This window comes from Xyrauchen texanus, chromosome 11, assembly GCF_025860055.1.
Source record: "Xyrauchen texanus isolate HMW12.3.18 chromosome 11, RBS_HiC_50CHRs, whole genome shotgun sequence".
In the NCBI taxonomy this organism is placed as follows: domain Eukaryota; kingdom Metazoa; phylum Chordata; class Actinopteri; order Cypriniformes; family Catostomidae; genus Xyrauchen; species Xyrauchen texanus.
Genome location: NC_068286.1, coordinates 43021745 through 43158124, shown reverse-complemented (window position 1 = coordinate 43158124; position 136380 = coordinate 43021745). Strand labels below are relative to the sequence as shown.

Below are 136380 nucleotides of genomic sequence, written 5' to 3'. Positions count from 1 at the left end.
TGTACTATTTTAAAATTATGTTTATATATTGACCACACTGCACTCTAGTTATCAGCCATTGGAAAACTCATATTGGAAAAACCATAGTGTTTCTGCTGAGTATTGGTAAATTTCTCATTTCGAAAACTGCAGTTACACATAAAGCTCTTACACTGTAGTTTCACGCACTTAGGGGCCACACGGAAGCTGAGAAGGACACTTGCTGTAATGAACTTTGATACAAGTTAAGCCGTCATATTTGCTCGACTATTACCAAATTAGAACTGAACACAAGCGAATCAATGATCAATTTAGTTGTTTCACCAAGCAAAACTAGGCCACATCAATATATCATGTGTAACAAAAACAAACCTATATAATCGGTCAAAGACATTACAGCATAAAGGGGCCCCAGTATGAAGGGGATTATCACTGATGTCTGTGTACTTGGGAACTATCAAAACCTTGGAGCACAAGGAACTTCGGGGTGGAACTTGAACAGAACCAGATATTTGCAATAAACTAACTTCATTTGTAATTCTCATTAATGTAATAATTCCCTTCCCAATTTAGATTTGAAGCTTGATGTCTGTAAGTCTCAAATCACCAAAGAGATTTTAGTCGGGTTCAATGTAAGACAAGTCAATTCATTTGTAATTAAGCAATATGCTTTAGGAACAAAACACACCAATGTGCAACATTCCTTTCTGAAAACACAAGTTTTTCATTTCAGAATACATTGCTTCACATGCTGCCGTTCTAGTCAACTTGACTCATTCATTCATCACACAGACATAGTTTCAGAATAATATTCATTTTTACTACGACACTTCTGCAGATGTCAGGTAAAAAGGCCAATACTCAAATCACAGAACTTCGGACACCAAAAGAAAACATGAGTAAGAACACAGATTGCATTCCCAACTGCCTTTAATAAGTCAGAACCAAGTCTCACTGAATCAGGAATCAGCAGTAGAAAACAGTCAAGCATGTTCTGCACACTGAGCCCTATCTTGCATGTGATAAGTCATTCAACAAGTAAACATTAGGTGAGTGGGACTTTCACGCATACACTATCATCATACAAGCATAGATATTCAAGGAGAAAGCATTCCAGAGTTCTCCCAAAATGTGAATTGATTTATCTTTTCATAACATTCAAGTTCATATCTTATGTGTTCTTATTTTTATTGTATTTTTTTTTAATTTTTTTTTGAGGGGGTGGGGGGTTGCTGTTGATTGGCAAAAGTTAAAAAATGTTAGTGGCAGCCATGACAATCCATTTCATTCTTTTGGCTGCAGTTATCCTTGGCTCTTTAACAGTCCACAGAGTATGCAAAAGGGTCTGCTACAGGCATCTGGAAAAATAATGGATTTACCTCCCACAACAAAATGCTGAGTAACAAAATTCCATACTGAACTAAAGAAGAAAAAAAAAAAAAAACATGTCTTTTTTATTTTGCTGTTTGATTTCTTTAGCTTATCGGTTTAAAACAGTCTGTCCGTTCATATTTTTTTTTTCGTACCAACATTCAAATATCAATACTGCTGAAGTTCAACAAAGACATACATAAAACAGAATATAATATAGGATGCTGTATAAAATTCAAAAATATGTTTTTTTTTTTGTTTTTAATGATTATTACCAGAGGCAAATGCAGAGAAAACTGTTTTGAGATGAGGAAAACACCAAGTGTACCCCTGAGATTAAAAAAATAATAATAAAAAAATCCCTACATGTATGCAAGAACAGTTGTTCAGCTCCTTGTCTGAAACTACACATTGGGCTGTGGAAAGCTAGAAGGCACAAAACTGAGGCTTTTAAAGACCTCAGAACTCCACACACGAGACCCCAAGTCACTCTTGACAAGCCATCAGTAATGTCACAAATCACAAGTAACAATTACTTGTCAGCACAGAACACTTTGGTGTTTACACTTAGGTAAAGGTGGGAAAAGAATACGTGTCCGTGCAGATCAAGATACTTTAACTTGGGACAGGCTCATAGTGAAAAGAGAGAGAGAAAGAGAGAGGAAAAAAAAAGAGAAGATCAGGTGTTCATACTTCAGAGGGAGAAAGGCAGTGATTGAAGGTTAAGGGCCAGCATTCATAGAGAATCTCAGATTGTTGACATCAAACTATTCTCCAAGTCCAGATTATGATGCAGTCTTTTCATCCACAATATTTAGTATACCACTGGGTTTTTCTAGTGTCTGCTATGAGATGCACTGTGAACGGAAGCTCTGCATTAAGGCTAATTGACTGACAATCATGGACTACAATTAGAGGACAGATTGAAATCAAAACTGAAGGACCGGAACAGTCAACAAGATATACCAAATATAGCATAGGTTTTTCTTCCTCATCCACTTTTCATATTGTTCTAACCCAACATATACTTATTCATATATTCTTTAATATAAATGTATATATCGATACACATACTTCTGAACAAAGTTAAGAGTATTATATTAAAACAAGGCTTTTTCAAAGGTTATGCACAATATATAAATGTATGTTACAAGATATACAAGGGTTTAAGTCACAACGATCATTATGGATACATCCAAGCATTCAACACCATTCCTTTGGCTTGAAGATTAGTTTAACCATGAAACACACACACACACACACACACACACACACACACACACACACACACACACACACACACACACACACACACACACACACACACACAGGAAAGCAAATGGTTGGAACCTGTTCAGACATACATATTTTGCCATTTTAATGTGACGGAAGAGGAAAAAATAATTCAAGTTTTACGTTTTTCACAAAAAGTGTGAATGTAACTATGTTGAGAGATACTGAATTTAGACAACACTTTGAGCAAGTAATAAAAAAAGATCAGGTAACACGATAAACTGGATAGTTCAAGTTTGTCAATCCACATGTGCAAGTCAGTATTTCTATAAAAAAAAATGCTACACCAAGCCACAGTCTCTGATCTCATCCAGATCAGATTAAAAAGGGCTTGAAAAGTGGCAGGACAAAACATTCCACCGCTCCTCCATTCTTTTTCTCATCTTCCTCACCAGAAAAGAACAAACATGGAGGTGCTGGAGGTGTCTACCTGTGGCCAGGAGAGGGTTTTTCTTCTGTACCTCTTTCCCCCATGACCGAATTGTGTTCTTATTCACTCACTGTCTGTCTCCAGCTCTGTGTCGGACCACTCGACAGGCTGCAGTAGGCCGCTCTGTTGGGCGTACTCGATCACTGCTTTGTAGCAGAAGTAGTACTGGTCCCATGTCTGGATGCTGAAGGCACGTTGCGTCCGCATCCGACGCACCGTCTGCTTAATGTCCACTGTCCTGATATCCTCCAGACGAGAAAGGCAAATGTCTAAAGTACAGAACGTGCCTGAACAAGGTGGAAGGGTAAAAGAGAAATTGTATAAGACACACGGCAAAAAAAGTTAATAGGGTTGGGAACTGGAAAAAAAAAAAAGTGTGTGTTATATAAAATTACTCGAAATGCCCATCCCTTGTACAAGAGTGATTTGTTAAATCTGCTGCTGAAACCTGAAAAGATCTCATTCCATTTGTCATTTCCAATAATTCCTCAAAAGTACTAAAATAACTGTTAATGGTACCATTAATAAAACAGAATCATTAAAAAGGAATTTGAAGCGTAATCATTGAATTTCTGATGACTCCCATCCCTAGTTAAGAAATGAGATGCGATAAGGGATACATTCACCTGTTCGACCAATGCCTGCACTGCAGTGTACCACCACTGGAGGGCCTCCTGGGGGTCCTGTCCAATCAGGATACATTGTTCGTAATAAAGACTCTTGTCTCTGCTTCACTTGTGCCCGGAAATCCAACATGGCCGACGCTGACTTCGGTACACCAAAATCTGGCCAGCTCATGTAGAGATAATGAGACACTTCTCTACATTCTCTTGTCTGAAAGAGAGAAGCTTGCACATTAACATACACACTGTCAATCACACAGGCAGGGGCGCTGTAAGGAATTTTGAGCTCCCTGAAAACTTTGCTCTCTGGGCCCCCTATCTACAGAGAGTGTTGCCCAGAAGAGACACTAAAAAACAAAAATGAAGTTGAAAAGTTCCTTAAAATTACAATGCATTTTTAACAGAAATAACTATACAATAAATTAATGTAATTTATTTGAGTTGGGACTGTGTTTCTAAAGGAAATATTGGATTTTTTATGTTTTAAATGTTGATTAAACTCTAGAACACATAAATGTAGGTCAAAAATTACTCGGCGTCTAGTTTTTAAGACATAATTTTTACATGAATTGTTCATTTAATCTGCCACTCAATTATTATGAAATTCCTCAATTAAAGTGTCTTCTATCATGGAAATTACTTATGAAAAATTAAGGTGAATTTGTTTCTGTTGTTTTTTTTATTTTTTATTTTATTATTTAGATAATTTCTATGACAACCCCTAGAACACATATGTGGGTTCTAAAAAAACAAATAAACGCTTCCTATGGTGTTCAATGCATTTAAAACTTTAACACTTAAAAAGCGATTTTTGGATAAACCACTGATTCAACACTAGATCATCTTTAATTATCAAGTAAGACTAAGAGCAGTCTTCAATTTAGCAACCCAGTCCAAAGTGGCCATTTATAACAAAATTAAGCAAAAAAAATCTGGGGGATCTGCAGGGCCCCCTGTCTGTCCAAACCACACACGCCCCCGTCCGATACAGCACCCCTGCACACAGGACAACACAGGTATAGTGCACCAACAGATATTTTTAATCATCAGATAACAAGGAGATGAACTGGGCAGTTTCAATCAAAGTAGCCAGTGGAATGTAATGTCAGGGTCAAGGGGAGCACCAGTTCACATGGAAACAAAGTTGGGAGACTCGGGTTCAAGGTCCAATTTGAAATGGACACCAGAAAGCAGCTTATTGTAAGAAAGCGGGTTATTGCAAGTAAACAGCATTCCGGTTAACACGCACTGTGGTGTACTCTTTACTCCCATTTACATGCGTCTCAGTCAGTAGGCTGCTTTCTTCACAGCTACATAATTTCCCTCAATGCTTGTGTAAAAACCACACATCGGATCAGAGGAAGACTTTTATTTTATTCTCCATTCGCTTTATTCCCAAATATTCCAGAGTCGTTGCTGTGTTTGATTCCTTCACCTTCTATTGCAACCTGCAGTGGAATTGCACTGCAATAGTGGGGTTTCACTCTTAGATAAAACATTGGAGAATTCCCCAATGTTCAAGCACATATGCGAAAGTGAGGGACAGTCGATATTTTACATTGGTTTGACAGTGTATAAATGAGTATAGTTTATGATATATGTGATTTTCCCACTGTGCTCCCATAGAGGTTTAATTCTTTTAATTGCTGGATCTGTTCCACGCATGTGCACTCTTCAAACACCTATCAGAATGGCACTTGTCTTTACATGGAAACAATAAGCTGCATTCTCAGAGAGAAACCTAGGCGTTAATCCTGTCTCTCCTAATCCATTAAAACGGTGCAAGGAAATCAGCGTTCTAATTTACATGACATTTCAGAATGCCGCTTTCTGCAAAAAGCCTGGAGTAAACATGGTCACTGTGAGATCAGTCAGCAAAGTGAACCAGACTTTTAGGCAGAACCTCTACTTATGGCTTCCATATTGGTGACAACTCATTTCAAACTAATTTTGAGACAGGTGATCCATAATTAGCTTTATGCATTGATCATAACATCTTACAGAATGTATCTGACTGATCTTCATGACAAAAAAAAAAATCAAATCAAATGAAAGAGAAAAAGATAGAAAGAAAAAGTATTAAAGAAACACACAGAGATTGACAGACTGACCTGAATGTTGCAGAGCTCCAGGTGTGATAGCTTAAAATCCTGAAACATCTCAATACCGATATTCCTCACCAAAAATTGCCCATAATCCTCAGTGAGGCCAGCCTCTAAAGGCCAGTACTGTCCGCATTTCACTCTGCCTCGCTCTACAACTCTGCGACAGACAGAGAGACAAGAATCAATAAACTTTCTTTTTTTCAAATCAGAGATTAATCCTTATGATTAACAATGCTAAAAATTGTTTGCAAATTGATTTATTGTGACATCAAAACAAAAGGACAGACACACTCATTTCATATTATCACTATAACTTCAAATTATTTGAATGTTCTTCTATTTCTTTTGAAACATAGAATATGCATAATCTTTTTCTAGGACTGCAACAACTAATTGATGAAAGATAAATGAAAAACACATCTATGAGAAAAGGGGGCCACAGAGCAAGCTGGAACAGAAACAGTGCATGGACAAAGATACCCAAAGTATGGAGAGCACTTTATTTTAAATGCCTCAAAAGGTCTTAAAGGAATAGTTCAACCAAAAAATTTTATTATCTCATAATTTACTCACTCTCATGCCATCCCAGATGTGTATGACTTTCTTTCTACTGCAGAACACAAATTGTGTGTGTGTGGTTTTTTTTTAAGAATATCTCAGCTCTGCAGGTCCATACAATGCAAGTGAATAGGTGCCACCATTTGGAAACTCCAAAAATCACATTAATCAGCATAAAAGTAATCCATACGACTCCAGTGGTTAAATCGATGTCTTCAGAAGCGATATATATGTGGGTGAGAAACAGTTCAACATTTAAGTCCTTTTTGTACTATAAATTCTCCTAACTGCTCAGTCAACCTCAACTTTCACTTGTTTTTTGTGATTCCCATTATTTTTACATATCAAACCCTATTGGGCAGGGAAAATAATTTCTTGCAAAAATGCACTTAAAAATGTATTTCTCATCCACAACACTATCACTCCTGAAGATATGGATTAAAACACTGGAGACGTATGGATTACTTTTTTGATGCCTTTGTGCTTTTTGGTGCTTCAAAGTTTTGGCACCCATTCACTTGCATGGTATGGACCTACAGAACTGAAATATTCTTCTAAAAATCATAATTTGTGTTCTGCAGAAGAAAGAAAGTCATTCACAACTGGGACGGCACGAGGGAGAATAAATGATGGGAGAATTTGCATTATTGGGTTAACTATCCCTTTAAAACTATAGCATTATGTGGATGTATAGTGCGGTTGAGAACTGTTTTTCACCAGCACAAACTTGTATTCTTATCTTTAAATGTATTAAATAAAAAATAATGCAAGTACTTCCATTCATCAAAACAACTTGTTGTAACAGCAAGCTTGTTGTTGTTTGATGCCAACAAAACAGAGCAACCAGGGTTTTTTGTTAATATGACAATTCCTGACGGAGTCATATATATATATATATATATATATATATATATATATACACACACATACATTTTTTTTGCTTGCATTTTGCATATATACTCATGTGTGACCACAGGAATGTTTGTTGAGGGTCAAGGCAGGGTTGGGGAGGGGTAATAGTGGGGGTTAAATGTTGTTTCTATGTATATATTGTATAAAATGTTAATAAAAAAAAATAAATAAATAAATAAATAAAAAATATATATATATATATATATATATATATATATATATATATATATTCCTGCAATTTACATTTTAACGTTAATATTTAAACTTTTTAAACAAAATGAACAGCATCCATTATATTTTGTTTACAGCCCTGTTTGCACATTGTTTGAAGAAAAACATTGGACAAAATATAACAGAAAAGAAGGCTTTTTGAAACCAGTTAATTTAACAAATAATTGACAGCTCAGTTGATTATTGAAATAGTACCACCCCTACATTAGATTAGATTCAAATTTATTTTCATTGGGCAGACTGCATGTACAAAGCCAATAAAATACAGTTTATTCAAAGCAAAATGCTGTTACCGCACTATTTAAACAATCCTTAAATAAAATAAGTTGCTTCAGGATGAAACTAACCTTGTAGTCATAACGATGACTAAAACCATCTGCTCCCACACCATTCGCCAAAAGTCGGCAAAAGTTTTTGGCAGAGGCCCTGAAACCACCCAAAACCAAATCAAATGTGAATTTACACACATATGCAAAAGTTTGCATTCATGCATGTATTTAGAATTTCACTATACAAGGTTAAGTTTTGTTCAGTGAAAATCCGATACATGTAGACAGTCTCACCCTGAGTAGCAATGTAAGCATTACTCCTTTTGTAACCATCCATGAAACTTGCATTGATGTAGTCACACGTCTGAAAGTAAACAACCAATTATATAAATATGGAAAAAGTAACTCAATCAATCAGATCAAGGTGGAAAGGGGGAGTGCTCTGACCTCGTCATCCTCATCGAGTGGACAGAGTCGAACGCGTGATTGGTCTAGGCAAAGGACATCACTGTAGCGATTCTTTATCTGGTTAGAAGATTTCCTGTAAAAATAAACATATTGATGCAAGCATACCATTCTGTATTCTTTTTATATTTCCAGCCCCATTCCTTAGCTTACCACCCTCCCACACTTTCTCTATGAAACCATCTCTTTCCTTTCTCCCGCTTCTATACAGTAAGGCTCTTACTTTGAGTAGTCAAAGGTTCCAGCAGGAGGTTCTTTGCGGATCTCCTCGTACTCCTGGTAAATGCCTTTCTTCATTTTGCGTTTCACATGCTGCACCAGATCTTGCACGTTCATTCCACCTGGCTCAGCTATATGCACGGACAATGCTGTAATTTCCGCAGTTGTTCCCGGTAACCAGCTCATATCGGGGACGGGGCTATGATGGAGGGGCAGAGGCCTTGATTTAAGTGGGAGGGGTGGAACACCATCTCCTTCATCCACATCCTCTTCCAGAAACTCCACATCATGTTGGCTGTCTTCAGCACCATTGCCATCCTGCCTCGTCTCATCCACAGATGGCATGGCTCCATCTATGCCCATAGCTGCCCCTACTCCCGTTACTAAAGCACCAATGTGTTTTTGATGCAAGGGTGTGTCTGGGGGTGTGTCTGACTGTGGAGGTGGCTGGCGACCACGGCCATTGACAACATTAGAATTCGACCCTGTGATGCCCCCTGAACCTGGCAGAACAGCGCCATTCCAATGTGCATGCCCAGCTTTCCTGTGGTTCTGCACGTTGGCATTACCATCATCGAGAATGGGGCAGTTGAAGTTCACTCCATCTCCCAAAAGAGTCGCCCCTGTGTGGGCTGAAGTGTTGGCAGTTAAGGGGTCAGTGGTGGTGTTCTGGCCATGCTCCATGAAGTAGGAGTGGAGGAGGCTGCCCAAGCAATCTTCAGTAACATTGGGAGAGTTACTGGAGTTGTTGACGCAGGACTGGATCCAGGCAATGTGGCTATACTGTGACAAGCCACCCAAATGTTCTGGTAAGGAGCTGACAGGGATGTGATTAACCAGTTCGTGTGCTTTTACAGTGCACACCTGCAAAAGATGACATACATACACAAAACACAAACATAAGCATAAACACAAATGCATATTTTTTCATATTATAAAAAAGCTCAAAATTACTGCACCCTTAAAAATATAAAAATGTTACTATGCTCAGAAAAAGCTTTAAAGGGGTCATGTCATGAGGAAACAAATTTTCCTTGATCTTTTGACATAAGAGATCATTGTACTATAATACATATTGTAAGTTGAGAACTGAAAACTTCCTCCAAAGAAAAAGAGCATTTATTTCAAGTAAACCAGGCTGTTGAAACGGCTTGTTTGGAATTTGTGTTTTGTGATGTCACAAAATGAACAATACGTCAGCCAAAGAATGCCTCTGCAGCAAGACATCAACGCCCACTTTTACAATGTTGTACCCTTGGCACTGCCCACTTTTACTCGGTCACGCAGGTGAAGCCTGTCAGGGGAGATTCATCTACACCAAAGGAGACTTACACAGGACCCTTTCATGTGCCTGTCTGGATTTAAATGGGTTTTCTACACTAGACGAACAGCTTTAACCGTTAACATGGTCATTCCACAGCCCTTTTAAAAAATGCGAAATGTCAAGATAAAACTCTTAAAAAGGAGACCCCCATGCTGTTTCATCTTGCTGTTTGCTATTTTGAAGGCATCCTGGACCATTTTTGCAACCATCTATGCTATATTTAATTTTTGGTTTTCTGTAAATATGCACTAGATGGACACCTTTGATAGTTTCGATGCATTTCCAGCAATGTGCACCACATTTTAAGAGCAGTACAAGTACAAATTTTAAAAACGGTCTCATTCTGCTGCTGCCACTGACTGGGAGAAACATCCCTTTCTGTGTGTTAACAAACACGGAAGATGTGAATTGTCACTCCTGTGAAGAACAGAGTCTCTACTTTGGCTTGTTGAAGCAACCAACATCACCATGGGTTGTATTACGTTTGCATATTCAGAACATTTCAGCGTGGATTGCTTGTGAACCAGTCACAATATGATTCAAGCTTTGCAAAGAAACTGTTATTGAAAGATGGGGCAGTTAAAGCACTACAGGACCCGTGCATAAACGGTTTCATTCATGAATTTTTCAACTGTCATGACTGTTTGATAATTGCTGTGAACAGTTTGTGTATGCGTTAACACTGAAATGTAGCTTTATAAATTATAAATGTGAAGCTTATTAATTTCTTGCCGTTTGCATTTCAAATATGTCTGTATTTGAGGGGCCGCACGAAGTTAGTCAATCAGAACAGTGGGCGTTAACATTGAAGTATAAAGGAGATGCTGAGGCCAAAACCAAGCATTTCAGGCAGAGACCGGGTGGAAAATGATCATATATTATTAAATCATGACACAAAATAAAAAACATTACTAATATTATAAATGGACTTGAGGAAAGATAATACAATTATTTAAAAAAAAGTTTTTTTTAATTATAATTATATATATATATATATATATATGTGATGTGTGTGTGTGTGTGTGTGTGTGTGTGTGTGTGTGTGTGTGTGTGTGTCAAGACCCCTTTAAACAACATCTTAGATTAACAAGTCTACTGTATAGCTTCATATTCGGTTATTTGTATAAACAGAGTGCAGCTGAGCTCTAGACATACCCTCTCTCTCAGTTTCTCTCTCACAAACAAACGTAGTACCGCAAACGGCGCTCTGAACCACAGCGGAGATGACACAATGAAGACACATTTTAAACGAGCAGGGAAAGCCCCCTAAATCACAAAAGACAAGACAATCGCACAATACACAAAAGACTGTGGCATTCCCATTCATGAATCCACCCATTAAACAAACCCTTTTGCACTCAATATCACAGTTTTTATGTTAGTGCACAGGTCAACCATTATAACACTGTGTACGAATATGGATATATTTTTGGTAATAAGACCAAGTATTTTTAGTAATGTTGTAATTATCAAATACAGTACAGTCTGTTAGTACCATATGATCAGTTGTGAAATTCTAACAGATGGAAGGTCTTAGCAACAGCATAACACTTACTTTAAGCAGATTCAAAATCTTGACACAAAGCTCATAGTCAAAGTTGCCGTATGTGGAGTTAGTCATATCATAGATGAAAATGAGCCCATCTCTCTGCGTCTCAACACTGGTGAGAGAGAACGGTTTTAGATGAAACAGAGCTGTAAATTTTTGTTTAGTTTTATTAGATATGTTGATGTGAATTCTGGACTGTGTTACCTTTCAATTGCTTTATCCAGCTGATAAATAATGGCCTGAAGAACAGCCTTATGTGTAGTGACTTCTGGCTGATGAAGACGCGCTGTAAAGAGTGCCAAAGCTGCACCGTTTTCATCACGGCCGGGCTATACACACAGAAACCAAATTAATGCCGTAAACAAACATATTAAAAGTAAGCAAAAACACATAGGTAGACACACTCCAAGCAAGTAAAACCAGTCTATTTAACAAACCAATTTAACCAGTCAAAAAAGGTTATTGAAAAGGTGCAGCAGTGTTTATTACTCAAATTCACTGACATTGTGCTCTCGCATGCCCACTGCTCTGAAAACCATTTGAACTTCTAATGTACTGAACCGATCAGAACAACCTAGACAAACACTTGAGCAAACTCTGTAGTGGTATATACCAGGGTTTCCGTTGTCCGGTAATTACCGGACATTGGCCGGTAAAAAAATTAAATGTCCGACAAAATTAAATCTCTCCGGTCAAATTGTCCGATTAAAATTGCCTAATAATCCCGTCCCCCTAACACAATCTGAATTTGAGAATAAGCCTAAAATGTATAAAGCAAAAATACACCGATCTCTTGCTATGTTATAAAGGAACAGGCTCTATCGTTTGAAAGTTATGAAACAACATCGCATGCTGCATTTCAAATAAAGCGCACGCCTAAAACGGCTGCAATATAGACCTAAACAACGAACGATTGAGTGAGACGTTTTAAATATGGCCAGGCCCAGGCAGACTAGCTTTAAAAGCTTTTTTCAGAGGCCAGACGATGGTGAATCAGGAACATCTCATTATAGATAGCTCAGTTCTAATCCGCGCATTCGTGCTGTTTTTTTTCTCTATCATCAAAACTGAATAGCCTATGTTCATCAGTGCATGGTTACAGTCTATATCAAGCAGGGACACGTTTGTGTGCATTTTATTTTGTGATTTCACTGGAATTAATAGAGAGTCTCTGCAACTGCGATAGATTGAAAAGCGCGTCCTAGTGAAGATTGCGCAACTCGCGCAGCGCGTCGTCCATGCAACTGATAGCAGCGGACACGAGAGCTCGGCTTGATTTCAAAAACAACAGATTTTAGCGCTAGATCTCTTATTTAATAACGGACTAAATGAATGATCTGCTAGTTAACTGGAGATGTTTTATTTATTTGTATTAGGTACATCCGTGCCTCAATGTTTCAAAAAGTGAATGTGTGTGAAACCACAGTAAAAAACAATTGGCGTTGATTGACGCCATGAAATCGGACGTTCATGTTTTTTTTTTCATCTATTTGAAAGTTAAGCTAATAATAATATGTTGCATTCTATACGGCCTGATTATGTCATTTTTTAAGTTACATAGACTGCCTCCAGTTTTCCTCAACTTGACTAATTAAGAGGCGATATATTTGACCGGCATATCGGCACCATTTTTTTCTAGCGGAAACTCTGGTATATACATTGTGACCCTGAAAACAAAGTGGCTGAAACAAACAGTAACATCCAGACTCAATCAAGATCAAAATCAATATTGTGGAACTGCCCTGCCTGTGATGGTGTGAGATTATATTTCTGTAGCTATCACTTTAGCTATGAGGATGGCTTTGTTTTCTGCTTTTATTTATAGGAACTGTAAAAATGAATGATTGCGACCAGCTCTGATTTTGGTTTGTGTAATCTAAATGTACATATACATATACAGTCTGCACCTACACACTATTATTGGAAATTACAAATAAGCAAATGTATGTGTAATGTGGACTAATGCACAAAATAACAGCATCAGAATCTGTACATAAATGTTAACACACATTTTTGTTCATGTGGAAAATGTACTCACCAGAACTGTAAATTTCCCACTTAGTAACTCACTCCTTAAAGATTCCTCATTTGGGTTAATATTGTAAATGCCCTCCTTTATTCTGGTGTTCTGCAGACGCACACAAACATTAAGTCAAGTCAGCTTTATTTACAGCACTTTTCACAATGCAACTGTTTCAAAGCAGCTTTACAGAAAATCATGCATTATGTCTTAAGCCCCCAATAAGCAAGCCAAAGGGGACTGTGGTGAGGATAAAAAAATCTTTAAGCAGTAGTGTGAAAAATGTATCTGATGGACCACAAACCTTTTACAGATTGGTTAGATTACCTTGTAAGCCTGGAAGAGGTCTATGGCTCTAGCAACGTCAAACTTGCGTGCCATAAGAAACTTAACCGCTGTCATCTGACTGACAAGATCTGCATTGTGAGACTGTTCCCGACACCTCAGCTCAGCCAGGAACTCCTCCACCGCCTGTACCACATACAGATTTCATCAAGAGGTTTACTGTATCCAATAGTGAAAAAACACATGTTCAATATAATTTACATGTCCCATTCTCACGCACATTTGTTTATACAGTGTATGATCTCTTAATTATTTTATTGATTTTTATGTTATTAAAGGTCAACCGATAGTGGATTTTGCCGATAACTAAGGTGGTGTGAAAGGCCAATAACCGATTAATAGGCAGATCGTTTTTGAAATCAATTTATATACAATCGTATTTTTTTTTTCTTACTATCACGGGCACAGACTTTGAGGTTACAAAAGTCCAATATTAATTAAATCCCAAATTCAATTTATTGTTCAACCAAAATCCAAATATTACCAGAAAAATTAAGATTCGGTGTATAATACGGGACTTTTAACTACAAACAAGCTCAAAACACACCGGGAACTCATTTTCAAATGACAGTGACTTCGGCCCGTCGCAATGCTCTAGGCTACAGTATAAGTTTCATGTTAATTCAATTTAATTCATTCACATTTTCACCAGATGAAGGATTTTTTTATATTTACATACTGTATATCTTACCAGATGAGGTTTAAGTAACAAGATTTATCATTATTCACAAGATATGAAGTTGGAGTATGTGATAGCTACAAAATGCATGTGCTGATGGGGCAAGTTTCCATATAGTCACATTTTTCTTTGGATGTTCTCGTTTCAATTTAGATCACTTGATTATCTAATCAAAATAACAAAATGTGCACTGAAGTGAGGATACAAATCTGAATTAATATTGTCAATGATAAAAGATTTAGATACAGCAAATCCCCAAGAGGTGTCAGTGATTGTTTTGATTTCACTTCTAGAGGCCAAATGAATAAAAGCAATAATAAAAGAAAACTACTGGAAATGATCACCATAGATTTTTTATGACAACCTATAGTTGCCTGCTCAGGTGATTAATAGAAGTGTTAGCTCTCCCATGTGCCTGTTCTAAAACCTATCAACACTTACCTACCTTTTATTTAGGGAAACAAAAATCGATCAGCCACCGATCTAGAAGGCAATCTTCGACTTAAATCTGTGATCGACGATCATGCCTAGACTTAGGGCCGACCTTTTTTTTTATTGCAACATGCACAAATTCACACATACCCTAATGAATGAGCACTTAATTAGCACTAGAAGGATGACACTGTGGCCACCGGAGGAGGGTATGTTATTGGCAATTCTAAGGATTCACAAATTTACACTTTCAGACCAGCTGTAATTCTTATGAGTATGCTGGTTTGCTTAAAAACATGTGTATGAATTATACATGTATGAAAATTAAGGAGCCCATTTTTCAAGAGACATTATGACATTATAATGACTCGCTGTACAGTTAGACACGGAGAGGAGAAAGAGACTGCAAATGGATGCAAAAACAAATTAAACAGCAAATAAACATGCAAACACAAATCTGGGATCCTTTATGTAGCCTAACGTGAGATAGATACAGTATGAGCGATTTTGCGCTCTCTCAGTTTTGCTCCCTCCAACAAGCGCCTCAGTGTCAATCAAACATGGGTGCTTCCAATCTCTCAGTCACTCATACCAGCGCTGTTTTGTGAGAACACAGATTTAAATCAGAATCATATGTTTGTCACAATACCACTAATAAAAGTAAAAAACTGTTTGTAATGGATATATCCATATTATTTTTGGAATGTATCTATGCCCTGTGTGATGCTCTCATTGTGTTTAATGTAGAGGTAGACAGATATATCGGTTTTACTGATTAATTGGTGCTAATAGTTGCTTTTTGGAACTATTGGTTATCTGCAAAAATCTATGCCAATTGTTTTTATTCTAAACAAAAAGTGCCTCTTGTGAATAAAAATAACCCTTATTCCTCATTAAACCTCATCTGGTCAATAATGGTAAATAGCCTAATTAAATATTCAGCATTATAAAGGATTATGCATGAAATCTTAATTTTTTTTTTTCAGTTTTTTTTAATTGGGATTTTGGTTGGACAATAAACTGCATCTGCATCATTCATTTTGATCAATAAATCAATTGTAAAAACTATTGGCCGATTGATCGTTTATCAGCCTTTTCCAGCCTTTTAGTTATTGGCAAAATATACTATTGGTCGACCTCTACTATACTGATTGCCAGTATGTCACAATGATCTTTGATAGTGACAAAAGAACAATTTACAATAATTCTAATAAATGTTAGCGATGAACAATTACTGCAAATTGAATGTAATTTTACAGTGTAGGGCATTAAAAATAGAACTGCAGCATATAACTTGTAAAAGTGTGACGCACAGCACTTTTAAAAGAAATATCTGCAATCAGATTCGGCGTGTTAAAATATCAGTTATCGGCCTCAAATTTCCTGATTGGTGCACCACTACTTTACCTATATTTTGAGTATGTATATAATGGAAATATTGTTGATTTCAACATACATGTGCACCTCCTGCTTGCTTTAGTTACATTTTATTAGTCTAAATGACACACAACTATCACTTCTGCTTGAAGATAACTGCATGTGCAGAAGGATGTTCTGACAGCTGTAAAGAGAGACGGGCTATGCTGAAAGAAGTTATGGACTCGTATTACAGCGTTTCCTCATTGAGCAGAACAAATGGCATCTCCAGTACTACATATGAGTGCGTGGTCACACGGTGAGACAGAGAAGTGAGAGCTGTCTCACATTTTCCAGCACCGGTGCACATTAGACACCCGGTTCACTATTCAAACGTGTTATTTCCCAACATAGACATGTAGACAGACATATCCTTACACGTGACGCAAAAGCGAGTCACGTTGGTTAATATTACTGTGGTTGTGTTGTTTTTTTATTAATATTGTGACCTGACAGACTCGCTCGAGTCACATTAAAGATGTATGCCAACTTAATGTTACTTACCGCGAGACAGCTGGCATTCTGTCAAGCGCATTTTAAGAGACATCTTACAATAGTACACAACTACTTTCCCCAAACCTACAATCAAACCTGTAAGTAAACATTTAATGAGCTTATAAATGATCATTAGTCTGTCCAGCGTTACTCGCTAGATAACACGGCTAGCTAGCATTTAACTCAAAAACAGCCACAGGGCCGCGATTCTCTTTAAACATGACTGTTAATAATCTAACCTTAAACATTGTGCTCCGATATATCATTTTAGCACACGAGCGGCTAGTGGCGGTTCAGGTTGAAACGCCACGGATTCGGCGGAAGGTTTAGTGAAAATATTTAGGTATCTTACCACCTCCTCTTGAGTCGTCAGGGCTTCCGCCATCTTGAAGCCTGAGCAGCAACGTCTACGGGCGCGCCCTCTCTGACATCGGGAACGCGCCCCTGGTGCCTGTGTAGCAACGCGCAGCGCGCACGAGCGTCAGGATTTTTTATTTATTATTATTTTTTTATTGTATTTTTTTAGGGATATTTTTTATTATTATTTATTTAAAAATAAAGGGGGTTCAAATTGTTAGGGGTTTCAACGCAAATAACTTTTTATTTCATTAACATGTCTGTTGAGCAATGAAACGGCAATGGCCAATCAGAGCCGCTTAGATTAGTCCTCCGTCCTATCTGTAATGGCAACTGATCCTAATGCGCAAGTTTTAAATTATGTTAAATTATAAAAAAAATTTAAAAAAAAGATCTTTACAAATCTTTTAGCTTTACTATTTTTTATTTAATTATAGTAAACACAAAATAATTACAAATTATTTAATTTGTAAGTCTATCAAAATATGTTAATATTGAGTTTATTTTCTTGGCAACGTATGTAAAAAATAATCTTCCATAAATAATTATAAAATGTACAATAAATAAAAGTTAACATCTTTGATATTGTGATGAAAATAAAGTAAAACGTTGTTTTCTTCAAGGGAAAATGTATAACTTGTTTTTCCACACATAAATTGAGTGACATCCTTCCCTTTTGACAAGATGGCAGTTCCAAAATATGTGGGATAATGTTTCTGGTTCAACTTTATTTCAAATTTACATATTTTAGTAATATAATCTTAGACAGGATATATTCTATGAATAATTGTAAAATGTTACCTCTTTCATTTGATTAGTTATAAGGTATTTATTACATTGATTCTATGTATTTTTCCAAAGTATATATTCCATTAAATGACACTAGGGGCGTATTATTGCAGTGCTTTAAGATTATTATTGGTTAGCTCAGTAGGTTAGAGCGTTGTGATAACAGCGACAAGGCCGTGGATTTGGTCCCCATACAGGCCGAAAGAGTTTTATATTTGGAAAGTACCCCCAGTGTATGGACATTTAAGCTATTTTAGCTGTTATGTAACATGGGCTTCAACATTTTTAATAGGCTGAATCCCTGTGATCTCTATATAAACTATCCATTGTTTTCATGTGAATGTTACATTATCTAAGATCTACAAGTAATGTTCTAGAAATATAGTGGTGTGTCATTTTGATTTGTTTTACAATTTTTTTTCAAACATAATTGTTTTTTTTAGTACAGGCATTTCTATCACAATTTCATGAACCACTGCACTGGTGAAACATTCACAAGCTTTAATAACAAAACAAAAAAAATCAAACAAATGTTTGTTACCATAATTTTTTATTTTATATTACAAAAAACAAAGCACAAACAAATACTTTCCAGTGAACGTGGTCTGAGTCATTGATATATTTTGATAGATAGCCTTTAACATGCATATATCCTCCTTTTCCTTTTCAATGAAGTTCATTTTTTAGAAGTCTTCTTGGATTTCCTTAAAAAAAAAAAAAAAAAAAGAGGATGACATTTGGTTACATCACACTGTAGTTTCTTTATGTGGATATGCTGCACATTGTGAATGAGATAAGGGGACAGATTTGTGGATTTTACTCACGGGGCTTCCTGATTAAGAATGACAACTTCCTCCTCTTCACTGTCAGAGATTACCATCACTTCACCTGCTGCACAGTGCGCACACACACACACACTCTTACTTTTTGGCACTTTTTACAAACGTACTCTACAATACATACAGCACATGAAGTGTCTTGACAATTACTCTTCAGAAAAATGGTTTATCATGAAAGAAAAAGCATGAATAACAACTATGTACATTTCAAACATTTATTAATAGCAATCAAACTAAAGCTAATTATCGTGACTGGAACACCTCCGAAATAATGGCTTGTGACATTGTGACTGTCCCCATTTTTTCGGGATGTCTGGTCTGCCTAAATAGGTATATCACACACACAATGTACCTCTCTTCCTGTCCTCGGTCATCTGAGGTTCATCTTCTTCATCCTCCTCGAGTCCCCATGAGTTCACAAGGCCTTCACCTACCTGTGCAGTTCCCGTGGCAACAAGAACAGGAGAGTCCACACTGACTCTGGGGTCAAGGATTCATATACAAGTAAAATCATTTAAATTACAAAAAGACTCACAGCCTATGTGAAAATCTTCCCCTCTGCTGAAGCTTTAAAATCTCAAGCGCATATTCAAACTTGCCAGTTCTCGTTCGATTACATCTGGCCATGTTTTAATAAACACAAATGAGATTTAAGAGATGCAGCAGAAGGGAGGATTTTCAGAGACATCTCGTATGGACAACTTTTATGATGACATTTGTCATTTCTGGAGAGCAACAGTGTCCATCCCTATTCACTTTCATTGTATGTAAACAAGGTGTGTAATTATCTACTTTTATGCTCCACAGAAGAATTACATTTCATGCTGATACAGAAGGACATGTGATGAGTAAATTTCATTTTGGGGTCCACCAATATTCATGTGCATTTCTACTAACTAGGACGTCATACCATCAATATCCCTATTAAATGTGCTATATAAGCCAATAAAGATACGCCTCTGTGGGGGTTTCTGTTCTGTTCACAATCTCACTGGCTGTTTCCTTGACGTCTGTCATCTCCACCGGGGCTTTGTCTCTCTTAAGGGTTGTGATTCGCTCTTTGGGCATGGACTCAGCAAAGCCAAACTTTCCACCCTCCTTTCTAAATATAACAAGTGGAGTGAAAAAATGTAATCCATGAATAAATTAAAAAAAAATCTAATTTATGTTATCCTAATTTTATATATATATATATATATATATAAATAATAATCCTAATTATTCAATTGGTTTATTCTAAAAAAAAATATATATATATATATATATATATATATATATATATATATATATATATATATATATATATATATATATATATATATATATATATATATATATATATATATATTAATTGTGTAGACGGTGGCAAAAAAGGTCTGATACACTTTTAAGATCAAATTCTAAAATCTGAATTTGCAAGAAGAAGAAAAATGATTAAGGGCATTGTTTCTGTCAAAAACCTAAAATGATCTTAAATTACACACATCATACCTGATTTTTCTGTCATTGTCTAAAGCTTTGTTGATGAGCTCTGTAACTTCAGACACTTTTACACTTGCTATTTTGCTGCATCTTAAAACCTGCATGAAAGCAAAAAGTTTACATGACAGCACAGCATGGCTGAAAATTATTATTACAAATCTACAAAGTTTCCAACTTTGATCTAGTGAAACTTGACGTCCATTCAAGGATTATGTGATGAAGCAATAAAATGCTTTAAAGAGAATGAAATCAAATTTCTACGAAGCATGCATACACACTCTCTCACCTGGTCTTTCAGAAGCATGATTCCTCCACTGGATTGAATGGAGCAGATCTCTCTGTGTTTGTTCATAGCTATCATCAATAATCCATCCATTACACGCTCCTCTCGTTCACAAGGGTCCACAAGCAAATAAGAGCTTAGGAAAGAGTGAAAAGAAAACAACACACACATCAAGATTTTAAATCACTTCTCCATCAATATAAAAAAATCTACTCTAAACTTGATCTACGGTGGCTGAGGGGTTCAGAACACAACAAAATTAGTAAAGCAAAAAAACAAAAGCTCAAAACACAACAAAATGGTGCCACAACACAATGAAGCCACAACAAAACGAAAGTATCAAAAAAAGGATTAATTTTACTGTGGCATTTTTGTTGTGGCTTAAAGCTAATGTAAGTACCTCTTTCTCCTATCCTAACTTAATATGCAGAGACAACTTATAGGTTGTCTTGAAAGCACTGTCTCTGTAGCGCTATGAAAATTCTTTTCATAAGTTTGTTTTAAGAGACACAATTACATTGACTCGACCAATGGCGTGAGTTGGGGGGCGGTACAATCTCATTGTTTGACCAATGGCTGACGGGGCGTATTCAGAAAGATGTTTTGAAAACAGTTTATTTTTGCAATTCCATTTGGTGATGCAGAAATGACATACTTCTGCTTTAATTTTGTTGTTTTGTGTTATGGCTTACTTTTGATGTGTTGTGGCTTTTACACTTTTGTTGTGCCTTAAATTCATTGTGCTGTTGCTTTTGTGTTGAGGCTTAATTTTGTTGTGCTTTGGCTTTTCTGTTATTTTGTGGCTTTTCCATTGTGTTGTGGTGTTTTTGTTTTGTTTTGTTGTGGCTTAATTTTGCTGTGTTGTAGCTTTTCCGATGTGTTGTGGCTTAATTTTATAGTTTTTTGTCTTCATTTCATTATGTTGTGGTTTAATTTTGTTGTGTTGTTGCTTAATTTCACTGTGCTGTGGTTAATTTCCGTTGTTTGTTTGTTTTCCAGCTTTTATTTTCTTTTCTAATTTTGTTGTGTTGTGCATCTCTGAGCCACCATAATGATCTGTACAGAAAACAACATGAATGGGAGAAAAAGGCAAGTCAAGTTCAAAGTCAAGCACAGATCCAGAAACAGAAAAACACAAATGGCAGATTAGTGTTTCCCTGATACAAAAGTGATAAAACTATAGCTAGTGCACCAATAAAATCACGGTTTCTACACTTTCCATTACCCTTCCAGTCATTTCCAATTACTGATTCAAACTGATTTGCTAATGAATCACAGACCATTTGTGAACCAATTTTATTGACAAGACAGAAAAATGTACTCAGAAATCAGACAACACTGTGGCTTGCAAGGACGTTTTACTCTACACAAGAGCAATGTATAGCCAATAAAGTATTTATTAGAATAACTAGAAAAAAAATTAATCTTTTGGGGGGATTTTCTCCCCAATTTGGCATAACCAATTCCCAATGCGCTCTAAGTCCTCGAGGTGGTGTCGTGACCCACCTCAATCTGGGTGACAGAGGACAAATCTCAGTTGCCGCCGCATCTGAGACTGTCAATCCACGCACAACTCACCACGTGCCCCACAGAGAGTAAGAACCACATTATAGCAACAACCAGGAGGTTAACCCAACGTGACCCTACCCACCCTAGCAACCGGGCCAACCATTTGCTTAGGAAGCCTGACTGAGTCACTCAGCACGCCCTGGATTCGAACTTGCGACTCCTGGTATGGTAAACAGCGTATTTACTTGCCAAGCTACCCAGGTCCACCCCTATTAGAATTTTATTAATTTCCATTACTTTTCCAGGTCTGGAAAACACAGTGTATTTGTTTTCCTAAATATGAACAAAATACAATCAGAGGTAGACAGCATTAGATGGTCTTGTGTAATGTTATAGGAGGTTGTGTATATGTGCTTTTTCTTACCCCTGGAGGAAGAAAGCGAAGCTAACACAGATAGGCATGTGATAAATACTCAATGAAATAGGATCCCTCTCCTCTGGGCTGAACTGCTCAAAAAAAAAAAACATGGATTAAATCACTAATACAACACACAATAGTTTTCAAGAGGTAGTAAATCCCTTGCTATGAAAATCAACCTGATCACAAGAAACTATAACATTTGATGTAACACCATCGTCCTTGCTTCATATCCTTTGGTACATATTTCAGTTAATTGTGAGACAATTACTTTTTCTTAGTGGGAAATCTTTAGTTACAGTCCTTACCATAGTGACATCTCGTCCCTGAATAGCAACGTCCGGCCGTCTAAAATGTGAGAGCGCGGATATAGCAGCAATGCTCGCTGCATCCATCAAATTTCCATCATGATTTAACACATGAACGTCAACACGTATCTGCCAAACCTGCCAAATAACAGAGTATACTGCTTGTGACACAAGAGATGCATTTGCTAATAAGTTTTTGTTGTGAAGAGAAACTGTCTATACCATATGACAGGTCATGAAACAGTATGTGCATATCACCTTTTCTCCTGAAACAACACAGAGAGACTCAGTGTCTATGCATTTAGAATTCCTCAGACACCTCTCAAGCTGTCTGTTTAATGTCACCAACAACTCTGACTGCCTAAATCACACACACACACACACACACACACACACAAAATAAGAAACACACAGTGATTAAGAGGGAAAGAAAAACACACAAGAGGATTTTTGGAATGAAAACATGATTGTCTGTGATTGTGTGTGAACCTGTTAGGCTCGAAGGCGGGTGATGCCATGGGAGACAACTCCAAATTGAAAAACACGATGCCTTCTGTGGGACGCGAATCTTTTGGAGGGACCAACTCACAGGATACCTGAGACAACACCCTGAAAGGATGCATAGAAATCCTAGTTACTATGTAAGTGGTTGTTTGTTTAGACTTGATGTAGATTGGTGGTTTAGAGAAGCATACTGTTGGTATTTCTGCAAGTAATGTTAAAGCATATATAAAAATTGATAGTCTACCTTGTTTTTCCAAGTTCCACAATGCAGCAACCATACTCGGTTCCAAATGTGATTTTAATATTACGGTAATCGTACGTCTGTCTGCCATCTAGGCGCTACAGAAGACAGAAAACTGGTTCAGCTATTTAAAAATGTGAAGTATAGTACCAAGACACCATATGGTTTATCATGGCATTTATAACTAGTGATCTTAAAATATATACAAAAATTGTTACTTACTTTTTTCTCTTCTATAGCTTTAAGAAGAAAAAGCCTCTCGCAGTTCGACAGCGGAGTATCCCTCATTTTTGATTAACTTTATACAGTATTTCACGTAAACAACTTTCTCTACCAGAGTCCTGTCACGTTTCAATCAGCATACAACATGCGCATTGCTGTGACGTAGTATATCTGTGGCGCATACATTTGACGTATGGCCTGAATGGGCGCGGTGAAAGCTGATTCAAGATTAGTCGTATTTGATAAAAACACCTTGAGAAGCGCACTAAAAGCTTCGTTTGAAATATCCTGTTCTACCAAAGCAAAAAAAAAAAAAAAAACGTTTTATTATTAAATATAGACCTATCTTTAAATCAGATTTAAATGTTATTGCCAATTTTGTATTTAGCTCTACAAAACATCTTTTTTATTTTATGTGAAGGTGTCTTTTGGAAAGGAGCTAAAATTGGTTGATATAAAAAGGCGTGATTGCAGGTACTTTCTCACTGTCATTTGAAGATGTGAAATATGTTGTAGGCTAAATAAAGATGAATGTTTATTACACTTTATGATTAATAATTATAGCTACTTCATACCAAAATGTATTATTATATTTATTATAATTTATTTTTCAAAACATCCTCATTATTTATAATATTTTGAAAAATGTAATCGAATTGAACCGGCATGGGAGGCAGCGTGCTAACAAGGAGGCTAAAGGCTGCAGCTCCAAGTGGTAGTGGCTAGTGCGCCTCTTGAGGCCAGGGGAGTGAGGTTTACACTCTGCACAGCTGCCTTCTGTTACACTCATCCCCTAAACCTCACTCCCATCCAGGTAATGGCACCACTGGTCAACCCGCTCCAGGCGGGAATCAAACCGGCATCTCCAGGATGGAAGGCAGCGTGCTAGCAGGGAGGCTAAAGGCTCGGGATGGGGGAGCATGCTCACGAAGACTTTGAGCTGCTCAATGTGATACCTGCTTATTGAGCACAAAGATGCCTGGATATTTGCATCAAAACCCACTCTATCATCTCCAGTCTCTCTTTTCCACTTGGCCTGCACATCCATTTGCACGACACAATGACTGTTTAACCTAGTTCATGTCAAATGTCATTATAGGGTCAAAACAATGAGAGAACAAATAAATGTGGACGTATAATCAAACATTCTTTTTTATTATTTGCAATAATGCAAAAAATATGGGCAATAGTATACCTAGCCCACTTAATAGCACTGTACAGAAGCTCGAGTTCAGGTATCTACATAATTCTTAAACTCTTAACCTTTATGTTCTGTTTGGGGTTTTAAAGTTAGTTTTATATTTGGCATTCGTTTGACATTCGCGACAATACCCATTAAACTCTCGTGGCTAGACAATTTTCAAGCCAAACCAACTTGGAAATGCATGAATAGGTTTTCTTTGACTAGCACAAAGCTGAATAAAAAAAAAGACTAGACTAAAAGCCCCTTTTAAAAGCGTGACCATCATTAGATTGGTACTGCTATATGACTTTTACAATTCTTAAGCCATCTTTACACTGCAAATGTAAATAAAAAATTACGAATATGGAAAAATTAAATGAATGAAAATATGATGTCATACTTTTAAATATGAAACTTGTGAAATGTATCATGACAACAACAAAGTTTAAGGCTGCTCTGATGCTGCATTTCATTTACACAGAACCAAAGCAACATCAGAACTGCATGCCTAGGCATTATTTAGTGTGGCTTTTATGCAGCATTGTGTATTAACACAGAACTTTGAGCAGGCGCAGAACAGTCTTAACTCGGCTGTGTAAAGTCACATTTAGCCTATATGAGAGCTCATTATGATCATAATATAATGCAATTCAATATAATGTGACCAATTTTTGAGAATATTGACAATATAGGCAACTTTGGTTGAACTTCACATGCTAAGATGATTGGTTTAGCCTACAAAAGGGTACAGGGGAGGAATAATGTGGGAAATAAAATGTTTGTATCATTGAACTGCGATAAAAATGACCAAAATGGCAATTGTTTGTGGGGTGGCGAGGCTTTGGTCCATGGTGGCCATCCCTGGCCACCCTCTAGCTCCGCCCCTGCATCCCAATAATATGTAATTGTTTGTTTGTTTATTAATGTATTACAGGTCTGGTTCCAGAACAGATGTGCTAAATTTAGCAGACAGGAGCACACAGCCACATGGGTTGCGACATCCTTGAAAATGCAAAAATCGCTTTCTCATGAGAACTCCAAAACGATGACAGTCCCTGACCCAGACAGCACACAACCCACCATTACACTAACCCAAGACCAAAAACAGGAGCCCAATAACAGTCTTACACTTTTTTACACCGAGTCTTACACCGAGTTTTACACACGGGAGATATTAAATTAATATAATTTCAGATGAAAGTGGAAGCTAAAATGGCCAAGCTAGTAACTACATAAGTGTAACTTGGTAACCTAGACAAGCAAATACTAATATAGACTATACTAAATGAGCTAGCCAGATAATTAGTTAGCTAGTAAGGCTATTGGCAGTGTACAGACTAAAAAATATATTTCATAAAGGTTCAATAAAAACAGTTGTCAACAAAAGTGCTGCTTTCCTGTGGTCTTAGTTTGTCACACATTTCCATTCTTGAAAACAAACAATCCCCTTCTCCTCTACCTCCTGTTTTGATTAGCAGTGTTGCCTATAATCTACCCAGCCAATCAAAATGTACCACCTCATCTCTGATTTAAACTGGTACATTTACAGACTTCCTCTTCCAGGAAATTGGACCAAATACATATAATGATGATCTTATGCTGAGGTATACTTATGTTTTCCAATAAATCCCACACTGATATTAAAATATCCCCTCAATTAAATGACACCTGCAATCGACTATAGCTAATAGCAATTGGCAGGCTATGAAGTAAATCAACTACGTTAAAAAAAGAACAAGCCCTTCTTTAAATCGAGCCTCAACTTCCTGTTTCAAGGACAAAAAAATGTCAAAAGGAAAGAAACTTGTGTGCAGCAAACTGTTTCATGGGGACTTGAATATAATTCAAGTGCTTTAACAAAAGCTTTAAACCCTACAAAATATCCCATCTCATTGACTTATTTACTGTCTGAGGCAATAAAAAGCATATAATAGATCTGCTGTCGACACAGCTGAACTTGAATTGAAGACACAAAGCAGTCATAAAAAGTCCAAAAATGATAAAATATTTATTATTTAAATATAAAAGAAAATTAAGCTTATTAAAAAAAAAAAAGATCAGTAGAATGTCCAGAAGCTAATGTCCAAAAGTGCAGAAAGTTGTTCTGCTTCTGATGATCTTATAGTCCCTAGTGTGATGGGCCTCTTGTGCTCCTGCAGTCCTGATGTTAACAATCTCTGGCCTGTAGGTTCCTGATATCATAATGCTGAAGATAAATAGATAAACCAAATGTCAAAAAATTGGCTGATGTACTTAGAAATACACAGACAAACATACTCTACCTGTGCATAAACAGTTAAACCGAAGTCTTTCATAATTACAAAGATTCACAGGAGAACTTGGACAGGGTCAATGTCTTCATGGGTCAGGCACTCAAGACGAACCTGCTGAAAAACTCAAGGGACATAGAGCATAGATACAGAATATGTACATACTTACAAAATGTATACATACTTACCTTAGAGAGACTATATGAAACAGGGAAGGGGTTAAATAGAGGGGAGGGGTCAGGGGAGGTACAGAGTCTAAATGGTCTCTCAGATTGTGTCCAGGCCTCTCATCAGCTGTATGCACTCAGCGATGAGGGCGGATACTTTATTGACCAGCAGGTCTGGGCTGTAGTAAGTGTCTAGAGGCAGGTTGGCAAGGGCTTCAAGGAGGTCCATAAGACAGCCCTGTATATAAATCAAACGCACTGTATAAATAACATCAACACAACATAATCCCTAAAAATCCACAAATAACATTAGTTCAAAGCTGTGAACTTGAAGAAAATAATTTCATTGCTGAAAACACAAAGACTAATAATTGAACAAAAATCTGGGCTGTTTACTTGGAATATTAATCCAAAACAGAAGTGGAAGAGTATTAGACTTCTACTTACATGAATCTGCCAGAACTGTTGATTTGCAGCTGGCTCCCAATCACCTGGAATATTCCAAGTGCTGATGAGGACGTTTAGGTGCTCCAAGAACCCTCCATTGCATACCTATAACATTATGGTAATTGCCAGGTAAAGATGAAGTATATCAAGCAAGGATCTGAAGAATAAAAATTCATTTGCAAATGTTGCTTTGGCACTCACAGCCACAGGCAAGTTGTTCTGGACAAGGCCAACCAGGATGAATTCAAAGAAGACATCCAGGAAGTTCAACTGATGAACCTGGATCAGAAGGACCAGCTGTTATTATTTGGATACTTTTTGGTTTGATAAAGACTGGAGTAGCAAAGGATGTCTCATATGTGGTGAAATGTTTTCATAGTAAAAACCAGCAGGCACTTACTCCGACATCATGCAGCTCCTTCTTCACAGCATCCCGCTGGTCTGGCTGTCTCAGGAGACGAATGACACGGTCATAGGCCTCCTTGAAGATATTCACATCCTGTTGAAGACAAGAGCAATCAGTGACATCTTGTCAACATGTGCTCCAAACTACCAGTCTGAATGAAAACAAATGAAATTAAGGTTTACCTGTTTATTGGCAGCCACCAGATTTGACAGCAAGATCTTCCCGACCAAGTACAGAATATTCTGCACATCGCCATGGGAGAGCAGTGTCTGTAGCACGTGAGAAGATACCATTAAAGCCCCGCAGTGCCCACAACTACTGGCAGACCTACACAAACATAAAACAAAGCTTTGAGATGTACTCACAGAGAAAGCCGAGCGCAGAGCCTCGAGCTTCAGTGGGACGTCAAAGACATAAAGACTGTGAAGATGGAGGCTGTAAGACAAAGAGACAACATCTGTAACAAGTGCAGTCTATAGTAAAGTTACAAACTGGCATTTGTAACCAGGGCTGGACTGGTAATCTGGCATACCGGTTATTTTCCGGCCGGCCGGAACCCCCCCCCGCTCAACTTTTGGGCCAGTTGCTATGTAAAATCCCGGTCCAATTTCTCTTCCCAGTCCAGCCCTGTTTGGAACCAACTGCAAACGTGATAAACTACACTCACCTGGTGTTAGGAAGCTCCCTCTCCACAGGAGTCAGGTCCTCATCATCACTGCCCTACAAAACAAAATATAATCTAAAGTGAGTAACAGCATTCGAGATAGTGTTTAAAACACCTTGAAAACATGGCCTCGTTTTTGGACTAGATCACAAGGTTTTTTCAAGTTACCTCAGAATAATCTGAGTTCTCAGACTCTGGACCCCAATTAGACCCAGAAGGACAGTCAAATGACTCCTCCTCAGCCCACGAAGAGGTTGTGATCTGGCCATCCATCCCTAAACTCATGCTGAAATGGGCCACTGAGAGGTGTGTGTGCTGTAAATCCAAGACACACAGAGGCAGTGAAAATACATAAACACGTCAGCTTCTTTACAGTACCCTGGAATCAGCAACCACATTAGTGTTCTTATGGAAGTAGAGAACAATCCCATATTTACCGAGTGGACTTCAACAGTCGTCTCCAAGCGCAAATGGGTGACATACTGCATTATCTGCCCACACACAAGCTAAGAAAGAAAACACAGTGTTTAAATGTTCAGATTTCTGATTCTGATATTAAAGAGTCAAATTCACTAGTAAAACGTTTAGAATGTGAATTACCCCTGCGCCAAAGCAAGCCTGCTTGATCATGCGGTAGTACGGTCTGCCCTGGAAGGGAAAGAGTAATCATGTTAACTTTGTGAACACTCAACAACAGCGACTATTTCGTTAAATTACCATATATAAAAGGCTCTTACATTTGGATCCAACATAGTCTTCTCAGTGGAAAGTGCCCACCAAAGCCTGGTCTCCACACCTCTCACCATGTGCGCGAAGCAATATTTCATCTCTAGACGCTATGAAGATCATGATAAACAATCAGAATTTACACATTTTCAACTGGCCGTCCTCTAGAGACACCATTCAATTTGCATTCCCAGCAAAATGGATATTCATTTGCTAAATTAATGGTCTGGTACCTCAAACTCAGACTCCTCTGAGTCGGTGAACTGAAAGCGTGTAGTCCCCCACGCTGGCTTCAGTCCGCCATTCTGGATAAACTGTGTGAGAGAGAATGAAAGTGCCATACACTTACAGAATATGCATATGATTGGAAAAAAGAGAGAAAATGAAAGAAATTCTTTAAAAACAAGTTGAAGTGACTTAGCAACATCTCAGTCTCACCGGGACTAAGGCAAGTACTCCAAAATCCAAAGTTGGGTGCAACTCCAAAGCATCACTGAGATCCTGAGCAAGATTGAAAATACACTAAGATTAATGTGAATTTTAAGTCAATTGTCATAAAAAGATTTACAGTCACATCATTGTCAATATTCCCAATCTTACCTCAAATGCAACAGTATTAACAGGAGAGCCCTCCAGAACTGTTATGCACTCTAAACAAAACAAACACAAGACTCCTGTAGTGCAAAAGACTAGTGACATGCTGTTCTAAGGTTGAGTCACGTTACTATAGCAACACGCTCAATTAGCTAAAAAACAAATAACAAGATAAACGTTACAAATAAAAAAATAGCCTTTATGCTAGTATAGACAAGGGATATAAAGTAAATGTGTTTCTGGTAAGAAAAAAAGTGTCTCAGAGAAGATAAATAGTAGCAACTACTACAGTACTGTAATTAGCAAGTTAGCTGCTATAAAATGCCCAAATTTGCACTAGTCTAACTTGCTTCAGTCTTTAACAACATCAGCCGTTTACATAAGAATAAAAACAAAAAAGACACTAATTTGTACCCAAGGGCATAGATTTAGCTTGAACATGGGGGGAACTACATGTTACATGTTGTGGTATAAATATTGGGGTACCTCTCCCCACCCCCTTGGAATTTACGCCCCTGTTTGTACCAACCTTCGGTCCAGTGATGGTCCTCCTCGACTCTCTGAATCCGCCGATCCAGCAGAGAAGACTTGGCAAGTAAGCCACACCTGTAAAGGCAGTATAACCCTCCTGCGGTGACAGCGAGGGCCGTCGCTATCTTCAGCCGTCCTTGGCCGAGACAATCAAAGATGACGGAGGTCATTTTGGTTCAATGTATGTCTGCTCGCAAAGCAATTCAATATTGTTGTGACAGCTGTTACCAATAAACGCACGAACAACGCAGTTTAGAACGTTCAAATCAAATCAAAACAAAATCAAATAATAACAAATCAAATCCATCAAAGCTTATTAAATACAGCATGCATCAGTATTTAGTAACAATGAAATGTTGTTTCTACAAACTCAAAATGACTTTAAATTAAATACAATTTAAAATAATTACAAAATTAAGTATTGAAGATGGCGAATTAAATAAAAACTTTTAAGATGAATTATGTTGAATTATTACACGTTTACATATTATGTTAAGCTTGGTTTATGTAACGCAGTTGACTCCTTTCATTTGACATTGAAATTGCATCATGATATGATTTTTAAAGTGCTGCCCTTGACATAATCTGATGTCCTATGATTGGGCAATAATTGTGGATGGCTACGTCACTGTCTTTACAACAAGTGTCACATCGTTTGGTTGAATCATTTATAATTGTAACTTTTAACAGTCAAAGTAAAATGAACCAATTCTAAAGGAAAGTCTGAATTGAATACACAGCAGTAATAGGATATTAATGTGTAAGCTGGACATAGATACGTTTATATATATATATATATATATATATATATATATATATATATATATATATATATATATTCGTCCATGAAAGGTGCAGAATGGTCCACGTAATGCAGAACGGACCACAAAACGGCGCCGCGATATGAACAAAAGGACAGTGAACGCCCCTCAACTGGCTGTAGTGGACTGCTTGTATGCAAGTTGGTAAATATTTTGAAGGGTCAAATCATATATGACCATACTGTGTTTCATGTTGGTGAGGAGTGGGATACCATGTGCCTAGATTTGTCTGCTGTGATGTAGGCCTACATTTAGGAATGTCAAAAATCTGCATGAGTTCTAATGTAAAAATTAAAAGATGAAAACATTTTACACAAACCATCTTCTGAAAAAAAAAAAAAAAGGCATTTCTCACCAAAGATGATTGTCGTGCATAATCTTATTTGGATGTAAAGCTCATTGTAAAAGAGCTGTTCAGGCTGTAGACCAAATTAGCAATTTCGAGCCATGGGTACCCTCAGGAGTTTCCTACGGGTTTTCAAAATGGCAGTTTTGGATTTATGATAAATACTGAGTTTACACTACACGATTTTAAGCCCGATTTTCGCTCACCGACAGTTTTGTGGAGATTGCCGACAAAAGCCTGAAATTGGAGGCAAATCGGAGATCGCAACGTTTGAACGATGCTAAGATGATTGGTTTAGCCTATAAAAGGGTACAGGGGAGGAATAATGTGTGAAATAAAATGTTTGTATCATTGAACTGCGATAAAAACGACCAAAATGGCAATTGTGAGGATCCCTGGCCACCCTCTAGCTCCGCCCCTGCATCCCAATAATATGTAATTGTTTGTTTGTTTATTAATGTATTACAGGTCTGGTTCCAGAACAGACGTGCTAAATTTCGCAGACAGGAGCACACAGCCACATGGGCTGCGACATCCTTGAAAATGCAAAAATCGCTTTCTCATGAGAACTCCAAAACGATGACAGTCCCTGACCCAGACAGCACACAACCCACCATTACACTAACCCAAGACCAAAAACAGGAGCCCAACAACAGTCTTACACTTATTTTACACCGAGTCTTACACCGAGTTTTACACACGGGAGATATTAAATTAATATAATTTCAGATGAAAGTGGAAGCTAAAATGGCCAAGCTAGTAACTACATAAGTGTAACTTGGTAACCTAGACAAGCAAATACTAATATAGACTATACTAAATGAGCTAGCTAGATAATTAGTTAGCTAGTAAGGCTATTGGCAGTGTACAGACTAAAAAATATATTTCATAAAGGTTCAATAAAAACAGTTGTCAACAAAAGTGCTGCTTTCCTGTGGTCTTAGTTTGTCACACATTTCCATTCTTGAAAACAAACAATCCCCTTCTCCTCTACCTCCTGTTTTGATTAGCAGTGTTGCCTATAATCTACCCAGCCAATCAAAATGTACCACCTCATCTCTGATTTAAACTTGTACATTTACAGACTTCCTCTTCCAGGAAATTGGACCAAATACATATAATGATGATCTTATGCTGAGGTATACTGATGTTTTCCAATAAATCCCATACTGATATTAAAATATCCCCTCAATTAAATGACACCTGCAATCGACTGTAGCTAATAGCAATTGGCAGGCTATGAAGTAAATCAACTACGTTAAAAAAAGAACAAGCCCTTCTTTAAATCGAGCCTCAACTTCCTGTTTCAAGGACAAAAAAATGTCAAAAGGACAGAAACTTGTGTGCAGCAAACTGTTTCATGGGGACTTGAATATAATTCAAGTGCTTTAACAAAAGTTTTAAACCCTACAAAATGCCCCATCTCATTGACTTATTTACTGTCTGAGGCAATAAAAAGCATATAATAGATCTGCTGTCGACACAGCTGAACTTGAATTGAAGACACAAAGCAGTCATAAAAAGTCTAAAAAGATAAAATATTTATTATTTAAATATAAAAGAAAATTAAGCTTATTAAAAAAAAAAAGATCAGTAGAATGTCCAGAAGCTAATGTCCAAAAGTGCAGAAAGTTGTTCTGCTTCTGATGATCTTATAGTCCCTAGTGTGATGGTCCTCTTGTGCTCCTGCAGTCCTGATGTTAACATTCTCTGGCCTGTAGGTTCCTGATATCATAATGCTGAAGATAAATAGATAAACCAAATGTCAAAAAATTGGCTGATGTACTTAGAAATACACAGACAAACATACTCTACCTGTGCATAAACAGTTAAACCGAAGTCTTTCATAATTACAAAGATTCACAGGAGAACTTGGACAGGGTCAATGTCTTCATGGGTCAGGCACTCAAGACGAACCTGCTGAAAAACTCAAGGGACATAGAGCATAGATACAGAATATGTACATACTTACAAAATGTATACATACTTACCTTAGAGAGACTATATGAAACAGGGAAGGGGTTAAATAGAGGGGAGGGGTCAGGGGAGGTACAGAGTCTAAATGGTCTCTCAGATTGTGTCCAGGCCTCTCATCAGCTGTATGCACTCAGCAATGAGGGCAGATACTTTACTGACCAGCAGGTCTGGGCTGTAGTAAGTGTCTAGAGGCAGGTTGACAAGGGCTTCAAGGAGGTCCATAAGACAGCCCTGTATATAAATCAAACGCATTGTATAAATAACATCAACACAACTTAATCCCTAAAAATCCACAAATAACATTAGTTCAAAGCTGTGAACTTGAAGAAAATAATTTCATTGCTGAAAACAAAGACTAATAATTGAACAAAAATCTGGGCTGTTTACTTGGAATATTAATCCAAAACAGAAGTGGAAGAGTATTAGACTTATACTTACATGAATCTGCCAGAACTGTTGATTTGCAGCTGGCTCCCAATCACCTGGAATATCCCAAGTGCTGATGAGGAAGTTCAGGTGCTCCAAGAACCCTCCATTGCATACCTATAACATTATGGTAATTGCCAGGTAAAGATGAAGTATATCAAGCAAGGATCTGAAGAATAAAAATTCATTTGCAAATGTTGCTTTGGCACTCACAGCCACAGGCAAGTTGTTCTGGACAAGCCCAACCAGGATGAATTCAAAGAAGACATCCAGGAAGTTCAACTGATGAACCTGGATCAGAAGGACCAGCTGTTATTATTTGGATACTTTTTGGTTTGATAAAGACTGGAGTAGCAAAGGATGTCTCATATGTGGTGAAATGTTTTCATAGTAAAAACCAGCAGGCACTTACTCCGACATCATGCAGCTCCTTCTTCACAGCATCCCGCTGGTCTGGCTGTCTCAGGAGACGAATGACACGGTCATAGGCCTCCTTGAAGATATTCACATCCTGTTGAAGACAAGAGCAATCAGTAACATCTTGTCAACATGTGCTCCAAACTACCAGTCTGAATGAAAACAAATGAAATTAAGGTTTACCTGTTTATTGGCAGCCACCAGATTTGACAGCAAGATCTTCCCGACCAAGTACAGAATATTCTGCACATCGCCATGGGAGAGCAGTGTCTGTAGGGCGTGAGAAGATACCATTAAAGCCCTGCAGTGCCCACAACTACTGGCAGACATACACAAACATAAAACAAAGCTTTGAGACTGGTACTCACAGAGAAAGCCGAGCGCAGAGCCTCGAGCTTCAGTGGGACGTCAAAGACATAAAGACTGTGAAGATGGAGGCTGTAAGACAAAGAGACAACATCTGTAACAAGTGCAGTCTATAGTAAAGTTACAAACTGGCATTTGTAACCAGGGCTGGACTGGTAATCTGGCATACCGGTTATTTTCTGGCCGGCCGGAACCCCCCCCGCTCAACTTTTGGGCCAGTTGCTATGTAAAATCCCGGTCCAATTTCTCTTCCCAGTCCAGCCCTGTTTGGAACCAACTGCAAACGTGATAAACTACACTCACCTGGTGTTAGGAAGCTCCCTCTCCACAAGAGTCAGGTCCTCATCATCACTGCCCTACAAAACAAAATGTAATCTAAAGTGAGTAACAGCATTCGAGATAGTGTTTAAAACACCTTGAAAACATGGCCTCGTTTTTGGACTAGATCACAAGGTTTTTTCAAGTTACCTCAGAATAATCTGAGTTCTCAGACTCTGGACCCCAATTAGACCCAGAAGGACAGTCAAATGACTCCTCCTCAGCCCACGAAGAGGTTGTGATCTGGCCATCCATCCCTAAACTCATGCTGAAATGGGCCACTGAGAGGTGTGTGTGCTGTAAATCCAAGACACACAGAGGCAGTGAAAATACATAAACACGTCAGCTTCTTTACAGTACCCTGGAATCAGCAACCACATTAGTGTTCTTATGGAAGTAGAGAACAATCCCATATTTACCGAGTGGACTTCAACAGTCGTCTCCAAGCGCAAATGGGTGACATACTGCATTATCTGCCCACACACAAGCTAAGAAAGAAAACACAGTGTTTAAATGTTCAGATTTCTGATTCTGACATTAAAGAGTCAAATTCACTAGTAAAACGTTTAGAATGTGAATTACCCCTGCACCAAAGCAAGCCTGCTTGATCATGCGGTAGTACGGTCTGCCCTGGAAGGGAAAGAGTAATCATGTTAACTTTGTGAACACTCAACAACAGCGACTATTTCGTTAAATTACCATATATAAAAGGCTCTTACATTTGGATCCAACATAGTCTTCTCAGTGGAAAGTGCCCACCAAAGCCTGGTCTCCACACCTCTCACCATGTGCGCGAAGCAATATTTCATCTCTAGACGCTATGAAGATCATGATAAACAATCAGAATTTACACATTTTCAACTGGCCATCCTCTAGGGACACCATTCAATTTGCATTCACTGCAAAATGGATATTCATTTTCTAAATGAATGGTCTGGTACCTCAAACTCAGACTCCTCTGAGTCGGTGAACTGAAAGCGTGTAGTCCCCCACGCTGGCTTCAGTCCGCCATTCTGGATAAACTGTGTGAGAGAGAATGAAAGTGCCACACACTTACAGAATATGCATATGATTGGAAAAAAGAGAGAAAATGAAAGAAATTCTTTAAAAACAAGTTGAAGTGACTTAGCAACATCTCAGTCTCACCGGGACTAAGGCAAGTACTCCAAAATCCAAAGTTGGGTGCAACTCCAAAGCATCACTGAGATCCTGAGCAAGATTGAAAATACACTAAGATTAATGTGAATTTTAAGTCAATTGTCATAAAAAGATTTACAGTCACATCATTGTCAATATTCCCAATCTTACCTCAAATGCAACAGTATTAACAGGAGAGCCCTCCAGAACTGTTATGCACTCTAAACAAAACAAACACAAGACTCCTGTAGTGCAAAAGACTAGTGACACACTGTTCTAAGGTTGAGTCACGTTACTATAGCAACACGCTCAATTAGCTAAAAAACAAATAACAAGATAAACGTTACAAATAAAAAAATAGCCTTTATGCTAGTATAGACAAGGGATATAAAGTAAATGTGTTTCTGGTAAGAAAAAAGTGTCTCAGAGAAGATAAATAGTAGCAACTACTACAGTACTGTAATTAGCAAGTTAGCTGCTATAAAATGCCCAAACTTGCTTCAGTCTTTAACAACATCAGCCGTTTACATAAGAATAAAAACAAAAAAGACACTAATTTGTACCCAAGGCATAGATTTAGCTTGAACATGGGGGGAACTACATGTTACATGTTGTGGTATAAATATTGGGGTACCTCCCCCATCCCCCTTGGAATTTATGCCCCTGTTTGTACCAACCTTCGGTCCAGTGATGGTCCTCCTCGACTCTCTGAATCCACCGATCCAGCAGAGAAGACTTGGCAAGTAAGCCACACCTGTAAAGGCAGTATAACCCTCCTGCGGTGACAGCGAGGGCCGTCGCTATCTTCAGCCGTCCTTGGCCGAGACAATCAAAGATGACAGAGTTCATTTTGGTTCAATGTATGTCTGCTCGCAAAGCAATTCAATATTGTTGTGACAGCTGTTACCAATAAACGCACGAACAACGCAGTTTAGAACGTTCAAATCAAATCAAAACAAAATCAAATAATAACAAATCAAATCAAATCCATCAAAGCTTATTAAATACAGCATGCATCAGTATTTAGTAACAATGAAATGTTGTTTCTACAAACTCAAAATGACTTTAAATTAAATACAATTTAAAATAATTACAAAATTAAGTATTGAAGATGGCGAATTAAATAAAAACTTTTAAGATGAATTATGTTGAATTATTACACGATTACATAAGCTTGGTTTATGTAACTCAGTTGACAAGTCTCCTTTCATTTGACATTGAAATTGCATCATGATATGATTTTTAAAGTGCTGCCCTTGACATAATCGGATGTCCTATGATTGGGCAATAATTGTGGATGGCTACGTCACATAGCAGTAATAGGATAATAATGTGTAAGCTGGACATAGATACGTTTATATATATATATATATATATATATATATATATATATATATATATATATATATATATATACATGATATAGGTGCAGAATGGGCCGCGTAATGCAGAACGGACCACAAAACGGCGCCGCGATATGAACAAAAGGACAGTGAACGCCCCTCAACTGGCTGTAGTGGACAAGTATGCAAGTTGGTAAATATTTATTAGGGTCAAATCATATATGACCATATTGTGTTTCATATTGGTGAGGAGTGGGATACCATGTGCCTATTTGTCTGCTGTGATGTACATTTAGGAATGTCAAAAATCTGCATGAGTTCTAATGTAAAAATTAAAAGATGAAAAGATTTTACACAAACCATATTCTGAAACAAACAAAAAGGCATTTCTCACCAAAGATGATTGTCATGTGCATAATCTTATTTGGATGTAAAGCTCATTGTAAAAGAGCTGTTCAGGCTGTAGACCAAATTAGCAATTTCGAGCCATGGGTACCCTCAGGATTTTCCTACGGGTTTTCAAAATGGCAGTTTTTGATTTATGACTAATACTGAGTTTACACTACACGATTTTAAGCCCGATTTTCGCTCGCCGACAGTTTTGTGGAGATTGCCGACAAAAGCCTGAAATCTGAGGCAAATCAGAGATCGCAATGTTTGAACGATGCTAAGATGATTGGTTTAGCCTATAAAAGGGTACAGGGGAGGAATAATGTGTGAAATAAAATGTTTGTATCATTGAACTGCGATAAAAGCGACCAAAATGGCAATTGTGAGGACCCCTGGCAACCCTCAAGCTCCGCCCCTGCATCCCAATAATATGTAATTGTTTGTTTGTTTATTAATGTATTACAGGTCTGGTTCCAGAACAGACGTGCTAAATTTAGCAGACAGGAGCACACAGCCACATGGGTTGCGACATCCCTGAAAATATAAAAATCGCTTTCTCATGAGAACTCCAAAACGATGACAGTCCCTGACCCAGACAGCACACAACACACCATTACACTAACCCAAGACCAAAAACAGGAGCCCAACAACAGTCTTACACCAAGTTTTACACACGGGAGACATTAAATTAATATAATTTCAGATGAAAGTGGAAGCTAAAATGGCCAAGCTAGTAACTACATAAGTGTAACTTGGTAACCTAGACAAGCAAATACTAATATAGACTATACTAAATGAGCTAGCCAGATAATTAGTTAGCTAGTAAGGCTATTGGCAGTGTACAGACTAAAAAATATATTTCATAAAGGTTCAATAAAAACAGTTGTCAACAAAAGTGCTGCTTTCCTGTGGTCTTAGTTTGTCACACATTTCCATTCTTGAAAACAAACAATCCCCTTCTCCTCTACCTCCTGTTTTGATTAGCAGTGTTGCCTATAATCTACCCAGCCAATCAAAATGTACCACCTCATCTCTGATTGGCTCAAATTCTGGCACAAAATACAATGAACTTGTTGAAGCAAGCGGTCAAAGCTATGAGTGTTCAGAGAAATTGAGTGAGATCTCAGTGGAGTTACATACATTTCAGAATTCTGTCAAATTCACATTTAAATAAATTTTTCAAGTGCAAAATAGATTTTTGTTTCCTCAAAATGACTTCATATTTGCAAGGAGATACATTGCTTATCATGTGCAGGACATTTTTGTGCATATCTGCTTCATATCATTCCCACCCCTTTGACCTCTCATACAGGCCGCTTGTACAAAATAGTCATTGATTGGTTCGTCTCCCATGAGTATACCCTACAGGTTACAAAATAGCATTTGCTCTCAAATACACTTTAAACTTATAGTAAATACCATATAAAATAAATTGGAAATATTGTAGCTAGAATTCACTGTTTGGTTATTTGTTTTGAACAATAATTTACACTCACGAGCACTTTATTAGGACCAATATGGCCCTATAAAGTGCCAACATAGTCTTCTGCTGTTGTAGCCCATCAGCCTCAAGGTTCGAAGCTCAAACCAGTCTGGCCATTCTGTTTCTGTCCACAGAACTGACACTCACTGGATGCTTTTTTTGTTTTTGGTCCCATTCTGAGTAAACCGAGACTGTTGTGCGTGAAAATCCCTGGAGATCTGCAGTTACAGAAATACTCAAACCAGCCGATCTGGCACCAAAAATCATGCCATGCTCCAAATCACTGAGATCACATTTGTTCCACATTCTGATGGTTGATGTGAACATTAACTGAAGGTCCTGATCTGTATCTGAATGATTTTTTGCATTGCACTGCTGCCACAGGATTGGCTGGTTATATAAACACATGAATAAATAGGTGTACAGGTGAATCTAATAAAGTGCTCGGTGAGTGTATGTTGACAATTTAAAAACACACTAAATCAAACCAGTTCCAAATCTATAAGAATACCAAATAATTAAATGATTACCATGAAGATCAGTTTGGTTAAATTTAAAAAATATGTATAAAAATAAATGCTGTTCCTCCAAGGGCATGTGGTCTTCATACACAATATCACAGTAACATGATATTAACAAATTAAATTAATTACTGAGCCAGTGATATATATACAATGTTATTTACTTTAATTTTATTCAGATAATCTGTCCTTCTATTGGCTGTGGATTAAAACAGGAATTACCTGGAATAGCAGTAAACCCCTTTTAGTACAATTCAAAAAATAAAACATAGCAGCTGAAATAACAGAAGATCACATGAAATCAAAATCCACAGAGTGGCTTTTAGTCCATGTCTTCAAGCTTTGAGGCCATTTACAGTATATGCAAGTGTACTCTTAAAAGTTGACCAAACTAATATTGAATCTATATAATAGAGATGAACTATTAGCAGAGGTAAATTTACAGACTTCCTCTTCCAGGAAATTGGACCAAATACATATAATGATGATCTTATGCTGATGTATGCTGATGTTTCCAATAAATCCCACCAGAGGCGTTTCCAGCACTGACGTGCGGTCTGGGTAGGCAAACTAGGCACTGCCTACCCTGCCAAAATTCAAAAATAAAATGTTTATTAAATAATAAACTTGTATTTGGATTTTTACTTTTTATTCTTGTGATTTATATATGCAATATGTGTGTTATTCCAGTTGTTTAGACGTTATGATGACAAATGTAGCAGTTACGCATAATCAACTAAAAACAAATGGTAGAATAAGCAGTGCTTTTACGGTCCATTCATTGCAGACGACAAGTGGAAAACCCATGTTGGCATCGCGCTTCGATCCTGTATTCTTTAACATGTACGGTAAAAAGCACAAATCTGCTGTGCCTTTTGACTTAAATATGTTATGCCCGTAATCATCTCCGTTACGTATCAGACATGGACCAATTAAAATCGAGATATTCCTGGACATTTGCGTAGCTAACGTCATTACACCACAGCTAAGCGTACATGCCTAATCCCGCAAAATTCAAAATGACAGCACCAGCCGTAATCACGGAATTAAGAAATTTTTCCAAGCTCGATTTTAATTCCAAATAGGAGTTAATTGCAAGAGGGAGGTCTACGCCAGCCTTAGATGGACTAGTACAGCAAAAGGGCCCAAAAAGTATCCGATCATTTCAAACTGATTGGTAGAAAAGATGTGGCTGCGCTAACAATCAGCGGCTGTACTGCTATCCCTGCCTGCTTTTTTCAACCAGTCAGACTGTTTGGACTTCAGCGGGATATTGTGATTTGAACAACCTGCCCGCAGCTTTAACCAAGCATGAAAAGTCGTCAGCTCACATCCAGTGTCAAATTACACTGAAAACCTTTGGAAAATCTCGGATCGACCTTGCACTTGACGAGCAAAGGAAGCTGAATATAACCTACCACAATGAAAAGGTAAAGGAAAACCGAGAGGTTTTGAAGGATCTGATAAATGCATAACGTTCACTGTTTACGCACTTGTGTGTGTGTGTGTGTGTGTGTGTGTGTTTGTGAGAGAGAGAGAGAGAGAGAGAGAGAGAGAGTACAAGATATACATCCTGATTTGTACATTTCTTGATATGCCGCGCTTGTGTGTAACGTTCACTGTTATTACGTATTATTAGCTTAAACAATAAATCAGGTAATCTGGCTTTCATAACTCAGTGCCTAGCCTCTTTAAGACATCACCGCACGTCACTGGTTTCCAGCATTGAAGGACATCCGGGGCTTAGCCCAGACAATGTTATTTTCACACTAGCAACCGCTTCCCTGTAGTCCAAAGCTGGTGAGAGGGTATTCTTTGAGTTTTGCTCTGGCTGGGCCTGTTTCTACAGTTCCTAAATCTTCCACTCTAGTACTATCCTCGACATCCTCTCTCCTCCCTGAATCATCTGTGATGCAAAAGAACAGATACAGCACATAACTTATTGCAAATCAGCTTCAAATAACTAATTCATCAAGTGCTACATATGTCAAATTGTAGACCAATACCATTGAAGAAAATGTATTGGGAAGAGCAGATCAGTGGGATTGCCCTAAGATCTATCATGATTCTTGAATTTTCATGTACATTACCATAAAGTCATCACAAAAGAGTTATATTATAGTGAGTAAAGTGAGGTAAAACAATATTGAATTTATATTTTTTGACATAAATAGTCAAAATTATGTATAAGATCCTAAGTTAAACCTTGTGTGATTTTAATTTTAGGACACAAGGACTATTGGTGTTAATATGTAAATTTTTACTCTATCAATCAATCATACTGTTCTTAAAAAGAATAGTTGTAGAACAACAAAATCCAGTGTTATATGTATGTTGCTAAAACACAGCAGCTTCTAACATCTGTAACAAGATCGTTATGCCTCCTACACACATCACGACTTGCAAAGACGTCGGATCGTGGTACCGTTCATATTACACAACTGTCTGTCTTGTCATCGAGGTCATGGCGAAATTACACGACAAATCATATGTTATACATTTCAGAATATGATGTGTATGTTTTTAGTCATATATTTTATTGGTTACATTATGAAAAAGTCCCTCCTACTGAAAAATCTACCTATTTGCTTACCTAACTGTCCAAGAGAATTGGCAATTTCTCTCAAACTCTTCTCTTTCTCCACCCGGTTGTGGTACAGTTCAGATTAAATAGGCACTGGTGCTCCTGCCAATGTTCCACAAATTTTTCCTCCATTTATTCAGTCCAATGAGACTTTCTTGATAACGCAGACATGCTAGTTGAAGTTCTGTTGCAGGTACATAATGACTCCTCCGATTGAAACTTCATCGTGCCCCATTTCTTGCTCTCTCATTGGCTGTAGGTCAACGCTGCAGTTGTATTCAGTCTAAACACATTTCACATTGCGCAAATTGGAATAGCAGACGGGTCCAGATATTTAACATTCTAGATATCTCACTGATATCGGCGACGCGTCTGCGCTTCTGTCAAATCGCGTTCTGCATTACGCGGCGTCTCATTTTAAATTATGGCGGCCCATTCTGCACCTTTCGCGGCCAAATATATATATATATTTATATATAATAGTATCTATGTCCAGCTTATACATTATCCTATTACGGCTATGTGCCTTCAACTCAGGCTTTCCTTTAGAATTGATATAAAAATGGTTTAATTTTAAAATAAAATAAAAAATTGTTAAAAGTCAAAATTATAACTGATTCAACCAAACGATGTGACACTTGTTGTAAAGACAGTGACGTAGCCATCCACAATTATTGCCCAATCATAGGACATCCGATTATGTCAAGGGCAGCACTTTAAAAATCATATCATGATGCAATTTCAATGTCAAATGAAAGAAGACTTGTCAACTGCGTTACATAAACCAAGCTTAACATAATATATAAACGTGTAATAATTCAACATAATTCATCTTAAAAGTTTTTATTTAATTCGCCATCTTCAATACTTAATTTTGTAATTATTTTAAATTGTATTTAATTTAAAGTCATTTTGAGTTTGTAGAAACAACATTTCATTGTTACTAAATACTGATGCATGCTGTATTTAATAAGCTTTGATGGATTTGATTTGATTTGTTATTATTTGATTTTGTTTTGATTTGATTTGAACGTTCTAAACTGCGTTGTTCGTGCGTTTATTGGTAACAGCTGTCACAACAATATTGAATTGCTTTGCGAGCAGACATACATTGAACCAAAATGAACTCTGTCATCTTTGATTGTCTCGGCCAAGGACGGCTGAAGATAGCGACGGCCCTCGCTGTCACCGCAGGAGGGTTATACTGCCTTTACAGGTGTGGCTTACTTGCCAAGTCTTCTCTTCTGGATCGGCGGATTCAGAGAGTCGAGGAGGACCATCACTGGACCGAAGGTTGGTACAAACAGGGGCGTAAATTCCAAGGGGGATGGGGGAGAGGTACCCCAATATTTATACCACGAGCAATGGAAACATGTAACATGTAGTTCCCCCCATGTTCAAGCTAAATCTATGCCTTGGGTACAAATTTGTGTCTTTTTTGTTTTTATTCTTATGTAAACGGCTGATGTTGTTAAAGACTGAAGCAAGTTTGGGCATTTTATAGCAGCTAACTTGCTAATTACAGTACTGTAGTAGTTGCTCCTATTTATCTTCTCTGAGACACTTTTTTCTTACCAGAAACACATTTACTTTATATCCCTTGTCTATACTAGCATAAAGGCTATTTTTTATTTGTAACGTTTATCTTGTTATTTGTTTTTTAGCTAATTGAGCGTGTTGCTATAGTAACGTGACTCAACCTTAGAACAGTGTGTCACTAGTCTTTTGCACTACAGGAGTCTTGTGTTTGTTTTGTTTAGAGTGCATAACAGTTCTGGAGGGCTCTCCTGTAAATAGTGTTGCATTTGAGGTAAGATTGGGAATATTGACAATGATGTGACTGTAAATCTTTTTATGACAATTGACTTAAAATTCACATTAATCTTAGTGTATTTTCAATCTTGCTCAGGATCTCAGTGATACTTTGGAGTTGCACCCAACTTTGGATTTTGGAGTACTTGCCTTAGTCCCGGTGAGACTGAGATGTTGCTAAGTCACTTCAACTTGTTTTTAAAGAATTTCTTTCATTTTCTCTCTTTTTTCCAATCATATGCATATTCTGTAAGTGTATGGCACTTTCATTCTCTCTCACACAGTTTATCCAGAATGGCGGACTGAAGCCAGCGTGGGGGACTACACACTTTCAGTTCACCGACTCAGAGGAGTCTGAGTTTGAGGTACCAGACCATTCATTTAGAAAATGAATATCCATTTTGCTGAGAATGCAAATTGAATGGTGTCCCTAGAGGAAGGCCAGTTGAAAATTTGTAAATTCTGATTGTTTATCATGATCTTCATAGCGTCTAGAGATTAAATATTGCTTCGCACACATGGTGAGAGGTGTGGAGACCAGGCTTTGGTGGGCACTTTCCACTGAGAAGACTATGTTGGATCCAAATGTAAGAGCCTTTTATATATGGTAATTTAACGAAATAGTCGCTGTTGTTGAGTGTTCACAAAGTTAACATGATTACTCTTTCCCTTTCAGGGCAGACCGTACTACCGCATGATCAAGCAGGCTTGCTTTGGCGCAGGGGTAATTCACATTCTAAACGTTTTCCTTGTGAATTTGACTCTTTAATGTCAGAATCAGAAATCTGAACATTTAAACACTGTGTTTTCTTTCTTAGCTTGTGTGTGGGCAGATAATGCAGTATGTCTCCCATTTGCGCTTGGAGACGACTGTTGAAGTCCACTCGGTAAATATGGGATTGTTCTCTACTTCCATAAGAACACTAATGTGGTTGCTGATTCCAGGGTACTGTAAAGAAGCTGACGTGTTTATGTATTTTCACTGCCTCTGTGTGTCTTGGATTTACAGCACACACACCTCTCAGTGGCCCATTTCAGCATGAGTTTAGGGATGGATGGCCAGATCACAACCTCTTCGTGGGCTGAGGAGGAGTCATTTGACTGTCCTTCTGAGTCTGAATGTGGTCCAGAGTCTGAGAACTCAGATTATTCTGAGGTAACTTGAAAAAACCTTGTGATCTAGTCCAAAATCGAGGCCATGTTTTCAAGGTGTTTTAAACACTATCTCGAATGCTGTTACTCACTTTAGATTATATTTTGTTTTGTAGGGCAGTGATGATGAGGACCTGACTCCTGTGGAGAGGGAGCTTCCTAACACCAGGTGAGTGTAGTTTATCACGTTTGCAGTTGGTTCCAAACAGGGCTGGACTGGGAAGAGAAATTGGACCGGGATTTTACATAGCAACTGGCCCAAAAGTTGAGCGGGGGGATGGGGGTTGTTTGCTGTCCTTTTCTGCATATAGCGGCACCGTTTGTGGTCTGTTCTGCATAGCGGCGACTCATTTAATCTTATCGCGGCTCATTCAGACCGTTTCCTGGCCGGCCGGAAAATGCCCGTTATGCCAGATTTCCAGTCCAGCCCTGGTTAATACCAGTTTGTAACTTTACTATAGACTGCACTTGTTACAGATGTTGTCTCTTTGTCTTACAGCCTCCATCTTCACAGTCTTTATGTCTTTGACATCCCACTGAAGCTCGAGGCTCTGCGCTCGGCTTTCTCTGTGAGTACCAGTCTCAAAGCTTTGTTTTATGTTTGCCAGTAGTTGTGGGCACTGCAGGGGTTTAATGGTATCTTCTCACGCCCTACAGACACTGCTCTCCCATGGCAATGTGCAGAATACTCTGTATGTGGCCGGGAAGAACTTGCTGTCACATCTGGTGGCTGCCAATAAACAGGTAAACCTTAATTTCATTTGTTTTCATTCAGACTGGTAGTTTGAAGCACATGTTGACAAGATGTCACTGATTGCTCTTGTCTTCAACAGGATGTGAATATCTTCAAGGAGGCCTATGACCGTGTCATTCGTCTCCTGAGACAGCCAGACCAGCGGGATGCTGTGAAGAAGGAGCTGCATGATGTCGGAGTAAGTGCCTGCTGGTTTTTACTATGAAAACATTTCACCACATATGAGACATCCTTTGCTACTCCAGTCTTTATCAAACCAAAAGTATCCAAATAATAACAGCTGGTCCTTCTGATCCAGGTTCATCAGTTGAACTTCCTGGATGTCTTCTTTGAATTCATCCTGGTTGGCCTTGTCCAGAACAACTTGCCTGTGGCTGTGAGTGCCAAAGCAACATTTGCAAATGAATTTTTATTCTTCAGATCCTTGCTTGATATACTTCATCTTTACCTGGCAATTACCATAATGTTATAGGTATGCAATGGAGGGTTCTTGGAGCACCTAAACGTCCTCATCAGCACTTGGGATATTCCAGGTGATTGGGAGCCAGCTGCAAATCAACAGTTCTGGCAGATTCATGTAAGTATAAGTCTAATACTCTTCCACTTCTGTTTTGGATTAATATTCCAAGTAAACAGCCCAGATTTTTGTTCAATTATTAGTCTTTGTGTTTTCTCCAAGTTCACAGCTTTGAACTAATGTTATTTGTGGATTTTTGGGGATTAAGTTGTGTTTTATATACAGGGCTATCTTATGGACCTCCTTGAAGCCCTTGCCAACCTGCCTCTAGACACTTACTACAGCCCAGACCTGCTGGTCAATAAAGTATCCGCCCTCATCGCTGAGTGCATACAGCTGATGAGAGGCCTGGACACAATCTGAGAGACCATTTAGACTCTGTACCTCCCCTGACCCCACCCCTCTGTTTAACCCCTTCCCTGTTTCATATAGTCTCTCTAAGGTAAGTATGTATACATTTTGTAAGTATGTACATATTCTGTATCTATGCTCTATGTCCCTTGAGTTTTTCAGCAGGTTCGTCTTGAGTGCCTGACCCATGAAGACATTGACCCTGTCCAAGTTCTCCTGTGAATCTTTGTAATTATGAAAGACTTCGGTTTAACTGTTTATGCACAGGTAGAGTATGTTTGTCTGTGTATTTCTAAGTACATCAGCCAATTTTTTGACATTTGGTTTATCTATTTATCTTCAGCATTATGATATCAGGAACCAACTGGCCAGAGAATGTTAACATCAGGACTGCAGGAGCACAAGAGGCCCATCACACTAGGGACTATAAGATCATCAGAAGCAGAACAACTTTCTGCACTTTTGGACATTAGCTTCTGGACATTCTACTGATCTTTTTTTTTTTTAATAAGCTTAATTTTCTTTTATATTTAAATAATAAATATTTTATCTTTTTAGACTTTTTATGACTGCTTTGTGTCTTCAATTCAAGTTCAGCTGTGTCGACAGCAGATCTATTATATGCTTTTTATTGCCTCAGACAGTAAATAAGTCAATGAGATGGGATATTTTGTAGGGTTTAAAGCTTTTGTTAAAGCACTTGAATTATATTCAAGTCCCCATGAAACAGTTTGCTGCACACAAGTTTCTTTCCTGTTGAAATTTTTTTGTTCTTGAAACAGGAAGTTGAGGCTCGATTTAAAGAAGGGCTTGTCCTTTTTTTTTTTACGTAGTTGATTTACTTCATAGCCTGCCAATTGCTATTAGCTTTAGTCGATTGCAGGTGTCATTTAATTGAGGGGATATTTTAATATCAGTGTGGGATTCAGAGGCGGCGACAGACGATTTTGCCGGGGCTTCAGCCCCGAATGTTTTGAGTGTAGCCCCGAATGTATTTTGAAAAGTTGACTGACAAATATGAAACCGGACAATAGCCTATGTAAACCCCTGAAATCATAAGTTGCCTTATTTCATTGTGCTTTGGCTTTGCACATACTGCATACAGCCTGTAAAAACATAGACATAGGCATAATCTAGCCTATAGAATAAGTTCCTTTGCTGTCGGTAGCCTATGGGCGACTCAGTTTCTTCCTCTCTGTTGAATATGCAGCAGGTAGGGGAGGAGCTTGCACAGTCATTGACATCAACTAACGTTACTTGGTGGCGAGTTAACACAATTAGCAGGAAAGACAGCAAAAATGAAGCATATGAGGCTTTGGGGATTTGTCCGAAAGAAGTCAGTGGGTAAGAATTAATATTTGTTTTTGTCCTTAAAGTCTGAAGATCATCATCTGGCTGGCTTTCACCAATAGTAGGCTAAACCTCAAGAGGTGCACTACCGACTGTCATTACATGTTGTAGCCTCTAGCCTCCTTGTTAGCGTGTCCGCCTCTCACGCCGGTTGGAGTCCTTTTCGGAGTGTGCTTTTCTTGTTTATCATGTGTTGTTTTCGCTAAGGATAACCAATAAGCATTAACATAAAATGTATGTGTGACTTGTTTCGTGATATTAGTTTGTAGTAAATATCCACTTTGATTTGATTTAAAAGTTTTTTTTCTAAACCAATTCTTTAAGTCTTCTCACAGTCACAAACACAACCATTCAGGTAGAATATAGGTGCATTTAAAATAGTTTATTATAGTTTATTTAAAAAACATACACTTGCTATAAAAGCCATTGCATTTCAGCATATTGTAGGTTTTCATATATCACCCATTTTGAGAGGGTATAATAAATATACGTAGAATAAAAAGGTAATTGTCACACTCACTCCTTGGCTACTCTTTCCAGAAATTATTGCCTTACTGCTGCTCTAGTTACAGTTCATATTCTTACGTTACATAAATAAAACAAATGATATACAGGCAATTGTTAAAATCCCCCAGATGTAAATAACTGTCTTTTTAATCTCAAATATTAACAGAAAGTATGAGCAGGAGTTATTTGCTGACGTTGCTGAATACAGTCTGCCTTTGTGGCATGGATATTCCATTGAAAATAAAGGCCTTTTCAGTTTCTTTAGAGCTCAACAAATATGGATGTTCAACAATTTCACATCTCTTAATGCACATGAAATGTCTAAACTGCTTCCATACAGAGGGTGGGCTTTCCATTTTTAAATCTATTGTTCATTCGCTTAAAGAATTACTGACTAAAGTACCAGGGTAGAAGCAGAGTGCTCCGTGCATATGCATAAATCTCTAACCAATTTACATTGGTAAATTGAAGCTTTGGATGCAAGGGTGGCCAACACTAGAATTTATCTAGGAGCACATTTCTAAGGCACAACATTGCAGTTAAGAAGAGATCAAAGGCAACAAAACAAATAAAACAGATTTTAACTAGATATTTTAAAACTAAAAGGTTCACATTTTGCATTACAGTGTCCATGTCAGTCATATCTTATTATTAAACACCAAGCACTTAGTATATAATTATGTGGAGCTGCTTGAAATTGCACATTGGTAATGTTATTAATTTTAGTAGCATGTAATATCTGTAACATGGACACTGTAATGTAAAGTGTAACCAAGGAAAGTTTCAGGGATCATGCAATCTTCTAGCCATTCAAATGCAGAGAAAAACATACATATTAATAACAGAAATTAAGAAAAATAATCTACTGGAAATGTAAAGATCTACACACTAGCTGAATGTGCCACGAAACAACATGCTCCCTACACAGCCTCTTAAACAATACTGCACAAAATAAAGTATCAAACGAGAAAAATTGGCAATGCAAAATATAGAAGGGAACATCATTTTTAAATCAAAACTATTCCAGTTCATCGAGACATTTTTTAAAACTACAAACAAATAAGGGGTCAATCTTGTCGGTATTCATTTCATATTGTCAGTTAAGGCATAAGGACAAATCTGCCAGACCTAAGTGTTGCAAATCATGTGTTCATCTGTTATTAGAAGTACACAGAGTTTCTGGCCAAATAATTTGAGAGACCCGCTGGCTTAGAAAAACAGAGATGATGTATTATTAATATAATAATATTATCCAACCACAACCACTTTGAGAAACACAAATATGGAGTGCCACAAGGCTCTGTATTAGGTCCTCTGCTGTTCTCCTTGTACATGCTTCCCTCAAGAAACACAGACTTAGTTTGACTTGATCAATAACTTGATGTGCTTCCTTGTGTTCAAAATTCCTCACAATAGTAATGAACAGTTTAGTGGCACTCTACATAACAGTGCCCATGTTACTGTGTATTAACATAAATATGCCCCCCACCACCCCCACCCCCAAACACCCTGGGCAGCTATTTTCTGTCAATGGCTATAAAAAGCTTATATCTATTTGAATGGAGAAAAACTGAAATATGTTTGTCAAGATTATCTTTCAATAACATACTGTTAGCAAATTGAAAAAGTAGTATAATAAATTGTACTTCTTAACCTCAAAAACCACTTAAATACTGTATTTTGAGTTTCAGTCTAGTTATTGTGCATGTGTTTTTTTTTTTTTTTTGAGTTAACAGACTCGATCAAAAATGCAATTGGCTCTATAGCAGCCATCTTGAGCCAAGCGATTCCTCCCATTCATTTCTCTAGTACCCTATTTCCTCCTGTCTCTGGAAATACTCATGACCAACTTGTGGTCAATTTGTATTTTCTTTGTGGAAGAGCTTTTATTTACACTTGTTATTGCTATCAAAATATCTGAAATATGTCATGTGTGTAACATGGACACTGTGAGGTAAAGTGTCGCTACTATTGCTTCTCATTATAAAGTTTAAAACAAATAGTATGAACAAGCTACTAGTATTAGAGTATGAACTCGCTTTAAAATTTTATGGACTCAAACTGTACGTGATAAAACCCTACTTCAACAAGCACAAGAACAGTCTTTGCTTTACAGTCTAACGTAGTCCAGAAGAAGACCGGTTGTACTCATGAATTTAGTAGACTATGTATGATTGTGCTTTCAGGAACAATGTTGGAAACATATAAACATAAAATTATTTCTTTTTGGGTATGGTCCTGGCTTGGTTCAACTTGATTTTGGATACAGTTGCTCGTCAGGAGTGCAGAGGCATCACAATGTTGTTGGCTGGCCAGCAGCTGCAAGGAAAGAGGAGCCACGTAAAGATCTGTTTGATTGTCATAACATCCTTCCAAAAAGATTAATAAAGTTCATACATCAAACATTTCCATTAGTAGTGTTTGCAGCTCTTCTGCTATGTCCAAAGAACACTTAATACATGTTAAAGCCCGGTGTTGTAGACTGCATTTTTTCCCTATCATTTACGATTGTTGCTTGTCAGAGTGTATGATCAGACCGTGAGATCTTGTATAATAGACAAGTCAGACTGTGTGACGTCAACCATTTTGGTCAGACTACAGTATAAATCTTTTTGTAAAGATTTGGTAAAAGATCTCTGGTTTACAATGTTGACTGAACATATGAAGCCATATTTGAAATCGAAGTGGTAACAATCAAACCCAAGCAAGCCCTTTTGCTAATGTCGCCAATATTTTGACAGTTGTAGTCTCTGGCTCTGTCGTGGCTGAGCAAGACAGAATTTGTGGACTGTTCAGTCTTCATTTTGTAAACAAAAAACCCTGCACAATTAAGAACAAAAAGGTTAGCATGTTTGAGACACTTAAAACTCACCCTGTGATTTTATGTAGCATTCTTGACAATTAAGGAGTCCGTTTCGAATTCTGACGTCAGTTCCTGCACTTATGTCGCCAAGTAACCCTTTACACATGCCACACTAGAACACATAAAATGTCAGTGTAAGAGGATGCACATAGTACCCACATACTGTACATATACAGAGAGAAAAACAATTGAACATTACCTTAAAACACTGAATATGAAAGTACAGCCCCAAGGTTTCAATGATCATAGCTGCTCCTTTGCCCAATGGATGCGCACAACTAGAGCAGAGCTTCTTTCCACTTACTGACCTGCAGAGTACGCAAATAAAAAACTCAAATAAATAAACTTTATGAATAGAACATTACCAATTAGAACATCATAATATTTGTAAGGTACATACAGTGGGGTCTAAAAGTCTTACATTGTTTTCTACATGAATACAAAATTTTCTTTAGAAATTATTATCAGCATAACAAGTTGAATGAAAAGTAGAATTTTATGAATTTCAGAATTTTATATTAAATACATACACTGATAAGCCACAACATTTGTTTCACCCAATTTGGAATGCTCAATTCTCGTGGTCACGTAGTGACTCGCCTCAATCCGGGTGGCGGAGGATGAATCCCAGCTGCCTACGCGTCTGCGACGTCAACCCGCGCATCTTATCATGTGGCTTGTTGAGCGCGTTGCCACGGAGACATAGCCATTGTGGAGGCTTCACGCCATCCACCGCGGCATCCACGCTCTACTCACCACGCACCCCACTGAGAGCGAGAACTACATTATAGCGACCACGAAGAGGTTACCCCATGTGACTCTACCCTCCCTAGCAACTGGGCCAATTTGGTTGCTTAGGAGATTTGGCTGGAGTCACTCAGCACGCACTGGGATTTGAACTGGCGACCTCAAGGGGTGGTAGCCAATATCATTACCACTTAGCTACCCAGGCCCCAGTTAAGCCACCACATTAAAACCACCTGCCTAATATTGTTTAGGTCCCCCTCGTGCTGCCAAAACAGCACCAACACGCATCTCAGAATAGCATTCTGAGATTCTATTCTTCTCACCTAAGAGTTACCGTAGACTTTGTCAGTTCGAACCAGTCTGGCCATTCTCTGTTGAGCTCTCTCATCAACAAGGCATTTCCATCCACAAAACTGCCGCTTACTGGATTTGTTTTGTTTTTGGCACCATTCTGAGTAAATTCTAGACACTGTTGTGTGTGAAAATCCCAGGAGATCAGCAGTTACAGAAATACTCATACCAGCCCATCTGGCATCAACAATCATGCCATGGTCAAATCACTGAGATCACATTTTTTCCCCATTTTGATGGTTGATGTGAACATTAACTGAAGCTTCTGACCCATATCTGCTTGAATTTATGCTCTGCTGCTTCGCAATTGGCAGATTAGATAATTGCATGGATGATTGTTGGTGCCAGACAGGCTGAGGGTTTGAGGATTTCTGTAACTGCTGATCTCCTGGGATTTTCACGCACAACAGTCCCTAGAATTTACTCAGAATGGTACCAAAAACAAAAAACATCCAGTGAGCGGCAGTTCTGTGGATGGAAATGACTTGTTGATGAGAGAAGTCAACAGAGAATGGCCAGACTGGTTTGAACTGACAGTCTATGGTAACTCAGATAACCGCTCTGTACAATTGTGGTGAGAAGAATAGAATCTCAGAATGCTATTCTGATATGCGAGTTGGTGCTGTTTTGGCGGCATGAGGGGGGGCTACACAATATTAGGTAGGTGGTTTTAATGTTGTGGCCGATCGGTGTATATACTCACATAGTGGGGTTTAAAAAAGCGTGAGTCCACTAGTAAAAACGTATTTAGCATTTTTTTTACTAAACGATTAATTAAAAAATGCACATGCAATTCAGAATTTCTTACTATTTAATGACAGCATGCACTTGGGCAGGCATACATTTTGGAATGTGTAAACACAAGCGGAAATGCAATTGAAAGCATGTATGGAATTTTGCTTACATAAGCATTCAGCATGTTTAAGCAACTCTTGAAATGAAATTTTGACAATGGCTTCGAATCATGGTGGCCACTCTGCCATACATAACTTACATTTAAAATAGATGCATTATACAGTATCTTACATGCAAGTTCAACAGCTCAAGTGCATTTGTAGCCTATTAACAGGCAAAAACAGAATCTGCGCCCACAGATCCTAGCAGAAAGATTCGTAGATTTTTGTAAAATGCAAACATGCGTCTTTCAAAGTTCTACACATCAAGTGCCCTTTGCATTTATGGTTTGTTACATTTTTTTGGCTTATGTGATTATATTTAAATGTTGTGTCAGCTCTGCTTAAAACATTTTGGCATGTTTAAATCCATTCAGCAGAACTCTGCTGATATCCTCCCAAAATCATCACCGAAAATGTAAAAAAAAAGAAGAAAAAAAGTCTGCAGATTCCACCTAGGGATGCCTATTACTTAAATGCTCCACATACAAAAACACATATCTGTATGTGAACTCTAGTATGTGTTGGAGTGAAGGCTCGTACCTGCTGGGGGATGGAGGCGGCATGTCTTGTGATGGTGAAGGTGATTTTGATGATTGTGTTCCTAATACATTTTCACACGACTCAGTCCTGCCAGCAGCCACACACACGCATACACACACATACACAAAACAAGCATACAATTTGCTAAAATTTTCCATGTGGCAAAAAACTAAATAAAAAATGATCTGATCTATTAAACATCCTCTGCACATAGCAAAGCCAACCAGCCTGTGTGTTTAAGCAAGACTGCATGCTTTCCCACACATACACACCTCCTCATTCCTGCGGTCTGGCTCTGGGGTGGACTCTGTTTACGGTCCAGTGAGGCAGTTTTCTTCAAATCCTCTTGTCTGCTTTTAGACTTACAGTTCCATGAGCCATCTGTAATAACACACAAAGAAGTAGAAGTGTCTGCTAATTTCAACAGCTCTAAATGTGTACTCTAGTGGCATTCTGTCTTTTAGTTGAATGCAGGGACTAAAAACGAAATGTTTTTGTGGTGGGTGAAATACCAAGAGCAATGTTGCCAGATCTCGAAAGAGAAACAAGTGACCTGGTCTGGAAAAACAAGCCCAAAATAAGCCACTTGTCTCACTAAAATAAGCAAAGATAAGCACTTAAATGTTTTATTGTGTGGTGGATTTATCATAATAGAAATCATAAGCATACATTTAATTAACAGTTAAGTATAATTTTAATTACAGATCTGCTTCTCAGTCAAAACTCGGCAGCATCAAATCTGTATTAATGCATCATATCTAACAATAATTCAGTGAAGACTTTGAAACAACTGAGAAATGTACTTTGTACCTCTAATAATGTTATCCTTGTATCTGGATTAGTCGAGCATGTATACTGTAGTATTTATACATAGTTGTTAAAAGGTCTTCATTCACAGAATTTGATATCCACAATGGGCGATAATGCAAAGAAATGTGTGATGCAGCAGTTTCCTTCAGGATTAAAGCACGTTTCATTTTTGTTCGTGCAATCTGAAGTGGTGTAGTTCCATAGATTTACTCTGATAAACCCTTTGACCTTTGGTTTCATAAAAAAATATGGAACAAAATTAAGCAGTTATAACCAGTTACCAGCATTTAAAAATAAAGTTTTCCCTCTGGAACAATTGAAAATCACTTTGTTCCCCTTTTAGGTTACGTTCTGCAAAAAAAATGCGCTCTTCAAGATTTAGTGCTCTTAAAATTTTTTATGTTTTGCAGTAATTTATCAGTCACTTTAAGCTAAAAGTAAGCAAAAGCAGTCTAAATTAAAAAAAATAGGCAGAGACGTGTCCACAATTAAACAACCAACATCAGCTGATGAAGATTAAATATCGACCGATATCAATACATTTGAACAAAATCACTAATATTGGGCCAATAACCAATAATAATGGTGCCAATATATTCTGCATCTCAGCACAGTATAAAGGGTAAAGCAATCCCTACCAGTTGACAAATTTCAACTGTTGCACAGTCTATACAGTTGCCATCATTTCACTCAGCCCTATATATATATATATATATATATATATATATACACACATATACATACATAGGCGTCCAAAAGTTTGGAATAATGTACAGATTTTGCTGTTTAGGAAGGAAATTGTTACTTTAATTCACCAAAGTGTCATTGAACTGATCACAAAGTATAGTCAGGACATTACTGATGTAAAAAACAGCACCATCACTATTTGAAAAAAGTTATTTTTGATCAAATCTAGACAGCAGCCATCACTCCAACACCTTATACTTGAGTAATCATGCTAAATTGCTAATTTGGTAATAGAAAATCACTTGCCATTATATCAAACACAGTTGAAAGCTATTTGGTTTGTTAAATGATGCTTAACATGGACTCAGTGTTTGTTTTTGAGTTGCCACAGTTTGCAATAGACTGGCATGTCATAAGGTCAATAATAGGTCAAAAATTTGACCTTTTACAAGAAAGTCATCAGTCAATAATTGTTTTGAGGAATGAAGGCTATACATTTCTTGAAATTGCCAATGAACTGAAGATTTCATACAAAGGTGTACAAGACAAAGAACAACTGGCTCTAAGAAGGACAGAAAGAGATGTGGAAGGCCAGATGTACAACTAAACAAGAGGATAAGTACATCAGAGTCTCTAGTTTGAGAAATAGACACCTCACATGTCCTCCGCTGACAGCTTCATTGAATTCTACCCGCTCAACATCAGTTTCATGTACAACAGTAAAGAGAAGACTCAGGAGGCCTTATGGGAAGAATTGCAAAGAAAAGCCACTTTTGAAACAGAAAAACAAAAAGAAAAGGTTTAAGTGGGCAAAGAAACACAGACATTGGACAAAAGATCATTGGAAAAGAGTGTTATGGATTTTAACCCCATTGAGCTTTTGTGTGATCAGCTAGACTGTAAGGTGCATGAGAAGTGTCCGATAAGACAGCCACATCTATGGCAAGTGCTACAGGAAGTGTGGGGTGAAATGTCACCTGAGTATCTGGACAAACTAACAGCTAGAATGCCAAAAATCTGCAAAGCTGTCATTGCTGCACACTGATTTTTTGACAAGAAACTACTCTTCGAAGTAGTTTAAGAAGGCTAGAATATTTTTTTTTTCAAATTGTAATAGTAATTTGTCACGTTATTAATGTCCTGACTATACATTGTGATCAGTTGAATGCCACTTTGGTGAATAAAAGTACCAATTTCTTTCCATAAGAGCAAAATCTGTACATTATTCCAAACTTTTGGCCACCAGTGTGTGTATATATATATATATATATATATATATATATATATATATATATATATATATGTATATATGTGTGTGTGTGTGTGTGTGTGTGTGTGTGTCTTACCCTGAGTAAACTTCAGTTGTGGTGTAGCTGTTTGGCTCTCCTGAGGTTCAGTTCTCTGACCGTTTTGCTGAGCAGGTGTGATTACTTCATCAGTGCTTCATAAGACAGAGAGGTTACATTAACATTTAAACAGCCAAATATGTTGTGAATTCAACATTACAATTTTATTTGTCTGTTACCCCTATTTCCACCTGATAAGGTGCCAGAACTCAATTTGAAAAAAACTACTGTATATGTAAATACTGTATATCAAAGCCAGCTTGTAATTGCATAAAGATGATAAATTAAATGACTTTGGATGTTAAAATAAGTTCTCAAAATTAAGGACTAAGTCCAGAAACCTTTTATACTAACACGTGTGCACAGATGCGAGCAATAGGCCACTACATTGCCAACGTGCGGTCCTATCAAACATACTTAATGTGCGTTCATGTCTTACTGTGGCAATAACAAACCTCAGTACTCAAGGGGTTGATTGAGGAGTTACCTTCAAACGTCCGTGCCATTAAACTGGATGTTATTTTTCTGTTAAGCTGCTATAAATATACTGACTTTAATTTACTTGTTCGGCAATATTCTCCACAATTGGTTGCTCAGCCATGACAGTAGTGGCTTGAAACAGAAAATTCACCATAGAAGTGTACAGTTCACATTAATGTTGCTATAGCGTGAGATTGTGGCCATGTTGAGAATGCAACGCGAATTTCAGAACACATTTCGGAAAGCAAGAACGCATGAAATCGAGCTTACGTAGCTAGAAGCATCTGCATTCACATACTTGTGTAACATATGTTTCAGCCTTAAGACTTGTCAACAAAGACCGCTATGTTTATTTGTGGGCAGGTTCCTGTGGTAACATAGTTATGTCATTGATTCAGCTCTCAAATGAGTGGAAATAGGGGGTTCACAAAAACCTCAGCCAAGCACCAGCATAAGCACTGTTTCAGTGGAAAAGGTGTATATTTGTTCTAATGAATTTTGTATTTATTCCACCTGTTGGTCAGTCCGTTGCTCTGGTTCGTCTCTGCCTGTCTCTCCAGTATTTCCTGCTTCCTTTCCCAATCGGCCAGTGAGAGGACAATGGTGTCATGTGGAGGCTGTCTGAGGGAGGGGGGCTCTGTAATTCTTCTGGATGACAAAACTGAGGAGCAAGGGGTCAGTGGGGTCACGGTTTCCTCCAGAATTCGCCTCTCCTGTAGATTAAGACGTTATTAGTCCCAGACGGAGGGTGTGTGTGTGTTAATGTGATCTGTGTTGTAGAAAGAATGAGATGACGCACCTCTTCAAGGTGTCTTCTCTCCTCCTCTTCCACTTCTCTCTGCGCTCTCTCCCATTCCTCCTTCAACTTCTCCTGCTCTCTCTGATATTTCTCCTGCAGAGAAAGAAAAAGAGGGATTAAATAATCTGAGAGAGAGTGTTAAAAAGACTGAGGGAAAGAGAGAAAAACAGGATATTTGTTTCTACAGAAGACAACAGTACAATGGATTTGAGAGTAAATGAAGGGAAGGCAGAGACAGACAAATGTTATGCTATCCTAATTGCTGACACCTACACCAAAAACCAACACAGTTCAGAGGAAGTTGCTGCTCCAGAATAGCAGGTGTGCATTTCTCTTAGACGACACACACACAGACAAGCCACAGTCCGTTCACAGAACGTCTGATGCAGACGGCTTGTGCTTTTCAAAAGTGAAAAAAGGGAAGCGCAGACTATTGTTTGAAGTGTCAGCAATGTTGCTCCCAAAACTACTCAAAACTTTCTTAAAAGGGATATGTCACCCAAAAATGAAAATTCTCTCATCATTTACATTGATTGAAACACATTGTCTAATAGGCAATCAAATGCTGAGCTAATACAAATAGCACTCATGATGCTGTTTGTTACACTGAATTGAATGGAACAGGTATCTATCATAGACTCCCATTAAAGGAATAGTTCACCCAAAAACAGATTTTTAGAAGAATATCTCAGCTCTGTTGGTCCATTCAATGCAAGTGAATGGTGACCAGAACTCAGAAGGTCCAAAAAGGACATAAAGGCAGCTATGACTTCAGTGGTAAAATCCATACCTTCAGAAGCTGCTTGTTTACTCTCAATCTCCACCTTTGACCAGCCCCAACCAGTAGATGGCTGAATGTGGAAGTGAAAGTTAGATTTTTAACATTTAAAAAAGGGCTTAAGTATTGATCTGTTTCTCATTCACACCGATCATATTGCTTCAGAAAATGTGGATTTAACCACTGGAGTTTTAAGGATTACTCTTATCCCTAAAGCCCCTTTTGGACCTTTAAAGTTCTGGTCACCATTCACTTGCATTGTGAGGACCAGTAGAGCTAAATTATTCTTTTAAAAACGTTGGTTGTGTTTTGCAGAAGAAATAAAGTCATACACATATGAAATGGCATGAGGATGAGTAAATCCTGTGGCAGGGCGGAGGGCGTGTGTGTGATCCTACACACCCGGTCCCGTATCAGGCTAATCAAGCCTCCCGAGAGGGATAAAGGTCGACTGCAGAGGATGGAAAAGGTGGATTGCGTTGTACATATTGTGTAATATTTAATGTATTTAGGTATTTGTACAGATTTACTCATCATTGCAGCATTTCTTATTACATTTCAGGGGAAGCCGTGCTCTCTGATCACAAAGTCTATACACATCTTCTGCTAATTTTGGGTGTTTTATACAACTGTTCAAGGAGCCACAGTATTATTTGAATTATTTTCTACCATTGTCTATTATTGTGGTATAATTATTTCAGATAGCCCTGCACCTAAGTGGCACATGAAAACAAAACTAACTGTGGTAGGTCGCTTTACATGTCAGTCAGACGGTCTCCTCCTATCTAAATCATCAGTTCCTGGCCAAAATATGCTGCGATGAGGACCAGACTTCATTCTGCAAGATCTCTACGTGAGACTACTCTCAGTCAAACCCCAAGCCGACAATTGTACCTGCAGCAGGCGTTCCTGCTCTTGTTGCCATCTCTCCTGCCGCCTGCGTTCTTCATTAGGATCCCACGTCCAGTGGTCAACCCTTTTCGCAAGGTTCAACATTGGGGTTTCAATCTGATGCACAAGCATATACAGAAGGATACAGGAAATAGAGGAGAGGACAGTAAGAAGACAGGGAGCACCTACACTGTTCCAATGAGTGACTAACAAAGGAAACAGTTTGGAAAGTGAGAAAGAAATAGGAAAGATGAGGAGATATTCTGGAATTGAAAAAAGGGTTTGAGCTTGGCACAACCACTGTACTTACACATTCAATGGAGTAGTCAATCCCATCTGTGTAGGAATGAAAAGGACATACAGTGGCTTTAGAAACTCATCACATACTTCTTAACATCTACTTATGCCAATGAAACAATAGCACCATGGGAGCTCAAACGGGTCCAGTTTACACCTGATATCAACATCTGTCTTGAGTGATCCAATCACAAGTGGTCAATGCTAAATACAGGTGGCAAAATGTTTTGTAATAAAAAAATAAAACGTATTTTTGGGAGCAAGAGTGTGCCATTTTTTGAGCTTGTTTTACCTTTTTGCATGCAGTTACACACTGACGTAGTAAAAGTGTATGTACTCACAAACATAAGCGACCCTCCCCTCGAAATCTGATCACGAGTGGTCACAGGATTCACATACCAGAGGTAAACAGCAATCAGTCTCACCTGGCCACTTGTGATCGGATCACTCATGATGGATATAATAAAAGTTGTGCACAGGACCATACATACACACAGAGCATTACACATTAAAATAACACAAACAAAAGGAGATAGAGAAAGGTGGATAGAGATAAAGACAAGAGGGGTGTATTATCTCTGAGCTGTCAAAACAGAAAAGGAAACCTAAGAAATTCAAAGCAATATAACATAGAACAATATGGCCATTTCTACAAAGATGCGCACGGTTGCACAATGAACAGACTGAATCAAATCTACTCTTATGAAGTGCCGACATATGACTTAGTTCATGCTACAGATGCTGGATGAGGACAAATTGACACATAACTCTGTGTTAAGTGGGAAAGGTTAAAAACCATCTTAGTTTGACCAGAAAGTTTGCAAAGTCTCACAGTGCCCTCAGCAGACAAGTATATATAATGCACCTCCAGAGGAGAGAGAGAGTCAAAGGAGGACAAACAAGATATGGGAAGCTGGATGAATATGTTCTCCTCTGCCAATCATGAATAAGGAAATCCTGTGCCATTAATTTCATCTATCAGTTTTACCTGTTGGAGCAAAGAACTCCCAGCGTAACCTAGAGCTTTTAGAGGTGGGTGAGGACTCTATCAGACCCCCCCAAATGATACCAGAAAAGAGGGAAAGTCAATGAAAGAGAAAGACAGACAAAAAGCAAGAGAGAGAGAGTTGGAAAACATAAAAGAAAGGTAACCCAATAGATGATTAAGAGGAGGTAAATTAATAAACTGGGGAAGTTTGAGCAAGGATTCATTTCTAGACAATTACTGTGCATTTTTACCTCCCATCACATTCTGAAAGACTAGAGTTGTATTACCTGTCAGTGAGAGTGAGTATGAAGTCTGGTCAGCCTTGCTGGACTCGTTAGATGTGCTCAGATCACATAACTTCTGGACTGAGCCACAAAGCTGATGGGAATTAAAGAAGAAAATAATTATAGACCCTCTCTCTTTTCATTGACCTCAATATGAAAATGAAAGCAGAGTTTCCATCCAACCAAGCAGTAGCACATTTAAATGATCAAAGTTCAGCCATGCAACTCTATGTGGCGCAAGCTAATAGGTCCTTTGAACTTGTTACCTGTTAGCCAATTGGCTTGCTCACATGTGACATGTTAAGCCAATCGGCTCACATGGTGTAAGCTGATTGGTCCTTTGACAGGTAATCGAGTAGCCAATCAACTTGCATCTCGCTCTTCATCTAACATTTAAATCGCTCAGTTTTGCAGATAAGCCGGTTTCACGTTCTTCTGTTTTTTTCCCTCTGAAACCCACCTCCACCCCAGCTCCACTTCTCTAGGTCTGCCACACTGGGATTGTTTGTAATGTCTATTTGTGCACCAGCATGTCATGGATGCTCAATTCAGCACGGCTTGCATTTAGTCTAACTGTGCAACAGCAGCAGCCGCATGTTCATATGCTTAACTCAGTATGTCTGTGTATTTTCTAGTGGTAGCAAGTCATCATACTTTTTCTGCAGCAGCAACAACATAGCAGATCTAGTCTGCCAAGACCAATATCCTATAAATATGTCACAATACCCACAATAACATGCTAAATCTTTCCAAGAGTTGTCATGACTGAACTTTATTAAGCAAGGCACATAATGAAGTAATTTCAGTCATTTTAAGTAAATGCAGGGTTCCCACTCCTTTAACCAATGATTTTCTATATATTTTTCCATAACTTTACAGTCGACTGTGATTACTGTATAAGGATTTTAAAAATATTTTTCTAGAGGTTGCATTCAAAGAACAATTTCTAGCTAACAAAATATTTTAGAGCCAAGCCTAATCAGAAAAATGTGCTTTCATGATTCAAAACAATTAATGATGAAATTCGATTCTTTTTTTAATTGAAGTGAAAGCAAGAAATCAAGGCCCACCTGGTCTGTGCTAGACGTGTCATTTGGTTGGATGGGGTATGTCTGAGTGAGTTCCGTCATAATAGTTGTTGTGACAAGACAGTGGCGCTTCACCATCGGTTCAGGCATTGACTGTTTACCTGCTAAAAAAATATAATGAATTAATTCTATCCTGCCTTTGCTTTTAAGGCATCATATATTTTGTAACCATTTTATTTTTGTCCCTGTGATCCACTTATACCATTTTTTCATGTAGACTTACACAAGGAGTGTGAGTTTGTTGTCAGGTTTAATATACAGTAGTTTGTTTTCCCCATCCTATAATAAAAGTTTTTTTAAATTCAAAGCCTGCATTACATTGTAACAGGTTCATAAAACAACCCACACTTAAAAGACATTGCTAAAAATAAACTTCAGCCACTTTCCTAATTGTTTGGAATCTAGAAGGATATGCAGAGACTCTGTTGGAGTCTTATTTTGGCAGACTCTAAAATTTTATTTGTTCATTTTTCTCTGGGGCTCAGGAATTAGCTGGTTAGCATCTCCCCCATTAGCCACTGCAAGTAGATGCCAGAACTACCCCAAATGGTGCCAAAAAGCAAGTTTCCCTATTATTTTTTCCCCAAGTCATGAACAAATTGTGAGTATTTTATTATATTATAACAGATGCTTAACCAGTGACAGATGTCAGACTGCCATAGACATTAATTGGGATGCTAACGGATAGCTTTCTCTAGGTACATTAGAAATCCTAGTTTCTTCTGATGTTTAAGATAAATACTTTCTTTCACATTTACTCTTCCCTCACCGAGACTGAGCGGGACACGTTTCTGAACACATAATAGGCATCTTTGATGTGCATATATGTGGGCGGTCATGTGTACTGACATTGGAACTAGCTGCCACCACTTGTGGATTCAATAAATGCTCTTGTTGGAGAACATTTTGACTTCTGAAAGTCACAGTAGGTTTTAATAAAATCAAACTCAGGGGGGAAAAAGGTATTTCTTATTAAATTACTCCTTTAAAAAAATGAAAAACATCTGGATATTGAGAACTTTGGTTAATTATTATAGTTTTTAACCTGGTTCTAACTGTAGTGTAGCTGAGGTCTCTTCTTTGCTATGCTCTTCCTGAATGCTTAGAGAACATTCTTTTACTTTCTTTACGACCTCTTTCTCCTGAAAGGAAGTCTGCAAGCTTTGCTGGTGGTGTGAGGTTTCTAACACAGTTAGCTCCTCATTGTGTTGAGTCTGAGTGGCTGGCTTTGGAGGTGAGGAAGAGAAGGAGACAGGATGCTTTAGAGACGCTCCAACTGCACTCTCTCTCCTCTCCCCTTGAGTGCTCTCTCCATTCACACGCACCAGCCCATCAGTCTGCATTTAAAACAAAGACTACACATTACAATGCCAAGTTGAACATATTGGAGTATGCACACATTTATTAAAGCTGCTGGGTGTCATTTTTTTTATGTTAAATTAATTGGTCCAATCCCTGTTTAATATGCAGAGTCAACTATGAACCAAAGTACCATGATTGAGACAATGTTGTGTCAGGCTGTTCAAACTAACAATGGACTGAATTTTGGGCAGGACTGCCTGTTTGACTGACAATAGAGCACAACACTGGCTGTGCCGTTTTTTTCTTTTTTGCCTTTTCAGTCTTGGTTCCGCAAGTATTTCTGCCATTAACTTTTCCCATAGGGATTTAATAAAATCCTTCATTAAAGAGTTCTAAGCCATGAAACTAAACAACCAGCTCCACATTACAAACATGAATTCACATTTCAAACTTTTAGTTGAAGCAGAGAAGTATTAACATCTTTAATGAGTGAATTAACTACAATCCCATGAAGCATTGCATCATGGATGTGGGCTGTTGCTGCTGGGCTCTTTTGCAGCAGTTTGTTTGCCAAGATTCTTTGATTGGTGGATTTTCCACCTGAGGATCATGGGTAGTGTAGTTCTTCACCAATTCTGACAATAAAAAAATAAAAGTTTTGAAAGTTGAATTAACACAGACTGATGGCTTCAGCAGGAACATACAGTAAACCATTGATTAACAACCTTGGAGGTCACAGTAGGTCTGTCTTCAAAGGTTTATAAGTCACCATTAATAATCAGTCCCACTATGAAAAAAAAAAAATTAAACCCAGTAGGATTTTACTTCCGGAACCAGACTGTTGTGCTCTATAGACTTGTTTAAATTAAGTTCTAAGCAGAATCTACCTCTTGTGATCACTGCCAGGTGTATTCCAGTTAGAAATTCTGTCCTACTTACTATTATGTTTCAGAAGATACTCTTTTTCTCCCCAATTTGGAATGCCCAATTCCCAATGTTTTCTAAGTCCTCGTGGTGGCGTAGTGACTCGCCTCAATCCTGGTGGCGGTGGATGAATCTCAGTTGCCTCCGCGTCTGAGACGTCAACCAGTGCATTTTATCATGTGGCTTGTTGAGCGCGTTACCGTGGAGACATAGCATGTGTGTAGGCTTCACGCTATTCCCTGCGGCATCCACGCACAACTCACCACACGCCCCACCGAGAGCGAACCACATTATATTGACCACAAGGATGCTACCCAATGTGACTCTACCCTCCCTAGCAACTGGGCCAGTTTTGTTGATTAGGAGAACTGGCTGGAGTCACTCAGCACTCCCTAGATTCTAACACACAACTCCAGGGGTGATAGTCAGCATCTTTACTCACTGAGCTACCCAGGCCCATGCAGAAGGTACTCTTAAACAACTGCACAAACTAAAACATAAAGGGAAATTGCTTGCCTTCCATTAACTCTTATTAAAGCAACAGGCAAAGAGAGACAGTGTGACAATGATTTAAAATGGGTAAGGGGCTTATAAAATGGTGAAATATGATAAAAGTAACTGTTCAATTAAAAGTTCAATTTATCATTCATATTAAGAATAAACAATTCTTCTGCCAAGTAATAATGTCCAAGTCATTTTCCTAACTGTAGGATTTTGCAGTAGCCAAGCAATTTAACAACTTGCAACAATTATAGCCCATGCGTTTAAAGGTGTGGTTTTATAGTCTTTTTACAAAGGCTTGAATACGGCTCATCTAATCAGAATTATGAGTCGTAACGACCCATTTTAAATAGGGTTTTTTATGAGTATGAATGTTGTAATACTAATACAGTAATACTAATAATGAGTTAGGTAATTGCTTTACTTGCATGCATAGATGCTGGTCTATTTCGTAAAGTGGGAATTTGTCTGCTCATACATGACTGCAGCAATATACTCCTATCTAATTTCGTCTACTAAAGGAGAGGCCTTTTAGACATCTCCAACAATCCTGATGGCAGATGTTAGGAATGTTTGGTGAAAAATTTTAGAAACAGCAATTATTTTCACAATTCTGTTTGGTGGAATTTAAACACAGCAGCTTTAAATGGATTGGTTATTGAGGATGATATTCTTGCCTTCAGTGTTTTGCAGGAGCCCTGGCTGAATCTGGGCTGGCTGTAGGGTTTTGGGGTGATTAGGGGAAAAGGCTTTGAACAAGCAGGGGGAGCACGTGTGGGTGCTGATGAGATTTCCAGAATTTTGGTGGTCTTTGTTGGTAATGGTTCAGGGCTTTTAGGCTGTCCCAGTGTCTGATTTTGTACCATCTGCTGATCTGCAAGGACACTGTGGTGTGTTTGGTTGGTATGTGTAGGCTCTGGAACCTCAGGTTCTACTGGGGCAGGGCATGTGGGCTGCTTCACAGGCTGGCAGACAGAAGTGTGGATTGGCGTGGCAGCAGAAGGCAGTTTGGGGAGCTGGAGCTTCTCCAGTATGGCGTCACTGATGGTGAAACGGAGAGCGTAGCGCTGAAGCACGGCGGCTTTCTCCTCTGAAGTGGAGGCCTTGCAGTACTGCTCATGTAGCTCCTGTTCTCTACGCTCTCTGAAAAAGAAACAGAGAAAGTCAATAGAATTTAAACAAATAAGGCAGTCAGGAAGATGAACTCTTAGCAGGGTTCCCAGACATCCCATGCTTTTTGACCAATTAATTTCCATTACTATTCCAAGGAGTTTTTAAAAATGATTTACAGAGACCAATCACAAAGAGCAAGGCTTTAAAGCATAGCATGACTTGAAAAATTACATTCACTATAGAAATTTCCATGACTTTTCCAATTCTGGAAATCCCTATTTAAAAAATTCACTGATATTTGCAGGTTTTTCTTGACCGTGGGAACCATGTCTTAGAGACAAAATTTGTTAATGCTGTATTAAGCAAAAAACCTGGTTTTATTCACTAACCCCTCACAATCCAGTTTAACCAGCAGCCAAATGCGCTGAAATAGACCTGCCCCATGAGTATTTACATTCATTTTATTTCCATTTAAATTATGCTCATTTATACACTACTATTCGCAAAACTCACAATTAACATTATACTATAAAATAATTGAATCTAAAACAGATTATCTTTGACATTTTCTATTAGCCATGGCAGCTGTATTTCATCAAATGATGATTAAATGATTGAGATGAGGGTATAACCGGGCATATATCCAGACTGGAGGTGTAGATGAGCACACATTTAGCATTTGAGCCAATTCAGATGCCTGGATCACATTGCTGGAGCAATACTGTACAGTCCTAGCGAAGTATAAAGATCGCAAGGGAACTGCACCATGCAAGTTGCTTTCAGCACACATTTTTTGTGGTACCGTTTGTGCCATTTCCTGAATTTCCATTTCGGCGCTGACTTCTGGCGATAACTGATTGAAAAGAAGCTATTGAGACCGATTAATCGGCAAAACTGATATATTGGTCAACCATTAATATTTTTAGTGAATAGGGTGCTAAACCAACACAGGTAGCATCTGCAAATAAACAGAGGGTGCTATTCATTCTTTGTGAATTTGTCCCTAAATGATTCCTATGGACAGCAAAGAGGGTAATGGGAAGGACTTGAAACTACAGTATATCATAAATCACTAGCGCTGAATTATATACAAAGCACGTAATTTCAATGTACAGTACATCTAGTTGTTTACTTCTAAATCAGGAAGTTGTAGAGATATAAATTTGTGTCTCACTTCTCCTCTACGATCTCTTTGTATGTTTTGATGCTCTTCTTGCGATGGCTGGATCCTCCATCTGTTGTCATCAGCTTCTCCATCATCTTCCTCTCTTCCTCTTTTTTGATTAGATCCTGAGAGGCACTTCGCCTCCGATTCTTCCAGCGAGCCAAATCCTACGCACAGAAGCCAGAAAATGAACAGACGAACTGTATGATTGCATTTTGTTAAACACGTGTTTGTGTATGGTTTTGCATGACTCACATCTTGCCACTGGTCCTCCTCCTCTTTGAGTTTGTTGTACTGACTGTGTAGGCGCTCATTGCGTGATTGGCTGTGTGGTCGAAGGTAGGCCATCTCGTCCTCTTCATCACGCATGTCAATCAAACTCACACTCCTTTGAATAACAAACAAAAACAAAGACATATTTAAAAGCACTCTATTGCTTTTAGCTGGAGGAAGGAAGGTGAGATCAAAGCCAAATCCAAAATAATACTACATCCCTTCCTCTGAGAACTGAAGACCTGAAGAGAGTAAGTTCTCAACACAAAAAGAAAGATGAAATGTAAGTGTGATGTTAACAGGAATGACAGGGCTATTGTTAGCCAACGAGCAACACGCATAGTCATCAGGACCATGTACAATACAAATAGGAAAACTACATTTATGTATGATAAACTAGTTGGTTTAATTCTGTCTTTTAAAGAAATAGTTCACCCAAAAATTCTGTCACAATTTACATATTAGAACATGTAGTTTTAAACCCATACCACTTACATACTTTCGTCAATGGAACACAAAGGAGACATTTTCAGGAATGGACTGGGCACTCTTTTCCATGTGATGACTGATTCCTGAACTATTTCTTTTGGGTCTGATCTTTCCAATGAATCGGTTGATCCAGTTCACATAGCGTGTCTGAATGATTCGTTTACGAACTCATTAACATGCCAAAGAGAGCTAAGGCAAATTACGAGATTTTCAGAGAATAACAACTTCAATTTCTGTCATTTCTTAACCCGGCATTCCTGAAATAACTTAGAATGCACTGCACGAGTCAAATTGAACACTTTTTAAATTTGGGTTCATAACGAGAGCAGTGCAAAGAGTAATTAGACTAAAGAATCACATCATTTTCATTTTTGAGTGAACAACTCGGTAACACTTTACAATAAGTTTCCATTTGGTAACATTAGTAAATGCAGGTATCACGAACAAACAATTAACAATATAACTATTACAGCATTTATTAATCTCTGTTAATGCTAGTTGTTAAAAATAAAATTGTTCATTGTTAGTTCATAGTGCATTAACTAATGTTAAAGTATATTTTGAAATTAACATTAACTAATATTAATAAGTGCTGTAAAAGTATTGTTCATTGGTAGCTCATGTTAAATTACATTAGCAAATGTAACCTTATTGTAAAGTGTTACCAACAATTTCTTTAATGCAACTGAGTATGCCGTAGTGTAGTGGAAAAATGATCCACTACAGCAAACTGTGAGAAAGACCAAACATGCACGTTTGGGGCAGGCTACTGAGTTTTTGTGTATGCATGCATAAAAAGCAAGAGACAGTTATGTAAATGCAGAAAATAGTCATATCTGTATGTGAATAGAGACACTGCATAGATGTACGTGTTTATAGTACATGCAATTGCTCAGTTCTTCAGCAGTGGAACTAAAAAAAGAGAAAGAGCAAAAGACTGAAAGATAGATAGAAAAAGAAACTTACTCTGTTTCATCAGAAACACTAGTAGCTCTGAATCTAGAACATTAATAGATAAAAAAAAATATATAAATAGAGTTACGCTTTAAATAACATAACATTAGAACATAATAGAACACATCAAGTTCAGAACTTTCTTTATAAAACAAGGTATTGACTATGCAAAAAAATGTATGCACTATAAAACTATATGCAGAAACATACTGTATGTGATATGTATGTGTTTTCTAGCTCCTGTGCAATGTTACTAATGTCATTTGAAATAGCTTGAAGCTTTATTAAAAGGTTATCATCAAAAAGGCTTGGACAAGAAAAAGTGTTAAGACTTTTGGGAAATGTAGGGGAATGACTCCTAATCATCAATTGCTACACATACCCTGATTTCAGCAAATCTGAATACTTAAAATGACTGAAAGGCAAAGAGCACCTCAAAGTCTTCTATTTGGCTAAACAATAGTGTCCTGTGTTTAGATCATTTTTTTTAGTCTACAGAGGCAAGGGCTGTCACAGAGACATTTGTGATTGCTCATGACAACTATTTCAGTAATGTGTCAGAAAGTAAGGATATTTTCTACATGCTTTTTCATGAAAAACTGCTTATAGCACCTTCTAAAGGAATAATTCAACCAACCAAAACTCAAACCATTTGCTCACCTCATGCCACTCCAGATGTGTGACTTTCATTGTTCTGAAGAACACAAATTGAGATTTTTAGAAGAATATCTCAACTCTGTAGGCCCACACAATGCAAGTGAATGGTGGCCAGAACTATGAAGCTCCATAAAGCACATAAAGGCAGCATACAAGTAATCCATACCACTCCAGTGGTGAAATCCATGGGTGAGAAACAGATCAATATAAGTCATATTTTACTACAAATATCCACCTTGGACCAGTAGGTGGCGATATGCAGGAAGAATGTGAATCACCAAAAAACAAAAGATGTGGAAGTGAAAGCGGAGATTTAGTTAAAAAGGTCTTAAATATTGATATGTTTCTTACCCACACCTATCATATAGCTTCTGAAGACATGGCTTAAATCACTGGAGTCATGCGGATTACGTTTAGGCTGTTTTTATGTGCTTTTTGGAGCTTCAAAACTTTGGTCACCATTCACTTGCATTGTGTGGATCAACAGAGCTGAGATATTCCTCTAAAAATCTTAATTTGTGGTATGCAGAATAAAGAAAGCCATACACATCTGGAATTGCATGAGGGTGAGTAAATTATGAGAAAATTTTCATTTTTGGGTGAACTATCCCTTTAAGGGTTATGCATTGAATCAGTAAGCCAAAATAATCAGGTGACTCTCTCGAAACCAGTCAAGATAATGTCCTGGTCTTATATTACTCCAAAATCAAAAGAAACAAATAACTAATTATATTTGGCATGCAGAAAGTGAAACCTGTTTTTAGGGACATTAACATTGTTTACATGAGAATTACAATTATATTCTTATAATAATCGCAATGTGATTAGAATTTAGGTGTAAAATGTGTGATCCTAAATGTAGGCTTAATTTTCTTTACGTAAAATACAATTGCATTTTGTATTGATTTGGGGTTAAATATGACCGGGACATTTTCATGACAGGTTTTGTGAGAACCACCCAAACAGAGAACATTGATAAAATGCAGAGATACAGACATGAGACACAATCTCTTTCCATGCAGAAGACGGCAAACCTAAAAACAAAACATTTTAGTCAAGAGCTATTTTGGTCCTCAAAGTGCTTTCTCACATTGGGGGGAGATCATCATCTTCCTGCCATAGGGGTCGACGTGAGGCTTGGTCAGGTATGGGGGAGGGACTTTTGGGATTAGTCTCATTTTTAATGAGACTTTCCTGTCCCACCACATTCACAGAGCCCACCTCCTGACTGTCCATCATCTGAGGGCCATTCCTAGGCGTGTCCTCAGCATCTCTTGGGGGTGGGGCCACAGAGCTAAGGGTGAAGCTGAGAAAGTTGCCATGGTTACTAAAGCAAAGCAGGGCTTTGTAAGGGAGGTCGAGGAAGGCATTCAGTCCCATGTTTTGTTCGACTAGCTCTCTCTGTTCTCAGCCAGCCCAGCCAGAGAGGACAGAGAAAACAAGTGCAAATAACAGACTTGGGTTTTAAAAAGAAGAGGTAAAGACTATAAATAACAGCACAATAAAATTGGGAGCTATCAGAAGAATTCAGTGTAGTCAAAGAACGGCAAGCAAGTTACAAACGTTAGTAAACAAACAGTATCCACCAAAAATCAGGGATCTCTTCTCTGTAATCTGAGAATCAAGCAACTCCACACAACAAGCCCAACACCAAATCTACAAGAAAAAAAACAGCCCATGTTAATATATTAGGACTGCAAATGTTGATTATATCTCTGAATAATCGAAGACACATCTTAGCTCCACATCTTGCCCAATGCTTCTTTCATTATTACTGATTAGTTGTTGCAGCTCTGTAATAGACACCAATTTAAACAGACAACATTGCATCGTCACCCCAACAAAAGCAACATTCCCAACCCTCAGAGACACACAATTCATTCCTAGAGGTTCCTAACCTGTCCAAAGCCGGGGTTTTCTCTTGATCATTAGGCTTGATGTATGACTGCTGCAATCCACTTCCAGTGGTGCTTTTGTGTTTGACTGAACCAGGTTTAGGCAAAAATGCATTAAAAGTCTGTCCTGCCCCACCACTTGGCTTTTGTTGAGCTCCAGTCCTTCGAGTGAGCATGTCATCCTTGTCAAAGTCTGTTGGTGGGCCTTCATCCCCACACTCATCATAATCATCATTGTTATAACTGCAAGAGCCACCAACATTGGTAGCAGTTGAGCGTACGATGTCAGGACTCTTTTGGGTAACTATGGAGAGCGGAACTGGTGGTAGTTGGTCATCTGTTTCATTTCTGTCAAAATAGTATATGCTGATAACTAACTTGCACAATTACTCTCAGCTTATTATATTCTGTATAATATTCTACAAGGCACACGTTGCATTCACTTCTTTAGGAAAACACTAATGAAAACTGGAGTTCCTTGCACGCAAAAAAACAAACAATTCAAGTGTTGCTGCTGCTGTATGATGCTAGGGTGTTGTAGGGGTTGCACAAACGGTGTGGGGACGAGTTGCAAAGTTTAACACTTACAGTTACAGGTTTTTTCAAATCCCTAAACTGAAGTATGAGCAACACTAATAGAGATGTTTAGTGCCACTAAAACGTAAACATTACCAACACAATGCAGGGAAAGCATCTGTTTCACCATAACATCAAGCATGTTAGACGCATGCATCCTGTAATAAACAAAGATACTTGAAAGCTTAAGACTTTCAGTTAATCTTGCTTGTCCCACCTCTGTCCAATCTTGGTTCTCTTTGTCTTTATATTTCTTTCCAGGTATTGGAGGTCTCTCTCTCCAATTGTGCCCATTTGAATACTTCCTTTCAGGGCTAATGAAGCCCCTGTACCGCCCTCTCTCTTGGATCTTGGCTGCGGGAGGAATCGGTTATATGACGTCCCTTTTGCTGGCTTCTGAAATACTCCTGTTCTACGAGCCAGCATGTCATCTTTTTCTACATCCGGTTGCTTTTCCTCTTCTTCCACACCTTCTCTCTCATCCCTTGCTTTCTCATCCAGCTCCTCCTCAGCAGAGGTCGAAGGCTGTTTAAGGTCAAATATGTCAGGGGTTGGGGGTTCGGGGGGCATGAATACAGCAGGTTCTGGGTTTGCATCTCTGAGTCAGTTGGACATGATGTTTGAAATATAAAATGAAAAGAGAAACAAAGAGTCAGAGACAGATAGAGGAGAAGGGTATAGAGAAACGATGCAGATACAAGCATGGAAAGATGCAATCCAGTGGGAACCAAAGCAACTGCAATGCAGTTACTCAAAACTTAAGTCACACACTCATACACACGTTATTGCACAACCATAAATGCATATTTCATCTTTTTTTGTCATCCACACGGCAAAACTTATTTAGTTCAATCCACACCTCCAATGTAAATCAATCAATGCTGATAAGACAGCCATTTTTCAAGCACCATTTAGCTCTGCCTGAAAACACCGGCACATGTTGTGTTTTGGATTCCTTGGTCAACCAGCATTACAAGATACTGGTTTGAAAACAGCTCTTCTCAGCTGTGGCACTACAGCTGTTATTGTTACCATCATTCTCTAACAGTGTCACAAGGCACGTGTCCTCCAGCTTCATAAACCCCAGTAAGATGAAGCCAACATGCCCTATTAATCCATCATCACTGCCAAGATCACTAACACACATTCCCACAAAAAAGCACACTGTCAGAGGGAGTATGTGCATTTATGTTCAGATCTTTGGTAGGCAAAATGTTGTTCCTAAAAGCAGGCAGTTCTCAACAAGCAGTGTATTCAGTATAATTGTGTCAATATGCACTGCTACAGTCTGAGAAGACTAATCCTTGAGCATTGTGTAGAGGGGTCTACATTGTGAAGTGTTCAAGTTCAATGATAATGTCTGTTCAACCTTATAAGAAGACTTACAGAATTGTATGTTTATGCTGCGCTGGCTGATTTGTCAATATTCTTGGACTTCATACTGACTATTGGCATGGATGAGGCATCACGTAAAAGCAACAGTTTTAAGTTACTGATACGATTGTAAAAAAAAATACCCTATTCACAGTCAGACATGATTTATTTCGTAAGCAATGTCTCCTAGAACAGTTTACCGAAATAAAGTGAGTAGTGTGCAGCTCATATGGCCCCACCGTAATATGTATGCTCCCATCAGATGACCCGCACCATGTAAAATACGTTTGTTTTTTGGCCACTAATAAACCTGGATTCTTATTTCATGTGATTGCACATTATTTTAATATACTAATCAAAAGTACTTTTTAATGAGGAAAAAATTCATAGGTGCACCTTTAATTGTGTGTGCATATCATTGCAGCGCGGACTGTTTTGAGAACATGTCACGATGCATTGAATGCTTTGCAAAGGGTCTGTTACTGAAGAATGGGCCAGTTAAACTCTTCACCTGTAATGAAGCCTACAGTAAATCCCAACTTATGGATGGTAAGAATGGTTAATCATTACACCTACAAAGAGGGCATTTAACATAGAATTCTTAAAGAAACAACAGCTCTTTTTTTTTTTCTTAAAGAAACAACAGCTTTATTTCTTAAAGAAATAACAGACTAAATCATCTGGACAAATTAAGTTGCACCAACAAAACTCATTTTTATGGGTTAGATCGAGTAGAAATAAGCTCTTGCGATAACAGCGTAAAGTGTTAAAGGTCAGGGAGAGGGTATAAAACGAAATTATGAATGTTATCAGAGGGCATCATTAATCAAAAGAAAAAAAGACAAATTAAAGTGATATGACCACTTTAAGTGTGTGCTTTGGAATGTCTATATACACATCTATCCTGTTCTCTTGTCTCTATTTCTCATCCCTACCTGCCAACTGCTCTCTTTGTCAGTCTGGAGCCCAGCCCTATGGTGGGCATGGCAACAGGTGCCATCGAGAGGAGGTATTGAAGCTTCACTGCCTCGTCCCCCTCTCCCCTTTCCTCATCCTCCTCTTGCCAGGATGTATTCTCCATCTCTGTCACACCCCCAAATGTCACAAAACGCTGCCGTTTGCCAGAGGAACGTTCCCGGCAACCGGCTAGGTCATTCTTGGCAACCTTTGCCTTGGATGCGATTGAGAGGCAGCCTTTCTCAAGACACGTCTGACACAGAGGGACAATGGGCTCATCGCTGTTCACACGCACATACATACACGACACAGAAGTGTAAAGCAATGAAAAAAGAGAAAAAGAGAAGCGTTAAAGAGAGTGATGAAAACTAAAATTTACAAATGAAGAAAGACTATGTGAGTCTGAGAGTCGTGTTATTGATGCAAACCTTAGTCTGGGTAGACAGCATATTTCATTTGACTTTAATTGAAGGATAAAAGAGAAGTCCATTCAATAGGCTGTAGATATTAACCAATATTGTTTTTTTATAGCGATACATATAATTTTTTATATTCATTTGCCATTTATACCAATCAATATTTAAGTCCAATATTTACAATCAATCTCCACTTTGACTTTTGCATTCCAAAAAAGGACTTAAATATTGATCTGTTTCTCACCCACAACACTCATATCACTTCTGAAGACATGGATTTAACCACTGGAGTCATATGAATTACTTTTATGCTGCCTTTATGTGCATTTTGGAGTGCCAAAATGTTGGAACCCATTCGCTTGCATTGTATGGACCAACAGAGCAGAGATATTCTTCTACAAATCCTAATTTGTGTTTAGCAGAAGAAAGAAAGTCATAAACATCTATGATGGAATGAGGGTGAGTAAATGATGAGAGAATTTTCATTTTGGGGTGAACAATTCCTATACCTTATGAACCCCAATGATTATTATCATAATTATAATAGCTTAAAAAAACAGGTTTCAAATAAAAGTTGACGAATTACACCACATTAAAATATTTAATTCATTTACTTTACAGTTGTTTTTCTGTTATGGTGTTGTTGGGTTTTATTTTTTAAGAAACCCACTAAAGGGCATTTATTGTTATTAAAGAACCGATAACCTATTAATTATTAAAATATAAATATCACTATAAGGTTTTGGCCAAACAGATTATGTCAATTTCTAGCAGTGTCTTCCATCCCATCTAATTTTAATAACCTATGTTTTTTAGTTTTTTGCCCACTGGAAATATTTTTGGAATTACATTTCTGATATGCTGTATTGACTGTATTGATAAACAACATGACAACCCATTGAACAGACTGTCCATCTCATCTCCCTTATAGCCTTGGTTTCATTTGTCTAACATCAATATGCCATCTTCCCTAACTGAGAGGGAATAATCATGGGAGGGATGACTGAACAAGAATGTGTGAGTTATGAAACAAAAAAAAAAAAACACTGAAGTGATGCAAGCATGGTCTTTTGTGACATAAATGTTCATGAGATGACTTTCCTCATGCAGTTAAGACTCTGAGTCTCTTGGTTTCACGCACACACCCTCCCTCCAACCCTCTTTCTCTGTGAGCATCTCTTGGTTTCAATAGTTGTTTTGGTGATGTCTGTTTGCTAGAGAGGGGCTTCCCTTGGCAAACAGAATTTTGAATCTCACAAAGGCACACTTTGCAGCACAAACGGCATTGACACACCACGTTTCTGTGCTATAAAGAGGCCCACATGTAATCTGTGACAGTAGCCACAGATTTGGAACACCTGTAATTCATGAATGTCTACAATTGTTTTGTTTTTTGTATCTAATTTGATTATGCTTTCAGTTCATAATAAGAGTGTAGCACTCTCAGTTCTGTTTGAAATTGTTCCTTGTTTAAATCCATTCCACAGATCTTCCCCTTGAAATCAGTGCAACAGATGTGAAAAAAAGTATATTTCTATCGGGAAGACACGCAAGACATGCGTCTCTCTTTGGCGTAGGCCCCGTCTGGCGGTCCGAGGGAGTTGTACCCGGAACCGTCATGTCCTGCCGGAGATAGGAGGCAGGGGCGAGGAGCCTACCCCCGTGCGGGAAGGAGCTCAACTGGTGGTGGTGGGGTGGTGGAGGTTGCCGTGTTAGCACACTGAAACCGCAATGTGATAAATTGTGAGCAGACATATAAAGCAATGGCTTACATACGATTGTCTAGGAATTACCCAGCTAATGATGTGATGATGTACAGCTGCTAGTCTTCCCGCTAGAACTACCATAGATTATGTCTGGGCCTAGCTATAAGATTTGTCTGATTTAAAGATATTTTAGACTTTAACACAAAAAATCTTTCCCAAAAACTAGTGAAGCTGCCTATAGCTGTCTGCTGCATACTGAAATGTAACCTCATAAGTGACTGATAGGTAGCTACTCTGGGCTCCACAAAAAGCTGCATTTCTCAAAAGCGTTGCAAGCTTAAATTGATCATAGAAACTGTTAGCACCAATGGTTCTATGATCTACTTAGGCTTACGATACTTTTGGGAAACACAGCCTTAGCTGATTATTAAAGAGTTTGATGCTAATATGATGCAAAGTTATCAACACAACACTTTAATTAGCACAAAAATATATAGCACACACAGATATTGAACAAAATGGTCAATTTATAATGAGATTGAAGTTGATAATTTTCTGAAGGATATGAAACATATTACTAATCAGCTCTGCCATCATATATTAATTTTTTCACTTCTCATTGTAATACATTCGGAGATTGACTTAGCTATGAAGGATACAAATGATGAAGTTGGCCAAAATAAGGTTTCTTATAGTCTTAAGTTGTTGTCTACTGTTTGGAACAGCTTTTGAATTGGGAGTGCACATCAGTGGCGGCTGCTGGTCTTTCAAAGAAGGGAAGCTCATTTTCGGCCTACATTATAAACTTATTTACCCTATTTTTTGCACTAAATCAATCTTAGGTGTTGATCTGCCCTGCTGTTTAATTCTAATTTTTTCCTCGTAAGGAAGACTTTCAAATGGCTTCGCCAAAATCAGGTCGACAATATTAGCACCGTCTGCCATCGTGCGCAGTTTCACCCGTACGACGCTAGCCTAGCCTACTGTATGAATGAATGAACGAACGAACGAACGCTTTAAAACAAAATATATTAAACTTGGTAAAACTGAAACAAGGAATGTGGTGTATAATTGTGTGAAATGTATTATGCAAATTGACTAGCAATTTCGCCAAACAAATATACAGAAATAGGTTGCAGCAGTTTGTCTTTCGACTACACTTGAGAAATCGCTTCAGTGACTATTGTAGAATAATCATTTTTTAGATGGTATAATAATCATTCTTAGATATCAAAATACTTATATGAGTTTCTAGGCCTTTGTGTGAGCCAGGAGAGAGCATATGAGGTTACTAAAAGTGTTGATACTGCAGAGAACACAAAGAATGGTATACAACCTTGAAATACAGGATGTACTTCTTTAATCAGTTATTATATGAATGGTGTCTTGTATTTTTGCAGCTGGTGTTTTGCTGTTTCTGTTAATTAGTAGTATTCTGACATATATCTTTGGCACCCAACTCGTGGGGCTGGCATTGAGGTCAAGGGGGCAGAGGTCGCTGGTGGGACGGCTTGCACGAATCGCACAGAAACACTGGCGCCAGAAACTGAGGTAAGCATCTTTGCTTAAGGTGTTTTTGTGTGATCTGTGGTAGCGAGTCCCGGTAAGTGGCTTCCCTAAGACTTTTGCCAGTCCGGAAATAGAATAATTTGAACTAATTGGCTAAAATAGAGGCGAGTTCCAGACTTCAAAAATAGGGGGGTGGGATTGTTTAAAGAGAGTTTAAGAAAGTTTATTTGAAGAAGGTAGAAAAAGCCTGGGGGTGAGTCGAGAAGCGACGCGCGTGAAAATTCCCGGTTAGGTGCATTTATTCAAGGTTTTGCCAGAAGAGTGGCTGAAAATCCTGTACAGGTGAAAATCCTAACACGGGTGGAGAAGTGAAATTGCGTAAAATTCCTCCAGGTGTTAGATTTAGTTATTTATTGAAGTGTTTGACGGAACCCGGACTGTGTAGAAAGCGGGAAATGTTGAACTATGTGCATGTTTGAGATAATGAATAATGTGCATGACTAACTATGTTGTTGGTGCATGTGTGCTTACGGTACTAAATGCGCTGTTTTTGTGTTTATTCAAATGCATGATTGCAGTGTTGATGATGTATTGTGTGCAGAGGCAGAATAATACAGAGAATCAGGTGCACAAAGGAAATGCTAAATGAGAGCAAAAGTGGAAATTGAATTGAAACAGTGAATTGAATAAAACAATTGTTGAAAAAGTATAAAGACGCAAAATGGCACCGGCTTCTCTGATATCTCCCTGCCTTGCTCTCACTCACTGGTCAGCTGAACGGACAGCTGGCCGGTCTCATGTTTGTTGGTGTTCAATAAACTACAATTTTGGCATCTGGAACTCAAGACTCCGAGAGTTTTCTTACAACTTAGAGAGATTCATCGCGATATTCCACGACATGACTTCTTATAGTACAGATTCGCTGTCAATCAAAAGGAGATGCAGTCTTTCGACAGATCCTCCAATCATCACGCGGAAGCCCGGAGTCCGGGCCAGCCCACTCCTCATTCACCCCCAGAGATGCTGAGCGTCCGTGGGCGGGACATAATCGCAGCATTTATCCAATGACCGTCTATTTTCGGAGCACTGAAAAAAACTGTTCAGAGCAGCCCGTTGAAGTCAATGGGCGCTTCGGCTTCAACAGGGAAATGCACTGGCGCTTCTGGGAATGTATGAGAAGTAAATCGAGTCAGCCGACCTGCTATATGTAATGTAGCTGATTCTGAACGAACTCGTCTTCGAGATGAACGTGTTCTAACGCATTTTTAGTCAATAAATTGTTTACACAATAGTACATATTTGACCATTATTTTTTTGACATTATAGGGGAAGCTGAGCTTCCCTTGCAGTCTTAAAGAAATCCCCACTGGTGCACATACAATGCCCAAAAATGTTGTCTAGGTAGACACCTCACAATCTATCTAGAAAAACAGTTTACATGGCAATAAAAGTCACAAATGCCCTTTGCTTGGATAAATGACTGAATGTCAGAACCTGGAGGAGTTTCAGCCTTATGTGTGAAAAAGCACTTAAAACAACATTTTAGTAGATGAGCTCAGATTTCTACAGTTTGGAACCTCTTAAAAGTATAAAAAGAGGGTGTTTATAGGCCATGCTAAGTTAAGCCCAAAGTATACTTCGGTACACGCCGAGTGTTCACGTTCAGGACGCGTGACGCAAATCTCGTCATCAGCAGAGTGCGCGAGCACTGAGCGTGTGCAGCCCCATTTTTCTAACCGTGTGTCTTTGAATTCGCAGAATTATTTGCATGAATTAGTGGACCCACAAGGTGGTAATACTCACATTTGAGCCATTGCTGTCACGAACAAACGCTAGAAGACGACGTAATCGCAGGTAAAAAACGGGAGACAAAGGTAAAAACAACAACAGTGGATGTGCACATCAAGAACGCAGATGTGAGGAGGTCAGGAGATACCTGCATTTGTATAACTCGTGCCTGAAGGAATATAAAGACATCTTTATGTGTCTGAACTCCTGAAGACAAATTGTCCGGCATCTCATGGCAATCGTAGCGCGTATGCGCCAACCGCCTGAGTATGTGCGCACTGTCAAATAAAGTATAATTTGACAGGCTCATGCTCGACTGTCCGCAGACGCTAAGTGTTCACATCAAAATGTAAGTATACTTTGGGGTTTAGGTGTCAGAGGTAAAGGTCACATGCCAGGCACCTGCTCTCTGTATTCATCTTGAGTCTTTGCCACTTCTCCAGGTCTGATTGAGTGATGGTAGTTTGAGCCAATGACTGCAGAGGATCTCTCTGTGGGGTGGGCCCACTTTGGACTCGCCTTCTGGCCAGGTCATCTTTCTTTACATTAGGCATCACCACCCTACCCCCTCCCTCTCTGACTGGCCCGTCCTCCTTCTCTTCCTCACTCCCATTGTCTTTCTCAGGGCTCAGGAATGGGTTGTCCTTGCGAGTTATGATTGACACTTCAGCAAGTGTGGAGCCATCTTCACTGTAAATTAGTATGGATGATACAATTGAGATAAGCAGGAGTAATGTGACACCAACACACTGAAACTAAACCACAATACTAAGAAGCCACATGCACACAAGTACAGAGGTACAGTTAATATGGTTGTCACTCCCCATTTGAGTCCTCATGCTACATTCCATTCAAAGTCGGATGGGAAATTCCTACTTGATATCTCCGATCTCCGAACATAAAGGGATTTTACTGCCTGATACTCAAATGACATAAAGAAACAATACTGCAACGCTCCAAATTGGCTTTGCAGGTATGCAGAGACGTCTCCAACAACCGAATCATGGAGGATAAACAATTCTATAAAATACACTATCTTTTGATCTAGACGTGTTCTGTGCGATGGCTTTGTCTAAAAAGTAACCATCCAAATGACAAAGTCTTGCGAGAGTTGTATTTGCTGTTAAGTGCCTAATAAGGTTTGGGTTTGATTTACTCTGAGGGTAAGGGTAGGAGTAGGTTTTCTGTGGGACTTCAAATAAACATAATATAAATTATAAATATAATATATTGGATAAAAGTGAATGCTTTGAATTAATTGTGAGAATCTCCTGTATCTCGGCGAGATCCGAGTTTTAGATTTCTGCACGAGTTGGTGAAGTGGTGTTCCATTATACTTTTCTTAGAAGGAAGTTGAAAATTCTGACTTTCAGATTTTAATGGAATGCAGCATTAATTCTATATGTTTTATACACAGAATTCTATTAAGGCAGCGACAAGTGCATTCTACAATCAAATTCATTCTTGTTATTGATTCAGGTTTTGACAACCAAATTTTTATTTATGAAGTGTGTAACAAAACAACTAATGTCGAGACTCTCTTTTGTGGTCTATTGGCAATCCATGCATTATGGAAAAACAGTTGAGCTAATGCTCAATGTTTAACAAAGAAAAAAGCATAAACCAAACACAGTGCCTCTGTGGATGGTGATTTACTAATAATTGTTGGACATTAGTACTGTATTTCTTTTCACAAAAATAGCAAACACCAAACAAGATGAACTGTTGGTATCCATAGACCACCATTCTTTTCCACCATTGGGCCTAACCTGAGCATGGTGAGTAACGGTTCCAGTAGCATTTTCTCTTGAACACTGCTCAGTGTGGTATGATTACAAACCATTGTCAGCTAGGATTTCTCAGCACGGTTGTTAACCATTGATAATCGGTGGAGCAGTTTTAGTGATATGGCAATTAACGATTGGCTACTTACCCAGTCTGCGCATGCTACTATCCTGAGTTGCAGCACCATAATGGAAAAAGAAACCATAAATGTGTCAGAAAGACTGGATTGGTACAAAAAGGCACGATTCAGCAATGCTAACTGTTTGGCCAGTTGGTGGAAAAGGAAATCTTGTTTCTTGTTTACAGCCGCGACATGCCAAAATGTTGCAATGATCAACGTTGTGTGCGTCACAATTCTGAGAGTGACTCTTGTATACCAGTCACACACACAGAATGATAATTTAGGGGGTTCACTCCCGCATTTCAATGCCGTTGTCAATCCAAAAACTTTGCAGTGCACATGTGGCCAGAGAGAGAATAGCTAGTGGTGACCAAATGTGCCCATAGAACAATCGTGAGAATTAGTGTGTGTAAGTGTTTGTGTTTTGAGACACCTGCTCTCTGTATTCATCTTGAGTCTCTCCCATGTCTTCAGGTCAGACTGAGTGATGGAACTCTGGACCAATGATTGATGAGGATCTTTGGGAGGGCGTGTCCCTCGCCCAGCCCGCCTCCTCGCTAGATCATCTTTGTGTGGGTTTGGGATAACTATCCTCCCTTCTACCTCTCTCTCATCTTCCTCATCCCACTCTTTTTCCCTTTCTTTGTCAGGGTTTAGGAAAGCATTGTCCTTTCGAGTTATAACTGATACCTCAGAGGAGGTGAAGTCACTGTGGTAGAAATGTAACATTAAATGAAATGCCAAATAAAACACACAAAACACAGCAACAATACCAACATACACCCAGAACAACCGTAGACATAACAAATCAGGGAACAAGAAAGAAAGGAAGGAATGAATGAGTGATAAAGTCAGACAGTGTAGGAGATTCATCCTGGTCTCATAGTGAAAAAGTGACTCTAAATACATTTTTGCAAAACTTGTTCTAAGTGTCTCCAGGTACAATTCCCTGCAGTTTCCAGGGGAAATGGACACAATAGCTACTTCAGCAGCTGTGTGAGATATTTATTTTCACTCAAATCATGACATTAATGGCTGAAAATGACTTAGTATATATATATATATATTAACTTTTCTCAATACTTGCTATTTTATGATATCGACACACTTTTAACTATACAGCATATTTTGAAAAACTATCATTGGAATTAACACTGAAAACTTGTGCAGTAGCTCATCTGATAGAACGTTGGACTTTGAGTCGGAGGAACGAGGTTCAAATCCAGCCATGAACTCAGACTGACAGGTGTCATAGATGAGGCACAAAATTATGTGGTTGGTTCAGAAAATGTGCTTTTTCATTTCGCTTCTGCATTTTAAAATATAACTGATTAGGTTTAGGCGTTGATTTGGTAAGGATGCCTTTTATAACATCTCATTTATATATTAAAACACTATTACCGTCTGCGAGGGGAGGAGGGGCTCGCTGCCGGCCCACCTGGAGCGGTGGGGCCGCTGCCAGGGGCGGAGGAGATCACTACCTGCCGCCTAAACATGGAGGGGCGTTCCATCCACCAGGGGTCGGAGGACTGGCTCCAGTCCGCCTGGGGAGGAGCGGCTCCAGTCCGCCTGGGGAGGAGCGGCTGTTGTCCACCAGAGGGTGGAGGAGTGATCGAGGACCAGGCGATGCCGGTCTGGTAACCGGCGAGCAAGCGTTTTTCTCTCTCTCTCCTCTCACTGTCGCTCCCGCCTTGTCCTATCCCTCTCCTCTCCTCTTTTTTTTTGTTTTGTTTTTCCCTACACTTGTCCCCCTCCTCAGCCCAGTGGTGGCGAAAAGCCTGCCGGCAGGCGGGGCCAAAAGGACAGGAAAGGAGGGGGGTGTACGTCATGTTGGGGGATCCCCGGCCTGAGGCAAAGGAGAAGTGTGACTAGAAGGAGGGCAGGGCTGGGCCATGACAGCACATGCCTGGCCCAAAATCTGGCTAAGCAGCTGAGGAGAGGGATAAGTGCAGCAGAATGCGGCAGTTCGGGAGAGAGAGAGCCACATGCAGCTGCCACGTGTGCGTTTATGTTCTTGTGTCTTTTTGTTTAAGTTCCTATTAAAATATTACTTTGACGGTTCAGTCGGTTCCCGCCTCCTTTACCATTTCAACCCTGTTACAATCTAATTTATATTTTAAAACACTAATAGTCATGTTTAGGCATTGATTTGGTAAGGATTTAATGTCTCATTTATATTTTAAAACACTTTTTGTTAGGTTCAGGCAAAAGTTTTAGGTTTGGGGGTATGTTTTAAAAACATCCATCTAAAATTCACCTTAAAATATCGACACCATGGGCGCCCCCAGCTGACAATTCACTGTAAACCTGCAGCCAAACATGCTATACTATATTTTCCTGATATACAGTAAATTTTGAATCGCAAAAAACTTGTAATGTTCATGTAAATTTCATGAGATCAGGCTGAGGAGATTAGATCAACAGGGGAACAGAACAAGCTTTCCTCAAACAGCAATTCAATGATGAAAATTTAATTTAGCAGGGGCGAAACCACCATAGACCAAAAGGGGGACATAACACCCCAATAATCAAAAACAGTGGTCAATCAAATGGCAATTAGCTATTATAATGATACACAAGTAATTACTATACAAACTGTATAATACCATATAAATTGGTATACATAGTAGGTATCAACACTGTAAGGCACCAGAGCTATGTAGAATCATGGTCTCAGAGGAACTATTTTAGTGTTGCTCTGTCCGGTGTAACCTTTATGATGTTTATGTCTCACACACACACACCTCCTTTTCTCCTGTTCCGAATTCTCCATCCTCTCCAATATGGCTTGCTGGGATGCCAGCCTGATTCCCTCCCATTTCTCTCGGTCCTTCCAGCTACAAGACCCCGGCAGAAAGTGATGTGTCACACTGGGTTTGAACTGATTCATGCGTGCTCTGCGAGAAGCAAGATCATCCTTTTGGACATCTGGAACCTTCCTCTCACCCTCTTCATCATCATCTTCCTCATTCGAGTCCCACTCGTGCGGGGCGGCGGCACACAGAAAGTCATTATCACGCCGAAGAATGATGTCAGGGGAAGGTGGTTTAGCTTTATTGAGCTCCTCAGCAATGACGTTTGGACTGAAGGGAAGATTTGCCATGACAACATAAGATTATTTTTCAAATGTGCTCTTTGGTACATTGTAGAAATGTTAGTCCTTTTGTAACAGGATTTGATGCGGACATAAAAATAAAATGATGTGAAATACTGTGCAACACAAATCAAGCCTTTAGAACAAGCCAGACTAGCAAAATTGAGATAAAACATTTTACTCAATGCAATAAAACACAATCACCTCATTATATCCAAGCACTCAAAGGGTCAAAGGTTCCATGCACATTCAATTGCTTAATGAGCTGTCACATTGCACTACACAGCCAATATCATCCCAAAATATTAACTAAACTTTTCACCCCACGCTTTAACGTGGATGAAGCATTTCTCTGCAGCACAAGAACAAATGCGATTTAAAAGAATAGCACACCCAAAAATGCTACTGTAATTCTGCCATAATTTATTTCCCTCATGTCATTTAAAAAAACATGTCTTCCTATTTTAAAGAATCTCTGAGCTGCTCTTTTCCATATATCAATACTGAAGGCTTCACATTCTTTTACGAGAAATGCGAAAACCAGTGGTGTTTGGTTTCACTGACGTCAAAGTGATCACACCACACTTCGCGCTCCATTCACTACCATTCAAATGCATCTGAACTTGGGAGACCGGAAATGAGTGGAAGCGTGACAAATAGAAGATCCAAATGTCACATGCTGACCTCTAGGCTCAAACCAAAGAATACATATTTTAATATAATATTATGTGTTATTTGTGATATATTATTTACTTACACCAGAAGCCCTCCCACGTAACATCATTTCCCGGTCCGTTACGTGGTTCAAAAAAAATGTGCGCACTCCAAGCCTAGCGTGACCGCACTTTCAGTCTTCATTGAGCAATTTCACTAGGCTATGTTTTCACTGTATGGAAAATAGCAGCTTTGAGATTGTTCAAATATCTTATTTTTTGTTCCACAGAAGCAAGGAAATAATATGGGTTTGTAATGGCATGAGTGTGAGTAAATGAAGACAGAATATTCATTCCTTTAAAGTATCTGCAGGAATAATCCCCATGAAGCAACCTGCGGTTAGGTGCATTGCTTAAGGGCACAATGGTGACTCATAAATTCAAACCCAAATCTTTGTTGTTACCAAACCAGATCTTTAACCTCTAAGCCCCACACACAACTGGTTAGCCGTTTTAGTCTGTGCACACATGCCGGCAAGTGCTCTCATAACAGCCGCTGACCTATTGTATTGCACAGAGGTAGGTAATACTTTAATCCCCGCCTTTTCCAGCTTCCTCATTTTTTTGAGCTCCGCCTCATCAAGCTCCACCCCTTTCTCACCTGCCCAAGTGAACGTTTTCTGAAGCGCAGGGCTTCGAGACATGACAGCCCCCTCTTTTAAAACTTCTAGACCCTCCTCTCTGTGGAGAGCAATATATATGCACTCAGTACACAGGCACACACTTGTGAACGATACAGGACGATTGAAACAAACTCTGTGGCACAGTAAACAGATGATGATTGAGTGTACTGATTTTTGTTTAGACAGTGTGATTGTGTAGCCAGAAGATGGATTTCCAACCACAACCTAAGAAATCAAACAAACCACACACTGACCCCGTTTACACTGGTTATTTGTATCTGTCTCAGGTGATAAATACAGGTAATTGTGACTGGATCTCTTAAACCACATTCAAATGTTAGTCAGAAACGCATATGATCACTTTACATCTGAAGCATAAACGTTAATCTGTCCTTAAACATCCCAAACAACATTGAAGGACCACTTACCTGTCAATAACCCATGGTGCTAAAACAAGTTTTTTTTTATCCTTTTTTCTCCCAATTTGGAATGTGCAATTCCCACTACTTAGTAGGTCCTCACCACAATCGGGGTGGCGGAGGACAAGTATCAGTTGCCTCCGCTTCTGAGACCGTCAATCCGCGCATCTTATCACGTGGCTCGTTGTGCATGACACCGCGGAGACTCACAGAATGTGGAGGCTCATACTAAACTCCGTGATCCACGCACAACTTACCACATGCCCCACTGAGAGCGAGAACCACTAATCGCGACCATGATGAGGTTACCCCATGTGACTCTACCCTCCCTAGCAACTGGGCCAATTTGGTTGCTTAGGAAACCTGACTAAAGTCACTCAGAACACCCTAGATTCGAACTCGCAACTCCAGGGGTGGTAGTCATCGTCAATATTCACTGAGCTATCTAGGCCCCCAAAAAAAGGGTTTTCAACTTTTCAGATCATGAGTGGCTTTTAAAAGAAAATAACAATCAAAAATTGTAAAAACATTTTTTGGAAAGCTCATAAATAAACACGCACAAGACTTCACCAAAGATCTCCGGTAAACATCTCCTGCCATCAACATACTATGACAATGATCATTTTGAAGCACATCTGGGGCTCTGTTTTCATGGTGGCACTAAAAGCAGTGCTACTTGCCACTATTGTGCGCTACGTCTTATCCAAATTCTTGAGAGTGCTAATTCTAAGCGCAAGTGGGCGTGGGTGGGCGTGTTTGTGCTATCTGTGGGTGTATGCATGCAAACGGTGAGTGCACTGTACAATAATGTTGTAGTGTAAAGAGCAATTTGCTGTTTTCCTGAGAAACAGGTCATTGCGCTTAGACGTTTCAGAACCACAACACAAAATCTAAATTCAGTTCCTGCATTTGCAATTTGGAGATTCCACCAGCAGGTGATGATAAAGTTCATGTCCAAACTCTGAAAATATAGTGAAACATCAAATTAAGTCTCTGACAATCATGGTCATAGCAATCATGGTTATGAGATTTGTGTTAAACATTATAAAAGGTCATGGTTTAATTTTAACAATTGTATTTCATGATCTGATTTGTATTAGTAATTTTCCACCTGTTGTCGTAGAGCGACAAAAGAGTCAGTTGGAAGAGACTGTACTGTAAAATGTTTGAATTTAGGAGCTCCTTATGTTAATTATATTTTAATTTAGATTGAAGTGTAATTTGAATTTAGAAATATTTTTGGTATAAATTTTTCATTTTGTTTTATAAATTAAATGAATTTTGAAAGCAAAACTGACCAGTAGAATTGACGTATGTCAAAAAACCATAGCCTAACCTGAAAGGCTGATACAACCACTGTTAATACTAGCCATGATTTGTGTATAAGTTGATGAATATGATCAAAAATACTGTCTCTTTTACATCGGTTCTATTGGACCCCCTCTAAATTGTATAGGCTTGGTCTTAAAGACACACCCACATGCTGGCGATGCCAATCAGAGGACGGAGATGTAACCCATGTCTTTTGGGGGTGTGTTGAGATAAAGAAGTTTTGGTTGAAAGTTCAGAGTCTGGTGTGCGATATGTTAGGCACTCATATCATTTTGCCATCAGATTCTGTATCTTGGGCGATGGGGCGGTCATCGACATTGAAAGTAGACACATAAAGAGTTGGGTTTTAACCAGTGTCACGATCGCCAGGCAGATCATTTTAAGGGGCCGGAGGTTGGCTGGAGCACCCTCTTTTTGGGAGTGGTGCTTGGAGATGGGAAGAGTGGCAGCCTTTGAGGAAGGGGGATTCAGAAGAATGGGGAGGTCCAAAATGTTCGTGAACAAATGGGGCGGGTATTTGTCATTTATGGATATGTGATTATTATTATATTTGTTTTATGTATCTTTTTTTTCTGTGCGTGTGTGTCTATGTCTATGTCATTTGAGACCACTGTGCTATTGTTGGAGTCAGGATGGGATTGGGAGGGGTAATAGTGGGGATTAAGATTGATTCCATGTATATATGTTTTGTTTTACTGTTGCATACAGTCTATTTGCATATCCAACTTCTTATGAATGTGCTGTCTTTGTTTATATCGCTGGTGCTTGACAGGGAATGGACTATATAATAGGACTAGACGGTGCAAGAACTTCAGAATTCAATTGAACTTGACCCAGCCCATTAGCGCTTTGCACAAGCAATTTTGCTTCCGGCGAGATTAAGCTACTGTATGTTTAATAACACATTTTTTGCATGTTATCAACACACACAGTAACCCTGATGTATCAGTCAAAACATCTGAGACTTTCCCCTCAAAATCTGATCACAAGTGGACTGAGTCTCACATTTGAGAGACATTACTACCAGGTGCAAATGCGGTTTGAACACCTGTGATCGGATCACCCGAGACCAAAGTTAATACCAGGTGTAAACAGGTAAAGTACTAACTGTCAGCCTTGATTACCTGAGAGGTCTTTCACCTACAGGAGATGTTGAGATGCTCACACTCCTACTGTCTTCCTCTCTTTCACTCCTCCTCTTCCTCAGGGGGGCAGGAAGGTAGTTGGTCTGGTTGCTCTTGTTGGGCAGATACTGGTTGAAGGGAAGAGCAGCGCGAGGCTCTTTGTAGGACACGCGTCGAGCAGACATGTCATCCTTACGCATGTCTGGCAACTTTCTGTGATCCCCTTCAGAGTCTTTCAGGAGACATCAGGAGAAAGAAGCATCCATCAGTTTCTCTATTCGCTATTGTTTGGTTTCATACAACAGTAAGTTTTGATTCTCTAATCTGATTGGACAGTGGCGTTCCTAATGTATCACTCTAATTGTCTATGCTAGTGGCATTCAAGACAGGCTGTCAGTCTATGCATTGCTCAGCAACACGTCACGGTTGTTCAGGCTTTGATTTTGTTTGGAACTATTTTTGTTAGTGGAGCGTAACTGGCCTTATTGTTTCTCGATATACAGTATATCTCTTGTTTATAGAACTGTTAAATAAAAGCAATGCACTGAGTATCAGTATGCCTGTGATTACTCAGTCTCGTCATTCATAACAATGCTAATATTACAGCACTTTTGCTTGTGTGATATTGCTCAATTGTAAGAATTTATAGCCATTTGGTATTGGAGTCAAACAGTGCAGCGGATCAGTTATCTTTGAAGCTCACTGGACTTTTTTCTACACAGATTTTAAGAGCAAATCTTGCTGACCCTTATTTGAAAATAACAAAACTTTAACAATATGAATAACACTGTTCAGAGTAATGCAAGACAAACACACATAAATAAAGATAATGGTTTAGAAGGCTTCTATATGCAACAACAATTTATGCAATTTTCCCTGTTTTTTCTGTCAGTCCCTGTTCTCAATCTGGGTGTGTCAGATGCAGCTCATATGGTTCCTCTTACACACACACATTCACATTGACAGACGAGTGTGTGAACGTCTGTCCAACACAACAGCTGCACACTCACACCCCCACTGCACTGCATGTATGTGGGAATGTTCAATTCTTCTCATTATGTCAAGAGCAGGGGCAGTGCCAGGATTTTTTTCACAGAGGGGGCCGGGCAGGGTACCGTGATCAATCTGTGGTGGCACTCAAATCATTATGAGACCTGGGGGGGGGGGGTCTGTGAGTCAGGGGGCACATGGGGGGAGGGGTGTGCTGGGTGTGTGCGAGTCTTTACAACCAGCTGCTCTCGCCTGAAGGTTTGCTGACAGGACAGAGCTAGAGGGCCTGATGCAAGTGTGTGCGTGTGTGATCGTATGTGTGCAATTGTGTGCATTTAAACCTGAGGGATCAGTACGAGAACTTATGTACATGTAGGGCTGTGCGATATAACTTACACAAATATATCTAAATATTTTTCAGCCTTTTGACGATATTTGTTATATAACTCAATATTTATGTATTTGCTCTAAAATGCCCAAATTATTTTCATTCGTATGCACCAATACAACAATACAGAGTAATAAACATCAACATTTTCCTACATATATTGTCACTAAACTGACAGATGTTCGTGAAAATATTCTCAGTGACAATGCAAACGAATCAGTCTTATCAAGGCTATTAGACTGACTTGCTATAGCTAGTAAACAGTGTTTCAACAAACATTCATTAGACTTTCAGTAGCCTGTATATAGATCTCTATTAATGACCTACTTACATTATTGTTGAGAACATCAGTTCATTAAAAAGTCAGAAATAAATATCTATATACAGGCTAATGAAAGTCTACTGAATGTTTGTTGAAACACTGTTTACTAGCTATAGCATGCCAATTGATAAGTCACTGACAGTCAGTTAAAAACCAAACATAAACAAAAATCATACCATCGCTATTGCATCGAAGAATAGTGACTGGGGAGGGTGTGTTCTGTGATCGTGAGCCAAATGAGTCGAGACTGTCCAACGAATCATCACGGCCGTGCCTCGGTGGAGACAGCGAATCAGAGCGCTCAGATTCCCAGCTGTCTATGTATCCACTGTCCCTTATACTGCGCTTAGGTGAGTCCAACTCTTCACTTACACACTCCTACACACAAGCATATACATCAACACACAAAAAATACAATAAAGAGGGAGAATGAATAAACATGAAAGGCTATTTGACAAGTAGCATTAGTAGATCTTATTTACCTTTCGCATCATGGAAAGTAGTCCCTCAAACTCTTTCAGGTTGAGTGTGGGGCCGTTATACGTTGCACAACTGTTAGCAGCTTTACCAAGCCAGTATATAGTTATGAGTACCTAGTCATTCAAATAATACACATACAGTATGCACACAGAATTTTAAGGGGGAATACAATTATTAGCAAAAATATCAAACTCACACAAATATGTAAAAATAAAGAAAATAGTTCAGTGTACTTACATTCTTCAACTTTCTTATGCAGTCAGAACCCCTACAGCATGAAAAGAAAGAGAAACATCACATTTATTATTATTATTTTTGTCTGATCTGCAAAATTATTTTAGTGAATCGGTAAAACAGCACAAACAGTGAGTGCAAATAACCAGCTCTTTTACCGGCCGCAATTCATTCTTAGTGAATTCCCGCCTGAGTATTTTAAAGTTTTTAGATTGGCCCCGTTCACTTCCATTATAAGTGCCTCACTGTAACACAGATTTTCTCCCCAATTCCCAATGTCCTTGTGGTGGTTGAGGATGAATCTCTGAGACCGTCAATCCGCGCATCTTATCATGTGGATTGTTGAGCGTGTTACTGCGGGGACCTAGCGCATGGAGGCTTCACGCTATTCTCCACGGCATCCACACACACAACTCACCACGTGCCGCACCGAGAGCGAGAACCACACATTATAGCATCCACAAGGAGCGTTAACCCATGTGACCCTACCCTCCCTAGCAAATGGGTCAATTTGGTTGCTTAGGAGACCTGGCTGGAGTAAACTCAGCACACCCTGGATTCAAACCTGCAACTCCAGGGGTGGTAGTCAGCATCAATACTCACTGAGCTAACCTGGCCCCCCCAGATTTGTCAAAATGTACTTTTGTGGTATTGAAGATTATGCCACAAATGTTGTCGGTTGAGTTTAACTTGTATTGAACCCGGAATATTCCCTTAAATTGGGTGAGTGCACCACCATTTGTAATACATTTACATTTATGCATTTGGCAGACGCTTTTATCAAAAGCGACTTACAGTGTAATTATTACAGGGACAATCCCCCAGAACAACCTGGAGTTAACAACCTGTGCTCAAGGGCACAATGGTGCTGGCCGTGGGGTTCAAACCAACGACCTTCTGATTAACATCCCTGTGCTTTAGCCACTACGCCACCTAATAGTTTAAATGACAATTAAATGAAATTATTGGAAAAACTGAACTAAAATACTTTAGTTCATAACTCTAAAACTTACTAAAATATAATAAAAATGATCTCAGAATACATTTTAGTTTTATGGGCAAAGTGGTATAATTTTGGAAATGTTTCTTTTCTTGACACTTTTAATTATCCAAAAAACACAACCTAACATTATACCTTTGAAGAAAGCCGAGGATATATTTTACCTTAGTCAAAAGCCAAAATTAAGAAATATTCAATACTGGGAAGTAGAACCTTTGAAGATCCTCTTTTGACCAAATCCTAGATGTATTTAAGCAGCAGGGCCTACTGGTAAAGTGGGACAAAGGAAAAATTATTGTCTAGAAAATATATATATTTGAAATTAATTTTTATATTTTCTTCTACACATTCACATCATGACATTAAATTCACTTTTACTTGTTTATAAGCTTCACTATATTCACCTCAAATTTCTGTAATTTTCTTTACCATTGCTTTTCCCACCAGTGGTCATGAAATGAGTTCTGCCACATGTCCCAAAGTAAAATCATCAATTTTAAACCTCAAATAGATAAACGGATAGTTAAACCAAAAATTAAAACTCTCTTATCATTTACTCACCCTCATGCCATCCCAGATGTGTGACATTCTTTCATCAGCAGAATTTTTAGAAGAATATTTCAGCTCTGTACGTCCATACAATGCAAGCGAATGGGGTATGAACATTTGAAGCTATAAAAAGCACATTAAGGCAGCATAAAAGTCATTCATAACACTTCATTGATTTAATCTATGATTTCTGAAGTGATCTAATCTGTTTTGGGTGAGAACAGATCAAAATGTAACTCCTTTTTCACTGTACATCTTGCAGTACAGTTCTCTGAGTGCTAGATGGCGCTGGGAAATGTAAATGAGAATGATTGCCAAGGAGACTGCTGATGTTAAGATTTACAGTAAAAAGGACTTAAATACTGCTCTGTTTCTCACCCACACCTATCATATCTCTTCTAAAGACATGGATTCAACCACCGGAGTCCTATGAATAACTTTTATGTGGTTTTTGGAGCTTCAAAGTTTTGGCCCCTATTGACTTGCATTGTGAGGACCTACAGAGCTGAATTATTCTTCTAAAATTTAATTTGAGTTCAGCAGAAGAAAGTAAGCCATACACATCTGGGATGGCATGAGGTTGAGTAAATTATGAGAGAACATTACATTTTTGGGTTACTATCCCTTTAATTGTTTACTACCCAAATAATAATTTTATGAAACATACAATGTAGATCAAGTTTAGATGTCCTTTGTCACTTTACCCATATTCAGCCTATATTATAACATTTACAATCCACATTAAACATGAAAATCCCACTAGATTGACTTAACACAAGACTGCCCTGAGAAATGTAATGATGTTTAATTGAATAATTTTAAAATTACACTAGTAAACACTCAGCTTTAGCAGAGATAAAAAATGACAAAACTAAAATAAAAACCAACTAAACTGAAACTAAAAAACACTGAGAAAATGAAAACTAAATTAAAACTAACAGACAAACTGTGAAAACTAAGGAAAACTAAACTAAATTGTAAAATGTAAATTTAAATCAAACAAATTTTTATATAAAATAGAAATAAAAACTAAATACAAAAACCAAAACTATAATAACACTGTCCCAGATGTTTATGACTTTCTTTCTACTGAACTCAAATGAAGATTTTTAAAAGAATTCTCAGCTTTTTTGGTCCATACAGTGCAAGTGAATGGGTGCCAAAACATGTGAAGCTCCAAAAAGCACATAAATGCAGCATAAAAGTAATCCATACAATTCCAGTGGTTAAATCAATGTCTTCTGAATCAATATGATATGAGTGGGGATATATTGGGTGTGAAACCCAAATCATATTCAAGTCATTTTTTTATATAAATTTTCCTCCCAGCTCAGTCAATCTCCACGTTCACTTTCTTCATAAATATCGCACCCTACTGGGCAGGGAGAACAAATTGTAGCAAAAAAAGACTTGCATATTGATCAGTTTCTCACCCACATCTATAATATCACTTCTGAAATATGGATTTATCCACTGGATTACTTTTACGCTGCCTTTATGTAATTTTTGGAGTGTCTAAATTTTGGCACCCATTCACTTGCATTGTATGGACCTACAAAGCTGATATATTATTCTAAAAATCTTCACATTTGTGCTCTGCAGATGAAAGAAAGTCATACACATCTGGGATGGCATAAGGGTGAGTAAATGATTAGACAATTTTCATTTTTGTGTGAACTATTCCTTTAATTATGTACCGTAAGGTGCATGAGGGTGTGGAATGGCAAGAATTTTGGAACATAACAAATGGGTCGTAGATCATAAAAGAACCCCTGTTCTACAGCAATAAGACATGGTGCTGCCTTATGGGCAGGACTTCCTTTACCAAAGTCACTAAATTTACAATTTCTCTCCACTGCAAGTGGTCTGTCACCTTCCATATACTGTCTATGGTCACACACACACACATACACATGCACACAGTTGCTTACGTTAAATTTGCTCGTATTGATGTATCTTGCAGGTCTCCAGGATCAAACAGCTGTGATCCCTTCAGTCCCAGCTCTTCACATCCTCTCAGAAACATGGTCAGATTATCCTGAAAGGAGACAACAATTATTAAACAGATGCTTACAGGAAACACCTCAAGTGTGTGTGTGTGTGTGTGTGTGTGCTGCATGTTATCCACCCTGAGCAAGATCAAGTCCAGGTTATCAAGAATAAGTAGCTACCATTTAGCTACTTAGTCTTCGGTAAACGTGAAATACTGTTACCACCGCACACAAAAACTGTCCTCAGACTGTACTGGATTTGTTTGGCGACAGCAGTGCTGAGCCTGACCTGACACAAACAGGCACACCATAGAGACAGATACAAACAAACAATCACATGCAAACAAACACACGCACACTGATTGTACTCACTAGTCCCGCAATGGGTGTTGGAAGTCTGTTGATCTTTTTCACAAGGCCTGGTTTGATTGAACTCAGCAACCTAATGAGTGACATAACAAGTGGGAGAGAGCGAAAGAGAGACAGAGCTTTGAATAATGCCATCAACAAAATGACTCAACCTCCTTGGACCAAGCAAAAAAGGTGTTAGAAATGTAGTTATTTTTTCTGTTATTATAGTGTTGGAGCATAAGAAACTAATCATATTTAACTAAGTAACTATATTATTAAAAAAATTAGGCAAGACAAGGCATAAATGGTAAACAAAAATGTATTTATTGTTTTTTTATTCACCAGGCAATTTTTATTAATATGTTCTCTGATATAAAAATTATGTAGAAAAAGATGTTTATAAAATATTAATTTAATTTGTATTTATGCACACTTATACGTCTGTATTTAATAGATTGTTCAGTCACAATTATTGTTTTTCAGCACTTTGGCACAGAAATCTCAATTTCAACTTAATCTACAAGTACATGAAACAAACCTTTGCACATTACCGGTATCTCTCAACTACGTTATGAAAGTTATTAGCCTATACATTTATTTGTTTAAATTAGGGACTAAAAAACGAAAATGGGAATGAAGTGATTTTCAATTGTTCCAGAGTGAAAACATTATTTTTAAATGCTGGAAAGCTGGTTATAACTGGTTCATTTTCATTCTGATAATTTTTCATGAAACCAAAGGTCAAAGCGTTTATCACAGTCAAAATCTTTGGAACTACACCACTGCAGGTTGCCTGAAAAAATAATACATGTGCTTTAATCCTGAAGGAAACTGCTGCATCACACATTTCTTTGCATTATCGCCCATTGTGGATATCAAATTCTGTGAATGAAGACCCTTTAACAACTATGTACAAATACTACAGTATACATGCTCGACTAATCCAGATACAAGGATAACATTATTAGAGGTACAAAGTACATTTCTCAGTTGTTTCAAAGTCTTCACTGAATTATTGTTAGATATGATGCATTAATACAGATTTGATGCTGCCGAGTTTTGACTGAGAAGCAAATCTGTAATTAAAATTATACTTAACTGTTAATGAAATGTATGATTTCTATTCTGATAAATCCACCACACAATTAAAAAAAAAAATTATAATAGTTTATTTTCACATATTTTGAAGAGGCAAGTGGCTTAATTTGGGCTTGTTTTTCCAGACAGGTCACTTGTATCTCTTACATGGAGTTCTGGCAACACTGCAACTGGTTTTTAACCCACCACATATCACAGAGTACTGTAAGTAAACAATAAATAAATAACTGTTTACCATTTGGAAAGGAGGCTGTGGAACGAAAGAAATACTGTTTCCGCTCAGAATGAAACAAAATGAAAAACTTTTCGTTTAGTCCCGAGTTTATATAATATTTACTTCCTGATGTCTTACGCAATTTGTCAAAACAGAAAGACAACCTTAGGCACAATGCGTAAAATGTTTTTGCGGCAACTAAAAAAATGGGAGTATTAACTTGTCAAAGTTTCATGGGAATATTTAGCATTTTAAAGAATATTATTTTTTGACCTGTTGTGTCTCCCCATTGGGTGAAAACATGCACTAAGGACTTGATATCACCAACAGAGGACTGAAGAAATCAATGTTTTTCTTATAAAAGAAAATGATATGCTTTGGCAATTATATGCCCTGCTTTGAAAACTCACTGAAATTTTATTCAGTCATTTATTTACAAGAAACTATTCATGAGTCAATCAAATTTAATTGATTATTACAAAATATTATACCTACTGTTCCTCTTTTATAACCTCTTTTCTTCTGAACTGCAATGACAGCCATATTTAAAAACCAATTACAGGAAGTTGTCGTGGCCAAACCCCAAAACAATGATAACTTTAAAAAGCCCAGGATGTCCTCTTTAAGACAAACCAGAACATTTAAGCACGTATGATCTCAGAGAAATTCACAAAAAAACAAATGTCCTCTACATAGGGCAAAATTGAATTGCTGGGCGCCATAGGAGGATAATTAACAATATCAACAAACCTCAACCATCTCCATGACAACAGTGTGTGTATGAAACTCACTCGCAGAGCAGAATGCCGTTCTCCAGTCCATTTCTGAAATCCTTATCACCGAAACTTCTTCCTGTTACTTCCTATCAACCAGACAGAAAAGTAAAACCATCATCAGTCAAAAAGAACTGAATAGTCTTTTTTGTGCAACACAGACATTTCTTTTTCTCCATTTGAGTGTATCGGTTACTGGATTTTAGGGGCCGAAATTTCAGTGCACCCCGACTAAATACTAACTAAACGGATGGTTTCTAATCATTTAGGGATAACAGTAGTTCAAATGTTTGCATTACCCTGAGAAGGATTTTTAGAAAAGACCTTTAAGATGTCACTTCCTTCACATACAGTACACAGGTTTGTTTTTTGATCATTGTGGGGACATCCCACTGACTTACACCTTGACCTAAATCCTCCAAAAAACTTTTTGTGCTTTTAGATTTTCATGAAAACATTATTTAGTATGTTTATTAAGCCGTTTTCCTTGTAGCCGATTTCAGACCTTTAGGCAAATTGAAGGCATTGATGCATATCTGAAAGTCATTAGGTTAATACTCGACACATTCAAAAGACACCTAAGTGTGTGTTGTGTGTGTGTGTGTGTGTGTGTGTGTGTGTGTGTGTGTGTGTGTGTGTGTGTGTGTGTGTGTGTGTGTGTGCATAGTTCTGAATATATTTCCTGAATGTGTGAAGGACTTCACTTTGTGGAGTATGAAGGCATTTAATGTCACAACTAAATGACCTAAGTATTTTACACAACCTGTAAAGGTTAGTCTAGATTACAACAAAACACTAATCCTCCTTATTTAACACACACCAAGCCACTCAACTGCTGACATGATGGCTTCCTTTCAGAACAGGAACAGCTGAACTGTCCTTCAACTGTTACTAAATAAAGGAAGCTTTATTATCTGTGCATGTGTCTCACAAACACACAGCACCATTAAAAGGAATTGTTTGCCCAAAATGAATAATCTGTCATTATAATTCCAAACCTGCATAATGATATTTTTGTGGAGTACAACAAAAGAAATCTTTGGGTGTTTTGCAGCTCCTGCCATACAACAACCATTCATAGTGACCAGGGCTGTAAACAATAACGACAACAACAACAACAAAAATTGCAAGCCAGGTCTCCTAAGCAACCAAATTGGCCGATTTCTAGAGAGGGTAGAGTCACATGGGGTAACCTCCTTGTGGTCATGATTAAATGGTTCTCGCTCGCAATATGGGGCGTGGTAAGCTGTGCGTGGATCGTGGAGAATAGCATGAGCTTCCACGTACTGTGAGTCTCCACGGTGTCATGCACAACGAGCCACGTGATAAAATGCGCAGTTTGACCATCTCAGAATCAGAGGCAACTGAGACTTGTCCTCTGCCACCCAGATTGAGGCAAGTAACCACACCACCATGAGGACCTAGTAAGTATTGGGAATTGGGCATTCCAAAATTGGTGAGAAAAGGGGATAAAAATAAATAAATTTATATTTATATATATATATATATATATATATATATATATATGACAGATTATACACACACACACACACACACCACAGTTAGTTCGGTTCCTCGAATCTGATTGGACGAGAGACATTCCATGACCACTGATGGTCTGACACCATCAGCACTCAGACGCTTCACTGTGTCTATCACTCCGCTTGTGTTCATGCTGTTCTAAACTAAAGTGTAAGAGCAGTGCCGATCTGTTAAGAGTTACTGTCTTTATTTTTTTAATTACATATGTTAACCAGCCGGTGGTGGCAAAATATGATTTTTGTGTGTAATATGAGCCAGTTGGTGACTAAAGTGAATCTGTTAGTCATTGATTACATAGAACAGCACTCCGTGATCGTTCGTATTACTAATACATTACCAAAGCAAGGAAATAGCTTTAAACAGACCACTTCAGGATTAAGGCTCGTCACAGCTGAGAGACACAACTGATTTATTACAGAACTCAAGGTGCTTACCTTTTATGAGAGTTTCCTCATTGGATACATACTGTTTAAAATGGCGGAGGACATTGCAGTTTCTATAGCGAATGACACTCGCGCACCGGCTACTGCAAATGAGGAGGAATACCCCTGCTTGGACGTCTATTTTCCACTGAAAGCTGACAGCATCTCTGCTTGGGTGTCACACTCGCAATCGTGCGATATGGCCCTACATCAGCACTGTTGTGATTACCTACGACACTCGGCCGAATCACAGCAGTGCTGATGCAGGGCCAAATCGCACTCTTGCTCATGTGACATTACTTAAATATATTGTATATATTGGCTAATTTGATTATGCTTTCACCTATCAATAACAGTGTAGTACTCTCAGTACACATTTTGAAACGTTTTAGCACACTCCACAGAATATCCGAAGATTTTTCCCCTCAAAATGTCTGTAGATTTTATATGGGTGGACCTACTCATACATGGCTACATGAACTAACAGAAAGAGGTAGAGAGCAATGGAGAGAAAGGGGGGAGAGAGAGAGATGATTGATGGCGACATTTTAGGAACTACCAGAAAAAGCTTGTTGTGGCAGATGAGCTGTTACCTTGACACCAGGCTCTCTTGAAAACACACACACACACACACACACACACACACACACACACACACACTCTCTCTCTCTCTCTCTCTCTTACACCTGCTGAAGACAGTCCACTCAAAATATCCACAGAAACAGCTCCCCCTACATAGCTGTTGTGTAAGAGGCTGCATTTCATTCATTTAGGACTTTGACAAAATTTCTAGACACCCAGAAAGAGCCCTCTGCTCGCTGTCATGACACAGACTTGTTTTTTATGTTAACAAAAAACAAAATCAGTACAGCAGATAGAAACTTTAGGATGGGTGGGCCAAGAGAAATGATCGATTGTATGTGATAGTAAACTTTGTATTGTATTTTAAATTTTTGTTAAAATTTATATAAAATTAATTATATAAAATGTTTGTTTATGTTTAGCTAATTGTTTACAGGGGTGTATTCAACACACTCTCACCTCGAAATCGTCAGGATTCGTACAACTTTTCTAAATTTGGCTAATTCATATGATGTCGTGCGACTGCACTTGTTTGAATTCCTACGACTTTCACTACAGCCAATGACGTCACTGGACATCGTTTCCATCTAATATGAGACAATTACTTGCTTTTTTCACACACAACAGCTTCCTATCATGTTTACACACTCTACTGATTGATTAAGTTTAGATAAGGGGTTTATTAGGGCATAATGTTACTAAGTATATCCTTAATGCCTCGCGATTCCGCATTAGACATCTGGGAATTTGCCCGTGATGAAGTCGTACGAGTTTGTGAACAGCTTTTCATGAGATCAGGTTGGGCATATTTAGTACATTTATCTACTTAAGGTACATTTTTTATTTTATGTGATATGCATAACATGGAACTTTCCTTTTGGCTGAGAACAGAAATAGATTATTATATGGGGATTCAGGGGATTTACATAAAAAATATAATAAAAAAAAATAATGGACATTTTAATAAATTTTAGTCATTTTTAATAAATGTAAGCGCAGCGTAGTTCTAGCGGGAAGACTAACAGCTGTTCATCATCACACCATTAGCTGGGTAATTTCTAGCCAATCGCATGTAAGACATTGCTTTATTAGTCTGCTCACAATCTATCACATTGCTGTTTCAGTGTGCTAACATGGCAACCTCCACCACCCCACCACCACCAGTTGAGCCCTGTCCCGCAGGGGGTCCTATCTCCGGCAGGATATGATTGTTCCGAGCACAACTCCTTCGGACCGCCAGACGGGGCCTACGCCAAAGAGAGACATTACTTTTCTGTTTTACATTCATCAAATAAATGGCATCTTAAACCTCACTCAAGCCTGCGTGTCTTCCCGATAGAAAAAACCGGCAGGAGTTTAAAAGTCTTATAGGAGTTTTGAGAGTGTATTTTATCATCTAAAATAATTTATTTCAGAGTAGCTTATTTATGCCATCATGAGCTGCTTTTGATTCAACGAATAGATGTTATAAGGAATACAATTCATAATCAATTTATACATATGATATTTGTAATAAACAATTTTATCTTAAAAAATAAACTGGATGGAGTTTTATAGTTTTAGGAGTTTTGAAAGCATTTAAAGTTATTAATTTAGCGTCTTATGTCAACTCGATCTGGTTTTGATGAACAGGTTACAGGTTATTTAAATAAAGCCTATTTAGTACAATTTAAAGACATTTTTTACAAATATTTTATTAGACGGGGAAAATAAAGTGGTTGGAGCAGCAGCACGCTACGGGATGCCCGTCAACTGAGCACACGTGTCATCGCCGCATCGGGTGTTTACAGTGTATAAAGCTTAGTTATAATGAAAGCGATCTATTTTTTATTTTTTTTGAGCTGCATTTGTTTTGACAGCTTTGATGCTGACATTATCCAGCCCAACATCCTCTAACATTAGCGGTTCGTGGTTCGAGGCCAGCAAACTTTTGGCTGTTGGCGTAATATGGCCATAAGAACATGATTGGGCCCGGCCAACCCGTGCCTACGATTGTGGTTTCCTTCTATTGGTATCACAATATATTAATATATTATTGTATTGGCACAGTCCAAACATGAGTGAATTACTGATTCATATTATTTAAAAAATAGAATCTTTTTCAGAATCTTTAATAAAAAATTGTCTTTAATGCTCTGATGTGAGATCTACCTGTGGAAATGTGGCAAACAGTATCATTATGGAGGCTAAGAAAACAAATGCTTAGTGACATGTTCAAATAAATGCTAAATGCTACACCAAAAAGTCTAATCAATGTCTTGACACCACACATGAGATACTGCCGCATGACATCATCATTAAGCACAGGCACCATCATAACATGGACAAGAATAGCAGAATGGCAGTGCTATTCCTGCTTACAATCACCTAAGCAACAGCCGAAAGCAGTGGGGCCACACGGGCAGCGAGGCACTAAGAGGGAAAGAAAAACCAGAGACAGAGGATGGTGTCTCTCAGGACTTACTATCTTAAAATACATCTGAAAATAGGCCACCTGACAAGGGCTGTTTCAACTAGACAGCTCTAGCTCACCCATACACACAGGATTAAAACTAGCACTCTGTCTAGTGAAAATTAAAAGCTGTAAAAGAACCACAGATAACAGATGGGGGAAAGCCGGATTTAAAAATGTTATTCTTTTTTTACTGATTTCACTGCAAAATTTGTGTTCTATATCATTTCATTTCTTAACACTTCTACTACTGTCTTTAGTCTCTCTCTCTCTCTCTCTCTCTCTCTCTCTCTCTCTCTCTCTCTCTCTCTCTCTCTCTCACACACACACACGTTGGTAATCCTATCATTATGAGGACTCTCCATAGACATAATGATTTTATTCTGTACAAACTATAGAATCTAACCCTACCCCTAAACCTAACCATCAAAAAAAAATTCTGCATTTTTACATAAAAAAAAAAAAACCTTGTTTAGTATGTTTTTAAAGCCGTTTCAATTACAGGGAGACTAGAGGTGTCCTCTTAAACCACATTAGCCTAGTTTCCATCCACTTTTCGAGCTATTTTATTATCGACAAATTGAAAATGCAAAAAAAAAGTTTGGGGAAATTTGCAGTTTTCTGCCTGTTTCTATCCAAATTGCCTTTTATCGATAAAAATGGTGTGCGTGATGACATCATGTCTAAAAAAACACTTTGTTGCATACGTTTTGGTTTATCGCAAAAGAAATCTGCCCTTAAGCCATTTCCATACAGAAATGTGTATTTATCGCAAACTGTGTACCTTTTGCCTCCCAGATGTCCTTATTTCTTTTTTTTCTCCAAAGTTTTGGTAAAATGGGGAGAGTATTGAGACAATTAAATGAAATTAGTCAGCTTACTCTCATTTTAATTTCACAAATAAAAAATACTAGTAGAGGAGGAATTGCAATCAAAAGGGAGCTGTTGCCCTTCTGATAGGACTGTAATATTTGTCCTGATGTTGCACCTATCACAGGTTGCCACCGACCGGTTCTGACCTGAAACCAAATCGTCATGGCCCTGTTCAAGCTGGAATCCTGCACCAAGAAGTGGGGAAACTTCCAGTCTTAGTGTAAGGACCATCCATCGATGTATATATGCAGTGTGCAGCTATTAAAGAAAAAATGTTGTGGTGTAATATCAGGGTTTATATATGATACATTCCTGATATTCAATATTTTGAACATTCATCTAATCTAAAACATCACCATCACAACTGCATATTATAACTTTTAATGACCATCTGAACTTGATTGTCATCTAAATACATTTTTGTGCCATAATGCAATTAGTATTTTCTGAAGAAGCTCAGCAATATACCCTCATAATTACTAGCGTGTAAACTAAAATGTCTTGTAAACTACAAAACCCAACTCACACACACTTTCTCTCTCTCTCTCATTCACCCTATCCAGAAACTAAATTTCTTGTTAAGTTATACATGTGGCTTTCTTGGGCTTTGCACACTGTTCTATTTCAGCAGTGATGAAATTGTGTACCTTACAATATTTTGATGATTTGACTTTTGTTACTGTAATAAAAATGGTTCCCTTCATCTAAATGGTACAAGGCTTCCAGCCCATTTCTACACTTGCCATCACAACACACACACACACACACACACACACACACACACACACACACACACACACACACATACAAATGCTAACTACATTCTATGAATATGTGTGATTTTCAAGACTTTAATATTTATTATAAGACTTAATTACAAACAAGACTTTATTCTTCTTTTTATACACTGTTTATTAAAGTTATTATGCATATTTGTTTGCTGTTCATTATCTTGCAACTTTTATACTTCATTTACTTCACTGCCTGAATTTGAATAGAATTTTCATGTTTGCAAAATAAATGGTTGTAACAAAATTATTTTTGTGTAACACCATGGTCAAGTTTGACTGCAAAAATAAAAAATGCTGAACTGACAAATTACAGTCTTTGAAAATATCAAACAATGTATCCAAATTCATAACTTGTAATAATATTTAGAAATTAACATTTTTACAACATTAGTCTACAGTGACTGGGCAGCATGTGTGGATCACTGCAGCCATCTACTGGTTATTATTGTCATTTCATGTAAATGTATATATTAGGGCTGTCGATTTAACACGTTAATTCAGTGCGATTAATTTGGTAAAAAAATAACGTGTTAAAAAAATTTTATTCAATTAATCACAATTGGCCCCGTATAAGGAAGATTCCTGAGAAATGCAAGCTTGTAGTACCACCTGTCTAATCCAGAGGGCAGTAAGTGAAACTTCAGCTTTGTGGCAACACAGTTTATACAGTGAGGAAAACAACTTTCAGCAGCAGCACAACACAGACATGCGTTACGTTCTTGCGTTCAAAACACTTGGAGCGCAAATCCGAACTAAGAGATCTCAAGATGTGTTCTAAATATTAAACTATATTTAACTTGTCACAGTGACCTAAAAATTTATTTTTATGACGCGACGCACCTGAGACGCTACACAAGCATGTCTGACGCAGGAGTGACGGGTCCTTAAACAAGCCCTCATAATAAATCTCGAACTGATTGACAAATTCACTTGTGTAATGGATTGATGTGAACTGTATGCCAGTGATTGGCTTATGATCAATAATATAGTAGTAAACAATACATTGTATTCTAAAGCCGCTTTTGTATTGTCTTATTAATGATTAACTCTTCTGCCACAAGAATGTAATGCATTTTAATTATCTGAATATTTTAAATTTGATATATATATATATATATATATATATATATATATATATATATATACACAATTGTTAAATATTTAAATATAACTATGTATAATTATTTCATCATTAAATATTGAATTATTGTTATATGAGGTGCTTTCTCAGCAAACATTTGTATATGCGATTAAATGCGATTAATCACGATTAATTAATCGGGACACCGTGTAATTCATTCTATTAAACTTTTTAATCGATTGACAGCCCTAGTATATATACTTTTTTTTTTTTGCATATAGTAGCAGATACTCCAAATGCATGACACATTTTGTTATATTTTTTTTGTTTTTTTCAGTTTAATGAAGTTTATATTTTAATAAAGTTAAAATAATTTAAATATGTTTATTTTATATGAATATAAATGGTTTAATTTAGTAATTTAAAAGAAAATCAGGTCAAAATACCATAAAATTCCAAAAGAAATGCTTGTTTAATTTAATTATTTTAGTAAAGTATTACCTTTCTTTAAAGAAATAAAATAAATTTCTATGTCATCTAATGCTTTAGGAGAAAATTATGTTCGGTAGGTCTTTAGCCCCATTGTACCTTTTCATCTAAAGTCATGTTAGTGATCTTGGTCTTTTTTTTTACTGTAGAGAGAAAGACATGAAATACAACTTTAGAACAGGAATTGGAAGAGTCAAAATCTAGACATGGTTATCAGTGTTACTCAGGACATGCATTTTTACAAGGATGTGCATTTCTCTGAGCAACAGGCAGTGAAGGAACTCAGACAGGTCTTATTTTGGCTCACACACACACACACACACACACACACACACACACACACACACACACACACACACACACACACACACACACACACACACACACTTATTAAAAAGACCTGAACAGCTGTAGTCACCCTTTATTTAGAGGGAGAGATATGTGGGTGACTGGAGCATTTTAAAATAAGCAAGCATGCTAACAGTATGTGGGACAGGGGGTAGGGAATATTTTCAGTCTAACATATTTCCTACCGCCTAACTTTATTCTCAGAGCTCCGAGTATTCTCATAGCTAGAAATGTGTGTGGGAAGTAAAACGTTGCATTCAATGGGGGGACCAAATGTCCTGACAAGGATCCAGAGCCTGAAATCACATAAATTGTGGGGACCAACCAATGATCCCCACAATAAATGATAAATTCACTTTTAAATAAGGATTTAATGAAAGTCTAACAAATGAAAATTATGAAAACATGAGAAAAGTTGAAGTCAGTAAAACTCCCCACAATCTAAGAAAACAAGTGTGTGTGTGTGTGTGTGTGTGTGTGTGTGTGTGTGTGTGTGTGTGTCACGCATATGTCCTCCAAACTGTCTGTGCATTCATTCATGTGTGGGCCTCTGTTAATTGGTTGCTTAGACACTATGAGATAAAGCCATTACAAGACACTTGCTGAAGTACTTGAAAACTCAAACACATCAACATAAACACACACCTCCCTTATATATAGGCTCTTGCCTCCCTAGTAAAGTGAAGTGTTTTGATTAATTGCTTTATTAATCTTTGTCAGTGTGGTTCTGTCTCATATGGTTTGAAGTCCGAAATTGCCTGTTGACACGCTCATTTACCCACAAATGTAAAGGGATGCAAATTGCATGGATGCAAACACAAACTCAAGGTCTGGGGGTTGCTAAGAAACACATATGTGATGTCTAATTACAAAAAAACGTACACACTAACACACTGTCTCCCTCCCTTCACATAGTTCCATTTCATTCAGTATTGAATTAAGGGAGTAATGTTAAACGTTCCATTAACTGCTTGGAGATTACAGATTTCCACATAACACTGCATTTAAATGATTGCTAAATACATCAGTATTGTGTGTGCTCCCGAGGGTGGACATTGAAGCTCTAAAGCTTCATACTGGAAAGAAGTGCATTTCATTGTATAAGCTAAAAGACTCATTTACACTATACACAAATAATCCAGTCATAGTACATTGGGGGTTCCCCTGCTTGAGCTGAAAGTGCTGAGCATAAATTTAAAACAAACTGCCCATAGATTTGCAGCAGTAGCGTAGGGTGTGACGACAATGTGGATGTACTTTTGTTTCGTACAGACAACCCGGGTTAGATTCCGTTTTTTGTCACACTTTTTCACATCCTGTTTCTTGTCTCCATTATTCATATTTTATTTAACACTACTAATAATAATAAACGAAAATAAAAATGTATTGTAATGTTTTTAGTTTAGAGAAAGGTTTGATCCAGGTAAAATGAACCATGGTTTTTCTATAGGAATATTAAAGAAATCATGTTTTTTGGCAGAAACCATATGTTTAATAATCATGGTGTTACTACAGTAGTATGGTGTTAATAGAGTAAACATGTTTAATTTTGTGGTTACTATGATTTTACTACAAAATAACATTGTGATATTATGGTTACTGTAGTAAAACCATGTTAATGTTTGTAAGGGAAGGTTAGGTTTAGGGGTTGGTGTAGAGTGTCTGTGGGACTCTAAATAAATACAATAAACATGCTGCATTGATGTCCCTAAACAGCATGTTAGTATTTAATAATTAGGGGTGCAAATAGCATCTTGCACTACTTGTACTTGAATGAAGACCTTTTTTACAAATTTGTAGAATTACTACATACAATCTGTACATGCACGGCTAATCCAAATACAAGGAAAACATCATGAAAGGTAAAAAGTATATTTCTCAGTTGTTTCCAAGTGTTAACTGAATTATTATTAGATACGATGCATTAATACATATTTGATGCAGCCAGGTTTTGACTGAGAAACAGTTCTGTAATTAAAATGATACTTACCTATTAATTATAAAAAAAAATATTTTCGCTTATTTTGGCTTGTTTTTCCAGACCCCATTGCTGAATTTGTGCGAGATCTGGCAACACTGCAGTTGGTATTTCACCCACCCTTAGCTCAGAGTACTGTCATTTTAAAAAGAAAGTTATTAACCATTCTTTTAATTTGTATTAACCTGTAACCAGTTGGAAAGGAGGCTTTAGAACTTCTGCAAATTTTTTATATCTGGACATTTATTTCATCATGTTACATTTGGTATTTCAGATATCTGGAAATTGATTTCTATAGCACCCCTTAGACAACACAGGGAATTATTTTATTTTTGTAACACAGCCATGGCCAAAAGTATTGGCAGTGACATACATTTTGTGTTTCTCAAAGTTTTCTGCTTCAGTTGTTTCACATTGTTTCTAGATTATTGTGCAGAGTGATCAGATGCATTTTAAATAATTGCAAAAAGCTTAATTGGCCCAAAAAATTAAACATCACAAAAACCCAAATTTCACAGTTTTTTAACCCTAGCACAAAATGACCAGCTAACATAATTTCACTAATCATATAGCAGCACCTGGGATAGTGTGAACGAGTACTAGTCAGGTGAAATCACTCAATCATTCTGATTGGATTATAAGAGCTGACTGATTGCTATAAAAGGATGGAAGAAGTTCTTCCAATCTTTGTTTTCTTGTTCGCAATGGTTACCTCTAAAGAAAGACGTGCAGCCATCATCGCTTTGCATCAAAATGGCCTCACATGCAAGGAAATCCCAGAGTGTCCAGCAAGGGCCAGGACTGTCTACTCCTGAGGAGTCAGCTACTGAATCGTATCACCACCAGTGCAGAACTTGCTCAATATTGGCAGCAGGTTGGTGGGAGTGCATCTGCATGCACAGTGAGGCGAAGACTTTTGGACAATGGCCTGGTGTCAAGAAGGGCAGCAAAGAAGCCACTTCTCTCCAAGAAAAACATCAAGGACAGACTGAAATTCTAGAGGAAGTACAAGGATTGGACAGCAGAAGAATGGTGCAAAGTATTTTCTCTGATAAAGCCCCCTTCCGACTGAAAATCGATAGTCCGGAGAAGAAAAGGTGCTACCATGAGTTCAGTGATGTGCCAGAACAGTGAAGCATTCTGAGACCATCCATGTCTGGGGTTGCTTTTCACAATTCCCAAAAACACTGCCATGAATAAAGAATGGTATCAAAATGTCCTGCAAGAGCAACTTTTCCAATGACCCAGGAGCAATGATGATGGAGTTTTCCAGCATGATGGAGCACATGTCACAAGGCAAGAGTGATAATGAAGTGGCTCAGAGATCATTATATTTAAATTTTGGATCCGTGTCCAGGCAACTCCCCGGATCTTAATCCCATAGAGAACCTGTGGTCAATCCTCAAAAGGTGAGTGGACAAACAGAAGACCACAAATTGTGATCAAATCAGAGCCACTAATAAGGCAAGAATGGATCACCATCAGTCAGGATTTGGCCCAGAAGCTGATATCCAGCATGCTAGAGCGAATTGCAGAGGTTATGAAGAACAAGGGTCAACACTGTAATATTGACTTTACAAAGAAGACTTTACAATATACAATACTGTATATTGACTTTTTGCATATATTGCATGTTTTTGCCAATAAAAGTCTTTAAAACTCATGCTAAATGCTTATCGTTGTTTTCCAGTATACCATAGAAGCATGTGAAAAAATGATGTACAAATAGTGAAGCAGCAAACTTTGCAAAACACAAAATGTATGTCACTTCCAATACTTTTGGCCATGGCTGTAGTTTTGCATCCTTGCAATAAGTTCCGTGTTAACTCGGAATAATTTAGTGTTCCTTCGCAAAAAAGTCACCATGATTTTAGCATACATCAACTTTGGTATTTGTGGTAAAGCCATAGTAACCACAAAATGTACCATGGTTTTACTATAGCAGCTATAGTTCAACTATGGTTATTTTTGTGGTTTTACTACAGTAAGCATATTTTAACCATGTTATTTGTAGTGAAACCATAGTAATATTAAAGGAAAATGAAAACTATGGTACTTTTGTGGTTACTATATGGAAGTACCATAGTTAAACAGTAAACAAAGTTACTACGATAATTTTTATTTAAATAATTAATGTTTTTACAAGTGAAACCCTAATTACTGATATCAAATAGCATTTTCACTAGTAGTAATTCTATTGTTGATATAAAGAAGTACAATTTTTATCATATGAATGATATGATATGAATCATTTTCAGCATATGAATAATTGTCTCAAAGGCTTGTGATAGATTTAATGCTTGCCAGTTAACAGTTAATGGCTGATTAATATTAGTTGGCATTCAGCTACAAGAATTTACATCCTTATTTCAGATAGTATGCGGCCTGTGATTTCAGTATTAGAGTCGCTGTGTTTTTGGGAGGACCGAAACAAAATTTATGTGAATTGTGGAGACAGCCTGGTACTGTTTGCCTTCAAATCTCTCACTATGTAAGCTCTATCATTTAATCCTTATGTATTATGTGTGTGTGTGTGTCTGCACAGCTGTGACAGCTGGCTTTATGAGGTCATATGACAGAGCCATCTGCACTCAAATGTACCAGTTCTCCTACTTAAACACACACACACACACACACACACACACACTTGACCTCATACTCTTGATCTGTCAGATAGATGCTCTAAAAGCACTCTATATGTACCTTGCTGTAGTGCATTCAACAAGACATGGTCTATTTGTTCTCCACGGTGACTACATTATATGACTGACTTAAGCATTTGTGATGAAATCGTTAGATGAAAAGAAAGAGACAGAGGAAGAGAGAGGCGCACTGAAACCTAAAACCTGGCAAAGGGAGAGGAACTTGGGTCTCTTGAAATATGATAGGCTAAGATAGAGAAAGACTTTCTGTAATTGAATGTGGTTGCTGCTGTCCATCTCTAGCAACTGACAGGTGCAATGGGAGTTTTTCTCTTACAATTTCCATACAATGACACATGTCCCATCCAGCACACACCTATGAGCTCTATGAGAGGTACCATCTCCTCTAAGCAAAGTCTGCAGGACATCCAAGAGCCACTTCTAACCAGTGTTGAGGAAGAACTAATGTGGCGGAACGACCCGCCTCTGAGGGCCATCCTTCAGCTAGGCTCACAACAGCAGTGGGCAGGAAAGAGAAGAGGTGCAATTTAACAAGCCTCGTATGAGCAGCAGATGATGAGGCACATCTTATGTGAATATAGCCTCATCACCACTGCCAAAAAAAAACATACAGCGCACCTCTCCTCAGGGAGCCGGCTTCTATCTCCTTGTGTGTGTGTGCAATGTGCATCCTCGCAGGTCCATGGAGCCTGATGTATAAACACCGCGTACGCACAAAATGGGCATTGAAATGTGCGTACGCAATTTCCCACGCACACAACCACAAGTAATGACCTGAACAGACTGATTCCAAATTCTTCTTTTCATTTAATACAAAACATTTAGAATAAGTAAATGTTATCCAGCCTATATTAATTTTACATACAGTAACTAACTAAAAGACATTAAAATATAAACTGTTAAGTTTATATTATATAAGTTTATATAAGTCCAGCAGTGTTTATGGTTTAATAAGTCAAAGTTTTATAAATCTGAAACATTTTGTACAAACACAAAATCTGACTTTTGTGGATACTAACACTTTAGGGGTGAAACCAACACCAAGTTTTATACTTCAAGACCCCAGGAAAGGAGTAGGGACCCCGCACATTATACTGTACCTACTCATCTCTCTTCACTCCCCGCCTTTACATTGCCCCATTCACCACTTTTGTCATGGACACTTAACTCCCCCCTTTTATTATTATTTCCAATTAATGCCTCTATGAAGCCCGATGCCACAAACACAGTGTCTGTCTCTTGCTCACCGACACACAAACTAAAAGTAGCAACACTACAAACTAAACTACATTGTTTAGTAAAATTAAAAAATGTTAAGCTACTTTTTCCAACAATTAACAGTTTAGCATTACAAGAAGCTAAATTATCATAACTTGTCAATAACACTTTCTCTCTCGTATGAAGCATTGGGAAGCCTTATTTATTTTAGTGTAGGTTCATTTAAATGGTTCTGTTTGGCATGTTTTGCCTATTTTAAATCTTTCTCATATGTCATTATATTGTTTTATGTAGCCTATAATTTGTGAGGTTACTGCTTTTCCTTTCAAGATGAATGCAAGAACCATTCATGCCATTGGGAAGAAGAGAAGAACAATAGGCCTCCGTTATGGGTGGGACATGTCTCTGCCACTTTTTAACCTTTGCCAATTTTGTCCTCACCACTTTTTAAAACAGCTTTTGTCAGGTAATTCTCTAATTCAGAACAAACATATTCAGTTCATGAGCAGGAAGTTCCATTTCGTTTTTGTGTGTTATTATAAGTGGTGATCAAGTGCTTGAGTTTGTTATTTTTAATGTTAGAATGAGTGCTCTTTGCAGCTGTTATCAGTGGCGCATAGTGACAGCGGGTGGCAATGTTCTCTCGAGCATCCAGACACGTGCTCAACTCCTTTTCAGTTAAATCGCAAAATAAATTCCAAACAGATTTGTCCCCACTCATGATATACTGCACATCCACTGGTGTACAAATGAAATCTTAATTTATTAAATTAAAGTTATAATTAAAATTCCTAGATGTGAAAACTTGATACCAACCAGTCATTCTGGATATGTTTTACTAATCTGTGTTTTTAATCCACTGATCAACAAAATCCGAGTATTCACATTGTTAGATGTGCGGATCAAGTTATCAAACTATGTAAAATATTTATTGGAGCACTTGGTCATCCAGAATGATTATTTATGAAAACAGTTAAAGATTATTTGTATATCTGCACATAACCTAATTAATTGGAATAAGATTTGCCACTTTGTGATGTCACCCCCTTCACAAACGGTCCCCACCACTTTGAAAACCAAAAAAGATTCAAAGTGTCTGCCCATGGGAAGACCACTCTCGAATTTCGAGTCAATGAGCATGTACGTTTTAAATACCCAACACCATATACATTTACATTTATGCATTTGGCAGACGCTTTTATCCAAAGCGACTTACAGTGCACTTATTACAGGGACAATCCCCCCGGAGCAACCTGGAGTTAAGTGCCTTGCTCAAGGACACAATGGTGGTGGCTGTGGGGATCGAACCAACAACCTTCAGCTTAACAGTTATGTGCTTTAGCCCACTACACCACCACCACCACTCCACCTTATACAAAATATTCTCCAGTAATGATTGCTTTAAGTAATGTTGATTGATATCGCTAGCTAGCCAAGTGATTAAGTAACAGGTCTGGAAACTGAGAACAGTTTTTTAAGCAATGGGAACTTTTTCTTAACAATAATAACAATTCTTTAACAAATGGTTCTTTTAAATCAGTTCTTTTTAATGAATCAACAACATAAAGCACAGACAGTATTGTCCGATTCCCAAACGAATGACTCTTATGAGCCAGCTTTTTCTAGTGAATCAAAATGTCTTATGAATCAGTCATAGCAGAGACTGAATTTATTGACTTGCTCAAATAATCTGTCAACCTTTGCCATGTTGTGTGTACTTAAAGGAATAGTTCACCCAAAAATTTAAATTATCTCATCAATTACTTACTCTCATGCCATCCCAGATGTGTATGACTTTCTTTCATCTGCAGAACACAAATTAAGATTTTTTAGAAGAATATCTCACCTCTGTTGGTCCTCACAATAAACCCCAGTGGTTTAATCCATATCTTCAGAAGCGATCATATTTGTTTTGGGTGAGAACAGACCAAAATACGACTCCTTTTTCACTGTACATCTTGCCATTGCAGTCTCTATGCACGATCATGATTTCAAGCTCGATTACACTTCTAAGTGCTTGACACATGCACTAGATGGTCCTATATGAACTGTAATCAAGCTTGAAATCATGATTGCCAAAGAGACTGCTGTCAAGGTTAATAGTGAAAAAAGCATTACAATTTGGTCTGTTCTCACCCAAAACTGATTAGATCGCTTCAGAAGACATAAATGAAACCACTGGAGTTGTATGGATTACTTTTATGAGGCCTTTGTGTGATATTTGGACCTTCAGAGTTCTAGCCACCATTCACTTGCATTATATGGACCTACAGTGCTGAGATATTCTTCTAAACATCAAAGAAAGTTATACACATCTGGGGTGACAATAGGGTGAGTAAATGATGAGAGAAATTTCATTTTGGGGTGAACTATTCCTTTAAGTGAGAAAACAGCAGTCACAGCTCAGTATACAAATAGAATTAAGAAAGAGAGAATTATGTCAATTTCAAATAAGTATGCAGATATAACAATGATCCCATTTAAGGCTCATGACACTTCATAACACTGGTTATTCATATGACATGGAGTTTAAAATAGGCTACAAATTATGGGCTTGGTTATAATAAGTAAATAATCAAGTAATAATAAGCACACTGTAGGGGTTTGTCTCAAAAGAGTGTCTCAATGTCTATGAATATCTTTGTATGGGAGCATAAACAGTACACTACAGTTCAGTGTACCATATGCCTTGAACCATAATGCTCTACCTCTTTCTATGACTCTCTAAGAGAAGAGCGTTTTAGTAGGAAACAGGAGCAGCATGATTCTCTTTCTCTCTCTGTGCTAATTCCGTTAAAACTATTTGTGAACAGCATGGTGCTAGGCTATTTCCTTCAGACTATTTATACTGATCTTCCTAAAACGTGTTCTCCTGCCTGTGCTAGTGACATACCATCAGTGAGAGTAGTCAGACAGTGAGGCAGACAGACAGATGGGCAAATGGCTAGTTATAAAGAGAGCCTGAAAGTAGTGGGGAATGGAGATTGATTTGTTCTACTTTCCACAGATAGTGGCATGGCAGCGGACTACAGGCCGCATTGGAGGAATTTGTAAATTGTAATAACACACAAACAAACCACTTCTTTTAACTAATCAGTGTAACAATGTATGCGTGCCACATTTTCCTCCTTTAACATACAAAAATGTATGCTTTAGATTTGACATAAAAACACACTCCTAAGATTCACCAACACACTAATTCTGCAAAGAAAAAGCTATCACCAATAATCTAATGCGCACAGCTCAACATCAAATCTAGATCAGTGACGTGAAGATGCTCCCAATCCCATCCAATGCCATCCACGCCCACAAAAATAGGTCACAATATAATTACCAAGGCCTACATCTAAAACCTTTAACATCTCTGGGGTGAATGGATGCTACAGGAATACATGTCACACTTAATAGTGAATCAGGTCTAATAGAGCCAAAAGGCCAAAGAATTCTGTCCTCTGCAGAAGCTCCTTAGATAAACTAACTGTTCACTGAGCCTGAGACGCTCTAGAAAAGGGGCATGTCCTTTAGAGGACAAGGGGGCGGGGCGTGTCCCTAGGCTTCCATAACAACTGGAATCACTTAGCAAAGGGGGCGTGTCCGCGTTAAGAATGCAAGCTGATCACTGTTTTTGCACGTCTTCAATATTCATCACCCTATCTTGTCCAACTGCGTGATTGCCTCTAAACCAGGGGTGCCACAACAGACTGATCACGGTACCCTGGCACCGCACCTGCTCTAAACTGTCATAGGAGTGATTGGAAGTGTGTCAGTTGTTTAGTCTAAACTCTCTGTCCTTGTTGAAATAGACTGCGACATCGGTGGTGGCTGTCATGAGAGTGAAATATTAGGTGAGCCGCTCTAGTCCGATTACAGCGCCCGAATCCCGCGCACATGATCCCCGCACTGTTGGGGCTCCATCGCCCGCTGCTGTAATCAAACACGTTCACGTTCACAAACCATTGCACGTTGCACATTGCACGTTCACAACATCAGTATTGACGGTGAAATATATCTAAACTGAAAAGGGTGAACAAGAATGCGCCAAATTACCCCTTTAAATCCAACCGAGTCAAAGCAGAGACGACAATGCAACGAAACATTGGGAGGACATTACATTGATGACATGTTTACATCCACTGTTGCCAGGATGTGTGTAGTGGACTCACCTCGATCCATTTCTGGGCTTCTTTGAACGCTGTTTCAGGGGTTGTTTCTACAGATTCGGGCTGATTCAACTGAGCATTTGAAGCCGAATCGTCTCCAGGACTAGCCATTTTCAGAAAGGATTCTCAGCAAGAGGGCCACTGAAATCCTAGATCAGATACCCAGACACAGAGACCCTTGTGTTGACTTCAACTTTCTTCCGATGAACACGTTAATGAGGACCATTCGCTGTAATAGAGGTCAGTACGCTGAGCTCGAGTGTTCACGGTATTTGCTCACAGCGCGACACACTGCGGTTCTCCAGCGCTCAGCAGGACTGCAGATGAACAGCACTTTCTACCACGCGAGATGCAACACGAGTCCGACCTCCGCTGCTAAAAATATAAGCCAAAAAAAAAAAAATACCAGAGGTCTCCGTTCAGCCAATGCGAACGGGGCAGCGGGACAAGCGCATGTCTCTTCAGCTAAAGAACGGGAGAGTGGCATGCGCGGGGGAAAGGAATTTACCAAGAACAATAGAGCATTTCCGTTAGCGCCTCCAGTTACGACCAGACATCTCTCTCTCTCTCTGAATTTCACAATTTAGTGTGCTTTATTGCCATTACTGGATACACTGAGAATTGTGCAAATGAAGTAATATAAAGCAAAGCCAGATTTTCATTTCCTGAAGAAAATACCATGTTTGCAAGGCAGAATAAAACTTTTATGAGACAGAGATTGGTGGAGGTAACGGGCATCGACGTATATGAGAAGGCAGCTTCTAAGCTTTTTTGTATCTTAAAGGAATAGTTCACTCAAGAAATGAATATTCTCTCATAATTTACTCACCCTCATGCCATCCCAAATGTGTATGACTTTCTTTTTCTGCAGAAAACAAATGAAGATTTTTAGAGGAATATCTCAGCTCTGTAGGTCCATATGCAAGTGAGTGCAAGTGAGTTTGAAACTCCACAAAGCACATAAAGGTAGCATAAAAGTAATCCATAAGACTCTCGTGGTTTAATTCAATTTTTTTTCAAGCAATCAAAACGATTTGGGGTGTGAACAGATCAAAATAGCCTATTACTCCTTTTCCACGATAAATATTGACATCAGCAGTCTCCTTGGTGATTTCAATTCAAGCTCAATTTCACTTCCTATTGCTTGAGCGGCATGTGTAGAGGCTGTGTTTCGATTCAACGGCTGCATGCTCTGGAAGTCTCATTTGTCGGCTTCTTTCATGGGGTTTCATGACCCCATAATTCTTTGCTTCAATGGAAACTTAATAATTTCTCTGGAAAAAAATTACGCCAATTCACCTGAAAATATGATGTTTAAATGCAAGTAATGGAAACTGGTCTGCACTTATATAGCACTTTTCAACCTTAGTGGTATTGAAAGCGCTTTACGCTGCGGCTCATTCACACACACATTCACGCACACACTTGCCCAAGGACACTTCGGCATGTGGAGTCATGTGGGCCGGGAATCGAACCGCCAACCCTGCAATTAGTGGCCAACCCGCTCTACCACCTGAGCCACAGCCGCCATTAATGTTAATTCCCATGTGTAAGTGCATCAGTAGACGGGAGTAAATTATAAATTATAATATGTAAAATTATAATAATATGATGAAAATAAAGTATTATTAAGTAAATCTAAAAGTGTAGCTGCAAAATCCATTTTCTTTTCAACATTATAACTCTCCTAAAGTTTACCTCCGAGATTCCCTTTTCACTCAGAGCGCTCACGCAGGTTGAGAGCGATGCGTGCAGTCAACCATGATACGTTCCGTTTCTCCTACTAAGGCCATCTCATTGAAACGAAGCTAAACGAAGTTGAGGAGACTCTGTATACCACTGCCTACAAAGGACGTGTCCTAACTAGCACCAGCCTTCAAAATGAGACTCAGCTAGAGTGCTAGATGGCGCTAGGGAGTGTAATCAAGCTTGAATTCATGATTGCCCAGGAGAATTACAGTGAAAAAGGAGTTATATTTTGGTCTGTTTTAACCCAAATCCGATTAGATTGCTTCAGAAGACATGGATTAAACCACTGGAGTCTTATGGATTAATTTTATGCTGCCTTTACATGTGTTTTTTGGAGCTTCAAAATTTTGGTCACCATTCCCTTGCATTGTAAACAGAGTTGAGATCCTATAAAAAGTCATACACATCTGGAATGGCATAATGGTGAGTATGTTTGAATTTAAATTTTTCGGTGAACTATTCCTATAAGAAAGTAAACATTGGTCACAGCCCATTATGCAAATAGAGTTAAGAAAGAACACATCAAATTAAATTCCATATGCAGATAAAACAATGACTGTCATCGCTGTCTGTTAGATTTTGAATGATGAACATAAATGCAAATCAAGGGGATACATTCAAACTTTAATCTTACATTTCTTTAAAAATATAACATTACAGATTCAAAATGGATAGTACACCAAAGGGCCATTTGCACACGACGCGTTCTTGCTTCTATCTGCACTATTTTTTATTGTTTTTCTGTTTAAACATGGCAGACGGTCACAGACATCTTTGACCATTGCGGCATGTCTCACTGATTTTCTGCATCATGCGCCATGAAAGCCAAATATTTTAAGATGTCCTGTCATGTTGAAAATAGTTCAATCCTAGATAGCAATCCATTTATGTCCATTTAAAGGGATAGTTCACCCAACAATGAAAAGTCTCTCATCATTTACTCACCCCCATGAATCGTGACTTTCGGCTTCACTGTACCTCGGTGGTGGAACGACCTTACCAAATCCTTCTGTGAAGCAGATTCCTTTTCAGTCTTTAAAAAATGGCTGAAGAATTTTTCCATGAGCACCTGGCCATACACATTCTGTATGTATATTGGTTATTGGTTGCCCCCTGCCCCCCCTTCAAGAACTATACACTTCCAGAGTGAGGAAAAAGGCTGGTAAAATCACTCTGGACCCCACTCACCCTGCCCACTACCTTTTTGAACTGTTGCCTTCTGGCCGGCGCTTCAGAGCTCTGAACACCAGAACCGTCAGACACAGGGACAGATTTTTCCCTCAGGCCATCCATCTAATGAACAATTAAATTGCCCCATTGAGCAATAATGATGTGCAATACACAGTTTAATTTGTAATTTTAATTTATATTATCCAACATATCCACTTCTGCCATTACTTACATTGCTCTGTACATAATATACTGTATTTTGTTCTTTATATAACAGATTGTAATAGATTTGCACTACGTGTGTGTATGTGGGTATGTATGAAGGTGAGTGTATGTACGTATATGTATAATTATTTATTTTGTGTTCTTTTTTGTTTTTAATTACCTATGTCTTGCTGCTGTTTTTGGTATTGTTTGTATTGTTGTAGACTGGAAGCTCCTGTCACCAAGACAAATTCCTTGTATGTGTAAGCATACTTGGCAATAAAGCTGATTCTGATTCTGATAATACAAAATATACTTATTTCCTGTCAAAATACATTTATTTCCTTCTTTGGAAAGAACAACACAATAGAACAAAACAATATGTTACAATAATGCTTTATTAACATTTTCCAAACTCCACAGTACAAAGACAGAAATTCACTAAAATAGCACCAATTATAGTAACAATAAACATTTACCAAAGTCTAAGTGGGATGTTGACTGATTGATAGAACTTCTACTCATTGTAATGCACATTAAACATACAGGCTTAAACCCTAATCCTCCACAACATATATGCACCGATCAGCCACAACATTAAAACCACCTTCCTAATATTGTGTAGGTTCCCCTCGTTCCACCAAAACAGCTCTGACCCGTCGAGGCATGGACTAAACAAGACCTCTGAAGGTTTCCTGTGGTATTTGGCACCAAAACGTTAGCAGCAGATCCTTTAAGGCCTGTAAGTTGTGAAGTGGGGCCTCCATGGATCTGACATGTTGGTCCAGCACATCCCATAGATGCTCAATCGGATCGAGATCTGGGGAATTTGGAGGCCAAGTCAACACATTGAACACTTTGTATGTTCCTCAAACCATTCCTGAACAATTTTTGCAGTGTGGCAAGGCGCATATCCTGCTGAAAGCGGCCACTGCCATCAGGGAATACTGTTGCAATGAAGGGGTGTGCGTGGTTTGCAACAATCTTTTGGTAGGTGGCAATAGTAATATCCACATGAATACCAGCACCCAAGGCTTCCTAGCAGAACATTGCCCAGAGCATCACACTGCCTCCGGTGGCCTGCCTTCTTCCCATGGTGCATCCTGCTGCCGTCTCTTCCCCAGGCAAATGACAGCAAGCTGCGATGCACTATGTGTTCTGACACCTTTCTATCATGGCCAGCATTACGTTTTCCAGCAATTTGTGCAACAGTAGCTCTTCTGTAGGATCGGACTAGACGGGCTAGCCTTCGCTCCCCACACGCATTAGTGAGCCTCGGGCACCTATGAGCCTGTCGCCGGTTCACAGGTTGTCCTTCCTTGGACCTCTTTTGGTAGGTACTAACCACTGCATACCGGGAACACCCAACAAGACCTGCCATTTTGGAGATGCTCTGACCCAATCGTCTTGCCATCACAATTTGGTCTTGCCCATTTTTCCTGCTTCCAACAAATTAAATTTAAGAACTGACTGTTCACTTGCTGCCTAATATATCCCATCCCATGACAGGTGCCATTGTATCGAGATAATAAATGTTATTCGCTTCACCTGTCAGTAGTTTTAATATTGTGGATTTTCACTTTGAATATGGAATGCACATGATTTGTTTCCAAACAAATACTCCATATGAAAAGCGAGTCTTGTTCTGCTTTTAGCGCTGGCACTGCAGATGGAAATATAATTCATCCGTATTGTCTGGTAATCATTAGCTGATGCTTCAGAAGCTTGGCACCTCCATGTGGTAAAATGCTGACTTACAAAAGACTTGAAGAACTTTTGTCACAAGTCCCATTAGCTTTTGTTTTATAAGAGTTTTTTTCTCAGGCACTGACTTTCTGGCCCTGTCCCAATACCCCCACTTGCGGTTTTGGTCTTGCCTACTTACCCACTTTTCTTTCGTATTTCCAGTGTTTGGCCACTAGAGTGAAAGTAGACATGAAGACTGCGAGTTTGTATATTTTAATTGCACACCGGGACACTGTTAGACTTAACAATATTGGTGCTGGCTGCAACAGCTGTTTTTGCCTTTTCGCTCAGCTGAAGATTGATTGTTTTATGTAGCAGTGACTGTTATAGCCTACTTAAAATAATAAATAACTGAAAATTGTACCCATATTTTCAATTATGAATACACTACTGGATGTTGGAAATGTACTGTGCTGTAGAAGATATGTAGGCCTAAGTTTTAAATGTACTTTTTTTTTTTTTTTTATGTTTTTTATTGTGTGAAAACTATTGTAAAAGTTAATTATTTTTACTTTTGATTTTCAACTGCACATTAAAAAAATGTTTACTGTAAAATTGGGTCATCCATAATTGCTGTAAAATATTAAATATAAGCAATTTCTTTCCAATTTGTTTATCTATAAACTGCATAAAACTTAATAAAAAGTTTTTTTTTAACTTTATTCTATAAACCTGTGTGCTCCATTATTAGCTACTAATACAAACCATTTCAATGATATGCTTTGGCTAGTCATTTATATTAACAAAGACTGCTTTACACAACTTATCAGTATGTGGTTTCATATAACAAATAAAAAGCTTTACATCATATATTTTAAATACATAAATATGAGAAAGAAACAGTGATAGTAGTTAATCATTTTTTAATTTTAAAACAACATATACTAAACTGTATATTGTATGCCACACTGGATGATAAATTACCAAAATCAAACAAAATAACAAAACAAGGCGATTATTGGGTGAGAAGGATAACAAAGAGGTACATAAATATACACGTAAATAATATTTTATAATTTTGATTATGCCATTAAGTCATCCAAAAACACATTATATAATGTTAAATATATTAATTTACATATAAACCAATATATGCTTCACTACATGATTATAATAAATAACTTATGTTGAAAAGCTTCCCTTGACGTCATCATGGGGAAAATACACTGATCGCTCGGGCAGGCGCCTAGGCGGGGTGTGGGCTCCTGAACGTGATGAACTCTGGGATACACTTAGCTTGAAAGACCGCTCCGAAGCGGTATTTGCGCTAGTGTGGATTTAGTGTGTGTTAAGTGCACTTATGTACACAGTGCTTTGGCATGTTATGGGCATGGGACAGTCTTGAACACTTAATTCCTGTCGTGTGCACACGCACTCAAGTGGGCGAGACCGGAAGTGTGGGTATGGGGACAGGACCACTGTTTTGTGTTTGTTTGTAGTATGTAACAGAGTATAAAAGCATCTACCAAATGAATAAATGTAAATGTTCATATCTGCAATGGCATGAGGGGGAGTAAATGATGAGAGAATAAAAATGTTTGGATGAATTATCCCTTTAAGACTAGACATAAGTAGTAGCAAACTCTCGGGTATAAACATCCAAACTAAATTGAGGAACAAGACAGGAGCAGATGATCAGGGTAACATTAAATCATAGGGGAGGCCTTGGCTGGTTCTCAAGGGCTGTATCTTATTAAGTAAAGGTTTTCTCTAGCCGTGGTTTTATATGTTTAAAATCCTCTTAAATTATAATAACATTTCTAAATTCTAGTCTCCAAGCTACAATGTCAATTTCATATTTTTACTATAGCCGATGGGTAAACAAATGAACACTATAAAACCAGAATAGCATACAATCAGGCAAGGAACAAATATATAATTAATATTTTCAAGAAAAGTTTTGACTGTGTTGTCAGGACAAGAGGGCAAATAGCCACATGTTTTGAAATGAAAATTTAAAATGCATAAAACTTACTAATTACAATGTTGTTGTTGTTTGGCTGAAATACAGGGGCATAATCTTATTTTGGCTAATATTTATGCACCCAATGCTGATGATCAGAACATTTGATAGATCTTGAGGGAAAGTTACAAGCAGCTGGGATCCTTCATGGTATGATCTGGGTAGAGACTTCAATCTTTAATGGATCCAGTCCTTGATAATAGTGATGCAAAGGTGTGTAAACCCTTTACAACAATGTTGACACTACACAGGATGTATAAAATGTATTGGTCTTATAGACATTTGGAGACTCCTGAATCCATCTGGGAGAGACTACACCTTTTTTTCATCAGCTCATAAAATGTACTCTAGAATAGATTGTTTATAGATATCTAGGTCACCTATTCCATCTGCCACTGACTGCTCAACTGGGAATATTTTAGTTTCAGATCATGCTTTGGTGTGTATAGAGATGTTGCTGCATATAAGAGAAAAGGAATTCATATAGATGGTGCGTTAATAGTCCTACATCCCTTATACAGGACCCAGCATTTCAACAAATGTAGTGGCTATAATTCTGTACCAAGGCTGAATTTTGTAAAAGAGATTTCAGATACAGTACTAGAGACCACTAAGGCCTATATCAAAGCCTACAAAAAGAAGCATGTCAGGGGACCATTAAGACAGAAATCAATGTTTATGTAGAAACCAATTGGTTCTCAGGTGTCCTCTTGGGTGGGGCATGGGAGGCATTTAAGGTGGGAATTTGAATTAAAATTCAAATCACAGGAATTCATAGAATTGGAAAAGAGTATTAAAAGTGCTGAAACGCCGAATGTTATCCAGTGGTCTTAGAGAGTTGACTCCGTTAAACAGTGGCGCCTACAGGATTTTTTAATGGGGTGGCCAGAGGGGAACAGTACAATTTTTAGAGTGGCACACCAAAAAGTGTGTGTGTGTGTGTGTGTGTGTGTGTGTGTGTGTGTGTGATTAATTAGGCCTAATTAACATGTTCAAATAGGACAGTGGTATTCAGATAACATTGTAAGAGATCCAATTTCAAAATTTTCTTGACTGTAAAGTCTGAAGTCATATATTATAATCAACTTAACATAGTAGTCAAGATGTTTACAATTCAACAATTTATTTGTATAGTAGGCCTACTTTTCATAAAGAGCAGCTTAAAGAGAATAAAATAGTGTCTTAGAAAACCAATGAACAAGCCAAAGGTGAATAGATTGTGACAAGGACACAGCAAACGCAGAACATTCCCCTAATGTTAGCATAATGTTCCCGTTTGGTTAATTTTGGGGAACCAATTCCTAACATTCTAGGAATGTTCTCTTTATGTTATATTTTTAAAACCATAAACTGCCCTTTTGCAGAATGTTCTCTAATGGTTATTTTTTAAGTTTTATTTGTGTAACCATAAACTAACCTTCCAAGAGCGTTGCAGGTAGGTTTTTGTAGGACAAGCTTAAAATAACAGAAAGTTTTGGTTATAGTTAAGTTATTTTTCATTATAATTTTTGATTATTTTTCATTATAATTTTTGATTATTTTTCAAAAATGTTTTGAAGAGGTTGACGGACAACAATGAATGACATTAGTGAAGTAGGCATTTAATTAAATGCAGAAAATAGATAACAGTAAATGGCATTTGAATGCATTTTAACGAACAGATGAGAAATTTATTCAAGAATACACTAACTTCCTACCTTAATATATCATCTTAATATCTAATTACCTTAGTCGCTGTCTGATAGCTATACTGTATATGAATGCACATTTGATCTTCACTCCCTTCATCCAGCCATGGTGGAAAGTCTAAATGTTATTGATTTGATACAGATTTGAATCACAAAATTGAAAAGAATATGATTTGCAAGTAACCCTTGTATTAAATTGCGGGTCAATTTGACCCATTTCGAAATCTGAAATACTATTTTACCTATCTTTGTTTGTCTTGAAATTTTGTGACTATTCCTCACTCAGGGCCGTGGACATGCATGCAAAGTGAGGACACACCAATTTGCTGTGGAAAGTCTGTATAGAATTTGTATACAATGATGATGTTTGTGGGTCATTGTGACCCACACACTTTCATGTTCAAAGGCAGCTGCACAGACCTAAAATAAAAACATTTCTTTGAAATATGTTATGTTGGTTATTTACAACTGTGAAGGCAAAAATGAGCTATTCCACACTGATTTCAAATATGGCATCAAATGTTGGACAGCCTGTGATTCCAAATAAAGCTTTGCATGGAATATGCAAATGTACACAGGTAAGCTACCAGATGGAGCACCTAAGAAAAACCAGGGGATGTGTGTGGTGCTTGAAATTAGTAAATGGCTACAAGGTCATTGCATAACCTGTGACAACTTTTTACATCCTACCACCTTGGTGTCGAGCTACAGAAACTAAAGCTGGCCATGATCGGAACAATAATAATAAAAAAAAAAACCCAAGCCTGAGCGTCCCAGCGAGCTTCTGAATATGCAGGGCACAGCGCTGCATTCCTCGAAATTAGCTTTCTGCGAAACGGCAACAGTTGTTTCATACTGCCCAAAGAAAAGCTAGAATGTTCTTGTGATGTGGGTACAATGCACAAAGATGCATCACTGAGTGCATGAGAGGACTGAAGCCAGAAATCATCTTGAACTATAATTCCACTGAAGCAGGGCAGAGGGCGGGGCCGGGTCGTGATTATACACAATCACCAGTCCCTTATCAGGCTAATTAAGCATCCGAGAGGGATAAAGGCCGATTGCGGATGGTGGTGCGGCAGAGAGAGTTCGTTTACAGACATGTTCATCATGTGTGTGTTTTGTCTTTTGTTTAAGTTTAATCATTAAAATATTATTTATATTGACAAGCCGGTTCTCGCATCCTCCTTTCCACTAAACTGCATTACACTGGTGCCGAAATCCGGGAAGAAGGAGGGATACGCCATAGCAGAGTTCTCGCCACTACCGTCCACCCCAACGGAGAAGCCGCAGCCATCTGCCAGAGGCCGCCAGGAAGCGGAGGAACGGCCACCGACCGCGAGGGGAGAAGGCGGAGGAGTCCCCTTCTGTTCCCAGAGAACGCGGTGGGGCGTTCCGTCCACCAGGGGCTGGAGGACTGCCTTCGATCCGCCTGGAGAGGCACGGCTGTCGTCCGTTACAGAGTGGAGGAGTGGTTGAGGAACAAGCTACGGCGTATCTGAGAACTGGTGAGTAAGTGTTTTTTTTTCATCTCTCTCTCTCTCTCTCTCACTGCTGCTCCGCGTTGGCCTTTTCCCTCTCATTAAAATATGAGAGTGTTTTTTTTGGGGGGTACTACACTGTTACTTTATAAACAACCGTTAACAGCAATGCAAACTAATGGATTCATTTCAGATGTTTTTCTCTTGATAGGGGAACCCAGCAAGGCTGTCCTCTCTCCTCTTTAAAGTTCAGTCTTGCCCTGGAAACATTAGCAGCCACAATAAGAAAAGACGATTATTTTCCTGACATTGTAGCAGGAGGTGTGGTGCTTAAACTTCTACTTTACAGAGATTATATATTATTTTTTTGTCTACGACCCTAATAGGTCTATGCCTAGCCTCCATAAATGTTTTCATTCTTTTTCCACATTTGGAGGATACAGGTTGAATTGGTCTAAATCAGAAGCTCTTGCTCTGACAGCATATTGCCCTGTCACAGCTTTCCAACCGTGTGTCATTCAATGGCCCAAGCAAGGCATTAGGTATTTAGGCATTTTATTTCCAGCAAATTTGAGAGTATTTTGTACAATTTTTGGTGGTAGTACACAGCCCTCTAAAGCTGCAGAGACCCTCTGTATGGTGCTCACAGCCTTTGGAAAGGGGCATGAAATGTCAGAATATTATTCTTCGCTGATTCAGATTCTTGGTGACAGGGCCTTAACAGCTCTTATAAAGTTATGGGAAAGAGATTTGAACTTGGTATTGGAGGATGGGGAGTGGGAAAGAATAAAAAAGGGATGTCTATGGATGCAATTGTGTGCGTTATTCAGTTTAAGATTTTGCTTTGTTTCTACTTGACACCCTCTAGATTGTTTAGGCTTTGTTCAAAAGACACACCTACTTACTGGCGATGTCAGTTGAAGGATGGAGACATTGCTCATGCTCTGTGGTTCTGCACCAAGATTCAAGAATTCTGGGTAAGCATCCAGGATTTTATCTGTGAGGTTTTAGATACTCACATTACATTCTGCTCCAAACTATGTACTGTACATTGGGTGATGGGTGGTTATTTAACTAGATGACATATATACAAAAATCTGAGTCCATTTCAAGAATGGTTCACTGAATTAGGCATGGTGGCAACATTTGAAACAGATTGGCAGATTAGACACATATGGTAAGAAATGGGACAAAGGAGTCCAAAGGAGGGTAAAGGCCAACACACTGTCTCAAATTAAAGTCATCAAAAGATGAGTTTTGAAAGCCAGTTTATTGAAACCTTCTTTTCTTGTTGACGTTATTTGGCAATGTAGGCAAATTATTGTACAAAGCCTAAAATATGTGGAAAATCAATCTTGCATGCATTTATATATATGTCCAATTAACATAACAAAACTTCTGATCCAGTATGTCTTGATACACAATAAGGTTCTTATTCGGTGCATATTTGTATTACTGGCACCAGAGAGTCTTGGTGTGCAACACATTTGTCTGTTTATTTTATTTGCCCAACTGTTGTGCACCATTTTCTATCGCACTATTTTCTTTTTTCTCTTTTGTGTGTGCATATGGTGTTTCTGTAGGTGTTTTTGGCAGAAGTCTGTCTTTTTGAAGTCCTCATCATGCATTACGAAAACTGGTTCGATGCATCAGTTCGACAAATAGGACAAGTTCCGTTATTCTAGAGGACAGACAAGGGTTCTATCTCTTAATATGGCTGTATATACTGTATGTTGTATAATATAAAATTCATCTATTTTCTTAAATACATGAAGACACAGAAAGGCATGCTTACCCTGAGCCATTCATCAACACATTGGGCATGAAATTCATGATGACAAGGCAGTACTCTCAATATCTCTCGAGACTCAAAATCGCACATGCAGACCACACACCTGTTAAAGAAGAAGGATAAAGAGCATTATATCTATGTGAAAAATGTTCTCAGAAATGTTCTGCAAATACCTCTGTTTTCAAAGTGAAAAGTGCAAACTGGCAGGATTGGGGTTTGGGTTAAAATTAGTCAAATGAAATTACAACGAACTTGGTAAACACAAGTGTGTGTATTCTCGCATGTGTTCTACTCACTTAGTTTGAGGAGAGTGATTTTCGGGGTTGAACCTGTGCCAAGGCAGCTGATCAATAAGATCAGAGTTCAAACCCCTGGACACTTGTATTCCAAGGATTTCGGCAAGCAGTAACAACTACTCACACACACAAACAAACAAATATGTGTGTAAAATCGAAAACGGCAAAAGAAAAGAATACAAACAACTCTAGTATTGTATAGTCTGATAGTATTTCCAAATACTTTGTGTTTAAAACTGTGTTATAACACGTGTGTGGTGGCATTAGTTTTCTCATTAGTTAGTGTGCATGGACTCTAACCTCCTCCTCATCCTCCTCCTCCTCCTCCTCCTCCTCATCATCCTCCTCATCATTCTCATCCTCATCCTCATCCTCATCCTCCTCATCCTCCTCATCCTCCTCATCATCCTCCTCCATATTGGTGTCATCCTCATCGCTGTATAAATCCAACCATTCATATGAATTTAACTCAACCACATCTATGATGGCTCTTACAGCAACAGATCTAAAAAAAAATAAAAATAAAAAAAAGTGTCACATTTTATCCATTACATCATTGGCTCTCTAAGAACACTGACACTTGAGTGTGTTACTCACGCTGTGGTGGCGATCAGCCATTCAACGTGAGAAGCTGCATATTCTGACTGCTGTGTGTGGTCTTGTTGATCCACCTTGAGAAAGAAAAAGAGAACACATCACAAAACCTTCCCCAACAGACAGGTGATCCCCAGCAGCTCCTCTACACCTAAAATGCACTTTAATTATTACATTGATAGTGGTTCACCAACAGTCATTTTGTGCGGCCATAACAAAGACAAGTTTGCGAGGAGTGTTTAAATAAAACTATACCAACTGAAACAAAGGAAGTTCCAAAAACCTGATGAGTGCTAGTGTTCAATCTAATCACAGAACGTCTAATCTATCCATGTTTGGTCATCTGTAACTTTAACATACTGTAGACATCTGTGGTTAACCTAACAACTATCAGATATCCTGACTAGTGAATAGGCTACTTTGTGAAGTCAATTTAGTTCATACAAAAATTCTGAGCATTTTCCTTTTGCCATTTCCTTATTCTGACATCTGCCTGTTTCCCAATGAGTCATTTGTGACTTCAGATTTGTTGGGCTGTTTGGTTTATGAACACTGACTGGATATTAACTACAAGGTTAGAATGCTTTAAGGATTTGTGTTTATACTTTACTTATGTATCCTTACACAGTTACTGATTATTTGGTCTTCACAGTATCCATATATAACTGTTTGTGTGCGTGCATGCGTGCATAATCACAAATTGAAATTCTTGAGTCACGGAGGTCCCAGGAAGCTCGTCCTGCTCACTTGAAAATGGAGGCGACTGATTGGAGAGAGGGAAACACAAACATCCACAGGTTAAAAAAAAAAATAAGACAAAATACACATTTAAGTAAAACATTTCAGTATTATATATTTTAATAAACAAATTCTATAACTAAGAAAACATTTAGAAAATAGATCAAAATTTATGAGAAAAGAAAATTACAAACAGGATTTAATGTGAACCATAAGGGGAAAAAAACTTTGCTGTTTTATCCACCTGGGACATTTGAGTGTTTTCTGTATATATTCCATTAGGACACAGCATTCATATCTACTATAAACAGTAAACGACTGTAAATGCAGAGAGCAAATACTTACCACTGTCTGTGAGAGAGTATGAGTAATAGCCATTCATGTACAGAACAAATAACATAACCACATGTCTAGAAAATTGCATTATTATTAATGGAAGATGTGAACAACTTCATACTATAGCCTTTTGATCACAAACTGTACTTAAAAACAAAAGAAACACACTTTTCACAGGTCTGAAGAAATACATATTTAACTAATGATAAAATGTTCATAAATGTTGGGTTGTACTTTATTTTACAATTCATGTACTTTCAGTATACTTACAGTGTGCTTACACAAGAGAGTACTGAGTAATATTAGATAACTACATTTATTATAGGTGGGTTAAGAGGTTAGGGTTGGGGATAGGTTTAGGGTTAGTACCTAAAAATTGCTATGTTTTATGTAATTGTATAGTACGTAAATGTAGAACATTACTGTAATGCTTATGAACAAACTAAGACAGATAGGCTTTAGATAATATATAACAATGCAGAATGCACTCTCACATAAAAAAAAAATAATAATCTGCCTTTTAAAGGTTTTTGTTATCTAGCTCTGGTGTAATAACTGATCCCCTGGTGTGAAGAAATCCCAACTCTTAGTGAGATAAATGTGCGAAAATGGTTCTATATATATATATATATATATATATCTTGATTTCTTAATGTGAAATTCATTATTTTTATGGCTACACAGTTTTACTACCAAAGGGCATATGCATGCTTTAGGTTATAGCTGCAATATTCCCTCTTAGCATACAGGTAAAACGTGCATGTGTGTTGGAAATTTGTCTTTACTGTGTGCAGATGGGAGGCAGGTGAATAACAGCACTCATAGCAATGGATTGATGTCAAGAATACTCAGAGAATTGGCAACTCTTTACAGAGACTGAAGCTCTGTACATCATTGCTTCTCATCTGGTTTTGCTTCGGGACCCAAATTTTACATTGGCATTATGTGGTGACCCAACACAATAAAAAACATAACCTGCAGATCATTGGCGCAAGAGGTTCCATGATGCTTGCGGCAAACTTGTGCGAAAAACCAGGCTTTAATTGCACCGAGATTACAATAAAATATGCCTCAGGTGGCCGCTGAGAAATTTTAAATGGATGGAGAAGCCTGGCATTATTCTGTCCCTGCTTTCTGCTACCATATTCAAACAGACCTGTGACCCACCAGTTGAGCAAAATTGTTGGTCTCTTACCTGAAGGGGATCTCTGTAAGGAGAATGATGGTGCCTCTCTGAGGTCCGATGCCTGCTCTGTCCACGCTGACTCTGCACTGGAGGACTGTGAGCAATAAGAGATAGTTTAAGCACAAAACATAGTACATACATCCTTGCCATTGTTAAAACGCACAGGCATATGACTTAATACCATTGTTCTGGCTGGCTGTCCGCTGATGATGTAAAGTAGCTGGACTCCGGCTCATTTACAAGCTGTCTTTTTGGTCTCGGTGAGTCCTGTGTCTGAGAGAGATATTTGGTATTCATTTAAGTGTACAATAACAAAACTACACATCTTCAAAAATAACATCATTATTTAATTAAAGATGTCTGAATAAATGTTTGAAAAATAGTGGAGACTGGGGTTGTTTGGCAGCAGGGAGTGAATTTATGGTAATTTTGTATTTCATTTCCCAAAAGAGACAAATGTAAATGGAGTGGTGGTGCTGTAGTGGTCTAAGCACATAACTGGTAATCTGGTAATCAGAAGGATGCTGGTTCGAGCCCCACAGCCACCACCATTGTGTCCTTGGGTAAGGCACTTAACTCCAGGTTGCTCCGGGGGGGTTGTCCCTGTAATAAGGGCTCTGTAAGTCACTTTGGATAAAAGCGTCTGCCAAATGCGTAAATGTAATTTCCCCTCCGGAAAATGCACTGATTGAATTTGTCAGGACATTTAACCCTCGGTTACACTTCGGGTCTTTTTTGACCAGTTTGACATTCCTTTTTAAAATGAAAAATTCATTCATCAAAGCTGTACAAGGCTTTGTGACTTTTCTCTACTTGCCATCTGAACATACAAAAAAAACCTGAACTTGATTTGATGAGTCTAAATGGTTGCACAAAACAAGTGACACTCGTATTTTTCTGTCAAATTTGACCTGCCATAGGAAATGAATGGGTGAGACTAAAACACAAAGCATTTTTTTGGGTATGTTTCAAGTAAAATAGCAGCAATGTAATAATGTAATAATTATTACATAATGTAATCATACATTATGCAGATTACAGGCCAGGAGCATCAGTTAATGTTCACATCAACCATCAGAATGGGGGAAAAAAAGTGATCTAGTGATTTAGACCATGGCATGATTGTTGGTGCCAGACGGGCTTGTTTGAGTATTTCTGTAACTGCTGATCTCCTGGGATTTTCACACACAACAGTCTCTAGAGTTTACTCCGAATGGTGCCAAAAAAAAAAAGAAAATCCAGTGAGCAGCAGTTCTGCGGTCGAAAATGCCTTGTTGATGAGAGAGGTCAATGGAGAATGGCCAGACTGGTTTGAGCTGACAGAATGTCTGCGGTAAGTCAGATATTCACACTGTTCAATTGTAGTGAGTAGAATAGCATCACGCTGAACCTTGAGGCGTATCAAACAAAAAATGAACTCATCTGCTAAAAAGTTAAAGAAATAATATAATGAAAGTAATAGATTTGGGTATTAATTCTATTTTTATATAAGTTTTGTAAGCCTGGCTAACATTTATTAAAAGAGTGTGAGTGGGGTTGGTTGAGTAAAGTAAGAATAGATAACAATGTATGACCTATATACACACTATTTTCAAACTTTATGCCTCTACATAAACACACACATATAACACATACATAACATGAAATCATGTATTATTATTATTATTATTATTATTACACATACTTTACACTATTAAAGCCAAAATTCAGTTCCCATTCTGTTGTTGCAGTAACTCAGGGCGTAACGCCAGCGCATCAGTATGTTTTCGATCCAGGTTCCAGATTTTGTGTTTGTCGCATTATTTTCCCTATTCTTTTTCCTGTCTCCACTCATAATATTTCTTTAATACTACTTCTAATAATATGCAAAATTAATGTAATGGTAGTTTTATTATAGTAATATTTGTGTAACCATGCATTTTGGGCAGAAAACAGATTTGATGCAATTAACAATGGTGTTACTACAGTAATGTGGATTTAATAAAGCTATTAACCATTTCACTTTGTGGTTACATTTAGTTTACTACAAAATACCCAAGGGTGTAGCCAAGAAATTTCTTTGTGTAAAAATGGATGAGCCAAATTTTCACCGACATATTTTTTACCAAATGTTCCTTAATGTGGTCATTCAAACAGTTCTTTCACACTTTCAGAAATCAGAATTTATGCATTATTTTAAAACTATTTTAGAACATGAATATATATATATATATATATATATAAAATATAAATTTGAAGTCAAAGAATAATCTGTAGTATTCCTGGTGGGCCTGGGTCTAATTTGCCAGCCCACCCTTGGCTACACCACTGAAAATACCATGGTGATACTAGTATGGTTTGTCTTGATGGGAAAGGAGGAATGTCTGGATGGGAGAGCAAGAACAAGAGGCAATCAAGAGGATCCAGTGTCCAGCTTCAGGTGGTGGCAGCGAGACATCCCTGACTGATGCCCCACCACAAGGAAATGCTCTGGGATGGTGCGAAACATCCGTGATAGGTGGCTCCCAGCTGATGACCAGTATCTGGACAACTGAAGACACCAGCGGAGGTGTAGAACTTAGTAATGCCCAGCAGGTTTAGACATTTATCCGTGCATCCGAGTAGTTACTGTATCTGAAGAGGACATCAAGACAGATCCATGTTTAATCCCCATTTCACATAATTGAAAACGCGCACTTAATTTTATTAAACATTCACAAAGTGTTTTAAACATTGAAATAAAATGAATGAAGAGAGTGAGCTGTTGTTGCAGTGATCGAAGGTTGGGTGTTTTCTCTGGCTCGGCATCTCAGAGTCTTGGTCACATTTAATTGTTAAATTAGACATAGCGTGATCAAGGCAAGGCAAGTTTATTTATATAGCACATTTCATACACAATGGTAATTCAAAGTGCTTTACATAGAAGAGATTAAAATAAGAATAAAAAAATAAGAATAATTGAAACCGTTTAGAATAAAATAAAATAAAATACAGTACAAACAGTCGGACACACAGTGGCACAGTGCTCATTCAGTAAATGCACAGCTAAACAGATGTGTTTTGAGTCTGGATTTGAATGTGACTACTGTAGGAGCACATCTGATCTCTTCTGGAAGCTGGTTCCAGCTGCGGCTGGCATAATAGCTAAAAGCAGACTCTCCTTGCTTAGAGTGAACCCTTGGTATTTCTAGCTGATGTGATCCTAATGATCTGAGTGATCTGTTGGGTTTATATTCAGTGAGCATATCTGCAATATATTGAGGTCCTAGCCCATTGAGTGATTTATATACCAGTAATATTACTTTAAAATCAATCCTAAATGTAACTGGGAGCCAGTGTAAAGGCCTGAGGACTGGTGTGATATGTTCATATTTTCTGGTTCTGCTCAGAATCCTGGCAGCAGCGTTCTGTATGAGCTGCAACTGTCTTATGGTCTTTTTGGGAAGGCCAGTGAGGAGTCCATTACAATAATCCACCCTGCTGGTGATGAAAGCATGCACAAGTTTCTCAAGGTCTTGACTGGAAACAAAGCATCTAATTCTTGCAATATTTTTCAGATGATAGTATGCTGATTTAGTTATTGCTTTGACATGACTACTGAAACTAAGGTCTGACTGTAGAGACACACCAAGATTCCTGACTTGATTTTTAGTTGTTTGACCCCTAGTGTCAAGGTATGCATTCACCTTGAGAACGTCATCTTTGTTTCCAAACACAATGACTTCAGTTTTGTCTTTGTTTAACTGAAGAAAGTTTTGGCACATCCAACTGTTTAATTCATCAATGCATTGGCACAGGGAGTCAATGGGGCTGTAATCGTTAGGTGATAGGTCTAAGTAGATCTGTGTGTCGTCTGCATAGCTGTGGTAAGCAATTTGGTTCTTTCTCATTATTTGGCTCATTGGGAGCATATACAGGTTGAACAGGAGTGGCGCAAGAATTGAGCCTTGAGGGACTCAGTAGAACTTCGGTTTATGGTGCTAATTCTGATTGTGAGGCGGGTTTAAATTCAGATTTTCCCAAACCACTTTTCATCAGTGAAGACAGACTCTTCCTTTGATAAACATTAACATAAAATATGGCTTAAAAATAAAAAAACTTTAAAGAATATATATATATATATATATATATTGTATGCAATAATGGCATGTCACATATATGTTGGGTACATTTTCCATTTTACTTCAAGTTAAGATGAGGTAACAGTGTTCTCTAATGACACAATAAAACTCTTGAGGTGGCCGTTAAAGGTGGGCTACTATCTACATTTGGTTTTTCCATCCCCCATGCGAACTCAAAGGTGGTGAGGAGGGCTGTACTTTACACCATCTTCAGTAAAAGACTTTAAAATTGAATGTGTACTTAAGCTTTCATTTGCAAGTAGTTGAGTGATTATAGCAAATGTTCCACCAGAGATATTTAACAAAGAATGAACCCCCATTCAACCCCAGTCTCCCCTAAACATTTAAATAATACAATTAATTTGCACAGAGGATCAGCGACTGTCCTCTGTTTTCACCTGAGAAAGGTCGCTGGAATCAGAAGGATGGTGCCTCTCTGGGGACCGATTCCTTCTCTGCCCTCGCT

The 136380-nt window shown here is 38.2% G+C and overlaps 3 protein-coding genes across 7 annotated transcripts; all 3 read right to left on the bottom strand.

Annotated features, from left to right (window-relative positions):
• Positions 1-740: 740 nt before the first annotated feature.
• Positions 741-17123, bottom strand: ptpn9b (protein tyrosine phosphatase non-receptor type 9b). The gene is made up of 13 exons (XM_052137756.1): positions 17068-17123; positions 13676-13819; positions 13367-13456; positions 11533-11657; positions 11335-11440; positions 10935-11045; positions 8460-9319; positions 8219-8312; positions 8066-8135; positions 7850-7928; positions 5808-5958; positions 3700-3907; positions 741-3360 (listed from the first exon to the last, which is right to left on the bottom strand). The coding sequence occupies exons 1-13, from the start codon at positions 17098-17100 to the stop codon at positions 3137-3139; spliced, it is 2295 nt and encodes a 764-aa protein (XP_051993716.1). The 5' UTR covers positions 17101-17123; the 3' UTR covers positions 741-3136.
• A 1280-nt stretch (positions 17124-18403) lies between these two features.
• exosc9 (exosome component 9) lies at positions 18404-23811 on the bottom strand. The gene is made up of 12 exons (XM_052137772.1): positions 23668-23811; positions 23449-23543; positions 23190-23309; positions 22959-23061; positions 22701-22838; positions 22399-22481; positions 20469-20601; positions 20192-20280; positions 19656-19802; positions 19053-19174; positions 18686-18752; positions 18404-18565 (listed from the first exon to the last, which is right to left on the bottom strand). Exons 1-12 carry the CDS (start codon positions 23731-23733, stop codon positions 18538-18540), a joined length of 1191 nt encoding a protein of 396 aa, XP_051993732.1. The 5' UTR covers positions 23734-23811; the 3' UTR covers positions 18404-18537.
• A 26907-nt stretch (positions 23812-50718) lies between these two features.
• limch1a (LIM and calponin homology domains 1a) lies at positions 50719-117357 on the bottom strand. Of its 5 annotated transcripts, none has more exons than XM_052137735.1 (33): positions 116875-117357; positions 98291-98361; positions 96209-96278; positions 95777-95883; positions 92300-92330; positions 92065-92175; positions 91759-91960; positions 89883-90114; positions 86886-87065; positions 85322-85660; positions 83011-83286; positions 81074-81361; positions 75231-75533; positions 73139-73519; positions 72349-72693; positions 71541-71756; positions 69806-69838; positions 68333-68465; positions 68087-68244; positions 66477-66942; positions 64118-64409; positions 63055-63176; positions 61988-62078; positions 60726-60751; positions 60419-60532; positions 58747-58839; positions 58461-58660; positions 57468-57562; positions 54897-55005; positions 54625-54711; positions 52290-52398; positions 52100-52202; positions 50719-51546 (listed from the first exon to the last, which is right to left on the bottom strand). In XM_052137735.1, exons 1-33 carry the CDS (start codon positions 116980-116982, stop codon positions 51521-51523), a joined length of 5517 nt encoding a protein of 1838 aa, XP_051993695.1. In that variant the 5' UTR covers positions 116983-117357; the 3' UTR covers positions 50719-51520. The 5 variants fall into 5 exon arrangements, with proteins under 5 accessions (XP_051993695.1, XP_051993696.1, XP_051993697.1 ...); XM_052137736.1 differs by having other exon boundaries at positions 63055-63173; XM_052137737.1 differs by lacking the exon at positions 54625-54711.
• Positions 117358-136380: the final 19023 nt, after the last annotated feature.

Coding starts and splice junctions, on each gene's coding strand:
- ptpn9b (XM_052137756.1), bottom strand. CDS start 17,100: ATGGCGGAAGCCCTGACGACTCAAGAGGAGGTG. Junction 13,820..17,067: donor TGACGACTCAAGAGGAGGTG/GTAAGATACCTA, acceptor TATGTGGTACAG/GCGGTGGAGGAGTTCCTGGC. Junction 13,457..13,675: donor ACCTCTTCCAGGCTTACAAG/GTAATCTAACCA, acceptor GTGCGTCTGCAG/AACACCAGAATAAAGGAGGG.
- exosc9 (XM_052137772.1), bottom strand. CDS start 23,733: ATGAGGGATACTCCGCTGTCGAACTGCGAGAGGCTTTTTCTTCTTAAA. Junction 23,062..23,189: donor CCCGCCTTCGAGCCTAACAG/GTTCACACACAA, acceptor TGTGTGATTTAG/GCAGTCAGAGTTGTTGGTGA. Junction 20,281..20,468: donor TCATGCTTCTGAAAGACCAG/GTGAGAGAGTGT, acceptor GCTTTCATGCAG/GTTTTAAGATGCAGCAAAAT.
- limch1a (XM_052137735.1), bottom strand. CDS start 116,982: ATGGCTAGTCCTGGAGACGATTCGGCTTCAAATGCTCAGTTGAATCAG. Junction 73,520..75,230: donor ACAAAGAGAGCAGTTGGCAG/GTAGGGATGAGA, acceptor CAACTGACTCAG/AGATGCAAACCCAGAACCTG. Junction 54,712..54,896: donor CAGACCGCAGGAATGAGGAG/GTGTGTATGTGT, acceptor GGCTGCTGGCAG/GACTGAGTCGTGTGAAAATG.